The sequence below is a fragment of the Bradysia coprophila genome (genome assembly GCF_014529535.1).
Source record: "Bradysia coprophila strain Holo2 chromosome X unlocalized genomic scaffold, BU_Bcop_v1 contig_12, whole genome shotgun sequence".
Lineage (NCBI taxonomy): Eukaryota > Metazoa > Arthropoda > Insecta > Diptera > Sciaridae > Bradysia > Bradysia coprophila.
Window position 1 is genome coordinate 7,353,377 of NW_023503293.1, and position 144,179 is coordinate 7,497,555.

General features: G+C 35.1%; 5 protein-coding genes across 20 annotated transcripts; 2 read left to right on the forward strand and 3 right to left on the reverse strand.

The window, feature by feature from the left end:
* Positions 1-392: 392 nt before the first annotated feature.
* Positions 393-81,798, reverse strand: LOC119067417 (histone deacetylase 4). Of its 12 annotated transcripts, none has more exons than XM_037170380.1 (13): positions 81,460-81,798; positions 77,288-77,349; positions 22,936-23,063; positions 12,953-13,060; positions 11,535-11,693; positions 11,376-11,443; positions 11,167-11,297; positions 8,445-8,591; positions 7,867-8,087; positions 7,170-7,805; positions 5,673-6,956; positions 5,478-5,611; positions 393-5,329 (listed from the first exon to the last, which is right to left on the reverse strand). In XM_037170380.1, exons 2-13 carry the CDS (start codon positions 77,316-77,318, stop codon positions 5,269-5,271), a joined length of 3,108 nt encoding a protein of 1,035 aa, XP_037026275.1. In that variant the 5' UTR covers positions 77,319-77,349; positions 81,460-81,798; the 3' UTR covers positions 393-5,268. The 12 variants fall into 12 exon arrangements, with proteins under 12 accessions (XP_037026275.1, XP_037026274.1, XP_037026279.1 ...); XM_037170379.1 differs by having other exon boundaries at positions 11,370-11,443; XM_037170384.1 differs by lacking the exons at positions 77,288-77,349; positions 81,460-81,798 and adding exons at positions 41,337-41,566; positions 49,251-49,765 and having other exon boundaries at positions 11,370-11,443.
* A 3,171-nt stretch (positions 81,799-84,969) lies between these two features.
* LOC119067422 (ubiquitin carboxyl-terminal hydrolase 30 homolog) lies at positions 84,970-87,672 on the forward strand. The gene is made up of 8 exons (XM_037170393.1): positions 84,970-85,396; positions 85,590-85,772; positions 85,847-86,016; positions 86,075-86,551; positions 86,623-86,799; positions 86,857-86,997; positions 87,067-87,269; positions 87,338-87,672. The coding sequence occupies exons 1-8, from the start codon at positions 85,315-85,317 to the stop codon at positions 87,447-87,449; spliced, it is 1,545 nt and encodes a 514-aa protein (XP_037026288.1). The 5' UTR covers positions 84,970-85,314; the 3' UTR covers positions 87,450-87,672.
* A 6,046-nt stretch (positions 87,673-93,718) lies between these two features.
* Positions 93,719-94,721, reverse strand: LOC119067429 (protein obstructor-E-like). The gene is made up of 4 exons (XM_037170399.1): positions 94,572-94,721; positions 94,227-94,503; positions 94,058-94,166; positions 93,719-93,996 (listed from the first exon to the last, which is right to left on the reverse strand). Exons 1-4 carry the CDS (start codon positions 94,579-94,581, stop codon positions 93,793-93,795), a joined length of 600 nt encoding a protein of 199 aa, XP_037026294.1. The 5' UTR covers positions 94,582-94,721; the 3' UTR covers positions 93,719-93,792.
* Positions 94,722-98,194: 3,473 nt separating this feature from the next.
* On the forward strand, positions 98,195-120,462 carry LOC119067416. 5 transcript variants are annotated; one of them, XM_037170371.1, is made up of 19 exons: positions 98,195-98,288; positions 101,426-101,966; positions 102,734-102,882; positions 102,974-103,216; positions 103,291-103,454; positions 110,103-110,236; positions 110,311-110,490; positions 110,551-110,856; positions 110,932-111,085; positions 115,875-116,078; positions 116,169-116,284; positions 116,352-116,532; positions 116,603-117,025; positions 117,091-117,293; positions 117,351-117,463; positions 117,521-117,690; positions 117,776-117,876; positions 117,933-118,050; positions 118,111-120,462. In XM_037170371.1, the coding sequence occupies exons 2-19, from the start codon at positions 101,496-101,498 to the stop codon at positions 120,234-120,236; spliced, it is 5,556 nt and encodes a 1,851-aa protein (XP_037026266.1). In that variant the 5' UTR covers positions 98,195-98,288; positions 101,426-101,495; the 3' UTR covers positions 120,237-120,462. The 5 variants fall into 5 exon arrangements, with proteins under 5 accessions (XP_037026266.1, XP_037026267.1, XP_037026265.1 ...); XM_037170372.1 differs by lacking the exon at positions 98,195-98,288 and adding an exon at positions 98,689-98,769 and having other exon boundaries at positions 101,401-101,966; positions 116,355-116,532; XM_037170370.1 differs by lacking the exon at positions 98,195-98,288 and adding an exon at positions 98,690-98,769 and having other exon boundaries at positions 101,401-101,966.
* Positions 111,312-113,290, reverse strand: LOC119067427. Its single transcript, XM_037170397.1, has 3 exons — positions 113,133-113,290; positions 111,600-112,121; positions 111,312-111,539 (listed from the first exon to the last, which is right to left on the reverse strand). The coding sequence occupies exons 1-3, from the start codon at positions 113,175-113,177 to the stop codon at positions 111,348-111,350; spliced, it is 759 nt and encodes a 252-aa protein (XP_037026292.1). The 5' UTR covers positions 113,178-113,290; the 3' UTR covers positions 111,312-111,347.
* Positions 120,463-144,179: the final 23,717 nt, after the last annotated feature.

Consider the following 144,179-nt stretch of genomic DNA (forward strand, 5'->3'; position numbering starts at 1 on the left):
GATGTATTAAAAAAAGAAATGATTCTTAGGATGATCACTTCAATATTTTCCCATAATCAAATGAAAAGTTACGCAACAAGTTTATACGCAGATGTGAACGTACAGAAAATAATAATAATTATGGTCGAACCAATGGCGTAACTTTTCGAATTGGTAATCACTTGCACTTTTTTTTATCTATCTGTTTTTAGATGATTACTTTTATAAATGCTTGCTTTGCTTGTTTTTATTTATTTTTTATAGAAATATATCTTTGTTTTCACTTTTATTTTTTATTATAAGTTTACCATTGTTTGTTTGTTTGTTTTTTTGTTAATAATTTCTATGCAGCAAATAAGTTAACTGTCGTTTATGTCATTTTGTTTATTGTTTTATGCAAACACAAAATGTTGTTTCTAAGCAATTTAAACGGAACATTTTCGAAATAATATTCTGGTTTAATCTAAAAATGAAACAAAAATACGTCAAACGATCTACAAAATGTCGAAACTAATTGGTTGATCTAAATTAGAGATGAGCGGACACGAACCCGGAAGAAAACCCCGTCCCAACCCGAATCATTGGTTTTCAATTCACTTTTGTTGGGTCGCGTCGGGTTGTCTTTAATAATAATTAAGATTTAAGAATTAAAATTGTTCGTAACCTAAAGCAGTACGTCATACAACACCCTGCTATCCGCAATTCGAATCCAATTTTTATCGTGTTTCAATTTCTCGGTGTTTATGAATTCAATTCGGGTAGGGTTCTAGGGCATCAAAAAATTTGGTTCGGTCGGATCGGGTCTCATAAAGCCTCGACGCGCTCATGTTCAATCGAAATTGACGAACTATTCACAGACGGCGCCAGTATCACCAGTATCACCAGTATTTATTTAATTATCGAGTCTTGGACTTATTTTTATCGAATTTTCGATACAAAAATCTTTTACTTTGTTTGTTTTAATATAAATTCTGCTAAAACCGCATCTTTGCTTATTGCTGGCATTAATGTCGACAACAGACGACCATCTGTACAAGATTACGGATTCGTTTGAAACGCGAAATAGTGACCCTAAAATTGGCTTTTAGCTTTAATGCAATAAGATCAAGATGATGATTGCACAAATTACGTCACAGTATGAAGGGAGAGGGCGTGATGACACTACGCATGTGTTGGGAAAGGTGCTTTTCGAAGAGTTTTTAAATATTTTATTCAGTAACTAAGCCACAGACCGAAGTAGAAATGTGTAATGTGTATTCATAGTAAAGTGAAACACGCGTTGCTAGTGAAAATATGAATCCGTTAAGGTGGCCTAACCAAAATCGAACTTGTAAGTTTCTTCTCCAAATTGAATTCTCTTTTTTCCGACAAGAAACTTGCAAGTTTGGTCTGGAACCAAATGAATTGCGAGTTAGTTTTGATTTGTGTTAAGAAAACTGTATATGCCAAAGATGATGAAAAGGTTGCGCTCTGTGTGTCCAGTGAATTGTAAATTTCCATTGACCTTTAGTGCATGATTGCAGTTTTATTTCGGTTCAAATACCAAACAGTAGAAATAACCGACATTTCTTGCGTTAATGCCCCAGCGATTTGACGAAATTACATGAATATGAATGGCAACTGGTGCAGATTGAGTATATGGGTCTTGCATGCAGACTTACAATTTGGAAAGCTCGAACTGAATGAAAATTTTTTTTTTTGATTCTATTAAATGACGGGCTCTATGAAAACAATTCTTTCTCATTATATGATTCTGGTTTTACGTTTTAAATAAATTCTACGAAAATTGTAAACGATTGAAGATGAAATTATTTGTATTGTTTACTATATTACTCTATTGACGGAGTGTTAGACCTGCCACGCTAATACAAGGAAGTTAGAAGGTCGATTCGAATGAAATACTTGAGTAGAGTATCTGCGGAATCGGATGAAGAATGAGAATCGATGAAATCAAGTTAGAGTTTTGTTGATTTAATTGATTTATTTAAGAATTTAAAACGGTCCGATGTACAATCGCACCGACTTCTCGCACTTTTTATTATTGTCATTATTGCCCGATGAATCGGTGCTGTACGATCACTTTAATTGTAAGATTGGTAAAACATTGCCGTTTGTTCATGATTTGAGCGGATTCACCTATGAGCGGTCATCGCGACCAATATCAAAAGGTTAAATTTGAAATTTTTTGACTTTTGTACCTTCCACTCGGCTCAAAACCTTCTTAAATTCAACAGATCAACAGGTCAGAAAATTTGCTAGCTCCTCCCTGATGATTATGGACCACGATTTATGGTAATATATTACCCAATCCCCAACCCAATTTTTCGGACTTTGCAAAATCTGTTAGTGGGAGATTTAAGCTCTCCGATAAATAGAAGAAGGATTTAACCAGCAAAAATTGGTAGCCATTAAATGTCACAATAAAATAATCGGGAAGATCGGCGAACAGAGTTGGGAGTAAACAGCGGAGCCTATTTTTGAGAAAAGATTTTGTTGAACATACTTTTCGAGAAATTCGAGAAATTTTTCAAGAAACTTCGAACTTCGAACCAGACGGGTTCGAGAAGTTCACGAAAATATTAACCTAAATTTCCCAATGGTCCGATGCTTTCAATTCGAATATAAAGTGTGGCAGGTCGTCAAGATTTTTTTTGACTTAATTCCTTTTTTTGGAACCAAAAATTTCCTGTTGTTTCTAAATATAATCATTGATTATGATCATACTTGACACAAAATGATAGTAATTGATCATTGATCATTCTGTTGATTTTTTATATTTTTTATGTGAGTTTAAATTCAATTTAATGATTTCGGTAGAGTTGATTTTTTGTTTGTTTCTTTTTTTTTCTAGTTTGTATCACACGCACAACAATTGTTAAAAATATTTAATTTTTTTTTACTTAAATTTAGACTTTTTGCGTTTTTTTTATTATTTTTTTTCCTTTTCTTTCTTTAACACAGCATTAAACACATTTAATTATTACAGCAATCATTGATATCTACGGTTTTCTTTTCTTTTATTTATTATTTGATTTTGTTCAAATATTTTTAACATTTAAAATTACAAAAAAAAAATAAGAAAAAGAAAAGGAAAATTGTTGCAACGGAATATATTCATTGACTAGCTACAATTATTGATGTTTAAATCTTCTTCTTTTTTTGTATAATTTTCCCATTGTGAAGGAAATTCTGGTCTGAAAACAAAAAGAAACAAAGAGAAAAAGAGAAATTCTAAATGGTGACCGGCACCAGCAACTATTTTTCTTGTTTAAAATATGTTGTAGACAACATGTTATACCACAAATATCCACAAATTGTAAATAAATAATACAAACGATTTTCTATTTTCTATTTTATCATCTCCTTCTTCTTCTTCTTCTTCATATTAGCAACAATTAGGTCGATTCACTTTTGTTACCAAATTAAATTTTAGTTTCGATGGTATACATTAAGGTCACTCAACATTAACTCTTTTTTATTTTTAAAAATTTATTATTTTTTTGTGATTTTTGTCTTTATTTTCCATTTTTATTTATTTGTTTTTTTTAAGTTTAATACAACAATAATTCTTTGCCAAGACAAATTCATTCCATAAAATAATTTCTTTCTTTTTGACTTAATAAAATAAATTGACAAATTGTCCTTGTCCCAGCAAATACATAAAATATATGTTCTTTTATCTCATATCCCCATTAAATGTTTAATTTATTGATTTAAAAAAAAACAAATTCGAAAGTTAAAATCGTTTTCTTTATCTTCTTCTTTTTATCATAAAGCTTTGAGCAAATCACTTTTCACTTTATTTCATTTTTTGATAATTTTTTTTTTAATTTTATTTTCCTTTGAAATTTTCAAAATTCTGATTTTATTCTGCAACAAAAACAAATTTGGACGGCCACGAAAATATTTCCAGCAGAAAATTCTCGAACATCCGAACAGAAAACTTGACCTTCTTTTCTATGTAAACAAAATTCAAAAAAGAATCTCACCAAACTGTGAAAAATGGTTTTGCATTTTGAAACAGGTAGCTAGGAGGAAGTTTGGCATCGGGTCCAATGTGTAATGAATCTAATTACTGCAGTTGTTCTTCAACGTGTTTACGCTACACTTAAGTTATTTACGCTTTACGTAAGTCATTTACGCTACACGTCGTACATTTACGCTTCATGTAAGTCATCTACGCTACACGTAAGTCATTTACGCTAAACATAAGTCATTTACGTTCTACGTAAGGCATTTACGATACAAGTTGGACATTTACGCTTCGTATAAGTCATCTACGCTACACATAAGTAAGTTACGCTACACCAACACGTAAGTCATTTACGCTAACAGTAAGTCACTTGCGCTACACTTCAGTCATTTAAGCTACATGTAAGTCATTTACGCTACACGTAAGTCATTGACGCTACACATAAGTCATTTTCGCTACATGTAAGTCAGTGACGCTACACATAAGTCATTTACGCTACACGTAAGTCATTTGCACTACACGATAGGTCTGAAGCGAACAAATATACATGTCAAATATACGCATCAGTGCACCAATTAACGGTCATTTTGATACAATTTGAGACTAATACTGGCGCGTCTGTTTAACTTCGTTGTTTTCGGTTTATAAGACCTAACTCGGTCTCACTAGATTAATCAGGGCCTATTTTCAGGAATTCGAGAAATTTCAAGAATCAATTCCACGAAAATGTGCCCTGAGAATGCTGGCCCACCGTTGATGCACGGAAACATTAAATATCGATCCATCTTTGATACCTATGTACAAATAGGTATTGGGTACGGTGGTCAGCAATTGATTTTTTAATAACAAAATGGACCAATCGATGAACTGAAATGGCAAAAACGGGATACTTGTTCGCATCATCACTCGGGGGGGGGGGGGGGGGGGGGGGCTAAATTCTTTTTTGAATTCCGTTGTTCATTATCTTTGTTTAAATTATATGCAGAGCCATAATGGAAGCACAAAAATTATTACCACATAACATTGTTTCTCAACGTAACATCGGGAAAAGGAGGTTAACAAAATTATAGTGAAGGTTTTACAATTTTTTTTTTGTTTTGTTTTTTTAAAATGCGTCCCTGTTTTTTTCCAAATTTTATTTGATTTTTTTTCGATAAAATATATTTAAAAACGGAAAACATTTCTCGATATAGCAGAAGAATGATTCTGAACGGCAACCATCACAATTTGAGATCCGTAAAGCTCGTATTGGTTACAAAATGTTTGTTTACTCATGAACGTTGTCTCGTCGGTTTTTTAACGGTTTTTTAACGGTTTTACTTAACTTCGTCTTGTTCCATTGGTTCCTCCGATTCTTCTACTGATATTTGCGATTTTCTGAGACAAAGAAGAGAGTAAAAATCATTTGCGAAATCAATCAAATTTGAAGAGAATTCTTGGCGACAACCAACGTAATTAACAAGGGACGGTGAGCGAGAGAACGGTTGCATAAAATCTTGATCGAGTAAAAAAATCAAATATTTACCTGTTGGGATTCTGCATTGAAAGACTTGCCATTGCTGTCACTGTCTCAGATTCTTCCCGTTCACTTTTGAGTGCTTGCATTGCCGATAGCCCAGCCGTGTGAGCTAATCGCTTAACGCATGGCCAATGTGACATCTATAAAAATCGTTCGAATGAGAAAATCAATAACAAAAAACCACCCTGCCGATAAACTAACCTGAATGGCAATGGTCTTCTGCAACGTATTCAATGCATTTTGTGTTGGACATCGAGATAATTCAGATTCAAATATTGGAGCTGGATCGTCGCCCAGCAGAGCTCGTACACATTCCTGTGCTGAATCGCAGATTGCTGGCAAATCATAGCCACCCTCCAAGGCTAACACAACTTTACCGTCAGCCAATTGCATCAATTCTCTAGTCAAATGTCCGAAACAAGCAGGGGACACAACATAGCCACCCAGATTCGTTGTATGTCCGGCGGCTGCATCGAATCCAGCTGATACAAGCACAATGTCTGGATTGTACTCCTTAGCAATGGGTAAAACAATTGTACGGAATGCAGCTAAATATTCAGCATCGCCAAGTGGTGGGTCTAATCCGCCCGACCATGAGATGTTCACATTGTAACCCAAACCCAGACCAGATCCACACTCCGTAGGTCCACCAGTTCCCGGAAAAAAGTGACCATCGTCGTGACGATGCACCGATAAATACAAAACTGAGGGATCGTCGTAGAACACTTGCTGCGTACCATTTCCATGATGAATATCCCAATCAACAATCAGAATCCGCTGAATCTCGGGTAAACGTTGGCGCAGCAATTTAGCTGCAATAGCCACCGAATTGAAGAAACAGAATCCCATCGACAGATCTGGTTCAGCGTGATGTCCTGGCGGACGAACCACAGCGAATCCATTTTTCACATCACCCTTTGCCGTTTTAAATGCTAGATCAATAACACAACCGGCAGCCATTCGAGCTGCAGCAGCTGTATGATGTTCATTCCATGTAGTGTCAGAATCCCCAACTCCAACTCCACCACACGCCAGACGTACGAAATTGTGTCGTCCCGTTTCCAACTTTTGTCGATTCAATTGATTCGATCCGAACAAAATGGAATGCTCTTCGGTGTGCACCGTTTGAAGTTCTTCTTGCGTTGCCTTACGTGATCTCAACCGATCGCATCGACTAGCTAGGCCAGTTTCGACCAATCGAGCCCATACACTTTGCAATCGTCCGCTGTGTTCCGGATGTGAGGTATTGTCACCGCAAGTGCATGCATGTTTCAGCATTAAGTTATCGAAGGCCAGGCCAGTTGTGACTTTATGTGGACTTTCAGTCACATTTCGTCGATATGATAAGCTTAGATTTACGGGAGGTGTATTGTCGCCGTTGTCTGGTATAACACATTGTGCTGGTCCAAGATGAACCAGTGGACTGGATAATGTTCGAGATAATGGACGAATTAGACCACGTGCAAAGGGATCGTCTATCGCTAGCTGTGGAATGCGGAAAGAGAAACGGAAATTTGGTTAAAATTGGCATTCCAACCGTTTTTTGTGATAAAATGAGAAAGGTAAAAGCGCAACATTGAAATAAATTCATTGTGAATGACAAGCTATAGCTTCTTCTGACCAACACCTCCCCGTATACAAGCCGCTGTATAACGCAAACAAGAAATTAACAACAAAGTTTCTTTACCGATTAATTACCTGCATCGATTGTCTGATCAATAACTCCCGCTGCTGCTGCAAATATTCTTGATCTCTGATACGATCTTCAGGTATGCTTTGAGACGATGATGATGTTATCACGCTACTGGTTAAAACCGGCTTCGGTGGTTGCTTCTTATCGGTAAGATCGATCACTTCACCGGAATCGTCTTCTTCTTTGAGTATTTGTTCACGACTGCTAGCGCCACTTCGTGTCAAAACAGTCTGTCGGATCTTTTGCGTCAGCAACATATGTTGCTGTTCATATGCTTGCCGTTCGGCTTCGCTGTTTTCGTAATGAGTTTGGCCTATACTAATACCTGATGTGCCTGTTAACATGGGATGACCGAGTGGCAACGGTGCCGATTGCGTACGTCCCAATGGACGATGACCTTGTTTGTTGAGACGGGCATGAGCGACTTGAACGTCGGTAATCGGTTGACTGTACATTTGCATTTGATGAATGCCCAGATTGGCCAGATGCGCTAAATGAAGAACGGTAGCGTGGGCCTGTGGTGGCATGTCCGAATGTTCCATCGGTATGCCACCATAAAATGGGACATTTGACGATCCGGACGCAATAACTGATGGATTGACTATGGTTTGAGATGGTGCTCGTAGAGCAGGTAAAAGCGGCTGAAAATTTGGTGAAAACTGATCAGTCAATAGAAAGCTCCCAGACATTTTGTAAATTTACATAATTGCTGGCATTGTGAGCGTTTGGTAAATGCGGTCGTCCCAGTGATATATTCGGCATCGATGGAGATGTGTACAAGGACAAATCGTTGATACTACCGCGGCCACCTTGGTAATTCGGATCTTCATTTTCTTCTTGAATCGGTGCACTGGTTGGTGAACCTCTACTGCCAGCGATAGCTGGTGGAGAATTGGGACTAGAGTCGGGAGTGTTGCCACAATCTATCCGACGGAAAAAATAAATAAATAGTAATTAGTTTGTCGACAACCATTGCATCCATCATTTCACCACATAAATATAACGAATGGCATTCTAATATTGATATCAAATCATTCACAGGCGTTTTGGTTAATTTGAATTAGTTGTTATTCAAAAAAAAAACTTTTTTTTATTAACATTGAATAGCTCGAACTCCTTTCATTTTTGTTTAATCTCATAGGTTAGTTCAAACAATAATGAAATTTAGCGCCACTGTCGCGGTTTTTTTTGTTTCAATTAACTTATTTTGATCAGAAATATCTCTTTCGCGCACAAAACACTTGATAGGATCAAAGAGTATAATTCCGGTATTGACTTACTTGTCAACGAATTTTGGTGCTTTTGTTGACGCCTATGTGCTGCCTGCAGTAATCGCTCTTGTCTCCTTGCAGCCGCCGGACCAATACGAGCCTTACGTTCAATTACACTTTGTTTCAAACGGATCTTCAGCAAATTTGGCTCGGATGCTATTCATCGGAGATGGAGAGAGAGAGAGAGATAGATAGAGAATTTACCCTTTTTCTTTTCATTTTTTTCTTGCTTTTAATTTGAAAAGGATGAACAAAAGTCAAAAGAAAAATAAAATTAATTAAATTAATGACAAACTTTGATATTGTATGGATGGACCCAGTCGCTACACTGTTTTTCTTTGCTTTGTTTAATTTTTTTTTGTTTATGTTTTTGGAGAGGAGTTGAATTTCTGTTAATTTTTTACATTCAATGAAGCAAACAAAATTTTCAACAACTGCGCCAATAAGTCGAAGTTATACTAGTCGCCCGCGTGGGTACTATATTCAAAACCGTCGGCGATGTATTAAATATCAAAAAAATATTGTTCGTCCGTACGTAAACAAATCCTATTTGTCTCCATATCCAGGCCTATAGTTCTTTTAAATCATTTCAAGAAACGCCCGTGTAACCCTAAACCAAACAGTCGAAACCTTCACTCGATATGAATCACTTGTAAAACTCTATTCTTTTGATTCAAACCTCCATCGCTTACAGATATGTTTTGCGCATTTAAAACATTAATTGTGCTGTACGCATTGAACGGTCATCAGTGGTTGTGTGTACAGTAAGTCACAATCAACTTTTACATAAATTCATTAACCTGAACAGGTGTACTGCTGAGGTGGCTGTTTGGGAGATTATAGCATTGAGAATGACCATGCCGAAAACAAAAAATAAATAATTTTAATGGACACGGAAATTGAGTAACGCACTTTTAAAAATAGAAACGCTTCGGTTAAAAATTCCAGGTAAAAATGTTCGTTGAAGCGTTTTGTTTAGGGCAATCAATAACAACGACTTTCCTCAATTATTTTGTTCGATCTTGGTATTCTGACGGTCTCTATTTGTCTGAGTATTTGAATAATAAATTTTTATAATATTGGAGAGGATTGTGTATTATACTTGAATATATAGCATTGTATGGTGTCCGAATTGCATCACAATACCTTCGTCCCTGAATTTCACTTTTTGTGTAATTATTTTGCATAGAGATTCTACCTCTCAGAATTTAATATTGTTCACACTAAGACGTGTACATTGTACACTGTACAAGTCAATCTCCATGTCTAGGGATCATCTCACTCAGAGTTATACATAATAAGCGAACAGATTAAGCAGCCGTCGTTCAATACATACATCAAAAGTTTCGATAATTCTCTCTTTTTTGGCTCGAGTCATTTCGTTAGGTTTAGTTTTTTCGTCTATCCACCCAGTGCCCTTTTCTATAGAAAATCCCGAAATTCTTGAAAAATTCCGAAAATTCTACCAAAAAAAATTCCTGAAATTAAGCCCACATGTTTCGGCCGTTTATTTGATAAATTTGAAAGAAAAAAAGACTTTTCTGGACGTCATGTAGATCGATTTAGAGTCCTCGGGAATGACAGACTTCACTCGACCGTTCAAAAAGCATTTTTTTTAGTAAATCCACTTCGATTAGAATTTTTAAGTTTAATAAATTAATGTGGAATTCCATTCAAAAAAAAAAAAACAAATTCTAAACATGCGCATAAAAGGTAAGAAAACACGTCAAAAAAAAAAAAAAAAAAATGAAAATTTTGTGAAACTGAAGGTGCTAGCGCTCTTGAAAAAGAATTCCGTTTTGTCTCCGTTTCGTCTTCGTTTAGAAAAATAAAATTGAACTCGATTCATTTTGTCTCCATTTACTTGACGGTTCAAACTTTCGAAATCACTTTTTCTCCGTTGAAATTCATTTTCGTTCACTAAATGTTACCAAAACTAGCAACATGTTTTTCACAGTTTTTTCGTTTATCAATTACAGTGAACGACATCTCAAATGTCTCACTGTCAAATTTTTCTGAGAATTTTATTGTGTCATTGCAAATTCACAATGACATTCTCTGAAAAAAATGACAGTGAGACATTTGAGATGTCGTTCACTGTATTTCGTTCAAATTTAAAAAATTAATGGCGATAATAGTTTCAACCAATTAAAATTAAATTATGAATTAAATCTGATAATAAATACTTTTATTTTGAATGAAGAGATAATGGTTGTGTTTGTAGAACACGATTTTAGACAATAATGCATATCAGTGTCAAATTATATTTTTATAGAAGATTTTAAGTGAAAATAAAATTTTATTGCAAAAAACACAAAAATTTTAAATGTCAAGGACATAAACGAATGAACCGTTTTATAAACACCTAATTTGACACCAAAAAAGTGTTTATTATCAAATTTAATTCATATTTTAATTTTAATTGATTGAAACTATTATCACCATTTATTTTTTAAATTTGAACGAAATAATTAATAATAATAAACTAAAAAACTATGAAAGAACATGTTGCTAGTTTTGGTAAAATTTAGTGAACGAAAATGAACTTCAACGAAAAAAAAAAATAACTTCGAGAGTTCGAACTGTCAAGTAAACCGAGACACTTTTATTTTTCTAAACGAAGGCAAAACAGAGGTAAAATGGATGCAAAACAGAATACTTTTTAAAGAGCGTTGGCTACCTAATAAAAAAAAGAAAACACAGAACAACGTTCGCAAACATGTCAACAAACCTGTCTTTCGCAATGGAAAATCAGAGTCATATTTCGATATTGATGATGGTGGTTGAGGTATTTTGTATGGATGTGAACTAGACACAGATCCAGCCGGTAGGGACTCTCCTGATGAGCTCTTGACGACACCCCTGTTCAGAAACAATATGGAATGTTAGTGAAAGTTTTCTTTTTCAATTTCTTTGATTTTGTCATCTATTTACCCATACCAATTTCTGTACGTGGACGATGAGTTGATGCCATTTGAAGCATTTTGTTTTTTGTTCATTAGAAAATTCTGCGAAAAAAAAAGATTTCGACCAATTTTCATAATTGAAAGTAACCAATAAAGAGAAATCAAATCCGTTTTGTAACGCGTCGACACTCACTTGTAATTTTTGCTTCACCTCGGAACTGGCATTGGCACTAGTGTTTTCCTTTCGCCGTAATGCGGCTTCACGCTCTCTTCGCTCCCGTTGCTGTTGTTCTTCGACAGCGATTCGTTGCTCACGTAGTTCCTGGAATACGCCATTTGAAAGGGCCGCAAACTACAGATAATTTTTAAAAAGGATATATGTGACAGAACAAAAACCAACCAAGAAAACAAAAGTAATAAAAAAAGAAAAAGATATTTGACTGGAAGTGCCAAATATACGAAAACACAACAACAACAAAAAAGGAAAGAAAAATTATCGGAAAATTGAAAAGAGGAAAATCGGTAAGTTTTTTTATGGACGAGATTGTATGTACTGTATGTGCGTGCAGATAGAAGTTAGTGTTGGTTTATTGTTTGGTAAATATTTAAAATTTCACGCAACATAACCACATACTGTGCGTTAATTGAATCAGTGGTTCAATTATGCAGTTTTTTGCTATATGCAAAAAATCTGCCTTAAGCTTTCGGTTGTCGAAAATGACAACAATAATAAGCTTTGACATATGAATGCAATAACACATATTGACATGCTTCGGAGTTCTTTAGGTTGGAAAATGATCTATTGCATCACTGGGGAAAATAAGAGAATGGGCTTAGGATGTAAGCATGTACATTACAAAACTCGAAATAAAAATGGAAAGTCACTACCGAAAGGAGAAAATCGAAAATTCCAACAAGGGCAAGGATTTGCGACAAAAAAGCGAGGTTTTACGGCCAGAGGGAAATGGAATTACGGATCACTCGAGTTGGAATTTCCCATTTTCTTCCAGAGGTGTGATTTCATATGCGCGAGGTGTGATGAACGATTTTCCTCAACATCAATTTGTTATAAAATTTGTGAAAGCAAAAGGTGATAATTCGGGGGAGAAATGTTCTATTTCTCGCCCCCGAATTGTCATCAGCAAAATGCCATTTTGCAAGGCATTCTGGGTGGAGGAAATAAGGTCAAGGTCACTCCAAACAGATTTTGTATCAAATCCTAGTCATTGTTTTAAGCAAATGAAGTAACAAATTTTTGTGTTCTATCGTGGTCAGTTTGATATTTGCAAAAGGAGAATGAATCCTATTGTGTTCTTCTTGCATGACTGGCCACCTACAGTCCTAAGTAAATGTGTGTAGATTAATGTAACATAGAAACACCGAGCTAAAACCCGATCTCAGGAATTTTTATTTAAACTCATGTTTTTTGTGTTTATTTGGTTGTGATTTGACGGGAAAAAACTACAGCTGACAGTTTCTATGAACCATGCATTATGCGAGAAATTAGAAAGAGTAAGAACCCCGAAAAACGATGGAAAGTGAAATGAAAAAAACAAATTTTAACCCGAAAACGAAAGTGTGTTGAAAAAACTGAACACGTCGCGCTCTTACTTGATATTTATGTTCCAGTTGGATTTTGTGCTGCATTTCTAATTGTTTGTTTTTTTCCTGGAAATTGTGCCACAGCAATTGCTTCTGCATTTCCTGTTCCTTTTTTAACTGTAAACAAAAGAAGATTTCATTAGGACTTTGGAAAATATTTTTCGGGTTTTCAATCCATTTTATACTATTATACTATTGTCTCTTCGTTTTAGTTTATTTAAGAGTCTTATTATTGTCATACACAGCCACAAATTTAGGATTAAAATTTTAGGTCTATTTCGATTTTTTAAGGATTCAAAAACGTATTTTATCGCACGGCGATTTTTTTGTCTCTGTATCAACTGTTCAAAATAAACTCGTACGGGATTAAGAACTCAATGGCTCCGGACTCAAATCTTATCAGCTAAATTTTCACACTTCAGTTAAATGAAAAAAAATACTTCCTACATGACCTGAGGGATTAAATTCTAGTTCCAAAAAAAATCAATTCTATTTCAATCGCACTAGAGCCTCTATCATTCTTTCTCGCACTAATGCGGTAAAGTTGAAATACTAAATCCATTGGTTCCAACCGAGATCGAAATAGATACTAGACATTTAAGTTCTGTCTCTACCTTTTATCGTGTTTATTAGAATGGTACGGCCATTTATAATGAATTACTCTGTTTTGATACTACTAAATCTACCAACCTTCATACGAAATTAGACTTTAAAACAATAAGAAAAACATAGCTAACGCCGACCCGTACGAAACACCTATTCGTATCAAAAGCCTTTAATGTGAAACTCTTCATTTCTCTTACTTCATTTTCTTCTCTGCTGAAAAACTATTCTCCCTTTAAAATCACTTACATTATCCACTCTTTGCCTTGTTATCATATACAACTAAATTGCCGGAGGCAATATAGACAGCCCCGTACGAAGACAAATTTCATAAATTCCTATTTAAACAGCTATATACCGCTATATTTAACTATATTTCACTATAAATAAACATTTCACAGATAAATATATGCTATTATATAGCTCTATATGCCTGTATATAGCTCAATATAGCTGTATATAGGTATATATAGATGTCCGTATATGGAATCCCTGAAACCCCACAAACATAACAAATTATTTCCATGTTAACAGAAACTCTCTAAGTATCATTTTTCCCAAGATATTTCTATTTTACTAAAATTCAATATGGCCGCCGGCAGCCATTTTGTTAGGAGACCGGAAATAGTACCGACGCTTTACATTCGTTAATACCTTTCAAACAAAAAAAAATTCATGAAATTCGGTCAAAATTTACTCGAGATATTGTCAAAATACACCACGTTCACTGTACTTCCGAGTAGCCAGATAAGAGCTCACTCCAAGAGACCTAGCTCACGCTCCGGAGAACATAATTTCATAATTTTTTTTCCCTGATTGGTACGGTCAATACCTATCTAATAAAGCTAAAACAGACGAAATATGTTCAAATGTGGCCGACCTACAAGCAAAAACTGCTTGCCGCCCTGTGCCTGTTCCACACCAAGGGGTCTAACTCACGAGTCGGTCATTCGATTTCCATAAACTTTTTTTTTGTCGATCGGTATTGTAAATACCTTTTATTTGACGTATCACTTACAAGTTTAACGTTTAAATGTCCGGAGGTATCTTCGAAAAACCGTAAAGCACTTATTGGGCCACAGCTCGGGAGGGGTCGATCCAAAATCACTCATCTTCAAACTTAGCCTGTCTTTTGACATTACCAAACAGGAAAAAAAAGAATTTTCAAAATCGGATGCGTTTTACTGTGCAGACAGACAGACGGACAGACGGACATTTTTTTTTTCGCTGATTTGGCATCTCTAGACAACCACAATAGGTTTCCCCTTACTCAGGGAGTCCAATTCGACGTGTTACAAACGTATGCGTAAACCTATAAGACCCCAGTACTTCGTACGGGTCTAAACATCAGGCGGTAACGGCAAGAAAGATGACTTATTCGATATCTTATTCGTCGATTCGTCGATTTCGTAATCACAAAGCCATTAACGGACTACAACCATAAAATAACATTAACAGACATCATGTCACTGTAAGCAATTATCGACAAATGCACGGTACATTAGCTCCCAGGTGTTCCAAATACATTCCATTACAATTTATTCAGAAACTAAAAAAAATGTATTTTAAAAATTTTGCGCGTGTTCGCTTTTTTAATTTCACATGTCATCACTGTACGTTTGAATGTTATAAATATATATAAAAAATGAGGTGTACGTTATAAAACAAGAAACAAATTCTAAAACAATTCATTTGTACCCACGCTGGCTGTCAAGACTCAAGATAGCAAAAAGACATATATACAGAAAAAAAAAAGATCTAATACAAGGAGACGTTGCCAAAAAATTCACTTCCAACGTACAGGTTTAAAACATTTTATTATTAGAACTTGACGATGCTGACATTTATTTTGGTAGTAATGTGGTTTCCCAACCAGCTGTTGGTGATTTTGCATAATTTTAAATGAAAGAAGAAGAAGAAGAAGAAAAAAATTCGCGAAAATTTATAAAGCCTTTCTCCAGGCTCATTACTGTATCCTTCGACCTCTCATATTTCACATAAAATTGCATTCTACCATTTCCCTCAAAAATTGAAAATCAAATTTCAATTTGGAAAAAGGAACAGAAGAATGTAAAGAGAAAACCAGAGAAGAACAAATTTTCATTCAAGAAGAAGATGACTGTTGAGCATCTAATTTCTGATTGTCGAACGTCTAGTTTCTACCCATATCGAATAAACTGTCTCACTTCAATAAAATTTCAATAAAAACAATTCTTTTCATCGCAATAAAATCCTGGTGTACAAAAGTAGCGAGATATTATTTTCTAAAATATGTCTACGTTGAGAAATTGTGTCTAGTCTCGTAGCGATACACTAGTGCAACCAATAATTCAAGTTCAAGAACGAAATTGTCGACGAAAAATGTATTTTTAAATCATAATTTTCTCGTAGGTTTTATTCAGCGAAATTCTAGGTGTGGTTAAAAGTTACAATATTCCTATTACTTAGCTTATGTCATCTTCAGTTTTGCCAAATAAACCACGGTGAGCTTAAAAAAAAATTATTTGACCTCTCGTGGACATGAAATGTTTTTAATGGTTTTTGCGGAGGGCGGGCACCACGAGTAAGAATAACATAGCAAGAAAATATTTCGATGCGAAAATTTTTAATTAGATCGATTTTTGGGACCTACGGGAAGCTTCGAAGACATTTTGAACTCTACTGGTGACTTGTTTGATCATAAAAATATAGTTGCTGTTTAGCCTGAGGTCTAAGGTTTACAGCGATACCAATCATGACATTCATGACTACCAACAAACATTTTTTATGAAGCAAAGTCATTCAACTAGGTCGCTGTGAATTTTAACGGATGTATCATACGTGGATTATTTCTATTTTCTCAAAAAGTGTTTTTAGTTAATTTACATAATTTAAGGGGTTAATGAAGGTCGAAGGATGTGAGCCTGGATCTCATTCTGATAAAATCTTTGTTGTTAGACCTAAGTGACCATCAAATTTTCTTCTAGCAATGTCTCATTTTGTAGTGGAAACAACTAAAATGTTGCAGAATTAGCTTAGAATGGACCACTGGTTTCATAGCATACGAAACTAATGAAAATACAACCAGGATTTGTTTATTTTTGACTCGAGATAGTGCAATTTGCTCATGGGTGCGATTTATAAAAAAATCTATTTCGAGTCAAAAATCTTCTTTCCACTCGTTTGGGATGCAACCTGTGTTGACACTTTCGCAGACTCATATTTATCAAAAACATCTACAAAGGCTAGACGACTTGCAGATTATGCAGCATCTCAGAAGCACAAACATTATTCCGAACTTTTGTCTTCTAACAATTATATTCTGTTAGCCTTCGCTGTTGAAACTATGGGCCCGTGGAATGAAGAAGCATTAAAGTTCGTACACAAAATCGGCCATAAACTACAAGAGTTGAAGATAAAAGATCAAAATTCTTTCTAATACAAAGAATGTCAATGGAAATACAAAGACACAACGCCGCTTGCATTATGGGCACAATTTCCCCGAATAAACCATTGGAAGAAGTTTTTTTTATTTATAAATCTGTAACACTTGTATTCTTACTCGTGGTGTCGCCTCCCTCTACAAAAACCACTAAAAACATTTCATGTCCACGAGAGATCGAATAAAATTTTTTTGAAGCTCACCGTGAAACGCCTTCATCATATAATACGCTGTCAGGTGTTTATTGACATCGAACGTAATACGTCTAAAACATTCAGCTTTTTTCGTCTTCTTCTTATTCGCTCAATTGAAATACAACTTTTTCGTTCGCTTCTTTTTGTTGTTGTTTTTGTTGTTGCTGTTGTAAAATTGAATGGTGATCGGATCGACACATTTTAAATCTACAACAACGAACTTCGAACACAATTTTGTGGTAAACCGACTAGCAGATTTTTTCGTTTTTGTTAGGTTGAATTCCCATAGTCAATACTGTGCAATACACCTGTAGTACCTTTCAGCTCATTACCAACAATACCACAAAATGTACCGAAATGTTTTCGAACCGGTGGCGGATGGTATACAGTGCCATGATTCGTTCTTCAAATTAATTAATTAAAATCTGATTCTTTTTGTAAAAAAAAAATTGGAACGAACAGAACAATTCTTATGATCTGGAATTTTGATTACCTTCCGCACCCTAGTCGAATAAATCGACAGATGTTTGAAACGCAAATTTAATTTAATTACAAAAGTTCAGGCGTTTAACACGTATTATGCCAGCTAGACCAGCTCAATCGGTCAAATGGGTTTGTAATGTACATGGGTTTTACAGCCACTTTCTACATGTTAAGTTAAATTCAACTTGGCCCAACAAAAAAAAAACAAAATTTGCGTTCGTTCAGATTCATGTGTTTCGGTTCCCGTTTTTCGATATCAACAATTCAATTCGCAGAGCTCTTTTCCATTATACATTTTATCAAGCGCATAACCTCACTTGATGTACGATATTAAAAATATGTTTATAAATAGTTTTGAATATAAAAAAAGCCGCCCGTTTTATAAATCGTTATCTAGAAATTTTTCCTCCTCGTCTCACACTGTTGTTTATCCATTTAAAGTTGAATGTAAAAATAGAAAACCTTGGAGTTTATTTTTGTTTCGGTTCGGTGTGTGAATGCAAAGTTAGTACATGTACATACACAACAACACGAACGAAAAAAAAAGAATTGATAATATAACGTGTTTATACTGCGTACTCATACAGTCGTACAGACTCAAAATCAAAAGGAGTGTTTGTTGGGAATTTAAACGAATTTTTTTTTCTATACGCGATAAAATGCGCGCTTTCGTTGGATGGATTATGCTATATGTGCATTGTATATATCTCTATAGCTTCAAAAAAATAATTTACATTTACATGAATGAATAATTTTGTTTAGAAACATTCCATAACACTAGTACTAGCATGTATACTATACAATATTGTACGTTTGTATACAGCAGGAATTGATATTAATCCAAAAATATTCTAATTTATTGTGGGATGTGTCTTCGTTTACAGGCAATTGAGCTTTTGAAAAGCTAAATTTAGAAACCGAATGGTAAGTTCCTGAGCTTGTTTGCGGTTTTGCGGACAATTAGATTTTAAAGACCGATAGTAATTGTTGTCATATAATTGAAATTGTTTAAGCTATGACCATCCGTAGATGCTTCATACAGTTTTTCAAGCTTATCTTTTAATGGTCCTAATGGCTCAATGTCTTTACAATTCCAGCTCCAGTAGTATGACAAATCACAACATTTTGTCGAAGTTAACTTTTTTCATTAAGCAAAAATGGACATTTCGACTAAGTTCGTCAAATGTGATTCGGAATGTAACTGTCCGTGTTGCACGACACGTCAAAACGTACAACTTTCGTGACAATTAACGAATTGTGTAGGACCAGCTTTTCCATTTCAATTGAGCTTGAGTGTCCATCTATAAAGGATGTCCACTCCATACTCTTGTCAAGTGTGGCACACCACATATGTTTTAAGCTTTGAAAAAATGCGGATCAGGCCGTAGGGGGATTTCGAAAATGCCGAATATCGTGTGGATAGACACTTACAGTGTTATGTGCATTTTTTCCAACCGTGATTCGCAAAGTATGAATGATTCAAATTTTGTTTTGATTTTCAAGTCATTCATAAAATGAACCCGTCCGAACAAAATGAATGAGAACATTTTTTGCTGTCAATTTTGTTTTCTTCTAAATTTTTAGATTTTATTTGCATTCAAGCAAATTATAGTTTCAAATAGACAAAAATAGTTTGTCTTTTCCTAGAGGAGAAAAACAATGTTACGGATTACGCTGTGGTGTGGTATGAAAACGATGATGATTGTGTAAACATTCATCAAAAAAACCTGATTCTTGGTATTAAAGATGATCTAAATTGGTACCGGAAATTGTGTTAAAAAAATAATATTTTTGTGCGCAATTACACTGAGACAAAAATACACTTGAAGAGTGGGTATACGGGTGTATATATAGTTTTCATTTTTTTTTTCACTTATATATAAATCGGACTTGTTTACTAACACGCAAAATACAGCTATTACGAAGTATAAGGAAGGATTGTGTGTAGGTGAGGAATATACCGTTGAATGAATGTTATACATTTCTTATAAAACAGTAATGCCTCATTTATTACTTAATCAAATGCCAAACAAAAAGTGTTCAAGGATTTTATTTGTCTTATGTGATGTTTCAATCTTGACAGCGGAACGGACGAAAAAGAAGTTGGTTTTTGACCAGAAATCGGATGCGTTTGCTGAGCAGAGTCAGTAGCGATTCGTCCAAGTGAACTTAGGTCGCAGGCAAATGGCGTTTTCGATTGATTATTATTAGCTGTATAATGTGGTGATTGGTCGTATGTAGTACAACATTCTCACATGGTCTATTTCAGTGAATACATTTTGTTACATTTTCCTAGATTTTCCCAAATTTTTCCAAAACAAATGGTTGAGAAATTTTAAGAAAATGTGGGAAAACTGCCTAGTAAATTCGATTCCTATTTTGATGATAAAATCTTGTACACTGTCTTGTACAGTGTAAACTTTCTGGAAATTCTAAATGGATAGACATCTACCTTTACATTTGTAGATCCATTATTCATCGTTAATTTATAGTGTATTTAACTATCGAGACACTTATCGAACTTAAAAAGAGATTTTGGATAATTGAGACAAACTTATGAATTCCAGTCATCTGTTTCAATTTTTTCTTAAGACAACACGCGGGCTTTTCGCCTAAACGACTGAATAACATTACCAATGAACAATCACATGTAACACAAAGAGACAAAATCCAAGACGCAACCTAATAACCGATTCAATCAGATGTCATTGTTGTGGACAACAACCTGATGAAGCGAATTATTTGTGTTGCGGTTGAGTTTCGAACCCACGACTGGCAATTCAATAATTTAATGTGAAGTCTCGACTTACACACTGCGCTATAGGCTACATCGCGAGGGAATAAACGCACTCACTTGCTGTGGGGATAAACAAAAAACATAACCGCACATACCGAATTTTCCGAACAATATTGTTTTGTTCTTACGATATTTTGTGCAAGAAATTCATCAGAAATGTAAATAAATAGTGAAAATTATGAAATATTGTAAAAATAAGTCGTGTCGTCAAGTTTTCGGTGACCTTTGTCATGTTCTGTTTTTGTTGGCGATTTCGTATCGGATGTTTGTCATTCCAAACCAAAAATGAATCTTTTTTTTTTCGGCTGAAATCTCGATGACAAGGCTTATTTTCACAGTATTTCATAATTTTCACTATTTATTTACATTTCTAATGAATTTCCTGCACATAATATCGTAAAAACAAAACATTATTGTTTGGAAAATTGCGTATGTGCGGTTATGTTTTTTGTTTATCCCCACAGCAAGTGAGTGCGTTTATTCCCTCGCGAAGTAGCCTATTGAGTTGTTGTATTGATACATATCGTATCGTATGGACCTTCGTTGTTTCTATGATGCCGAAAATCACAAGTTTTTTTTGATTGAAAGACGTGGTAACGAACAGAGGGAAGCGAGTGTGTATTCTTTAATGTTACACTTTAATGATCTTGAAATTTGAAAACAGAAAGCACGATTAGGGAGGTGCTTAGCCAAAAGCATACAGTGTAGTAGTTAGAGGGGAGTAACATTGTAATGTAAAATCTGTAGATGATACTTTAACCATTTCAACAACTTAATCACCCTATTTCAAATGAAGAAAGGCAAGTCTTTCTTAGTGTGTCCATCTATTTTATCGTAAAAATGTTACCCAACCAACCGATACTTTTCCAACCTTTAACAGTAAGTTACCTACAACAGCGAATATGAAACCGATTTTTTTCACGATGGAATCGAATTTATTAATTTTTAATTGGAGGGCAGTCACATTTTTGTCCAATTCAAATATCAATTTATTTACTGCACTCAGTGAAAAAGTCAATTAGTCGGAAAAGTCTGATCTTTTTCCAATTTTTTAATTTGATTCATGCCAAAATTAAAATCGCCTGGACATTTACTGGTACAGTTTATGATAGCAGTAGACTTTGTGTCTGATGGACATAGACATCAAAGCATAGCACAGTTAATTTATTTGATAAGATGAAAAAAATTTCATCTGTAAAATGCCGATGTTTGTACAGGGGTCAGGGGATATTTTGTGAAAATTTGGCTTTTTTTCTTTTAATCAAATTTTCTTTCATTTTGTTGCAATAAACGTATTCAATTGTGAATGGCGAGATTTGGTAACTGTACTTGTACTAGTTTATTTTACCACTTAAGTGCGGCGAAAGTAAATTTTTCTTTTGCGGCCCTGTGAACAATGAATTTTCGCAGAACATATGTGGTAAAATTCTTAACCTGTTGTCATCTGTTACAGACAACGACAGCAATAATAAACGACAACCTCTGACTAATAAGGTCTTATATAGCAGAAAGCATGTTAAAAACAAATGAAGTAACAGATTTCTGAAATCAATCTACGAAAATCTTTAATCAAATGAAGTAATAGATCATAATGCTTGCCGTCTGTGACAGTTTAAATTCGTTGAAAATCTTAAACAAATAAAGTAAATCCTTGCAAGTCAAATCGACTAAAGATCTTGGAAGACAATTGAAACCGACAAAAAAATTATTTCGAATCTAAGAAAAACCTTTTGCACTCAGAATAGACTTCCGGTCGATAATTAAGCCAAAATCAAGTTAACAAAAATGTTGTCAGTCCTAAAATGTGGAATGAGCTAGATTAAGAAGGTATGAAACGGCGAAAATTTATTCTTGTTCTTCGTCAAACTGTAAAACGGGCTTCTCTCTTGTATTTTTTTTTACTAGCTACACCAACGATACCATGAACTTATTAGATTTTGTGACACGTCAATATCGTTATTTGTTTGTTGTTGAATCAGTCAATAATGACTAGGTGCAACTCTCGTCACACATAAAATATGTTCGGTAACATACGAAAAACAAATTTTGCTCAAAATCATACGTTCAATATTTGCATTCGCTACACCGCACACGGCAATTTTAACACAAATTATGCAAACAAATACCGACAGTAATTAAACACACCAAATGACGTCCGACACGTTGCCACTGACCGTTAAACGTGAACATCAAATCGAAGGAAATCCCCCGATAATTTTTGATCATAATTTATAGGTATAGGAAAAACATGACCGTAAAACCTTGCAAAAAAGAACGAATGTCTTTTATGAACAGCACCTTACAGATGGAATGATACTGGATGAAGTAATAGATTTTGCATCAATCACTGTCTAGTACTGACGTGTCTAACGAAAAATTGCAGCAAAGAAAAGGGAATAGTGGAAACGTAAACCGATTTGTAATGAACTCTTAAATATGAGGTGACGATACAGGATACAGTAGACGTGTGACGATTATAGGATATATTTCTTACCTCTAATATTTGTTGATTAATGTCATTCTGGGCCATTCCCGCTTGTTGAGCCGAGCCAACATCCAGGGTTAGACCAGATGGAACAATTAAGACATGCTCACGGCCTACAGCCGTGTCCCGAGCCATATCTGCAACAGAAAAGAAATATTTCAATTTTAATCATATTCATTTATTGAGCGACAGTTCAGAACTCAGTACTCATTGTTCTCATTGTAAATTTAAATGGTCCTCCAGTAAGCACAATGTATGAGTGTGTCGTGTCTTTCTTATATTGCTATTTTAAACAGCAATGATTCACAATTCACGAAATAAACCATGTCTATAGCTCTCTTATAGCTTGATATTATTTTAAACGCATGAACTTTGAGAGACGAAGTAACATTATATATGGAAAATCCCAATGAATTTCAAATTCTATTGTATATATTTGTGTGTAGTACGTACGTACACTCTATAAAATGCGATATGAACGCAAATAAAAACAACTTTATTAATTTATTCAAATTGTGTAAAGTATAGTAATATTCTGGAGTCAATGGAAAATGGACATCATCTTGATAAAACTGTTTTCTATTATGACTGTTAAACGAATACACATTTTATTAAATGATAACGTAATTTAATTCTGAACGATGCAAAATAAAACCATCGAAACTGGTGTGTATAGAGCGGACGAGTTGTAGTTATGAATGTGTTCGCTTCGTGAACATTTTGAACGCACCATGGAAAGAATTTTATTATTTTGCTAGATTTCGTTGTGCAGCCGTTTTAGTAACAATTTCAATGGCAGTCGTATCACATATCGCAGGTAAAAGTGGAGTTTCTTTCAAATATATTTGTGCAGAATAGATGATTCCCCAAGACATAGAATCCTTCAAAAGTAAAGAGTTGATAACTGTTTTGAATTTTTTAACTACTCCTAGAGAGGTGCGACTACTAGAGAGTGAAGACTCCTAAAGAGATCTGTGACTCCAAGAGATCTGTGACTACAAGAGATCTGTGACTACAAGAGATCTGTGACTACAAGAGATCTGTGACTCCAAGAGATCTTTGACTTCAAGAAATCTGTGACTCCAAGAGATCTGTGACTCCAAGAGATCTGTGACTACAAGAGATCCCTGACTCCAAGAGATCTGTGACTCCAAGAGATCTGTGACTCAAAGAGACCAGAAAGTTCCGAATCAAATATTAAACGACGATTTTAGGATTGCAATAGACTATGAATTGTTGAGTGATCTATGATCTAACTTACCTAGAAAATGTTACCGATACATGTTACGCATTGAATATATATTTGTGGGTTAAAGGAACGAGCGAATTCAAAAAAAGTCTCAAGTGAAAGTTTCATTGAACATTTTTTTTTATAAAATAAAAAGTTTGGTAATTGTTTAGGAGAATTAAATGGAGGAACCATCTTATCAAGTATGGAAATGGGTCAGTCATAGTTTGAATATTCAAAAATTTATTGTAAGCAAAAGTTCAAACTAATTGGGTAATAAGTCGGATTTGGTTATTTTTGTATTGCTCGCCTAAGAATTTGTTTCCAGCTAAATCGAATATATATGAACAAACACTCGAATAGCGTCGTCTGGTTCTTCTTCTTTTTTTATGATTGATGAAAATAGAATATCCTGGCCAAAGAAGGTTTGATTGGTTCATTGATTTTGATGAGAAAGGTAATTTATGTGTATATGTATAGATGGGAGTCATAAACCAAAAACATGTTGTTGTCGATATTGAATCGGTTGTATTTGATATGAGTCTGAAACAATGGTCATTTGACATACCTTTCTTGAAATGTTCTTAAAAGTTGCTGATTGTTGAGTAAAAAATGCATGACATTTTCTCAAGAAATACACCCTAATAAGAATCCAAAAATAGATGGTACGTAGATCAGTCCAGTCAAAATGAATTAACGGCCAACTAAAAACTATTCAATAAAATTTGTGGAAAGAGGGAGACGACGTTATAATTTTTTCCTGTCTAACTAACGTCTTCTTATGAGTAACTGCTTCGAATTGTCGTGTTGCTACAATCGATCGGAAAATTTTCAAAGATAAAAAATCGAGCGTAGTCTATAGCCTATTCGATTCTCTCAGACAATGTTTCGTGTCAAATTAAAGTGAAAAAATGAGACGCCACAAGACGACAATTTACCTAGACGACAATTTCTGTAAAAATTTAGTAACGCTCTGAACAACCAAAAAATGTACCCCATTACAAAATACCAGTGGCACCGATTATACAAAGACGATGGAGGCAATTCACATCATGGGAAATATTCTGGGAGCAACACTTCTGAAATTAGAGGATAATTTTAACACTTCATTGCAGAGTAGCGACAAGAACAGATTTCTAACTTTGGACAGATGAGGTTCAGAAAAATGTCTTTCTTCCTTGGACAAAACCAAAGTTGTCGCCTCTGCAAAACACCATCACTACAATGGGAAAGATATCATTTTTGTAACAAAATGAACATAGGACGAAATTTAAAAAAAAATGTAGCACCAGCCGAAGCACCTGCACCACGATAATACGGTAATATACATTTAGAGAAATTATTTAATGCTGAGACGTTACAAATGATAATCACTTCAATTTACTTCAATTTCGAACAGATGGCTTACATGGTAAATAGTTTTCGTAATAGTAATTGTCGTTGTGTTATCAAATAGCCATCAATTTATGTTCGTTGTACATCTACACACTTTCACAAAATTCGTCTATGCAATCAATAGCCCCGAGTAAAGGAGAAATATAAAATAATGTCTAATAACCGCTACGACCAATTCGAAATGCTATTATTATCACTGAAGACATACGATTCCATAAAACTGACGATATACTATTTTGGTAGACATTTTATAGGCGTTATTGGTGGTGGAAGGCATAAAATTATATCTAAATATAGCCAGCAATCGATATATGGCTCAATGTCGCGACAAACTTCGAATTAAAAATAACACATAATTTACCGACAAAGCTCTTCATTGCTTAGCCTCTTATATGGTCATAAATGTGAAGCTATACCGCACCACCACCACCACCAACAACAAATGTTCACATAATAAAAGATACTGGCCCGAATAAAAGACGATGGAAAATATATAGTAAAACGAACACAATAAACGAGCCACTTTTTTTTTCTTAAAACCCTATATTTATCCTATTGAATATCCTTGTACCGCCAGTACATAGCATACAATATATCCATGTACTATATAAATGCGTGATTAATTCTATTTTTACAAATATTTCATTTTACATAATTCATATGGAAACCAATACAATTTTGATGGCTAATGTTTGAAGGCCGCAGAGTGTGGCTACTAAATTATTATGAAACTTGAAACGAGCTTATTTATTCGCAATTCTTCCTGTTTTGTTTCGGTTTTTTTTTCCTTTTCTCGTGTGTGTACTAAGGATTTGCCTTCAATGTAGACTTTTCGCAGGTAATACTATTATAGCCCGGGTGGATGGTGTAAGTGAAAGAACATGTTATTACTCAATGCAAGGTCATCAAAAATATTTTCCTTTTATTTTAGTCGATTGAAACGTTTGAACGACCATAAGTAAAATGACCAATTGATTTTTCTCTTTAAGCTTATACTCCAATGTTACCCTACGCACAACTCAGATAAATTCCTTGTCCTCCGTTTGGTGTGCAATTCGTTAAAAAATAATGAATTGAAGAGAACTTAAATTCAAGAACAAAGTCTGTTTTGGTTATAGAGCGACTTCAATTTCATTTTTAAACATGTCTGGGTGCCCATGTAATTTTTGGGTGCCGATTAGCATCAGCTAGAGTGTGGATTTATCAGACTACAATGTTCATTGCAGCGCGAAAGAGAAAATCATGGAATGAATGAGTTACGTCCCTTAGTTTAAAATCGAATTGTCAGGGTAAGCTTCAGAGGTCGCTTCACCCCCTGCTAAACCAACTACCAATATAATGTTCAAGCTAAATTCCGAAGAACGTGAGGATTGCATAATCGAGCCGAAAGGCAATTCCATATGTCTTTGCAATGTAAATATCGAATATCTGCCGTGGGCGCAGTAATGACAAAATTTGCTGGCCGCAAGCGTGTATACAGAGGTAATTGATTCATCGATCATCTAATAATGTTCTTAGTATATCGACTTTATTATATATCGGAACCAGCCAGAAGAATAATAAAGTGAATGTGCGTGTGGTCATGCTTGGGTATACGAATGTATCAAAAATTCATTGGCTTCACCGAAATGGTTACCAGTATCATTAACTCTTACTGGAAAAATCTAAATTAAACAACGCTAGGGGTGGAAATAATAAGAAAATTTAATGTCAAGGCTATTGGAATCGAACGGAAATAGGATTACGATTTGTTAAAGTGTAGAAAATCAAACAGACAATGGGTATTATGCTCTCCATAATTTAGATATTGGGAAAAAATTGTGTCCAGTATCCCAGCAATTTGAATAAAATTTGATATACCCAATGGTTTGCTTTAATTTCTTGATGGTACCTGTTTGAATTACGGACGGTTAAAGGTTTCAAAGCATATTCTGAATGAACACACGCAAGCCTGTAGTTGGTTACACATTTAGTTTATGCAGTCCCAGTTAAATTATAAAATTTAAATTGAGTTGGTTCGATGGTAGTATACATATACATTCAAAGTACCATTACGCACGTGGCACGTAAAGGTTAATAAAAGGTTTTTGAAGTAAACAAATCGCCATTACTAGAAAATATTGCAGATGATGTGGGTTTCATTTTAATCGTTCTAAGTGTTAAAGCGGGTTAATTCCCTAGCTCATAGCAACCAATATTTCATAAAAAAGTGAAATCAATTTAATTAGGTCCTCCTTTTCATATTTCAAGCACTACTTTCGACGCCCTCATCGTGTAAAATCAACCTTTCATACCTGGAGATAAATACAAAAGTCTCGTTTTAGTGTGATTATTGACCTCGGCTTCGCCTCGGATCAACTAAATTCTCACAAAACCTCTGCTTTTCAACCTTTTTTTCGTACTTTTGTAAATAACTATTAAGTACAAACGGTAGCATCTCACATACTACGAAAAATGATCTCCGTGTGTCTTCACGAATGATATAATGTGACCAGTATACAATGTCACATATCAGAAGTTTTGTATGTCCTCTAGTCCGGCGAAAAGTGCTAAACATTTTCTATCGCTATTGTAACAGGAACAACAATAACACAATTATGTAAATAACAACGACCAGAGAAAGTATTTTTTTCCCTTCAAAATGTTTTGTGCCGAGATATGAACAACTGTTAGCTGTCAAAACAATAAAACCTTAATTAATAACTTAATACCTTCCAACGTTCGCATTCATTTTAGCGTCAATGATGTATTTATAATACAAACGTCCGAAATATCTTCATACGAAAATTAAACAAATTATCAATACGCAACAAAGCCATTACGCATTTTGTCATATCACCACAAACTACGTATTATAAATGAAAAATTGAAGAAGAAAAAAAAAGCGATAGATACAAATTCCACACACAGAGTGGAGTCGAAAGCACAATGGAATATACAACTGTAACCGACAATTTATGTATATACGAGAAAATAAGCGTGCTAATCGCAACACGCATGTGTGACTTGCTTTTCCGTATTTTCAATTTTAGAATTATAGAAGTGTAAAATGGCGTATTTAAAGCAAAGTGTTTTGTTGTGAGTGAAATTTAAATTAAAAGAAGAAGAAGAGGACGCGAAGGAAAAAAAAAAATTCATTATTATTTTTAGCGAAACGATGACACAAACGGGATATTTCGATTTGTGATCATGTTACGAAAATAGAATAAAAACTTGATTTATTAATAAACGTATTAATTGAAAATAGTTTATTAGTTAAACTAAACATACAATATTTGATTGGGCATTCTCTTGTGTGTGGATTGAAATTTTTATAAAGAATGAGAAGAGTGTAGACGGAGTGGGCGGATAATTTTCTTTTTCTGATGGTAAAATCAGTTTAATTTTTGCGCTTTGATTAATGAACTTTCCTACATCCATCGATCTTTTTTTTTTTTTTTTTTTTGAATTCCTACTCGTTGATGGATTCAGATTTATTGAAGCTCATTTCCGGTTTGGAAGTGACGTTTAGAAAAATGAAGATTCCACTCTTGTACATAAAATCTTGTTGATATACAATGCCATAGGATGTGTTACATCTTTACATCTATTGCGCAAAATTTCCATTTAGGCACATGTTAGCAAAATAGCTATTTCTTTATTAAAGTCCCAGAAATTGTAAGCCGACATTCTTTGAAGCAGACAGGAGAATCTATTATTCCTTGGCGTCTGTTCATATGACGCCGCTAGAACAAAACTAGTCTGCATCCTGTGGCACTTCGTGCCACGTCGCATCCTAGCAAGCTAGACCGGGCAGACACCTGTTAGAGACTAACACCTGTTACAGACAAACAGAGAAATTAGAGACGAACACCTGTTATAGACAAACATCTATTCGAAAGCAACTCTAAGTCTGCTAAACAGCTATACGAAAATCGCTTCGCTCAGCTCAAACATTCTTATGAAAAGTTAGTCCAAAACATCACATTCTTCTTTTGTAATGCCTAATATCGTCTTTTCATTATTTATTTTTCATGCCAGGGGGCTGCCGCCCCCTGGACCCCCGCAATCACCACTCTTACAGCTTTTCGAACTAAACACCTCTTTCCGTGTGACACTCCCACAATTTTACAGTTAAGTTAGCCCGAAACAATAACTTCTTCTTTTGTAACGCCTTATATCGTCTTTCCATTATTTATATTTTTCATGCCAAGGGGCTGCCGCCCCCTGGACCCCCGCAATCACCACTCTTACACCTTTTCGAACAAAACACCTCTTCCCGTGTTATACTCTACTGAAAACCATCAATTTTTGGTGAATCCCGTACCCTTCTACAACTCATGCCACAACTACTGTTTCAATACCGAACAACTTTGCCGAAGAAACTACCTTTCCATCTGCTTCACACAAAAAGTTACAAAAATCTAGGGGGTGGTCACTCACACACAAAAGCGTACACTGTGGTCACATTCAGACAACAACTCTTTCAATAACCAACAACTTTGCCGAAGAAACCAACTTTCCATCTGCTTCACACAAAAAGTTACAAAAATCGAGGGGTGGTCACTCTCACACAAAAGTGTACACTGTGGTCACTTCCATACAACCACTCTTTCAATACCCAACAACTTTGCCGAAGAAACCAACTTTCCATCTGCTTCACACAAAAAGTTACAAAAATCGAGGGGGTGGTCACTCTCACACAAAAGTGTACACTGTGGTCACTTCCATACAACCACTCTTTCAATACCCAACAACTTTGCCGAAGAAACCAACTTTCCATCTGCTTCACACAAAAAGTTACAAAAATCGAGGGGGTGGTCACTCACACACAAAAGCGTACACTGTGGTCACATTCAGACAACAACATTTTCAATAACCAACAACTTTGCCGAAGAAACAAACTTTCCATCTGCTTCACATAAAAAGTTACAAAAATCGAGGGGGTGGTCACTCACACACAAAAGCGTACACCGTGGTCACTTCTATTCAACCACACCACTCACCTCTCAAACCCATACAACTTTCCCCAAAAACAAATCCATTTTTCTCAAAGAAAAACTCAAAATCATCATCGATCACTGTACGTTGGAGTAGCTCAAAAATGGCCCACTTGGAGAGCTGTCACTCGCTCGAAATTGATCCGAATTTCCTAAATTTCAAACTCTCTCAATTAACAACAACTTTGCCGAAGAAACCAACTCTCTATCTGCTTCACAGCCAAAGATACAAAAATCGAGGGGGTGGTCACTCAAACACAAAAGAGTACATTGTGGTCACTTCCATACAACCACTCTTTCAATACCCAACAACTTTGCCGAAGAAGCCAACTTTCCATCTGCTTCACATAAAAAGTTACAAAAATCGAGGGGTTGGTCACTCACACACAAAAGCGGACACTGTGGTCACTTCCATACAACCACTCTTTCAAGAACCAACCACTTTGCCGAAGAAACCAACTTTCCATCTGCTTCACATAAAAAGTTACAAAAATCGAGGGGGTGGTCACTCACACAGAAAAGTGTACACTGTGGTCACTTTCAGTAGACAACTCTTTCGATAACCAACAACTTTGCCGAAGAAACAAACTTTCCATCTGCTTCACACAAAAAGTTACAAAAATCGAGGGGGTGGTCACTATTACTTAAAAGCGTACACTGTGGTCACTTCCATACAACCACTCTTTCAATAACCAACAACTTTGCCGAAGAAACGAACTCTCTATCTGCTTCACAGCCAAAGATACAAAAATCGAGGGGGTGGTCACTCACACACAAAAGCGGACACTGTGGTCACTTCTATTCAACCACACCACTCACCTCTACAACTCATTCAACTTTCCCCGAAAACAAATCCATTTTTCTCAAAGAAAAACTCAAAATCATCACCGATCACTGTACGTTGGAGTAGCTCAGAAATGACCCACTTACAGGGCTGTCACTCGCTCGAAATTGATCCGAATTTCCTAAATTTTTTTTTCCTCGATTCGTACAATCCATACCTTTTATTTAAACTCTCACACGCCCCTCTAGCTTCTAAAACAGCCGCGCCGCAATTACAAACGTGTTCCCGTTGGTGGGCAAACACCCTACTTACCACCTTAACTCCAACAAATTGACCCCAATTTTTTTCCAGTTTTTTTTCTTCGCTTCGTACCATCAATACCTTTCATTTGAGCCCGCTCACGCCTCACCACCTTCCAAAACAGCCGCTCCACAATTTAAAACATTTTCCAGACCCTCAAAAAAACCCATAAAATCCACTCTACCACCTCCCGATGAAAAGTTAGAAAAAAACTTTCTTCTGCAACTTTGTTCACCGCAATCAATGGAACATTTCTTCTTCCCCCACCGACGCTCCATCTCTCAAAATGACCGAGTTATATCGATTCTGCCATTTTCCACCTCCGCACAGTCATAACTTCACTATCTCCGAACAGACTTTTCACCGGACCACGTTTTCTCCACGTTTCAGACCATTCCCTACAACATATCAAAAAGTGTTTTTTTTTTTTTTTTTTTTGCTCTGAACTTTCATTTTGACGGTAAATAGCGGACAAACAGACAGACACAAAGAAAGACAGACATCTCGTCGTTATAATATAGTACTAGGTGTATCCCGTGCCCATAAGGGCACCCCCACATTTACAACGATCGGGGTCTTCGACCCCTCTGCATTCGAATGGTTTCAGCGGAGCTTCGCTCCGCTCAAACATTCTTATGAAAAGTTAGCCCCAAGCAACACCTTCTTCTTTTGTAATGCCTAATATCGTCTTTTCATTATTTATTTTTCATGCCAGGGGGCTGCCGCCCCCTGGACCCCCGCAATCTCCTATAATACACCTTTTCATGCAAAACACCTCATCCCGTGTGACACTCCCACATTTTTACAGTTAACTTAGCCCGCAACAACACCTTCATCTTTTGTAACGCCTAATATCGTCTTTTTATTATTTATTTTTCATGCCAGGGGGCTGCTGCCCCCTGGACCCCCGCAATCACCACTCTTACCCCTTTTCGAACTAAACACCTCTTCCCGTGTGACACTCCCACATTTTTACAGTTAACTTAGCCCGCAACAACACCTTCTTCTTTTGTAACGCCTAATATCGTCTTTCCATTATTTATATTTTTCATGCCAAAGGGCTGCCGCCCCCTGGTCCCCGCAATCACCACTCTTACACCTTTCCGAACTAAACACCTCTTCCCGTGTGACACTCCCACATTTTTACAGTTAACTTAGCCCGCAACAACACCTTCTTCTTTTGTAACGCCTAATATCGTCTTTCCATTATTTATATTTTTCATGCCAAAGGGCTGCCGCCCCCTGGACCCCCGCAATCACCACTCTTACACCTTTTCGAACAAAACACCTCTTCCCGTGTTACACTCTGCTGAAAACCATCAATTTTTAGTGAATCCCGTACCCTTCTACAACTCATGCCACAACTACTGTTTCAATACCGAACAACTTTGCCGAAGAAATCAACTTTCCATTTGCTTCATTACAAAAGTTATACAAATCGAGGGGGTGGTCACTCACACACAAAAGCGTACACTGTGGTCACTTTCAAACGACAACTCTTTCGATAACCAATAACTTTGCCGAAGAAACCAACTTTCCATCTGCTTCATACAAAAAGTTACAAAAATCGAGGGGGCGGTCACTATTACCTAAAAGCGTACACTGTGGTCACTTCCATACAACCACTCTTTCAATACCCAACAACTTTGCCGAAGAAACCAACTCTCTATCTGCTTCACAGCCAAAGATACAAAAATCGAGGGGGTGGTCACTCACACACAAAAGCGTACACTGTGGTCACTTTCAAACGACAACTCTTTCGATAACCAATAACTTTGCCGAAGAAACCAACTTTCCATCTGCTTCACATAAAAAGTTACAAAAATCGAGGGGGCGGTCACTATTACCTAAAAGCGTACACTGTGGTCACTTCCATACAACCACTCTTTCAAGAACCAACAACTTTGCCGAAGAAACCAACTTTCCATCTGCTTCACATAAAAAGTTACAAAAATCGAGGGGGTGGTCACTCACACAGAAAAGTGTACACTGTGGTCACTTTCAGCAGACAACTCTTTCGATAACCAACAACTTTGCCGAAGAAACCAACTCTCCATCTGCTTCACATAAAAAGTTACAAAAATCGAGGGGGTGGTCACTCACAAACAAAAGCGGACACTGTGGTCACTTCCATACAACCACTCTTTCGATAACCAACAACTTTGCCGAAGAAACCAACTTTCCATCTGCTTCACACAAAAAGTTGCAAAAATCGAGGGGGTGGTCACTATTACCTAAAAGCGTACACTGTGGTCACTTTCAGTAGACAACTCTTTCGATAACCAACAACTTTGCCGAAGAAACGAAGCTTCCATCTGCTTCACATAAAAAGTTACAAAAATCGAGGGGGTGGTCACTCACACACAAAAGCGTACACTGTGGTCACTTCCATACAACCACTCTCTCAATTAACAACAACTTTGCCGAAGAAACGAACTCTCCATCTGCTTCACAGCCAAAGATACAAAAATCGAGGGGGTGGTCACTCACACATAAAAGCGTACACCGTGTTCACTTCTATTCAACCACACCACTCACCCCTCAAACCCATACAACTTTCCCCGAAAACAAATCCATTTTACCCAAAGAAAAACTCAAAATCATCATCGATCACTGTACGTTGGAGTAGCTCAGAAATGACCCACTTGAAGAGCTGTCACTCGCTCGAAATTGATCCGAATTTCCTAAATTTTTTTTTCCTCGATTCGCACAATTCATACCTTTCATTGAAAGCCTCACACGCCCGTCTAGCTTCTAAAACAGCCGCTCCGCAATTACGAACGTGTTCCCGTTGGTGGTTAAACACCCTACTTACCACCTTAACTCCAACAAATTGAATCCAATTTTTTTCCAGTTTTTTTTCTTCGCTTCGTACCATCAATACCTTTCATTTGAGCCCGCTCACGCCTCACCACCTTCCAAAACAGCCGCTCCACAATTTAAAACATTTTCCAGACCCTCAAAAAACCCCATAAAATCCACTCTACCACCTCCCGATGAAAAGTTAGAAAAAAACTTTCTTCTGCAACTTTGTTCACCGCAATAAATGGAACATTTCTTCTTGCCCCACCGACGCTCCATCTCTCAAAATAACCGAGTTATATCGATTCTGCCATTTTCCACCTCCCCACAGTCATAACTTCACTATCTCCGAACAGACTTTTCGCCGGACCACGTTTTCTCCACGTTTTCTCCACGTTTCAGACCATTCCCTACAACATATCAAAAAGTGTTTTTTTTTTTTTTTTTTTTGCTCTGAACTTTCATTTTGACGGTAAATAGCGGACAAACAGACAGACAGAAAGAAAGACAGACATCTCGTCGTTATAATATAGTACTAGTCTGCATCCTGTGGCACTTCGTGCCACGTCGCATCCTAGCAAGCTAGACCGGGCAGACACCTGTTAGAGACTAACACCTGTTCCGGAAAAAAGCCTGTTACAGACAAACATCTATTCGAAAGCAACTCTAAGTCTGCTAAAGAGCTATACGAAAATCGCTTCGCTCCGCTCAAACATTCTTATGAAAAGTTAGTCCAAAACATCACCTTCTTCTTTTGTAACGCCTAATATCGTCTTTTCATTATTTATTTTTCATGCCAGGGGGCTGCCGCCCCCTGGACCCCCGCAATCCCCATTCTTACACCTTTTCGAACTAAACACTTCTTCCCGTGTTACTCTCTGCTCAAAACCATCGATTTTTGGTGAATCCCGTACCCTCCTACAACTCACGCCACAACTACTGTTTCAATACCGAACAACTTTGCCGAAGAAACTAACTTTCCATCTGATTCACACAAAAAGTTACAAAAATCTAGGGGGTGGTCACTCACACACAAAAGCGTACACTGTGGTCACTTCTGCACAAACACTCTCTCAATTAACAACAACTTTGCCGAAGAAACCAACTTTCCATCTGCTTCACACAAAAAGTTACAAAAATCGAGGTGGTGGTCACTCACACACAAAAGTGTACACTGTGGTCACTTTCAGACGACAACTCTTTCGATAATAAATAACTTTGTCGAAGAAACCAACTTTCCATCTGCTTCACACAAAAAGTTACAAAAATCGAGGGGGTGGTCACTCACACACAAAAGCGGACACTGTGGCCACTTTCAGACGACAACTCTTTCAATAACCAACAACTTTGCCGAAGAAACCAACTTTCCAGCTGCTTCACACAAAAAGTTAAAAAAACCGAGGGGGTGGTCACTCACACACAAAAGCGGACACTGTGGTCACTTTCAGACGACAACTCTTTCGATAACCAACAACTTTGTCGAAGAAACCAACTTTACATCTGCTTCACACAAAAAGTTAAAAAAAATCGAGGGGGTGGTCACTATTACCTAAAAGCGTACACTGTGGTCACTTCCATACAACCACTCTTTCAATACCCAACAACTTTGCCGAAGAAACGAACTCTCTATCTGCTTCACAGCCAAAGATACAAAAATCGAGGGGGTGGTCACTCAAACACAAAAGCGTACACCGTGTTCACTTCTATTCAACCACACCACTCACCTCTAAAACCCATTCAACTTTCACCAAAAACAAATCCATTTTTCTCAAAGAAAAACTCAAAATCATCATCGATCACTGTACGTTGGAGTAGCTCAAAAATGGCCCACTTGGAGAGCTGTCACTCGCTCGAAATTGATCCGAATTTCCTAATTTTTTTTTCCTCGATTCGTACAATCCATACCTTTCGTTGAAACGCTCACACGCCCGTCTAGCTTCTAAAACAGCCGCACCGCAATTACAAACGTGTTCCCGTTGGTGGTATTAGTATTAGAAAACGCTCAAAGTTCCACCTTTGGGTAGCCAGCCCGTCCACTCATATCTTACATGACGCACCAGATTAGCATAAATCTAGTACTTCAAGTGAAATAATTTTTTGTAGAGCAAAGAAACACATAGAAGAATCTAGCTAATAAAAGGTTGGTTTCTAAGATAAATTTGCTACCTGTAGCGGTCTCTAGACCTCATGATTATTGACATGAAGTACGTCCGCATTTCTATGCACACATAGAGAACAATTCCTGATTAATCTGGTGAGTTTTGATGTGTGTCATGAAACTCATATTCCAGCTTTTTCATAACCATTTACAATTGTTTGTGTTCTGCATAACACGGCATGACAAATGACTCCGATATTTTCTTGCGGAATGCAGAAAATACGGAAACGACAACCGCACTGAATTACTGGATCCGAAAATACTTTTTTTGTTCGGTTAAAATCTTATGTTGTCCACGTCCACCTACCTTTGCAAATTTCAGGTTTGCAAAATGCGATGAAAAAGAGTCACAAAATTTCTTTCACTTTAATTTGGTTTTGATATTTAAAATAATATTGGAATTATTTTTGAGTTCAACGTGAAATTGTCGGACTGTCTAACAAGCACGCCAATCAGAAAAACTGTTTTTTTTTTAGTTTAACCAACGAAAAAAGTGCAACAAAATTGGAATGCATTTTAATTTGCAAAAATGAATATATTTTTTCAGAGTTTGTACAAGCCACAACTTTTAGTGTCATAATATACGAGGGATGGATAGTTTCTGATTTTAAAATCTATCCTGTTGTTCAAACAGTTTGACTACATGCACGTCTGAACGTGGCTGAGATGATAATGTTTGACTTTGATTATAATTGAACAAAATTTAGGGAGATTGCGATTTTCACTCTTAATTATAAATTGACTGATTACGTTGTATGGAGAATTAACTTAAAATTTTCGTAATCTCCTAATTGAACATTTCTCCAACACTCATGGCCAATCGTTGATTTTGTACAATGTCCGTAAAGTTATAATCTTATGGTCTCAAAGGCTATTGAATTTAAAGCAGTCGGAAAAAAACGAATTCTTCTAATATTGGTCGGGTAATGGCATTCTGAAATTAAAATTTCAAATTTAACTTTACAGCAATCTCAATCTTTTTTTTTAGAATCACAACCCCGCTAAACCTGTATAGTCTGTAGAGATGAGCGGGCCGACGTTTTTTCAATACCCGACCCGACCCGGCCCGATCCAATTTTTTGAACCCGAGCCCGACCCGACCCGAGACTTTTCTCTTCGCGGCCCGACCCAACCCGACCCGAAAAAATCATCGGCCCGACGTGACCCGACTTTTTTTTACTATAAGAAATTTAATGAAAAATCATTTTCTACGCATAAAAGCTTTGCAATAATCTTATACGCGAAGTAAAATAATAAAATAAGTTAGTGTCTCATGCTTTATAGGCTTTTATTGGCTTACTTTAAATTTGTATTTCTAAGTCGGGCCGGCCCGAATTTTTGTTTTCAAAGCCCGACCCGACCCGGCCCGAATGAATTTTCAAAACCCGGACCCGAACCCGATCGGGCCGGGTCGGGTCGGGTCGGGCCGATGTATTTCGGGCGGCCCGCTCATCTCTAATAGTCTGACAAACTTTTATGACTTCATCTCCGTAACAACTCTAAATTTGTATTTTGTAAAAGTTAATTTGTAATTTGGAGGCTGTTGAAGGGAGTTTATGTAAGGAAAAGAATTGAAATATAAATTCAAATGAAAATAGCAAAATTGGAATTGATAATACAATTTAGTTCAAAGTTTAACTGAATTAATGTATTTCTAAATTTAGATACGAAATTGTAAATCCAAAATATTCTCAATACGGTTTCGCAGAAGTTGAATACAATTTAAACAACAGAAAATTTAATTATAAAATCGATCAAAACAAGTTTTGTATAATGTAACATAGAAATATATTAAATCGAGGAACGAGAGCAGGCATCAATAATAGTGACTGCGTCTCTAACCTCCACAAAAAATAGGCCGTTTTCCCTTCCGTTTTATCTCCGAATCTTATGTTTGTGTATGGCTCAGCCAATGAGAATGGTGTGCTAAAGGGCGTAATAGAATGTTACTTCGATCGTGTAATTACATGCAGAATTCAAAAAGATCTGATCGGCTGCGACATGACAAGGGATTAGAGTGTCGAACATTTTTTATTTATTTTTCATTCAAAAATTTAGCACGAACTCGAATCGAAAACATTGCAAGTTAAATGCAGAAACAGGACATGTCACATGATGGTGATTCATTAGAGAAATGAATTTTTATTCATTTAGCTGCGTTTCGAATAGGCTGACGATGTTTTTTTTTTGAACTATAAAAAAATGTCTATTGATAGGGTCATTGAAACGGAACTACAGTCGAGGGCAGTGAAATTTCAGCATGTTTTTCGGCTGATCCACACGTAAAATGAAAACTGTTTATACTTGTTTATACCGTTTAAGCTGCTACACGCACGCTGGAAGTGGTAAAATCGTACACTCGCGGAATTTTGAAAACCGACACATTTTCTGTTTTGTGGTTTATTGGTTTTTTGTGAACTTTACATGTATTTTTATATGAAGAAATCGGAAACTCGAGTAAAACACATGAACACATGTGTCGGTTTTCAAAATTCCGTGCTTGTATAAAGACTGTTTTGATTGTTTGTGTAGATCAGGTGAAAAACAGCTGAAACAAACTCATGCTGAAATTTCACTGCCTCTAACTGTAAATCAATTAAATTTTATTTTTCTTGTAATTCGCTAGTGTGGCACGTCCCGTTTTAGCATTTAACTGTAGATATACGACAGTCAATCATAGCCTTAGAAACTTTTTACAATATGCGGAAAGTCTCAGCCGAAATATTTACCTTTTCCGAAAAGTTACGAAATTACCAATTTTTGACGAACATGAATTGTAGAGTATTGGTAGCGGATAATCCCACGGACATTAATATGCTGAGTCTGTATATAATGCAATTGCGCTGCTTTGTTTGGTAAGCGCAAATTAATGTAATTTTATGAGTCCTACGAACTCTCATGTCCTAGCAACCGTTACCGAATCAACATACAATTAAATAGGCTACAAAAATACGTTTAATGTTCCAAATGAACACGCGTACACAATAAATGAAATTATTTTGTTTTGCATTTCCGTAATGGAAATACAGTTGACGGCGGCGGCTGTATTTCGGACGGCAACGTTCATTGGGACAATCGGCTCTTATAATAATAAAAGAGTTACGGAACATGTTTACTTTACGACTGAACGTCACACTGACTGTATTATTTGTTAATTTTATTAATTATTATATTTTGTGTCGTGTATTTCGGAGAGCACATCTAATTGAACGGGAGCGAATTCAACACACACCGATTGGTTGAATATATGAACAAATGTGAATTATAAGTGTATACGTCTTTTCGTCTTTATGTTCCTTACATGGGTATATGTACATAATACCAAAGTATACGTTGTTGTACAGTACAATATATATATAATTTCAAAATGCCATTTATGAATAAAGCGCTGGCTTGTTGCATATAATACCACAAAACCAGTGACACTTGTAGATTAAAATTTTAAAGGAAAATTTTATGTACACACTGACTTTGTCTATTTATAGACGTTAAGTCAATTTGTTTTTATTTTGGTTCGTATATTGAAACAAGTGTTGTCTTTCGGCTAATAAAATTCCATTTTTAATGTAGTTAAGTTGAACGAAGTGAATATAAGAAATAGTATATTCCAACCGGCAGGGGTGAATGAAACTGCAATAAAACATTTTTGATAGGACAAAGTGAAGTATGGCTAGCAGAAATGCGAAAAGGGGACGTGTCGCATTAGTGAATCATAAGAAAAATGAAATATCGTTCACTTTAAAGAGTCTTGCGTTGTTAAGAGAAGTTTTTAATGGAGTCAAAGAAATTCAATCATCAGACTATTCGAAACGAAATTAAACGAATGAAATTTAAATTTTCTTACAATTCAACTATTCATTTGCCCAAAGTATCTCTGTACATTACGAGAGTGAATTGTTTGTTCTCGATTACATTTCCTTTTAATAGTTCATTCCATATCAAAACTTTAAGCTGATGCATTCGAGATTTATCGTAAGCCACACTGGAGGTACACAATCGTTTATCTCACATCTTAAGGTTCAATTCGACAACGACACTGGATAGCAGAATTGCATCATGTTATTGTACTACAACAGACTAGACATCAGAACCCACAAATCATCAAAAACTTAGCATCGAAAACTATGCGAGTACTAAATGTGGACAGACCAAAATTGAACGGAAGACTAAAATATCAAAAGTTAGAAACATTGCCGTTAATAATTCGTATTGTCCCTAAATCAATTTCGATGTTAACGACTTTTTTTATCCGTTCCGTCGTCAGGGAAATTATGCATGTCGAACCATTTGCAACATGTTCAAATTTAACTCTTCTCGAAAAGCATAGAATCTAACCGACAACGTACCATTTTCGTTTTGTATATAAATGAAGTTCGGTTCGAAAATTTAATTTTTGAATCTGTTCAAATTCGTCCAGACAAATGTTACAATTAAAAATCTATTTGTGAAGTTTGGAAAAAAAAGAGAACCAGTACGTCGTGTTACATATAGTGGGAATGTATCCCATCCATATAAAGAGCAAAAGAATCCTAGAGCTTTACAAGGTGTATAATAAGCGAATTATACACTCGAGTGCGATAAAAGTTTATTAAAAACAAATATTGTAAATAATGCGCAGATAATATGTGTGCCTTTCCGCTGGTTGTCGATGCAATTTAAAATTTAAATGTGAGGTTCCTTAACCTCAATTGTGAGTTAAACGACAATCTAAATTTCAAAAAAAAGAGAAGAAAAATTTTAATAATTTAACGTGAAATGACTTACCTATCTTTAAGACATGCATTTTTATAGCTTCAGCATAATTAACTTTTAGCTTTATACTCAATACGATTGGTTTTTTGTTGTTGTTGTTAAAAGTTCAGTGAAATTTTTATTTACTTTCAAATTATCATTATTATTATCACTGGGAGAATTTTTTTTTTTGGTGTTCAATAATTATTGCGTTTATACACGTTGCACATGATTTGTTTTTAACTTCTTTTATCGGATAATCACTGTAAGCACAAAGATCGGTTCAATGTTTTGTTTTTTGTTTTTTTTTTTAAGTGTTTGTCCAATGCATAAACTTGATTCAAAAGAACTGTTTGGTTGACTATTTTTAAAAGAGGTTCAATCAATAAAAGTGTAAAAGACAGAATTTCTTACGCAAAAACACTTAATTTAGATGGACAAAAGAATTTTGGCGAAAATGTTGTCAGTCCCTAAATGCCAAGGTTCGGAGCAGGTCATATCCAGGTCACGCATCAATTGACTTAAAGCGATATGCTATTTTCATGAGATTGATTCTTGGAAATTCCCAAGATTAATCAATCAATCCCAAATTTAATAAGTTCTTGGAAGTTCACAAAAACTGCTAGAATTTCTAATGTTCAAGAATTTTTGAGAATTTAATCGAAAAAAAAATCCTGAAAATAGGCCTTGACGGAAGCAGTAGATCGAATTCAGCACAATTTATACTCAACCCCTTTCCGTTACACATATTAGTGCTGTAGTATTGAACGGATTAAAGCAAAATAAATTGGTCAACTTCAGGTTCAACCTTTGGATTAAACCTTCGTTTCGCTCATTAACTGCAGGATTGATATGTGCAACAGAAAGTTAATGCGGGCTCGTGAGCACTTAGAACTAGACTTTCTTTTGCCGTAAACTCTTTCAGTTTTAATCAAAATTTCAGTTATTTCCATCGAGAAAATACGCGCTAGTCATCGTAGATAACGTAGACACCCTGAACAGCTACAGCTGAAAGCCATTGTATTTATCGCCTGCATTTTAAAATCGTTTCACAGCCTTTTTTCGTTCTAAGATTGATTTATTTACGTATCAAATGACATGTTTCTCTGATATCCGTTGGAAACCGGTTATTCGACTGACGGATTGAGTTACATAAGATGACGATGTCGAAAAAAAAGAAGAACGCACGAAGCAATAAATATAGAAGCAGACTATGAGCAGGTTCTAGTTAGAAGTGAAAACAACGTTATCTTTGAGTAATTTTGGATTTACTAATCTTGAATGAAGGCTATGTTTAATGACATTTGGGTTTTAAATTCAAGCAATAGTGGTATGTAATTGCCACAACGTTAAGCTAAAAAAAATCCAGGTACATTTCATTTTCATTGATTAATTTCAGAATTAAAGATTCAAGTTACAAAAAACATCCGCGTAGCTCCAGGTACAGTAAAATAGCACGAATGGACCGAATACTTTATTCCATTGCATATACACAACGATTTCTTCCGTCTCGTCAAAATAAATACTTGGCCAGGGGTATACATAATCTACTATTAATTTACGTTCATTTGGAAGTATAACCATTTTTTATTGTAATATTGCAACTCTACGGAAAAAATTAAGAGGTCCGTTTGTTAAGTGTCTGTTTAATTGAGAATGGGATATCTCGTACACAGTATAAATATTCATATCAGTGTGTCAAGTACGATACTTTTTTGTTAAGCACACTTCGATACAGAACGATAATTTGTTCTTTTTTTTTATCGTCGTTGTTAAGTTCAGGATTTTCTTGGCTAATTGATTGGAGAAAATGAAATAGTTCAAACTATGAGCCATATCATAGGTATATAATAACCATACATACCATGCTCATTAAAACACTAGACGGTTTTTAATTGTCTCAATTATATTTGTTTCGTTAAGAAAAAAAATTGATAAAAATAATCGGCATACTTTTTCGATTTTTAATCATTTTTTTTTCTTTTATTTCATACCGTCTTATCACAGAATGTCGATATTTTCTTTTTTTAGCCAAGAACGTCACGACTGTCTCGTGAATATTAAAGCAAAATGTGTTTGTATTTTTGGTTCGTAAAGACATTTTAACTGAATAAACGTTTGTATGTGTTGTTCGAAGACAATGTATGTAATTTGATTAAATTAACAACTAAAATAAGGTGACATTTAGTTTCTGTGCGACTATGCTACACGCCAATAATATTACTATGACTGGCGATAATATAGCCCATGGAACTATAAAATCGTACATCGGACCATAAAATCTAGTCAATGACACAATAATATCGCCAAGGAGACTGCAATATCGCACAAGTGACAACAAATCGCACGAGTGAGAATAATATCGCCCAATGAACGATAATATCGTCCAATGAACGATAATATCGCCCAATGAACGATAATATCGCCCAATGAACGATAATATCGCCCAATGAACGATAATATCGCCCAATGAACGATAATATCGCCCAATGAACGATAATATCGCCCAATGAACGATACTATCGCCATATGAATGATAATATCGACCGATGAACGATAATATCGACAGATGATAAAATACGATAATATCGCTCAATAAATAAATCGCCAAAACTTTGTTTAGCTTTTGTGGTGGCTCGACCACGAGTCTGCAAGGATAGTGATGAATTGGAATTTCATTCCGATTATGATTCGCCATGGCCTGATGATAAATGGTATCTTTGAACTGCATGTTAATGCAAAACGTCGAAAGACGTATTTAATTTTCTCTCAGATGAAATAGTCCGGTAATTTTATTGCTTTATAGAAATTGGGAGAGGTTACAATTTGCACGAGCATTGAAACTGAAACTATATTTATGGAAGTAAGACGGTAAGAGTTTGTTCCCTTAAACTAAGAGTAATATTTACAGTCTTAACAATTACCAGCCTTCGACAATATCTTTCAAATAATCCAAAAATCCGTCAGTCTTTTCGTCTAATTTTTTCTTTGACATCATCGATTAGAACTCTCAAATATATGTCGCTGTGATTCTACGTAATACTCTTCGAGTTCAATTTTACCTTTGTCAAAAAAGCAATGCTAAATTCCAAAACAAAGCAAGAAACAGATCACAAGCAAAAACTTAATTTTACGTTACGCGTCTCTGAATTCCAGTTTTTCTGTTGAACAAACTGAGGGTTCACTTGTAAGTCATAAGTGTATTTTTGTCGATAAATGGTATCGAGATACTGCTCAGTCACCGTAATGTCAACACAAGTGTTGAGTTAATAAACAAATAAGATGTATGACTCTCGGCCAGCCCTCTCTAGTTAAAACGTTAAAACGTAACCGAAAGTATTTCAATTCGTAGATCTATGTGGGAATATATATTGTGAGTCGTATAAGCAAACAGATATCGTTCTGACCTATCAAATTCATATTATGTATGAGAGGCTTTACATTCATTAGGTTTATAAATAAATTGACTAACAATTTTTGTGGTTAATATTTTGTGTTAAAACGATAATTTCCAGTCAACAGAAAATTAGCTTTAAAAAAAACAGTTTGCGAAAAAAACCTGTTTAATAAGTATTTCGGTTCTTTTTTTCCGCTCATTCGCTAGAGTAAACTATACAAATTTACATCAATGAAGTTCTAAAAATAAAAACGAAAAACGGCTGAGATTTTTGTCGAGAGGCAGCGAGAAAAAAAACTCAACAAATTTTTATGCATAAGTTTGAATTGTTTTTTTTTCGCTTCTTCTTCTTTACTTTGCGCTGAAGATCTTACATGAGATAGATGCGTGTTTTTATTTGGAATGAAATGTTCGAAATTAAATAATACCAAAAATATCAGTTCTATTTTAAAAAAAAGAAGAAGAAAAAATGAGAATCGTTTCCACAATCTGGCTTTTTATGTAATACAACACATACTGTACATTTTGTTGTATTTTTATTCATTCTTCATTCTGAAACACACAATGAAAGTGAATATCAAAGTGTCTGTGATTTTTATCGTTTAAAGAAAATTCTTTTCATCTATTAGATTAGTTTTTATTATTTGTGAGACATGTGTAATAATAATAAACTCACTTATCTGAGAACATAGGCTAGCTCGCTAGATAGATCCACTTGCTATACCGTATATATATCATATATATAACTATTACAAACATAACGTCGTTTTGGACACAGTGTTCATAATTGAAATAAAATGAGGTCATAAAAAAGTTGTTTTTTTCATATTTTATATTGTTTGTTTGGCTTCACCAGATGTGTTAAAAAAAACTGTTTAAATTTCCAAAACTATTCTGACCAATTATATTAGCGGACAATATTTCGTGCCTTCTTTTTATCCATCACTTTGCTACCATTAAATGGAAAACAAAATTTTTGTTAAATTAAATTTAATTTGTTAGTTTTGTTGAATGACGTTGTTTTCGGTCGAAGAAAAAAAAATTGTTGTTATATCTATTTCAGCTCCAGCCAGTAGTTACATTATGTTTGTCTAACAATCTAACAAGAAAAAAAAAAAAATTTTGAAAAAAAAAATTGTTTGTACAAGTCAAAGCACGAAGAAAAAAAAAACGTTTTTGTTGCTTCGCTTGATTTTGTGTTAAAAATTTTTGCGAACTGAAAAAGTAAATGGCTATCGGCGCCAATACACAATGTCACATGATCGGTCAATTCAATAGAACATTCACCAAATATTTGAGTTTTTCTTGGTAAAACAAACGCAAAGTTTAACTTAAATGGGAAATACATTATAATCGGAGACACTGTGTGTGTACGTACGACTCATAATGTTCGTCAAACAATTTTAGAATAGGAAACACTTCTGTATGACATTCGGCTTGACGATAAAACAATTGTCCGAGCTTTCGAATTGGAACCAAGAAAAATATGAAAAAAAAAACATTTGCGTTCGGCTGGTAGTAACATGGGAGATTGCAACTTGGATATCAATCTCATATCTCATACGAATTTTCTGAGATTTACCCGACCGAATTGCGGAAAATCCTGTTGTTAGATCAATGGACAAAGTCTACTTTTGGGAAAACATTTTTCCATTACCATCCGCCTAATTTTCCGATTTTTTAGTCCCGTACGAAGTACTTGAGACACCGTTTGTACAGCTTGTGGAATTCGAAGCAGACGGTCAGGACAAAGCATTTGCCTATGAGTTATAGATGACGAATCTACAATTTAAAAAAAATGGGTGTCTGTATGCTCCAACTGTTCTGACGGCCTGTTTTTCGTTTTCCACTTAATTTTCAAAACTGTTGATTTTGAAATTTAGAAAATATGGAAAATAAAAGAATTTTTCCTAAACATTGTCCCTGGCAAAAGCCCAAAACTGATGTCCTGATCTGCATTGTCATGAATCCAGTATCGAACTATATGTTTGTTAGGGCTGCTGTGCCCTGACTGTTTCCATTCAGAATACATTTTAAAAGGTAAATGAAATGAAATTCTTTCCAGTCAAAATAACAACAAAATTCGAATTTGTTTAACAAAATCGTGTGAGCTGATAAAATCGGTAAACAGACTCAATTATTCAATCTATACGATTGCAATATTATATGAAAAATCCTTTGTTTTTAACGAAATTCAAATTCTTCTAATTGTATAACAGTAAATTATGAAGTGCATGCGCTGAGGATTTACAAACTGACTCAATGCCATAATATTTTACAGGTTCTCAGCGAATTTTGTCGGTATCTTTCTACCCATTCTAAAACTTTATTCACTTCAACGGAAATTTTTAAATTATTTATCTTCTGTCGGTGCACTGCTTGTTTTGCGGATAACAGATTTGTAAACAATGTGTTTCATTCTAGAAAAAAATTGTCATTTTTTCCTCTCAACTACACCCACACGAAACTTTGTCTCTTCAGTAAAACGAAATTGTTGCTGAACTTGTTGCCCGGTTAATGCGCAACGTAATCAATTATAAATTCAAAAATTATCATTTTTACCAGTAATACCAAGAAAGAAAAAAAAAATGTGGAAGAGTCAGTCGAGATAACACATAAATATCCACTTTTGTGTGGGGCCTAAGTCGCTTGATAAATGGTTCAGTCGAAGTCGGTGATAAGAGTGATAAGTCGGTGTTTTTTGTGGTTATCAAAAGTCACTATAAAATCAATAAAAATTTGCAATCTTTTAACATTTTCATGGTAATCAGACATGACTGGTTATATTCGAATTTCGGGTATTCGTTGAGGGGTTATTGTTTTTGCTTGTTCATTATTTGAAAGTGGTTTACCCCTTCGAATGTTTGTAGCAAATTTGTACTAGCAAAAGTATTGTGAAAAGACTAGTTTTAGGGATGAGTAGCGGTTATCAAACAGAAATACTTGTGCCTTTCAAAGAGGCTGCATTTCAGATTTTACGAGTTAAAAGATGTTAGCAATTGGTAATATTCGGCGAGACGATATTTTTCACGTTACTATTTCTACTGCAAGGATATTAGATCACTTGAGCTCGTTGTGCCTTAAAGAGAAATAGTAAAAAACATTTTTCAATGACGAATCCATCAAACGAATTTCATCATCCATTATTTTGATGTTCGATTTAACAGTCAACAATCCAGCTGAATAGCAAACTAAATGAGTAAAAACAAACGCTTAAGATACCAGTTTCACCGAATGGTTAGTTCCACCACATTTTCCATGAACTGTTTTAAAATTGTCTGGTAATTAAACCGATGCAAACTTAAAACAAAATGTGAGACCGCACCGGTCAAGTTCATTGTGAAATAATGCCGTAAAAAATGAGAAGCTAAGCATCTTGTTATAAAGTGGAGCTCATATGGATTCAAATATTGTCGGAGTGTCAAGCCTTAAAAAAAACCATCGAAATATGTTGCCGACATATTACTTGTCTCAAAGAAATTTGTGTTTGTACAGACATTACCGTTAAGAGTTTCTTCCAATTTGTGTGTCAAGAACACTTCTAATAAACTGATTGCGGACCTGTGCGCGCTCGGAAATAAATGCACTTGTTTATGAGCAAATACAGCAAAATTCTACAGGCATATACAAACACACACTGAAAATGCAGTATATGTCATTCATGTGCAACAGTTCGATAATTTATTCAAATCGATTTCGATTTTTTTTTCTTTTGGATTTTGCACGAAAACAATTTTTTATTTTACTGCTAACAACCAGGCGTGTGGTACTTCGAACGCAATTTTTTTGGCAGACATGTAGACTTTCTCGTTCCAGTTAGGTTGAAATTCCATATACCGGTAATACCTTACAGATCATCACCGACGCTACCACAAATATACCGAAATGTTGAGTATTATTATCCGGTAGCCCAAGTAAATTCAGCTTGACACAATGATACAAAAAATCAATGTGTCGAAAACATAATCAACGAAAATCCAAACTGTGAATACGAAATGAAACGGTTGGTATGAAATTCAAAACGGTTGGAAATTCTGTGAAACGTTTCAACGACCAAGAAAACAACAACAACAGGAAAATAAAAATTAATTTTTTGTTTTGAGCCAGATAATAACTACAGCATATTATGATATTAAAATAGTCTACAAAGATAATCGGCAGCCCTATTGAATTCTATTAATATCGGAGTCTCTCTAGAAGGGAGATAAGATTAAATTTTTCGGTTGTAAATGCTTGAAGAGCTCATTCAACATTTACAATAAAATTGCATTTGTGATTGATTTCGGTTGAACTTAGAGATTACGGCGAAATTTTTTTTTTACATTTTTAGTTCGGATGGGGTCGGATGGGTAGCTAGTAATACACAAAATAAAATGATAATAAAAGTGGCGGCATTAAAAAATCGATGGTAAAAAAAAGAGTAAAACAAAATGTAACAAACCTTTCTTGTTATAACAGAGTAATCCTAAGCTCTTCACTAGTCAAAAAGCACAAGTGAAAATAGATAGAAATCAAAGATGACGAACGACAGAAAACAAATTTAAATTTACGTTGAATCACAAGACGATTTATTGCAGTTTTTTTTGCTAGCCGCTTCACTTCTGAATTCAATTCAAAATAACACACTGAATTATCGTCCAGCGATTGAATTATATTTTCTTTGAACATACAATCATTAGCATGTGCCACAATAAATCAAAATAAGCCAATTGGCCGATGCAAAATGTTTTTCTTTTTTTTTTCTCAAGAATTTCTCAAATTGTCTGTTTTGTTTTCCTAATTGATTTGTAATCGTCAATCGAAAGACGATTGAATTTAAAACCAATAATACAATTCACACACGCACACTGATTTTTTATTTCCCGGAAAATGGTTAGTCTTTCCTGGAATTACACTTGATATATATTATGTACTGCACAAAACAAAATAATGAAATGAAAATTTCCAAAACAAAAATTTCGAAGAAAAGTTTATAGCTCTTCTATGTCACTTTTCATATAAAATGTTGTATTCAACCTACTGAACCGTCGTTTCTTTAGATACTAAACGACTGTCGGCGAATATCCACAACACTCAACAATATATTTTTTTTCTGATATTGAAAATGTTTATTTTTAAACCATTCATACACACTCACACAATACGGCATATACAGTATACATTTTGGTATATACATCACCATTACATAAAACCGATACCAATAAAAATGAGAGAAAAATGAAATTAAATAAAATTTCTTTAAATAACATTGGCCTGATGGTTTGGTATCTATTGGAAAGAGAGAGAAATCCAAAACGGAATTCTATTGTGAACCATGTTACCGAACGCTTCAATCGGTTCAGTTATCACTTTTTTTATTTTGAATTTTAATTTCGGCTGGACACCACCTATCGAAACTTTAATTGTCCATTTTTTAGATACTCTAAATTAATTTATTTTGCAGAAAACATTAATTTAATCCAAGTCAATTTAAGAAAGCCTTATTGAAATTGCGAATATTGGCGAAGGAAAACAATCGCATCGAGATGGTATGGTATAGCATAATTAATTTAATTAAAACGCTACACCATACGGTGCTTGATAAAAACAAAATTCTCTCAAAATGGTACATCGGCATACACCATTTCGATTTTAGAGAGTGTTATTACCGTTACCACGTTACATTTTGTCGATTGGTACATACAATTCGCCATGTACAGAGGTGTACGAATGGTGCTCAGAAAAAGCGTTTTTTTTTTGTCGTATTGACAGAGAGAGCGCACATTACAGAAGGAGAAAAAAATACATAGCAGAGAATGTGTTGTTTACATTCCACGTTTGTTAAGCGCTATATTCACCGTGTACGTAGGGTATACGTAGGGTATAATACGAAATACGTTAAGCATTCACGAGCTTCGGTATCAGAGCTTTTCAGTTCTCTCGCTAGAAAAAGAAACGGTTTTTTGCACCATTGCGGTAAACAAATGTATTGAATGCGTCTACTTCATTAATTAAATTAATTAATTTCTGATGATATTGAAAAATCTTTGTAGAACCATTCTTATGGAATTTCCGATTGCATCCCAGAAATTGGTTAAATTTGCATTTAAAATGTTTGTTGATTTATTTGACTAGGTTTGCGGTAAGTAATCAAAATTCCAGATCATAAGAATTGATCAGCTCGATCGAAAGTTTTTTTTTTAACCAAAAAAAAACAGATTTTAATGAATTAATTTGATTCGACCTTAATTATGACGCTGTACGGTAATCCGCCACCGTCGAAAACATTTCGGTACATTTGTGGTATTGTCGGCAATGAGCTGAAAGGTATTACCGGTATTGCACAGTATGTACTATGGAATTTTAACCCAACAACGAAAATATCTGCTACCAAAAATTGGTCTACCAAAAAATGAAGTTTTCGAAGGTCGTACCACAGATATGTTTTAGTATGTTACGTCACTGTTTGTAAATATTTGTTTAGGCAAGTGTGAGGTTTGCGGAACGAGCCGAAGGCGAGTGGAGTAATCACACGTGCCTGAACAAGCATTAACAAGCAGTGACGTAACACATTTTACATGTTTGTGGACGGTAAGGGCATTTTCCCTGTCACAAGCAGTGATGTAAAGTGCACTTTACCGTGCATAAACTTGTAAATTGCTTTTTTTAGAACGATTGAGTCGACGAAGAAAAATAACCAATTTTATTCACCAACTGACAGTGCAACGATTTGAGCGTTTAGAAGTGTCATCGCCGTGTATAATGCGGAAAATTGAGTCAACTAAAGCTATACTCTCCCACAGGATTCACCGTGTTATTTTTAACTCAATCGTTTCGTCTATTTTCACATTGTATTTCCAGGCATCATTCGTAGGTCAAATTCATTCGAATCTAATTAATCGGAAGAGAGATTTGTAACGTGGAGACGTTTAGCCTTTAATATTGCAGTCTGTCATACAGTCAAACCTCGCACAATTTACAAACATCAACCTACTTTGTTTTAGTTTTTGTAACAATGCGCACTTTGTGATGTCATTTGATTATAGGCACGTGCCAGATGAGATATGATGCAACAGAAACGCAGCTGGAGAAGTTATATGCACAACAGGAACGTGTAGTAATAATTCGAAGAAATTTTATTTATTGAAAAGGAATTTAGCAACTTTCAAAACCACCATATGTTACACAGAACTGTTACAGTAACAAGGGAATTATTGAAGAATTCATTAGACACACACAACAAACAAACTGTGGTATTGGAATTGGTTACCACCACGTCTGAAATAGAAATACCAATGTTATGTGAAACACTTGGATTAAAGATTAATTACATTTCGTGAGAACGACATTATCCCACAATAATAATTAATAAAAAAATGTCTTTCGTCGACCGCAGAAGAAGGACATGTTTGAAAGTGTAGAGGGAGAGAGTAAGGAGAGAGAAAGAGACAAAGACAAAAAACACGTTACACGTGCAGCGATTATAAGATGCTTTGTGAACAAACATTTCATGTAGAAAGCTAAGAAACCTTCCTCTCAAGTACCTATGCATAAAAGAAAGCGAAGACAGTACCTGAAAGTTTTTATTTAAAAAAAAATTGTTTGCCTTCTGCTTGGTCGGTAAATTTGTATGAACATCAATATTGCCACTATAACAATGTTATGTGGAAAACATCGTAATGTCATGTTTGATACCACTTTAAAATTAACAGTGTATGTGTTTCCCACAGACGTAAAAAAAATTCAAAATTTTTAAATTGGAGACGATTCTTTTACCTGTCTTGACTTTGTTTTGACTGGAGAAAATAAACGTGTAAAACTATTTTCAATGATTTTCCTAAAATTGAATGATTTTCGCAAAGAATTTTCTATGCAGCGCTCCCACAGTGTCCTACTTTCCTACTTTGTCCTACTTTTTGGAAATTCGTCCTACTTGTCCTACTGTTCTGCGTAGGACGTGTTTGTTAAGCAAATTTATACTATTTGATGAATTCCATTGTCCGTTCACATTTCTGTGGTAGATATGAAACAGTTTACTAGTCACTGACAAAAAAGTTTCGAGAAACTCAGCTGTTGCAGGTAACGTTGTTCCCAGGTAATCTACAATAGCTGTCACAGCTGCAGCGCCCTATACAAAAAAATACAGTTGCGGCAGATAATGTAGATTACATGAAGACAAAGTTACCTGCGACAGGTGAGTTTTTCGAAACTTTTTGTCAGTGTAGAAAGAATAGACCTCGCGAGGAGAAGTCATATCATATCTTTTACAACTGATTGCAATGCTCTTTCTCATCTCCTCCTCGAAATCTGGTAAATCTGGTATCTGGAAATTTCTTGTCCACGAAATATTGCTCCCTCTCTCAAATACAACTCTGAGCTCAGATCAACAAGTTTTTGAAATGTGTCTAGCTTACTGTTCGAAATATAATGAAAAAATCTCCGTGTTGTGGTTAGACTCGATCGGTACAGTATAAAATTATCTACAAATTGTAGACTACAATATACAGCACGGTGTCACAACTCTTTTTTCAAAATAATATCAAAAAACATCATAAATAAACTTATAAAATACTAGATTTTGCAGTGATCTTCGAACAGAAATTAGAGCTTGTCTCTGCCATTTGTGTCGGATTTTCAAAGATCTTACTGGATGTCAAGTTCAAATTTGCGATACTTTGTCGGTCTTTGGCTTCGCTGCTAGAGAGAGCATTAGCGTCACCGTTTCTGATACCAATATATTTGTAATTAGAATATGAAGGACTTGCGTCGCTCTTTCATCGACATAAAGCCACAAACTTTAACGGAATTCACCTACGTTATAAGCCACTGATTTTTCATAGTGCTTCCAAAACCATGGAAAAACTCAAACATTTGAAGTTTTTAATCGAACTTTGGGTTTGTGAAAAATAAATTTTGCTAACTATTTGACAAGATTAAGTACTGTGTGAGTATTAGAATTTGATTTTCCAGACACCAATCAGCATAGAGAAGGCTTATTTAAAGAAGTTATTTGTGGGTCGTTTTACATAACGTAGTCGCTTTGATTTGTTTTACTTTTGCAAGTGTAGTTGACTCAAATATAGCCGAAAAGTGAATGAGAAAACATTTGTCCTATGTGGCCTACCATAGGACACGAAATTTTGAGTGGGACCGCTGTCTATGTTACCGACACAATGCTCGGCTGATTCGGTCACCTACTCACGACATGACTTATCAAGACAATAAATGAAAATGAAAGGGAGACTGATCAGTGCATTAAATAAGCAACTGAAATCGGAGACTAGTTATACATTCAGCGACAGAATTTGTGAATCAGAAAATGACGATCTCTTATTCCAAAGAACAGTTTCTCGTCTAGGTAAAATGTTAAATTTTTTTTGTCTTTCCAATTGATATCTCTTCTTATAGTGTTATAGTTAGCACAGTTTTCGAACAGTTGCCACAGTTTTCGAACAGTTGTCACAGTTTTCGAACAGTTGCCACAGTTTTCGAACAGTTGCCACAGTTTTCGCATAGTCGTATTTGCGGGACACAATTCTGTTATAACGGATTAAAGCACTGAATTCGCTTCTATAAGTTCAAAGCAAACACGCCACTAATCTGCAAAATGTTTTTTTTTCTTGTGAACTGAATAGGACATGTGCTTCGATAATCCATACAGACTGGAAAATCAAATCATCAGTACAAAATGAAAGCAAACAACTTAACGAAATTTGTTTAGATTTTTAAGGTAGAGTTTGCAAATTTTTCATTCACATTCAAAATAGACAGGATTTTGCATTTAATCAGATTACATTTTGATGTTGTCGAGATATGAGACGCACCCAATCCTTTGTTAGACGAACACAAAAACCACACAAATCCATCACACGAGCACTTTGTGAAATAACAACACATTTATTTAATCTCCTATTGTAAAAGAAAGATGAAAATGATAGAAAAACCGTTTGCGAGTCTCAAATTTATACGAGAGAAGAACGGGGAAAAAACTTTCTTTTTTCTGGTAATATGTTCGATCCAGACAAATGTAGAAGATATTCACTTTACTTTATAAAATAAAAAAAAAATGATAAAATTATACACACAACATTAAACCATAAACATTTTGCCACTAAATCCCAAAATAATTTCAAGAAAATCGTTTTTCCATCAAAAATAGAAAATGTTATTGACACGAATTCATACGAAACTGAAATAGAATTCTGTTATTTTTGTATAGGATCTCTATAGGCAATTTTACCGCAAAATAACACAGTAAATGATGAAAAAGAAGAAAAATGAATTAAAAGAAATGTTCAATTTTGTCTGAAAATAGTTGAGTATTTTATTATTTTATGTTGAATAATGCCGGGATGTGTTTCAGGCGCTCAACACAATAGCGAACGAACAAAAAAAATCTGTAGTCGTCGCAGAGTATGAGATTTACTCTGTAACAGGAATGATTTTATTTTAGTATCTTTTAGCATGACATGTTTTACATCAAGTAATCATCTGAGACAACAATCACAATTATTTCTAACAAAATTACGAGATTTCAAAGATCTTTTTCGTTTAGACTATCTATTGTTCAATATTAGCAGCGATGAAGCGAATACAGTTAATGTCAACCAAATTTGATTTCTTCCAGTCGTGCTACTTTTGCGTACTTTAAACACGGTTTTACCACTACCAATGATAGTCTACCACGTGCATCCGTGTGACTATGTGTTTGTATGTGTTTGTGTGATTGGACCAGCTGGTTAATCAGTTGAAGTAAACAAACTTGGTTAACTTTTACTGTATTAGTTTCCTCGCTGACACAATACTGAAAAATATATAGTTTAAACTAGCTAACTGACTGACCCCAGAAAAACTGAAATGAGAAATAATGAACAGAAGTAGATACAAATTCGGTTGACTTTAACTGTACATACGATTTTAATTAACAAAAGCAAACCGCTAGTGCTTTTTTGGCATAAAGTATCTAAAAATTTCCCAAATTTTGGTTTATTTTAAATGGCCGCAAGTAAATTTGGAATATTTACGTACAAAAATCTTCCTAGAGATAAAAGGCTCAGTTTGAAACTGATATCCTTTCGACCGATTTCTCATTTAAGATTATATATTTGCCATTTACTCATAACAATGAGCGCCATGCACAACATAAATCTTAATGTAGTACTTCAAGGCATGAGGTGGCCAAAATTTGTTGGTGAACGAGAGTTAAACTTGGTTGAGAGTTGCAAATTTTCTGAATTACCAAATTTTCTTAACCTCTTAGAGAGCGATATAATACATTCAAATTAATTGAGGACCATAATTATTTACGCAAAATAATGCTGTAATATAAAATGAATGGTAGACATGGAACACGAACACATGAAGTAAGGTGGAGCCTATTTATAAAATAAAAAAAAATATTTTCATAAATAAATTCCGCCGATTATAAATAGCTTTACCAAAATTCTCCATCATTCAAGGACTATATTTACAGTGAGCCAGTTATATCCAGAATTAGGTTGTTTATTGTTACTATGCAACATTCTCAAGCCCATCGACTCCGATTAGTTTAAATGGTCACGTGATCGTTCAACCAATGTCATTATGAATTGCCGAGGGGTAACCGACTGGCCAAAATGGTGGCAAATCAATTTCTAATTCCTTTCAATTCCGTTTAATTACCTCAATTACCAAACCAACTCGTCTAATTGCCGGATTCGCTCTATTTCCTTTCAATTCCGTTCAATTCCATTCAATTCCCATTCAATTCCCTTTCAATTTCCTTTCGATACCCTTTCAATTTCTAAAGGTACTTCCTGTCAATTCCTTTTAATTGCTCTTAATTCCTTTTATTTCTTTAATCGATCCTCCGCGCAAAAGTCCATCGACTTTATACACAAAACGTTCCTCCGCACAAAAGTCCATGCTTCATACGCAAAAAAAAAACAATTCGCTCCTCCGCGCAATAGTCCATCGACTTTATACACAAAACGTTCCTCCGCGCAAAAGTCCATGCTTCATACGCAAAAAAAAACAATTCGCTCCTCCGCGCAAAAGTCCATCGACTTTATACACAAAACGTTCCTCCGCACAAAAGTCCGCATGCTTCAAGCTTCATACATACAAAAAAGTAACATTCTCCGCACAAAAGTCCATGCTTCATACACAAAATGTTGCAAAAGCCCATCGACCATAATATATACACGGAAGAACACAACGCACAATAATTGCGTGTTCTTCCGTGTATATATTATGGTCGATGGAAATTTCAAGAGAAATGTAACATTTTATGGACGATGGGCTTTTGCAACATTTTGTGTATGAAGCATGGACTTTTGTGCGGAGAATGTTACTTTTTTGTATGTATGAAGCTTGAAGCATGGACTTTTGTGCGGAGGAACGTTTTGTGTATAAAGTCGATGGACTTTTGTGCGGAGGAGCGAATTGTTTTTTTTTGTGTGTATAAAGTCGATGGACTTTTGTGCGGAGAATGTTACTTTTTTGTGTGTATGAAGCAGATGGACTTTTGTGCGGAGGAGCGAATTGTTTTTTTTTGTGTATGAAGCAGATGGACTTTTGCGCGGAGGATACAATTGTGTGTGAGAAAAGTCTATATAAGCCGGTTGCAATATGAAAATGAAACATACTTCATTTGACAGTTTCGAAAATTTCGTCATGAAAAATAGGACCAAAACACGTTTTCAATGTCTCGTTTATTTTGAGCATTAGGCTTTTGAAAAGTTGATGGAATAGATGATATTGTCGGTGATGCATTTTTTTGTAAATTTGGTTTGAAACTGGAGCATTTCGCATCGGCAATGCCCCAGCCTAACATTCCACCGACGAATATTCACTTGTTTGTTGCGGCTCAAACTCTTCCGTATCTGACTCACAAGAATCCTCTGAAGAAGAATCCTTCAGTGTGCATATTTTGAACATAAAAGGACGTTGGACCTGTTCTAAAATGGAACTGATCAACACTGTACACTGTTATTTATTGTGCGGGGGCTTTTAAAATTAAAACAAAAAGGAAATAAAGTGGTTTTGCATTCGCTGGTCCTTCTTTCCGATAATCACACTTATCAGCATTTACTCTCATTTACTTTCAATTCCACATATTTCCAGTCAATTCCTATCAATTCCGATCAATTCCTGCCAATTCAGATCAATTCCGGTCAGTTCCATCAATTCCAATTATTTACCGGATACTCCGGCAATTCCTTTGAGGGTGTGTAGTCAATTTCCCGAGTCGGTTACCCCTCGCGAATTGCTTAGAGAAATGCAGGATCCTTTCAAAAATTACAACTAGAATGTTTAAAGTTTACCGCTGTAATCGTACTGCTGGCCATCTACTTCATTTTCCAAAATGAAAAGTGACGTTTTCATTGTTTGACATTATGTTTTTGGAAAATAACTTTTTCTAAATTTCACAACTTTTTTCCTAGATTTTCCTTAATTTTCAAAGAAAAATTGGAAAATTTGGAAATATTCATGAAATGAAAAATCAGGAGCATTTTTCCTAAAAATAGTCGCTGATGGATTAAACGTCATAAGTACGCGAATGTCCTACTGCTAAACAAGTGAATCGATCGAAATGATAGTGATCATTCATTTTCCCTAACCAGTATGCGCAGGTTTGCTACGAACCGTGGAACCCAAATTAAATTAAACAAATTGTATAGGTCAACCGACCCGATGATGATTTGTTATTGGATAATGAATGAATCCAATTTTGATTTTACGTAAAATCAACTCAAATGAAACCAACCCACATTTAGCAGTAAATTTATCGATAACATTTCCAGTGTCCTTTATGACGAACAGGAACTCACACGATATTATACATGTTCTGAGTCTTAGTACAGCTTCTATACGATTCAGTATATAAGTTCATGTTTTTTTTTTCCTTTCTATATTACGTTTATGTACAGCTCTCCATACCATACTTTCCTCGTAACTTATACTTGAAATGTATATTTAAACAATTAATAATAAAAAAATAAAAATAGACTAACAGCGTTCTATTTTTGAGTTTAATTGCTTTTGTTAGTGTGGTATTTATACACACTTTACACACTTATGCATGAAAAATATATCTATAAATACCGAATAATCTGAATCTGTGAACTTACAGAAAAGAGAATAAGTTTAACTGTAGGGGATTAATGTACGTGCAATGTTAGTTATAATAATGTGGCACTAGGATACAAGTTGGGAGTAAGCGAGATGTGGTATCCCTTAATACGGGTGGATTGTTAATCGAATCGGAAATCTATGCTAATGGTCTAGTCTAGCCACAAAGATATACAACCCGAAAAATTGCAACAATAAAATACTTAGTCTCACAAATATTCCGATTGTAACACTTTACAATTAGGAAGAACCTCAGCAATTACATCAAATGAAACCCGATGATGAAACAACATTAGTAGTGAATATCCTCAACACGCCGAACAACCGTGGGCATAGAAAAGGGTCTCACCAACTGTCCAACGGCGATTGCCATCCGTATGCCAAAATATTCATCTGTTGTTGGCGACTCTATTCGGTTCGATTCGAAACGTGTGTTGATTTTCATTTATTTATTGATTAATTGTTACTTTGTAAAGGAACAGGCAATATTGAATTTCTTTTCTACCGTCATCCCGCACGTTTCTATATTGATTTCATTTTCGACATTTGACGAATAGAACTTTTTTTTTTCTGTTCGAATCGAAATAATGAAGAAAAAAACGAATCAAATCAATTGATGGTAAAAGAAGGAACAAAAAAAATGTATAATACAACAACACCAATAAACATAGTCAGTGCCGCACTAGATACTGATTTACTTCAGATAAAGCGATACGGTGAAATGCCGCAAAAAAATCTCACGCTCTCTAGCAAACAAACTTCATTTTGACGCTGTAAAATCTTATTTGTAAAATCTTGCACTGTCGACAAATTTCTAATTTTACATGTAATATACAAAGGCCACGTAATAGGTTGCTAGAGAGAGTATTGGTCACACCTATTTCCATAGGTGAATTGAAGTCAACAGAAGGAAGTAAGAGCGACCAAAAGGAAATAGCGTTCCAAAAGCATCAACAAAAGGAGTGTTTACACCAATAGAAGGTAGTGGCTGGCTAGCAGGATCCCCGTCTGGAAAGGAAGAAAAGGGAATGCTATTTCCTACTCGTTTGCGAGTTGCTTCTATTAGCTACTACTTCCTTTTAATCAATCAGTGGTAAATAGTTCATTTCCTAGAATTACCTTTCGTTATTTCCACCTTGCGTCTACCGTCGCGACTAAAATAGCGTAAAACCGAGTGCTTTGAGGATTCAGTGGAACTAGGACATCGTCATCTGTTATCGACAACAGCGACGAAAATAAACGATGAATCTAATTCTCTTATATAAATAGTGAAACGTCAAGTAAAACTAAAGAAGTACAAGGTTTGGCGTCTTACACCACCAGTTATGCTTCAATCAAAAGAAGTAACAAAATTGACTTGACCGTTACAATAGCGACAGGTATGTTAAATTGATTCTTGATGGCGAAAATTGTAATTTACCAATTCGCTGAGGCTATTGTAAATTTACCGATTCAGTCCTGACAACAACAAGAAATGAAAACTTAGTGTTTATTTTTGAACTATTTTATTTCTAATTTAAACTGAATTTTCGAACATATGTACGCTCCGACTATATAGTACTGCAATATACTTGCTTATTACGTATGTTGTATTTATAAGAAAATAGATTGAAAACCCCACTTAGAGAGTGTATAAGTAGCATGTGCAATACATTTTTGAAAAATTCTATTTTCGTTATTCACCTGACCTCTTCTATTTTTCCCATGCAATTCAACTGATCATATAGAATTGGATGAACAACAAAAAAGAATCTAACTTAGGCAGAGTCTATTTTTCATTTTTATTTTCATTGGAAACTGTTCTTCAATTGTATTTTCATATTTCATCGACGACACAAGTTCAGAAATGAAACATACTCAATGTGTTCGTTATTATTACCTCAATGTGACAAATTCATACAAATTGCAATGTAATTGATTGATTGTGTCACTTTGAATTGAGGTTAAAATGTTTTCGTTTTTTTAAGTATTTGTTATCGCAGATGTGTGTTTACCTTTATAATAACAAATGAGGAACGGTTTGAGCGGTTTAGCGGAATATTTTCATTTTTTTTCACTTTTTTACTCGGATTCGATATTGCAGTAGTAAGCTGAATGAGAGAGATTTTATTGTTCATTTCGTCTACATTGAATGGGGGATTGAAGTTTTGACCAATTCGACGCAGAACGTTATTCTAAGCAAAAAATTGTTCTACGGTATGCCTCTAAAATGCACAGATTTTTTTATAAAATTTATTTAGTTTACAAAGTAAGACCCTAAATCGACCCAATTTTGTCAGCCGCGTAAAATGTGCCGGAGGCCGTTTCCAGTCTCGATGAAAATAAGTATGTGTAAGGTGTTCTGCAGCAAGAACTCCACAGGCATCGCCAATTCTGATCAAAAGAATTTCTAAAAACAGTGTAAAATCAAAAATATAGGGCAGGTATTTTGTAATTTTCTTACGGGCGGCTGTACGTTTCGAAGTTTAGACGAACTTATATAAAGATCAGTGCATTTTACAGACAAACCGGTGAATAATGTTTTGCTTAGTAAAATTTTGACAGTTTGGTGTTAAGAACAAAATATCTCGTCTTCGTTAACGACATTTATAGCTTGACTATATGATTGACGTTCTGGTCGCATCGTCTTCAAATTTTTCAGTAAAAATCCGTCAATAAACACTCATTCGGTTAAGTTCAAATCTCAAAGTGTGAATTGTCATTGAAAACACCTACTTCACCATCAATATTACAGTATTGTTTGGCGACTTTTACCTTTTTAAGTAACCAATAGTTAGTCAAGAGACCGATGGCTAGCTAGGAAACCGATAGTTAGCCTAGTACAAGTTGAGTGATTTTTTTTTCGCCCACGAACAACTCTGTTCGGATAAGCAAATGTTATTAAATTATATAATGAATCTAATTCTGTACTTATCTTTTTATCACATACACTACACAAAGTCGTTCCGCCGTAGAAACAATCAAATTGAATATACATTTTCAGTATATGACAAATTCGTTGATAATAATAAGCTGATTTTCCATTTATACATTGTCCACATAAATAAATTCTATTTTTGATAAAAAAAGATTTCGATTTTTTAAGTTTCGTTGCAAAAGTCCGTCAGAAGTTGCAAAAAAAAAACGAAGACCTTCACAGCTAGTAATGCATAGTCTAGACATTTTTCAAGTTTCTAACAAACCACAAACACTATTATTCATCTAATGCAGTAAAAGTAATACCCCCATTGATTTTCAAACGTATTTGTTTGGGTCGTGTGGTTCGAGAACGTTTGTAAAGTGTGTCTAAAAATATTCTTATCGTCAACATTCTAAATAAGGAAGACTTATTTTCGGTGCAATATTCAACTGCAGTTATAAACAGACATTTTTTTTAAATTAGTTTTCAAGTTAGAAATTTCTGCATGAAGTTATGAAACTGAACATTGGTGGCTGATGGTTTTATTTCAAACTGCTTAAGGTCAGTCCGTGTCAGCACAAATTATGTAATCGTAAATTGAAGTACTGTTATGTATCATGTTTTCATTAATGAATTTCGTTCTTTTTCCAAAATAAAGTCCGGACAATTTTATTGTGAACGTGGTCAGCGTAACTATGCAGGATTGCGACGTTACGAAATTTAATGACAATTTTCCTTTACTCCCTAGGGAAAAGCTTTCCCTCCTTCGTAAAGGAAAACCACATACTACACTCGGGAAATAATTTGATATTTCGTATCACGATAAGGTAAAGTAAACGTACCTTGGGCTAAAGCACTCGGACACTTTTACTCATCTGGATACGACATTTCGCGTAATATATCTTCCTTTGTATAGTAATATACTATTGCAATGTCATTAAGATTGAGAGAACCTTGAGCTACCATTGCTTCGTTTCTGAGGCTTCCAAAGACTTGAACAAATTGAACTATCGACTTTACGAACATCCAAAAATCCTGTCAGCTGTTCTTAACGATTTTTCAAACTCCTCCCCTCTCCTAGCTGACGGGATCGGGATTAGTGAATGTACAATAAGTTGAATGTGAATTTCACACGAAGTTGGTTATATTGACAGTAATCACTCACGTGATTTGAGTTTGATTATGATCGATAAACTATAGGAATTTAAGGATTGGATGTCAATTATTCCGGTGCCAGTCGGAATCGAAGTATAACGTCTAGTTCCGGGCTAGTGGCACCTTTTTCCGACAAAATTTGACTATGACATAACCTACCTGTATTTCTCATTATTATAGTTTCTGTGTTTTAACAGATGAATTATTGTTGATTTTCCATCTATCACACAATTTGTTACGAATTTTATAGTCTGTGTCTAAATTTGCCGTCGGCTGTTTTACCAGCTGGACCATATGAAAATATTACGAAATTCATAATAAACTGATATGGTAGGTGGAATCAACAATAAATTTCAATTGTGATACGTCTCTCTGTGTAGGTAATTTTTAGCTTTTCCTGGAAGGATAATTTCCAATGACCCTTCTTTTATAGTTTAACAGTTCTGGAAAACATTAAAATCTTACCGCACACCCTTCCCCAAACTATCACCACGATATGCTAGTCATTCCAAATCAACCTTGCCATAATTACGTATACGTATCGTAATGGAATCCACTCTTGTGATATGTACTGAAATTATTTGGATTAAAATTGTCGAATTTTATAATTCCTTGTCTGTAATATTTTAATTATCTCGAATGTTGACAACGAATTCACTGAGTATATGTACTGAATATTGACATAATTAAACAAAAAAAAATTAATGAAAAGTTCGTCTATTTATGCGACAAATGATACAAATAACGCTGTCACTAAATAGCAATTAATGATGGCAAATGGAAATGTATTTAACCGCAATATAATTGCAATGATAAAACTTTTTTCTCGCAATTTATTGATACACAGCGCTTATTATTCACCTTTATCCGTATAAAATGTTGACTGCAATTTTTTTAATTGTCGTCGTTGTTGTTGTTGTTGTCGTCGTCGTTAATTTACCGGTAAAACATCAAAGAGAATTGAATTTAATAATTTTATGTATTATTTATATTATGCTGCAAGGTTCACCCGCTGAATAACAATTCTGTCGATTTATTGAAATAAAATGAAGTGTGGAAATAAATAGTCAATTAGCATAATTTCAATATTTAATATAGCATTGGTATTTATAACGGCTCCATTGGATGGAGTCCATACTATCTGGTGACAGTGACGAAGTAAATATTTATTACATTTTAATTAATTGTTTCGTTGTTTTATTCAAATAAAAATTTGATTACAATTTGCATTTGGATGTTCAACATTTTGAGATTGTTTTATCATAGCAAAACTTGACAAGATAAGCCTAAACATTCCAGATCCAATGATACCAGAATTTACGATCTCTGATGATTGAATTAACAGTACCAGGGACTATTTTAGGGAAAACATTTTCCAGAATTTTCCAACACTTTTTTTTCTTCAAATTATCCCGAAAATATTTTCTTTGGAAAAATAAGAACTAGGAAAAACAATCTTGGTTTCAAACGAGATTAAATAGGGACCGTCGACCACCAATAATTTTTGTTCATATTTATATTGAGTGATGGACAAGAACTTCACACAGGAAGAGATTCGCCCGAACCCCTGGGCCGTTTCTGAGAACCAATGGATGCGACAACCACAAGCAGTCAGGTGTAGCCTGAGCGTTTATTTTAATAGGGATCGATAGATGGAACAATTCTAAGATCTACTGTATAAAAAATATTTCTTTCGGTCATCTGATCTCGGAGCAGTTGAAAGTCAAAATTTCCCCATTTTCGAAGACTAAGTGACAAAGTGACCGAGGCAGCCAGTTAAGATTGATTCTAGACGCGGTTAGTGAGCTCATTCGAATGGCGGGAAAAAAAATTGGAAGTGGTCCTTTATGTTGCATTTTCAGAGAAATTACTTTTTCCGCTACCCTCGGTGAAATTTTGCCACTTCTATACCTTTCTGGTAGCCTTATTTAGCCAAACTAATTTGTCGCTGATATTGCAGCCTGAAAAATAAGCGTTTCAACGATAACAAAAATGCCATACTTGATCCTCAACAAGTACTGTTTATGATTCAGTTTTTCAATCGAAGTCACTCTACTAGCAAATCTGGAGCCCTCGACAACGAATTTATGAAATAGTTGCAGAATCGCCACTATGTGAATGTGGGGAAATCCAAATGATGGAGCATATTCTAGGTCAGTATCTAACATTCATCGATTTGCGGAAGGTATCAACAGTTTAAATTAGACGACTACCGAAGCGATTATGTGTCTGAATGATTTGAATATAAACGTGTAAGGAGTGAACTGCGAAGTGACCATGGGCAATCAATATTCAATTTTTCATTTTTAGTTGTGATTGGTTCTTTAGCCAAATTCAATTACTGTAAAAACGAATTCTTAGGTCTTTGGAATAAACTTTTGTTTGAACAAATGATCAGGAGACAATGATTTTCTGAAGAGGATGGAGATTGTAACTCGTCTAGAATTATACAAGACATAAGACCTGGTGTCTGTAAAAGTTGTTATCGATCAACGTCTCTTAGATACTGTTTAAGGCTAATTAACACGCTAAGTACAACGATCAGGTTCTTTGATGCACGGCTAAAGTACAGTGACTACATGAGAATTTTGTAAATACTAACTACAGTAAAGCTTCTTCAACCTAAGTGGCAGTGAGGAAGATGAGCCAAACTTGTTTTCGTTTCATAATTTGCTTGAAATGGATTAAGTGGGTGGAAATACTGGTGGAAAACCCAAGAATATCCTGCACCTCGGCCGCCAATATGGGCATGTTGTGCGCTTGAAATAGGTTCATAGAGAATATCCATAAAACATCGCAATTATGAAATGTGGACAGTCATTTATGGATGAATGTGGGAAATATTGTTCCGAATAAAAAGAAAAATTGAAAAGTTTTAATCGTTTCGATTTGTAATCCGAAAGTTTTAAAGAAGTTTTGAGGTATTCCGTAATTGTATTTGCTTGAGATAGGGACTGGCTCGAAGAGCCTATCGATTCCCCATTAGCATAAACGAAATTAGATTTTTGTTTGTGTTCCAAATATAGAACATAAGAATGAAGAACGGTCTTGTAAGTACGTAAAATATACACAAAATTTACAGAAATATCTGTCTCAATTCTTGCGTATAGCACGTATTGCATAACGCGAAATTATTAGATTTTTAGAGAAAAAAATATTATTTTCGTATCTACGAATTTTATCTATCGAAATGATGTTATTTATACTTTATTTCATTGATGAATCAATATCCCGAGAACGACTTGAGCAAGCTACATGCTTAAACAGATCATAGTCATACTACACGTGCTCCAACACGTTTTTCGCCACATTTAAGAAATGTCTAGAAACTCGTGCTCCAGCTGAATAATGCTTTCTTTGATCTAATCATATATGTTTACCCTCCTATGTATTGTCTATGCAAAATCTTTATTTATCATTCATACGAACTTTTCCGTCAATGAGGGAGGAATGAACATGAAAATATTCGTATAGTTTTTCCAGATGATTCACTTTCTTTGGACGTTATGCAAATGGGTGTAGTGAATGACTCAACATTGATTTTATATACATAAATTGAGTCCAACGGAGATGATAAATGGACAACAACTTATTTGAACTCCATTTCGAACAGGGTTATATTATGTAGCGGTGTGATAGCACAGTTTTAATTGATGTCGACGAGGAAGGCTTTTTTTGGAAAATTGATTTTCTAAAGGTTGGCTTTGGCATATTATTGCAGATTTTAATTCCAAAAATTACGAAAAAGATCAGAAAAAATTATTTAACAAATTTTTGGACGTTTTTCCTCAGTTTTTAAGAATATTCTGGATTTCAATTCTGAACAATCGGCGAAGAAAACTTAAAATTCTAATTATGTAGCGTAAAAGTTTTTTTTCTCACGCAAATATGTGCAGACAACTGACACATTTTGATTCTTCGATCAAATCGATGCTTAGCTAAATTTGTAGCCTATATTTGCGTGTCGTGTATTTCATTTCTGATGATTGTAGCAATTCATAGAAATGGAAGATTCGTTGCTATAACACAAAACGATTTAGAAAGACTACAAGCTAAGCAGAACCAGCTGTGGCACTTCTTCCTATTGAAGCAGCTTTAAAGTCGTATAATTTGAGGTCTAACATTACTGGGCAAATTCCTTCAGAAGAAATTCCTTCTTTTTTAAGAAATCATAATTCGTACGACTCACACGCAGGTAGGTAGGTAGGTTAATAAAAAAAACACTTGACCATTGTGTGTCATAATTCCTGGTTTGCAATGCGGAAATTCGCTTAAAAAAACCCGCATTTTAAGATTTATTATTACAGCGTCGTGTAAACAAAATGCTTAATTTATCTGGCATATTGGTAGTTACTCGTCAGTCGTCAGAGTGGTATTAACCTGTCACACACGTATATTCAGTTGTTATCAATAACGACGACAAAAATAATGACAACCTCTGGACCTTTATATAGTAAAATACAAGTTAAAAAAATTAAGTACAAGATTTGAAATCAACTGATTGAAAATACTTTGATCGATGGAAGTAATAGACCCGATAATATATTTTACGTGTTACGGCATGTTTAATTTTCATTTACATTGCTTTATCACGTAAAGCATTGTACTTACGAGGTTCCAAGTTGTTATTTGACCCCACTTATCAAATATACAACTTGGAACCTCGGAAGTAATATTCTAATAATACTGGTCATATGCTTGCAGTCTGTAACAGGTTAAAGAAAAAAAAAAAAAATCGATATCATAAGTGAGTTGTACGGGTCTAGTCAATTTTGCAGGCATTCTCGGATTCTCGCCATATTATGGTTTGAATGAGCATTTATTGCCAAGTTTTTTAACGTTGCGATTTGGCAACGGACTAAATGCAACACTAGAACTCACCCACAGCGCAAGGCTATTAGACTAAAACAGAAGATAAGTTCACAAACAAAGCCAACGCTTTTCCCTTTCCCAGGGCTCACGTTTAGTGAATGAATTGAGTTCCAGTGTTGCATTTAGTCCGTTGCCAATTCGCAACGTTAAAAACTTGGCAATAAATGCCCATTCAAATGAAAAAATTTAAATCTTCAAGAATGGCGGCCATAAGTAGTGTATACATTGAAATGTCCAGCAACTGACTCTTCATTTTAATTGTGTCTCTGATTTATGTCAGGACAAATCTACTGTAACTTCTTGCCAAATGGACGTTCTTAAATAGAACCATACAGCACCTAATCGAAATTGAACTGAAAGTTAAGTTTTGTTTTGACATTAAACAGAAGTTTTGATCTGTTTAGTTTGGTTTATGAGTGAAAAAAAACAATCAGATTATTGATTTGAATGAACACTGAACAGTGAGCACCCTTTACAGCCGAAACAATTTACATGACTCCACAGAATTTATTTACCGACTCCCACCCGATAATTTACAATGTGCTGAAGTGTGAATGAATGTTTGTTACAAGGTACACGTACCGAATACTGTAAACAACAATTATATTTGCATTTAGAAATAGATTTCCATTACAATTATAAAAATTGGACGAGCAGAAAAAAAGCAACACAGAGAATTTTACAGTTTCTACATTCGAATTAATCAATTCAATTTACATGCAGCGCCCACTTAGCAACTTTTGCGGAATAGTCCATTCAAGGCGAATTGTTGTTTACATTTGTTATTAAATTGATGCTAATTTCTCTGAAAATCTAATAACGACTAAATATTAAGAAAAAATATTTCATCGGAATCGAAACTCTGCATCGTATGTACAATCTGAATGTCTTGTTCTAGATGACTTAAGAAAAGTTTAACAGTTTCCAGACAATATACAAGTGAAATAAGTCGTAATATGTAGACCAAACTCACATGTTACCATTATCATCAATATCGGTTGGGTCAAGTTCTGTTAAGTTGTTACAGACGGCAAGCATTTGACCAGTATTATTATCGGTTATATTACTTCCATCTTCAAAGTATCTTTAATGTGTAGGCATCCTGTACGTTGTATTTACATTGTCTGCGATGAGAATGTAAATGAAACTTACATGTTAGGTTTTTCGATGATTTACATGCTATGCGCGATCATTTACATGCACTGGTCGGAAATTTTTCGATGATTTTGTTTATATTTTCACTTCTCACAAACCACGATATAAATTGGAATTTACACAGGCAAAACTATTTTTTGCAAAATCAAAAAAATTTCACTGAAACTGAGAATGACAACAATAAAGAAGTCAAATAAGTATCGCCGAAATGGCAGGCACGACCGATGCCTACTAAATGAAAATAAAATTTTAGTTCAAAATGGTTAGAAGTGGAAAGGTTCCGAAATGCTGTTTTATGCAAAATTGTTTCGTAGTTTTCATCTTAGACAATGTAAATACAACGCACAGGATGCCTACACATTAAAGAACAGTACAGAAGAGCCTATGTGAATGAGTAATACATGTGTGCGAAATTAGGCGGTTCGCCTTCGGCTCACACGCCACAAACATCGCACACATGTATTACTCATTTACATAGGCTCTGCTGTAATCTACTATTAATCAATTGATTTCGAATCTTGTACTTCAATTTTTTTAACATGCATTTTACTACACAAAGAACCATATTACACAGAGTTTGACACTATTTTTATCGTCGCTATCGATAAAAGAACATAGCTAACGCCGACCCGTACGAAACACCTATTCGTATCAAAAGCCTTTAATGAAACTCTTTATTTTTCTTACTTCATACTCTTCTCTACTGCAAAGCTCTTCGCCCTTTAAAATCACTTACATTATCCGCTCTTTGCCTTGTTATCATATATAAATAAATTGCCGGAGGCAATATAGACACGAGTCGGTCATCCGATTTCTATAAACTTTTTTTTTGTCCATCGGTATTGTAAATATCTTTCATTTGATGCAGCAGCTCGGGAGGGATCGATCCAAAATCAACCATCTTCGAACTTTTGACATTATTAAACGGGGAAAAGAAGAATTTTCAAAATCGGATGTGTTTTACCCAAGTTATCGTGCAGACAAACAGACTGACATTTTTTTTCTCGCTGATTTGGCATCTCTGGACAACCACAATCGGTTTCCCCTTACTCAGGGAGTCCAATTCGACGCGTTACAAACGTATGCGTAAACCTATAAGACTCCAGTACTTCGTACGGGTCTAATGAATAGCTGTAGATGCGAGGTTAAATTGCCAGCGCCTCATGCGACGTATACAAGAATTGAATAACTGCCCGATCAGCACTAAAAACTTCGAAAATACATCACTTTCTCGACTCAGTGGTGTTCAGTCCATGCAAGTGCCTTTGTTAGTAACGGCGATATTCAGATTCAGAACTCTACACATTCTCTGAGCAGATAAGAAGATGTAAAAATATGATCTTGCTTGAGGATTTAAGTCGAGTGTATGGCTAGTTTTAGTAGAAATAATTATTTGTTTACCGATAGAGGAAAGTAAAAAATTCAAAAAGAGTGAAGCGAGGGTATGTGAATCGGTCGAGTTGGAATCTCACATTTTCTTGCAGAGATGACCACATCGTTTTTCATATGTGCGAGGTGTCATTAATCGTTCTTCTCCACGAAACGAAAACATCAGTTTGTTACACGATTTTTCAAAAAGAAAACAAAGGTAGGAAATTTCTGTTTTCGCCACTGTCAAAAAAGAGGGAAGAAAACTGATATTTCTCTCCCAAACTGCCATTGTATAAAGCGTAAACAAAACGTAATTTTGTCATGTGTTACTTTTGATTAATCTTATTTTCACTACTCATAAGGCCATGTGAGGATTGCGTTTTGTTGACGTTTCATTTGATCATAATTCAGTCGAGAAAATATCTACTTCTCATCACTTCCTCCCCTGTAAAAAAAAGAAGTTTTCTAATTTTTTTGTTGGTTTTCAAAAAACTTATACTGAATTCATGTTTTGAAGGAAAAAGCTTGGGGAAAATTACTATTGAATCAAAAAATGTCGTTTTTACCTCCCACAATTGATTATTGCAATTAGGGCCTGATTCACAGGTTCTATAGTTCTGGCACTTGCAGGGAACAATAGAAAAAAAATTCTTGGAAATAGACCCTGCATCCAATAATCTACTTGATTGACGCAAATATTTAAACTAAATTAAATCTCAAAAGAGAAAAAAAATTAGATCAAACACTTTGCAAACTCAAATCATAGATTACTTGGAAAAACCTTCAATGTCTCGTCTCCCACAGTCAAAGCAGATAGTAATACCGTAAAGAAAACAACATTGCAGACAAGGTTAACAAGGACATGTGTCACTGTGTATTCGTAAAAGAATATTTGATAAAACACTAAGCCGATTTCAATGAAAAATGAAAACATTCGATGGGGAAAAAAATTGTCCTTTAGATGTTTACGTGGATCATGGAATGAATGCGGGTGAAAGTCGATTTCGGAGTGAGGGTGTACGTAAAGCCCAGACGGTTATAAAAAATAAATTTTCATTTCAAAGGAACGAACTGCAAAGGATTGCTCAAATGTTACCTAGAGACATTGAAACTAGCCGGGAAATTCAAATCAGAGAGCTAGTTGTCGTCATTTTCACCAGGGACATCGATAGATGAAAAACAAATTGAAAACAATGTGTCTGCATCTCAAGCAAAAAGCGGTAAAATTTGCAGCGGCAGCAAATGTACAATACACATTCGTCTGCACACGACCTTGGTACAAGTTGATGACAAAAATAAACCATTGTAATGAATGGCATAAAAAAAGGGAAATTCCAATTCATCGTAATATGAATGTCAGATTAATAACAACGTGAAGTGGATGTATCGTAGCTCTCGATGTCGTCGAGGACGTAATTTTCGAGGGTTCTTAAACTCTGAAGAATTGCGATTCCTCTCGAGTATTTCAATTCTAAAGGAGCTACTCTCATAACTACTCTCATAACTATTGAAAAGAGGTGTTTCTCGAGGAAACCTAAGTGACCTGACCAGACTCGCCAGCGTTTCCATTATTTAACTCCCGCACATTGAAACATCATTTTTACGGTATCGAAAAGTCTTCACGAGTTTTTTTTTTCAATTGTATTTTCAGTGTCACATTAATATCAATGATTATAAGCTCTTTAGGATTCGTAGCATTTCACGAAATTCATGGCATGAATCGTAACTCTTTGTTATCTTGAAAATTTTTACCAGTCGTACTATGACTCGTAACTTTGCACAGTTTATTTATACTCGAAAACACATAGGTGTTATAGTAATATATGTTAATAATCGCTTGACTATTCAATTTAAGAAAAAATTTTGTTTTGTTAATTTCGACAAATCGAACTTGTTATTGGAAAAATCTCTCCAGATATTTTCTTTGTACTCCACCAATTCCTTCATAACACATTTTCCATCTCACACACAACAACAAAAAAAAACTTTCATATTTTGTGCATATTGATACAATCACATAAAGACTTGTTTGCTTTACATGTCTCTATATATATACGTGTATCATACCAATGATAAATAACTTCAACAAAATTCACGTCCATCGATTCGATGGTATTTTTAGAATCGTACACAATTTTCTTTTTTGGGTGAGAATGTTCTCAAGGTCTTCGCCTATCGTCTACCCGTTCCCTAATCAGGGTTATATTGCTTTTACTTCCTTTACTATATAAGTTCGTTATGTACAGTTCGTTCTTCTTTTCCATTTTTTTTGTTGTAATACGACCGCGTTAGGAGTATTGTCATGTTATATGAAAAGCACCGATGGATATTTTATGCTGTATGCTGGGGAAAGTGTATATTATACAATAATATTACATTTATATGTATCCTTTGATTGTACATAGAGCCGGAGAGTGTAGCGTGTTGTACATGGTGTACACAATTTATATTTTAACATGAAAAATATTCACGTTATTATGAAAGGAAAGTATAAGTGTAATAGACAACCGCTTTATTCACGACAAATACAATTTATGACACGACCAGAAAATATTGGACGTATTCCATTTGGTATGTGAATGTACAGCAAAATTTTTGGGGATATGTGTAATGTACGTACGAAACGTGAGTTTCCAACACAAAAACATTCTCTACAGTCCTTTGGCATGTAATGATAAATGAAGGAAATTGATTCGATTCGTGTGAATCACAGTCAAAACCCAAAGTTTCAAGATGTTCTTGTGATCCACCATGGACTTATTTAGTTTAAAATGAAAAGAAAAAATCTTATTACATTCAACGACACACGATACTAACACTAAAAGGACAACAAAATCATGGAAGTACAGTAGCAAACGACAGCACAATAAATATTTGATGCTCTCATTTGTCTCTCTCAAATATATAATAGAGAGGATTGATTGCCGTTTTGTGAATGTTTAATAGACAATTTGCGCAAATGAACGTATAACGTATACGTCGACTTATAAATCTGAACTTATTAGTTATGAGTGTTGGAGTTATAAGTTATAAGTCAGATGGTTATAAGTCGACTACATACACCGTGCAATTTATAAGGTCATAAGTCTATCCGTCAAAACTTTTAAAGTCAGAGGTTTATGCGTCATACGGCGACATAATTTTTTTGTGATTTAAAAAACGAATTCAATAGACAGTCTGCGCAAATGACGCAAATGACGTAAGTAAACTTATATGCTGGAAACTATAAGTAAACTTTCCTTATAATTTCAAATTTATAAGTTGACTTTTAAATAATACGTCGTTTGCGCAAACTGTCTAATGACTTACTAGAAAACGAAGCAATTTGAGTCTACTTATATGTAATATGTAATAACTATGATATACACGCGCCAGGTAATGATTCATAGAAATATTCGTTGCTTTATTACGTTTAAAAAGTTGACATAGTAATTTCGCTCCGATCAAAGGTGTACACTTTAAGACTGGTTATAACCTAACATATATTGCCTTGGTACACTTAGATTGGATATCAAACGGAAAAGTTAGTTTATTTAGTTTATTTATTTATTTATGTCATAATATGAGTAAGGACTGTGAGCCTTTTAAAGTACATATTACAGTAGGATGTCAATCAACGCAAGATTAAAAGAAAAGTCATATTCTGACAACAAACTTAAAAGACAACAATAGACTATGCCAATCATATTTAACCAATGATGCCATTTTAAAGGTCATCAATAGTGGTGACTTTATAACTATTTTATTTCACCGGAATCATGCACACATTCAAATAAAAGCATTTCCGCCAAAAAAATCATTTTTTAAATTAACGGACAAAAAATTTCAGTTTTGTGGTGTCACTTACGACTATCTTCACAACAGACATGTCAAGAATTTTGTTTATCTGAATGGCAACATATTTTTGCATGTTTTCTTCACATTTTACCGACTGAATTAGCACGAAACGTTTTGCAGGGAATTTCTAGGCACATAAACTTAAGGAATTGAACACTGAATTGCATAATCGACACCAAATTGCTTTAAAAAATGAGATTTTCACAACACCCACAATGTTTGACCAAATTAATTCGTCTTTAAAATTATTTCGGAAAATTTGTCCTACATTCTGTTTAAAACAATAGAAAAAGCACACTCGGAACTATTTTCTGGACGAAATTTAAACTGAATCACTAAGTTTTACGCGAAATACTACAAATTTTCGACACAAACTTGTTTGAGATTAATAAACTGTGGCGATTTGACATTTCATCAAAACAAAATTCAGTGAATCAGTCAAAACTGGGTGAACTGAGTGAACAATACTGCTGTAATTGTAAAGTGGCAAACTTAAGACCTTATGTGGAATTTGGGTGGAAAATGGCGCAAATCACATATTTCAGGAATTTATAAAGTGGAAAATCTTTCCGGTTTCAAGTTTTTTCGTCAAAAGACGAGACACGGGTATCTTTATTTTCAATTTCTAGCTACTTTATGCAAAAAAAATTGAGAAAAAAAGTCATTTTGGCATAGTCTATAGTACATTACTATGCAAGGGAAGTAAAGTGATATCTCGTATCCAGATGAGAAAAAGTATCCGAGGGCGGTAGCCCGAGGTACTTTTATTCATCATGATACGAGATATCACTTTATTTCCCGTGTATAGTATAACGTTTTACTATGCAAGTGATGTAAAAGCTATTGCCTATACATGTAATAGCCTTATTACATGCACCAGCATAGTAAAAGATTAAAAATGGAAAGAATTTACTGGAAATAATTTATGATTATATGCCATCGCTATGAATAGTGTTCTCGAATTCTATGACTTTTTTTTAAATCTACCTTTGAAATATTGCCATGAATCTGATCATCAAATTTATTGGTTAAATTTTTTATTGTTTAATCAGGCGAGGCGGAAGCAATGCCATCTAATATCATTTTTCTGTATTATAGAGTATTTCTACGAATATTTCTAGGAATCATTACCTGGCGCGTGTATATCATACATTAAATATAGACTCGAATCGCTTCGTTTTCTTATATGTCATTGAATTGGTAATAGTATATTACTTCCGAGGTTCCAAGTTGTGTATTTGATAAGTGGGGTGTTACAGCCCGACCCGACCACTGTTCAAATAACAACTTGGAACCTTGTCAGTACAATGCTTTTCGTGATTAGGCAATGTAAATGAAAATGAAACATGAACTTATGAACTTATCACTTAAAGACGTATGACATGTAAACCTATGACTTTAAAAGTTTTGACGTAGAAACTTATAAATTTCACTTTATAACGTATAAAGTTAAAGGTCATTTGCGCAAACTGTATATTATCCGTTTCCCGGTTTTACCAGTTTGTGACATCCTAATTTTCACTTCGATTTCATTTTCTTCGATTTGCACTTCCCGATATTTTTTTACATTTATTTTGTTATATCCTCACCGATTCCTATTATACCAGAACATCCTTGAATTTAAATATAGTCCAGAATGGTGTTTATTACATTGGAAAGGCGCTTATGGGGTATGAGGTTGACAGTAACCTGAATTGGAGATATTGAGAAAGACAATTTCTACGAAAATATCAAGATGTTATAAGGATATCAAACACACTTTCCACATATATGCTGCCAAATATACTGCATACCTTGTCAGTAGATAATAACAAGGAAAACATTTTCCCATATTTTCTTAAATTTTCCCATATTTTTTCAATAATTTGGGAAAATTGAAGCTTGAAAATGTAAGAAAATTCAAGAAAATGTGTGTGTATTCCCGAAAATAGTCCCTGCACAATAACGAAGCATGCTACATTAAGGAGGTACATGTAGATAGGGAGCAGGCTGTGTAACGATGAAGTCATACATTTTTCACTGCAGAATTTTTGTCACAAAATTTTACTTTCAACATTTGAAACGCATTGATTTTGGTGCTTTTGTCTGAATAAAAATCGTCGGACACAATTAACGCCTTCGCATGAAATTAATTTCCACTTGAAACTCTGTTCACCTACACACAAATTGCTTGGTATATTGGATGGAGGTATCATAATGAACACGCTACCAATATTGAAATTAATCCGTGGAAATACACCCAAAATCTTGCCTATCTCCAACAAAAAATTACATTCATCAACAGAATCATCGCTTAATTCAATGAATTCACCTAATTCCAATTTACTTGACTCAAAGGGTTTTCATAAACAGCTTCCCAGATTCATTCGTCAAATTAAGTCTATTCAAACCACTTCATCGTGTCGAACATTCTGAATTTTTGAATGAATTTGTTCTAGACATGATAAATATAACAAAAGTAAAATTTGTCTAACTACAATCGGTAAACACATTTCTTACCCTCTTTGATCTTAATCTGAAAATGTATAATAAATCGAATACGAATCAAAAAACAATTGCGAAACTACGCAACAGCATTTCGTATTTACATTGTGTTATAGGTCGCACCATTTAAAGTAAACGAACCTACAAAACAAACCGTCGGAATTCACAAAGGTAAATATTAAACGACCACAAAACTCTTACACCGAACATATCGAGAAACGATTAAATTTATTCGGCACATACGTTCTATTACTACCACCACAATCGCAAATTACAACTGATTCAAAACCACAAAATAAAAATCAATTCCGTTTGCAAAATAATAAATAAGCAGCAAAAGAAACAACATTGTACTTGACCGTGAAAAAAGTCCTGGTGATAAACTCTACACACTGTCGACGGTTTTTCTACACGCTCGAAACTATTCGCAAACACCACAACCAAGAAAAGATATAATAGTAAACATGCCATTAGAAAAACCCAATAAATGTGAAGAAAGAAAATCAATATACCAAAAAAAAAAATGGAAAATATAATTTCGATGATTTCATATTCAAAACGATGGTAGTGGTGGTTGTGCTGCCATAGATATGGTCTTATAAATTCTACTGTCGTCGTCGTGATTATTTTATTATAAAATTCAGATTTTCAAATTATTTTGATTTGATGATTTGATTTTAAAATCGAGTCAACAAAATCGATGCGATTTATTTTTGCACTTACCGTGAGGTGGGCGCCTTTCCGGACTCGCCATATTTGTTTTTCTTTCATGAAGTTATTATCAACTGAAAATAATTTGAACTAGTTAGGAATTTGAACAAAAGACTTTAATAGTAGATTACGTCCTTGTTTGGAACTTGCCGAGTGTGCAAGTTGCAGCCCGAGTCGAAGGCAAGGAATGCAATCACACAAGGCAAAATATAAAGTTCCAAACAATTATTATTTAAATAAGTTATTTTCCTTTCTCAGCTCTGGTAAAATGAGATTAAACGGTCATACATGTCAATGAAGTAATGGCTCATTTTCCTGGGGTGCAGCGAGTAAAATATATTTCGATTTCGGTTTTAAAAATATATCTGAGAAAACTAAGTATAGGAATAGAGCATTAGTCTTGATTTCCACTTCCGAAAAAAGCACTCCGTTTACACATTAAACAATATAAAAAAATATGGTTTAGCTAAACGGAGTTTTTTTTGTCAGTGGAAATCAAGCCTTAGTCATCAAATTCAAAGAAAAAGACTTGAGATTTGAGAAAGTATTGGAAGTACTGACACATGAGGAGGTTTGTATTCTGAAAGACTTGATATAGCAAAGTTTGATGTAAAAACAATTTACAATTTACTTTTTGTGTACAAATTCTAATGCTTGATTTCCACTCACCAAAAAAGTACTCCGTGTGAGAGACAAAATTGAATTTTTGTTTTGTTTACTTGACAGCTTGCTCTCTCACACCACTCTCACGGAGTACTTTTTGTTGAGTGAAAACCATACATTAGTAGCCGTTGACTTCTATATTCCATACACCATATCTTTCTTGTAGATAAATTTCTTATTTTCTATATTGACGAAAGAGTTGAAAGAGTCTCACCTATGGCAGATTCACCGATAAAAAAAATCGTCAACATACGTCCAGTATGTATGAAATAGATGGCACACAGCTTTATTTCTGCCTTACTTCGGATATGTATATTCCAAGTTGGAATTTCCAACGTCTGACATGTCCCACATATAAAATCATACATACTGCTCGTGACTATACGCATCACTCGTATGTTTATACGTCGAACATGTACGATATACTTGTCTTACGTTGGAATGTACATATCCAAAGTAGGACAGAAATGAAGCTCTCTGCCAGCCATTTCGTACATACTTCCGAAAAAATTTTATCGGTGTAGCTGTAGCGACCGATGCACAAAAAAAAACAGCCGTGTCAGATAATATGAATTACACGGAAGAGACAAAGTTACCTGCTAGAGGTAAGATTTTCACCTCTTCATCAGTAAATTTTTGCATCGATTTATAATTTCAAATGAAATCACAATCTCTCCAATCTCAACGAAATTGTCTGAGTCAATTGTGTAATCGTATGTAAAAATCGTTAAACATGTGTAGTGTTATTTCAACTGTGGGGGTAAGGGATGAACGGTAAACGGTTTACCGTAAAATGGGAACTCATCTAATTGGCATGGCACAAATCGATTATGAAAAATAGCAACGGAAACAAGTATCACTAATGAATAACACTGGTGCTGGGAAGGGGTAGTAATTATGTGAAAGTAGAATGGATGAGGAAGTTTTTAAATTCAGAGTTTTTTTTTTCTCGATAACACCTGTTACGCAAACACAATTTGATGTTTTGTCTAGAAATTGCGAATCGTGGATTTAAACGACACTTGTCCCATTTCAACGTTGTAACGTTTTCATATCTGATTTTGATGTATAATGATGAATTGCATTCGATTTCAAGTCAAGTTCAGTGACTACAAACTAGGTTAAACGAAAATTATTACGAAAGGGAAAGGGCATATACGATACGATGGTCGGAAACTTTGTTTTCGATGAATTTTGCTCTGTTTTTCGTACAATGCCCGAAGGGACTTTTTGATTTTTGTGTGTTAGATGGCTAATAAATTACAAATTTTCTTCGTAAAACGTCAACGGGCTTCTTCGAGTCAGTCTGGCCTTGTTTTTCTTAAGTATTCTGACGTGGTTTCAACCGATAAAATGTAGATTAGCGGGTTTAATTTACGTATACTTCGCAAAATAGCATTATTCAGAGTCAGTAAACAGAAATTTCTGACCGCCACATGGAATCTCATTCAGATTACTGATTATGTTAGGTATGTACCAGTTCAAGAATGTCTATGTTATGAGAGACGTTTTCGAAACTTACTTAGACATCAGTATACCAATTAGGTTCGAAACACGATTCTCAGTTCGAATTTGGATTTTCGACTGTGGAAAAAAGATTGATCAACGATGAAATTTCGTAAATTCATTGAAGTAAAGTGAAAACGTTCCAAAGTCATAATTTGATTAGTGTCGCGCCACAACAATTAATTTAGCTTTACAGCCACAGGTGGTCTTTTTCTAATTTCTAAATATGTCAGTCTTGCGAGTCTCACCTCGTTAGATTTTATGTTTTTCACACATCTATTCTGCTTTGTAGAGATCACCCCATCCAAACTGTTTTGATTTTATTCCGGAAGACATCTTCGGACATTTTTACAGTGAACGACATCTCAAATGTCTCACTGTCATTTTTTTCAGATAATGTCATTGTGAATTTGCAATGACACAATAAAATTCTCAGAAAAATTTGACAGTGAGACATTTGAGATGTCGTTCACTGTATTACCTGGGGTATGACACTTTGAACACAATTTTTTGGTAGACCGACTACCTACCTGATTCTAATTCTTTTTGTAAAAAAAAAACTTTGGAACGAGCAGAACAATTCGTATGATCTGGAATTTTGATTACCTTCCGCAAACCCAGTCCAATAAATCGACAGACATTTTAAATGCAAATGTAACCGATTTCTGGGAAAAAATTGGAAATTTCGGATCATCAGAACTGTTCTATTCGTTTCAAAGATTTTTTTAAAATAAAATCAGAGATAAATTAATTTAATTAAACAAGTTCAGGCATTTAACAAGTGCCCGTGGGCTGGTAATCGGTCAAATGAGTTGGTAATTTACGTGGTTACAGTGTCTTCAAATGAAATTAAACCAAACAAAAAACCAAAATCTGCGTTTCACTGGCTTTTGTGTAAGTTCGTTCAAAGTGTACGTTACATTATTCGCAAATCGGTCCTTCGAGCTTAGAGTATTCGTATACACAACGCTGCACAAAGTATACACTAATTATACTCTCACTCTCTATCTCTATCTCTACCTCTCTCTGTGTAACGTTGTTCTTATTTTGAAAAAAAAAAAAATATAAAACATTCTAGCTACACGTTACAGCCTCTTACGTTTTTCATGTACAAGTTTCAGGCGCATGGAATATGTACATTCAAACGTGCAACAGCTTACAAAACCATATGAATAAATACTTTCAAACAGCAAAATTTGCTCTTGTGCAAAATATATAAATGCGTGTCCCCGAAAACAGTGAACAAACTAGATTTTACTTGTAGATCATCTGAATAATAATGAAATAAAATGTGAAACATTCTCTCTATCACATTAAGTTGTTGTTCTTGTTGTTTTCTTATTGGAAAAAGAGGTTCAACGAATTGCGAAAAGAAGAAGAAATATTTCAGATAAAAAAATCACATTGGTCCACATTCGTAAATATTAATTCGTCAAGTCGTAAAATTGGAATGCTTTTTCATTAAAAAATTTTCAGCGAATTGGGACCATTCCACAGGGGTGTAACTTAGAACAATTTTTATTGTCGCTGGCTTAGAACATTTTTGATTTTTGTACCAGCCCTGTTGAATGTCGTTCAAAAACATCGAATCGTTTTTTAATTTTCTGAATGTTTATAGTTTTCGGCAACAACGACTTTCTGTTATAGTAACTTTTAATTGTCTTCGGCAATTGCCTAAAATCGATGGTATTTTACGACAATTTTTATGGTAAAGTGACACTTTCCTATCAAATAAATCTCGTAAATATTTACTGTCTGCGAATTTTTTTGACGATTTTTTGCAATTGCCAGAATTTGTTTTATTTTACAGGGAATCGTTTTCGAATTTTCTGAATGTTATTTAGGTTTCGACAATAACGTTTTCTGTTGCGATTCTTTTCGGCAGGCAACGTTGATATAAATTCATCCAGCGAGTGGTGAATATTATTCACTTTTATACTTTTAAGTTCCTATTGCCTTGGACGTTAAATTTGTCTTCCCTTAATTTCAGTAAAATGTTTATGTTCAACACTTACAGCAAAGTTATTGATGTCACAAATGATTGCTGTTTTAATATCACAATAAAAAACCTGCAACAATTAGATCGCTTGTCTTCTTTTTTTTTGTGTGGAAAGAAAAATAAAAATAAAAATCTGTCACAGATCCCAACACACTACACAACACAATATTACACGAAATTCGGATAACTTGATTAACAGCATCGACGGTTGAACATTTTGTAATCCGACTTTTCTAATTCTAATTAACTCGATTGATGAGAAAACTATTAAAATTTTTGAAATAATTCAATTTTCTTAGAAATATATATAGATGGAATCAAATAACCAAGACTAATGCAAAAATATTTTCAAGTTGTACATAGTGCTTTTAGCTAACATCATAATTTTGTAATATGTGTCATGTGTTGCTCGCAGAGTTGCCAATTTTTTGGTTGAAAAATGGCGCAATATTTCAAAAAGCTCACTGATTAACAATAGTCATTTACATAACTTGGGTGGGATGAAATTTTTAAAAATTTCAGTAGAAGACTTTTGCTTTTTATATAAAGAGACGTATACAAAGAAGTCGTGCTGAGGTGTGAATTGTAGGTTTTGTTTCTGCGCCGTTCATGTAAATATTGAAATTTTCCAGGACTTATCGAAAAAAGAACGAGGAGTTTCGCAACATTGTGCTTGTTCATCACTTAATCAGGCTATATTTCAAAAACATTTTGATTTGGTTACAAAATCAACTCAAAACTTAATAAACACAGATTCTTTATCTCTTAACTAAAATGCTGAGGGCTGAAGTCATTCTGAAAAGTTGGACTCTCGGCGTAAATTTTCCTGAGTTACTCACCAAGGCAGTGACAACACAATTTTCGAGTTACTACTACTAGATTTTACTTTGGTAAAATTGAGCTAAACTAAATTTTAGCGTGAGTGTCTTACAACCATTACAACCTACGGATGTTAGAACTAAGATTTTTATCTTCATCTGTGAAACGTGTGTAATATAGATTCGATAAAAGATAGGATTACCGTATAAACAAAAACCAGTTTACCGCATTTTCTGGCCGCAAGACACGAAAGCATCGCACTGTCTTGCTGAGATTTTTTTGTTTCGAAGTGTGGGAGCTTTGTATTTTGAGTCGGATGCGAGAAAAAAAATAGTCGAATAGATTGCTATTAACATTGTTAATTCATCGGCAATCTGTCAAGTTAAGTTCATGAACGTAATTATTCCTTCTTCGATATCTTTCGCAATATTAAAAACATTTTGTTTTTGACGCGTTGAAAAATGTCATACGTCGAAATAGTAATTTATGCAACTAGTTGCGAAATGTGGTAGTTTTTGTCACTAGATGTGATGTTATCAAACAATCAAAGCGACTGCAATACGCTTCAAAATAGGTTCACTGCGATTATACATCTCAAATAGACTGTTAGAGGTGTTGCTTGATAAGCATTGGATTTTGGCGTCGGGGGTTCGAAATTTGGTCAGGCAGAATTTTTATTTAAGGTCAATGGTCCAGAAGGAGTGGTTAAAAGTAAATCCATTTCACCACTAGTGACGAAAAGTATGAAAATCCATTTACCTCCTATGTGCTGTGATATAGTTATTTATGCAACAAGTTGCGAAAAGTTGTTGTTTTCGTCACTAGATTTCACTAACCACATCGTGTGACGAAAACACACTTTTCGCAACGTGTTGCATACAACGTTTTCTGCAACAACCACGACGAAAAGTGAACTTTTGAAATGCAACTTTTACATAGAAGTTCATAGCCACTGAAACCAGTTGCGAAAAGTACTTTGTGCCACCGAGAATTGAAATACGACTCTTTTCAGCACTCATTTTAGTGTTGTAAAGTCACTTATTTCAGCAACCGTTTGATGTGATATTACAACACTCAAAGCAGTGTTGATATGGAATTTGTATGAGTTGTTACAGCATTCGTTTGAGAAAATGCAAAGCAATGTGATCGATCAAATTTGAAGAGTGATTGTTTACAATGAAAATTATGATTTTTTGTGCTCTTGTCTATTTCAATTCTCGGTTGGCACAAAGCATGATGTGTTACACGTATTGTAATGAGATTTTTTCAGCACACGACCCAATTTTCCTTACTCGCTCCGCTCGTAAGGAAAACTTGGGTCTAGTGCTGAAAAAATCAACATTACAATACTTGTAACACAACATACTATTTCGTCACTGAAACTAGTTGCGAAAAGGAGGGAAAAAAGACACTCATTACGCTCATCGTAGGCATGGAAAACTTCACTTTCCGCAGCGCATTTGCCAGGGGCCTGCAGGCAGAAGAAAAATTCACTTTTGCCGCACTTAAGAGATAAAAAACATAATTGTGCGGAAATCGTTGTTTTGACTCGTGTGTCATGTGGTTGTAAACTGCGCCTTCGGCGCAAACTCCACACTCTTCAAAACAACGATTTTCCGCACAAGTATGTAATCTACTATTGACCACTAGTGACGAAAAGTTAAATATAGAAAAACAGAGAAACAAGGACCCTTCGATCGCCACCCAAATCTCGTATGAAAAAGTTCAGTTTTCGCAGCGCAGTTGTAGAATAGTACATTTCGTACATAGGACTAAAAGTCTTTTTTAGCGTGTGAGAAGTTTCCAGACAGAGCCAAAAGCGAGGTCTGGATTCGAATACACTAAAAAAGACTTTTAGTCCGTGGTACGAATAATATTTTTCATATCGGACGGAGAAAATATGCGTCGAAGAAGCACTTTTCGGGTTCTAGGTATGAAAAATTACTTTATTTAATGCGTCAATTTGAGAAAAAAATTATTCGTGCTGAAAGTAACGTATGAAAGTGAAAAACAATTTCACGCGTTCTCGCTAACTTTTGCTAATCTATGACTTTAGGTCGAAGCTCCTAAGTCCTAATAGACAAACTCTAGCCTACATAAACAAACACACATTTTAGTTTTTGGACTATTAATTGAATATTTTGATTTGTAAATAATATCATGAAGTAATAGATTAAGATTGGTGGAAGTACAGTGTTTCGAGTGTTTTGAAATTAGGTTTCTCATCTTGCACACATTATAGGTCCAATAAATGTCCAAGATAAATACAATCATTTTAATGTAACTTCCATTGATTTTAACTGAAAATTTGATTAAATGTGTTCTGAAAGTAGATTCAAAAAATATGTGTGAACACACCTATTTTCATTTGTTCGTAGATCGTTGACTCTTATGTCATGTAATTGCTAGGATCGGCAATTATACAATCAATGAAAGTGTAAAACAGGTATGGTCTATTGTCGGCCCGGAGGACATAAAAATTTGATTTTCGTACTTAAACACACTCATTTTCATATTATTTTGACATAAAATGTGAGTGCGTTCAAGATGAATTCGGCGATCGACCATACCTGTTCTCTACTTTCATTGATTACAATTGCTCGTGTGTTTTCTGCAAGAGGTTTGGTTGCGGTAATTGAAAATAAAAGCGCTCTTAGCGTGTGAATAAAATGTAAACATGAAACGTATTCATTGCACCGAGCGCACTCTCCAGTTCTGTGTTGTGACTTTGACAGACTCGAAAAATATTCCTTTCTACAAATAAAAATATGAATTTTGTTTATCAAAGCCATTGAAAAATTGGTTGATAAAAGAAATCAGTTGCAGCAAGAAAGACGAATTACAGAACCATAATTGTCAACTAAACAAATTCAATACGAACAGATAGGTTGACTTAATACCGAATAAGGGAGTGCTAAGTGGCTGTTTCTGTGGAAGTCAAATCGATTAACTATAGTTATACTTTGTGTGATGGACTCTTTACATTGTCAAATCGAGTGCTGAAAAAAACATTGAAGTCTTGATTGCAAGTGAAAGATAGAAAACTGAAGACATGGAAAACGATCGAATATTGATGGCTGTAGTGACTGGTGCGGTTGTCACACTCGGAGCTTTTGTCTTTTGGGGACCTTCAGGTAAAATTTAAGAATTTTTTCTCCATTCGTTTTCATTTCTATTTTGCCAATAAATTCCGTCAATCCAACACTCCTTACGTCTTGAATTTGACGTACCATCGATACCGATATCGATATAGTGCACCCCACAAACATAAAGTCAATCTCGATCTTTTTACGTCTCCATTCTAACCAAACAACAACCCAACTGTAGGTTCGTCCCGATTGCGACAACGCCGTGGTCAGATTGCTGGTCTGCACAATTTTGGGCGAACATGTTTCCTGAACACACTTTTACAAGCTCTGGCTGCATGTCCTCAGTTCATTGCCTGGATGCAACTTCATGGTTCTGCGGATAAAAAAAGTTTGATCGGATCGCTGTTGAATACGTTAGAAGGTGTGTGCCACGGTGAACCGATATATCACTAACAGCGAATCTATTGACCGAACGAATCTGATTTGCTTTTTCAGTTATTAACGGAACACATCCGACCTTGCGATCGGATCCATATTCACCGGGCGCTGTTATTCGAGCATTGAACAATTTGGGTTGGGTTATTCCACCTGAAGATCAAGATTGCCATGAATTGCTGCATGTGCTACTTACATCGCTTGAAGAGGAGGCAGTGAGACCGAAGAAGGTAATTTAAGCTTAAGGTTACTGTGTAACGTGTCATGCCAACGATTTCTACTTTCCAGATTGGCTGTCTTTCTGATGCTTTAGGTGACGTGATGAACACACCGACATCAGCAATGGGTCCACCACGACCATCATCGGCAATGCTGTCCGATTTTCTCAAATCCGACTATGACGAATCTACAAGCCTAATGCGGCAAGCCAGATCCGAAGCGCACACACCAGATTCACCGCATTCTGTGTGCACCGATGACGATCAGCCCGATGAGCAGATGCTCGACCAAGCCATCATGTCACCGATGATAATGCCAGAATATCGCAAGAGTCGAGTTAGAAATATGCAAACGCATCAAGCCAATGGTGGACATGGTGACCATATGAGCAGCAAGCGCAATTCTTTGTCGTGTCGTTCTCTGGAGCGTTTAAGCCGCGGACCAGGTCGAGTGTCAGTCTACGGTGAAAAGTCGCAGATTCAAATACCGCATCCATTTCGCGGTGCTCAAAGTAGTCAAATGATCTGTTCGAATTGTGGATTCAAGGTAACCATAGAACAGCGGACGTTCGGGAAATGGATTTCTAAAAGAAACGACAAAAAAATTTCTGATTTCAGTCTGTGGTTCGCTACGACAAATTCGATAGCGTATCACTTCCTCTGCCAGAAATCCGCAGATCGGTGTCACTTGCCAATCTAATGACCGAATACATTGCAACGGAAAACTTAACTGGAGTTGCTTGTGAGTCCTGCGTTACCACATGTGACCATACCAAGTCTGTCACATTTGCTAAGGTGAGTTAATTCTGTGCAGCAAGTGTGTTATTTCGGTCGTTACAACTTTACGTCCAGTTGCCAGCATGCTTATGCATTCACATCTCCCGAAACACATGGCTGCCGACCGGACAAGTGAGCAAACGCCAGGACTATGTCAGTTTCCCGGAAAGTCTGTCAATGGCACCATACAGTTTCATTCAGCCCAGTTTGAGCCAGGTAGACTGTTCGATTTATCTGTTACTGTTAGCCGTTCGAGTACGCTTGTTGACGCTTGCAAAATTGTAGGCAAGCACACCATGGGGAAGCACAGTGTCGTTGCTATCATCTAGTTTACCAATGAATGGTCGTGATTCATTTAGTTCGTACACGTTTGGCGCAATGTTCCCACGGAATTTGTACCGGTTGTTGGCTGTTGTCGTTCACACTGGCGAAGCCAATCGGGGCCATTTCGTGACCTATCGAAGAGGCGCTTTAAGGAATTCTCATCGGTAAGTGATCTGGTTGTCGTTTCCTTTGAATCTCTCTGGTGATACGATTGTTTGCCCTCCGGTAATAGTTGGTATTACACTTCGGACACAGTCGTGAAAGAGGTATCCATTGACGAAGTGCTCAGTATCAACGCTTACATGCTGTTTTACGACAGAGGACCGCAACGGCAAGGAATGTAAGACGACGTTTAGAATTTGGGAATTTGTCGAATAGGTGGTAGGTTTAGATTTTAAACTTTTTTCGTTCGTGGCTGTTATTATTTTGTTGATGTGTCATAGTGCTCATAAGTCAGATGAAATTAAGTAGCTAAGTTAGACGAAAAACAAAAGTGAGAAATCTCTAAATGAATTTTGAAATTTGAAATACCTTTTCTCATCCAACGAATTATACATTTAATTTACGCATTTCGTGGTTTTCCTTTCGTGTGTGGTAGGGACCTTATTTGTGTGTGTGGGATTTCACGAAATGTTTTTGGCGAATCGAAAAATGTTCTAAAAATGGGTCTTGCACACTTAATTCGAGAATTTTTCAAGAATCAATTCACGAAAAGAACCCCTGGTTCAAACTGATAATTTGATGCAGTAAGTTCAGATGATCGCAGACGGTACGGATTATGAATGAAAATCTAAGTAATTTTTCCTTGTCTCTGGCCTGGGGTAATTGGCTCAGTTTGATGTACATGGTGCAAGAGGTTCTTGAAAACAGAAAACCGACGAACTGAAATAATTTTTTCTTAGCCAATCGATCAAGTTTTTCTTCTTTTTTCATGAGACTCAATTTTTTATTGTGAAACGGCCATCAACAGCGAAACTCGACCATTTTTCATATTATTACAATTTCATCGACAGCCCAGTTAAAATACTCAATTCTCTCAAATCATTCCCGTGAGCTGATGATCACTAATTCGAGACGTTCAGTTAAACCTATCGTCCATCATTCTTATCATCTTATCACTATTCAGACATGCACGACAGTTCACTTTTCACCACTTGCATCACATATCACAGGTTCCCATTTTTTGACGTCAAAATTACAAATATGTTTATATAAAAATCCATCTTCAGACTCTTTCACCCTTTCAGTTTTATAAGTGTCCTCTCGACCTTAAAATTATCAGGTCGAGTTAATCTGTGTTATAATCTGACTCGATCTGATGGTAGTTTGATTTCAGTCAATAAAATTTTTGTGGAGTTCATACAAACTAGCTCTACCGTCCAATGAAACAGACCAGCGGCGTTACATTCATTATTCGGTTGAGCATATTGTATGCAATGCATGTGGAAGAAATAGGCTGCAACCCTGCAACAAATCAGTTATGAAAATTATGTTTTTAGGGGCAAATGAAGCCCCACTTCCATCTAACGCATTAAGTGTATGACACTTAAAAAAAGGACTGTTTTAACTTTGTTGGTGGTCTCTAAATGAGAGCCTTTGCTCTTTGCGTATCGAGTGATAAATATGGAAGCTACATAAAGAATTTCGTACAAGATGCAATGAATGAAGAATGAATATGAATGAAAAGCCTGGCCAGACTGGCTCAAAAAAGACCTATCGGGGAAAATTCCACAAGTCCCATTTATAGGATCTTAAAAAACCAAAAAGTTTTACGATTACTGCAACTGTACGCTGTTCGAGAAGACAATCAGTTTAACGCTAGTACTGAAATGTTCTGATGTCGACACTAATGCTCTTAAACAATACGGATACAATTAACCAAATTGAGTATTTAGCACACTATTGTCGGCAAAAGTTGTATCGAAAATAGACACTAGACGTAAAGTGCGAAAAACAGTGAAACTTTGTATATGAAAACAGATATTTTATCGGTTCAACCGTCTATAGTATTTTACATGGGACTAGGGATAAAAAGATGAAAAGTAGAGTTTTTGTGTGAATTTTGTTGATGCGAGGCGAAGCTGAGGTCAATAAACACACGAAAACGAGACTTTTCATTTTTATGCCGAGTTAACTAATGGATTTTACATGCTGAGGGCGTCGAAAGACGTGCTTCAAACATGAAAAGTACGGTTTTCAACGCATGTAGCATATAAAACAATTTATATGATACACACTTCGAAAAACGTACTTTTCATGATTCCTGCAATTTTCGCAATTCATGCAATGAAAAATCACGTTTTCGGCGTGTTTATTAACCTCGGCTTCGCCTCGGATTCAGATTCAACTCTATAATGTATTTTTCGTACTTAGTCCATCGAAAGTGGTGCTTGAAACATGAAAGGTACGGTTTTGTACGAATGTTGCATACATTAAACTATTAAACATTACATGAAACCCCACATTGTACGTTTGTCATATGGTCACACTTTTGTTTTAGATAATCTTAAGAGACACCTTTTGTGTTTAACGTTTGCATTTATAAGGAGCTCATAGCAATAAAAACAAATCAAATGCTACAAGCGACAATTATTTTCTAATAAAAATCTAAATTTGAGATATTTCCTAAGAAAGCAAATCTAAAAATTATGTTTAATCATTGTTAAGATTTCGTTTTTTTTATTTTTTATTTTTATGACGTTGAACTGAATTTTAAATGTAATATTTTTATCAAAAACAAGAAGCTATATATATGAATATCTAATTGAAAACTATTATGAAAAAAAAAAAAATTAAATTAATTGCTGTTGAAAGCGTACGTTGTTTTACTGAATCCTATTGCAAAAAAAATGAGTTTGAAGTAAGTATGCCACGTTTAGTTTGGACCAGGACCTATTATTGGTAATTTCATTTAATGATATTATTGGGAACTACCAAAAATTCACTGAATTTACCAAAATTTACCGAAAAACTCGACAATTTTCAGTAAATTAAATTCCCAACAATAGACCCTGGTACGAACAAGAAAACTTTGTCAAAACAATTCAAATTCGCCAAACAATTACCCTCTATGAGCTGAGTGTTTACTAATTTTGAACGTAGATTTTCTTTCCGTTCACCAGTATAGGAAAAAAGGTAAACCTTGTCACAAGTCGCCATATATTTTCGTATATTTTTCGAATTATTACCACCAACGGGAATAAACCCTACTGCTGTGAAAGTTCATATTTACAACAAAAATTCGGTCATAGCATTTACGGTCTAAAAGCATTAAAAAAAAAAGAAAAAATCAAGCAAAAAACGAAATGGCAAAACACAGCAAAATCACCAAAGACCAATTTACAAATTTATCAATCAAATAATCTTTTGAACAAAACGGTATAAGCTTTCCGCTTATTTACAAAACCTCGAACACGAACGAATTTGGACATATGGAATCTTGTATGGTTTTTCCAAATATTGCACGACAAGTGGATTTTATCTTTCGTGATCCTTAGCTTATCGATCAGAGGATAATTCGGGATAATAGGAAAAAGTTTTCCCTAAAATAGTCACTACACACATTAAATCGAGAATTTATAGAATTTTTTTTGGTTGAACGAATTTTCGGGTCACCCTGTGTGATCCCAAAATTTTGAGAACTTTTAACATAGAAGTTTATCGTTTCAACTGATTTAAATTTGTCTAGAATGGCTGTGAACATTATGTTCATCAGTAGATTTGGAACATTTGAATTACTCGCTATTTTGTATGTGTTTCCACAGGAAATATTATTAAAAATATAAAGAAATCTTTTTTGAGATATTACACGCCCATACCGGACATAATTTGCTTGAATTACACCCGTTTTTGCATGACGTATTTGCATAACTGACCGCCGTCTTGATTAACAGCGCTATCTACAAATTTAGACTTATTTTTATATTTTTGTAGGGTGATACAAGGACCAGAGAATTTAAATCAGTTTAGTTTAGTGAAATCGGTCAAGAATTGGATTTTATAGAGCCATTTTAATCAAGAATAAAGTTGCACCCGATAAAACGAAACGTTTTTCACAGTCTCTGGTTCAAAACGATTACGAGTTGTGCAATCAAAATACGAAATTATTTTTGCTTCAGCCGTCGTGAAATTAGACATCAAACTAACTAGAAATTTATTAACCTGTTACAGACGGCAAGCATATGACCAGAATTTTGTCTATTACTTCCATCGATCAAAGTATTTTTAATAGGCTAATTTAAAATCTTGTACTTCAATTTTTTTAACATGAATTTTACTATAAAGGATCATATTACTCAGAGCTTGTATTTATTTTTCAACGTGTTTTATATACTTGTCGTGGATGCAAATGTTTTAGGAAGTGTTTTTATTCTGTACGTCGAGTGAAGAAAAGTTGGAAATTGCCTTTCGTTGGCATGAAAATCTGAAGAAAAATATTAGGTTGATTTGTTACCGCAAAACGTAGCCAACATAATTCACTGAATGCTTCAATATGTACGAAATTTGTAACTCAACTAACTTTGACAATATCCCATATACACTACCTGTATATTCTAGGAGTTTAAATTGTAAAGATTGCGCGACAAATTCTTGTAATTTCTTTCTACTTTCTACAGAAATTCTTATTGTAGACTGTACTCTTGGTTTGATTTGTTGGTTTTGATAGAGTAGAAGAAGTCATTACAATGGACAAATGAATGCTTTAGCACCCAACGCTATCTAGAAGTTGGCGCCGTAACAGGTTCGAAGAGCGGGGAATCAATGTGGTATGTGGCCTATTTGGAACTTATTCGCGTGAAGTATCGCTAAAAAACAAACCGCCAAAAATACATCTCTTGTACAATGTGACTTGACTTGACTAACCAAACGTTCTCCTGTGCTCCAAACGTGCTCCCATTAGAACATTGTGCGTGAGGACTTTGGCAAGGTGTTTATTCTTGCCCTGATCTTTTCGTTCTCCTTGATAACATTCAAGATACACTATATCTGGCACACCGACTTCCCACCACGAGGCGTGGAGTGTATTCTGAATGTCATCAGTGTAGAGTACACCATTTGGCGTAGTGTTTTTCCTTATATACCATAGAGTGAACTCTATGGTAACTAACTCAACCACCGTCCCTTGACTTATGTGGTCGGACTAGCTTAGGGTTCCCATTTTTCAATTTTGAAAAAGAGGACATTTCGGCGTCAAAAAAGAGGACGAAAAGAGGACGCCTTCACATTCAAAAAAGAGGACGAAAAGTGAATTTCTGACGCGGAATTACAACGACTGTACATCTGTACATTCACTTTGTGCAACTATTGTGTAATTTACGCCACAGTTCATGCTGAAAACAAAAAATTCAAAAATGCTCTGAAATAGTCCTGATATTCTTTTGGATTCCTTCTCAGTGATAACATCCACTCCATATTATCTGAATACAGAATTCGTTTTACCTTATCATTGCGTGATCATTGGTATTTCACACAACGCTACACTATTTTCTTTCTTGTAAAATTACTAACTTTTGTTTTAATGTAAGGAAAGGATTAGGTAAAGAATGCGAGCGGAGCGAGCGAAATTTTTTTTTGATGTGAAGAGTTTGTTGTATTTCCTTTTAGAGATTCTCTGACAGAGAAGATCATTAGTTAATGCCGCGCAGCGAAAATTTTTCGTTTTTTAGGTATTAAATTTACTTAAAAAAGAAGAAGACCTGAAAAAAAGAGGACAAAGAGGACGTTTTCATCAAAAAAGTGATGTTCTTAGAACTTTTGTAAAAAAGAAGAACGAGACGAAAAAAGAGGACATGTCCTCTAAAAAGAGGACGAATGGGAACCCTAGACTAGCTACTAAATTCGTGAATGTGAAACAGGCACAATACAATGTGGGATAATATAATGCCACAAGGAGAAGGAAGCAACTACCTGGAGACAAGCCGCTCGTTTGTTACCTGACATCACGCTACTTACGAGATTTTCTTCAATGTGAGATGTATATATTGAATAGTACATTACTATACCAGTGAAGTAATTTGATATCTCGTATCCAGATGAGTAAAAGTATCCGAGGACTTCAGCCCCAGCTGAACAGTATAGTATGTCGTCTTACTTTACGAGCGAGGGAAAGGGTATTCACTAACACTGGGGGAATGGCCACATTACATATACACTCATTTTAAATACGACAGGGAGTCATCTTCCTTTTACAAAATGTCACATAAAAAAGTTTTTCATCTATTAGATTCTTGTCGACATAAACCATGACCAGCACAAACGCCAGTAAGCAAAATCCTTTATCAGATGATTGTAGAAGGAAATATGATAAAGGATTTTGCATTTATATGTACAAGTTAGTCAAAACAGAACCTCTGATAATGATAGCAATTTCTTTCGAGACCGGTCGGGTCAAACAACAAAAATTATTGACAAATTGACCCACATTCCTTGATTGGATTGGATTGGCAATTCATAAGGTAGGAGTAGGTTACCACCTTTAGTTAACCGTAAAAAGTTAAGTTTATCTTGTGTCTGATGTAAAATGTTGTCAACCGATTGACGTGGCACTCAGAATGAAAAAATACTTCGAAAGGGCCAGCGGGTGTGGAAATCACGGAATCAATCAAACAAATGGTTTTTGTCTGTCACAAATTCTAAAATCGGTTTTTTATTAAGTGAATTTCAAATGTTCCACAGCAAACAACTTGATTATGCAGTGAAGCATTTAGTTCTTTCTGGACGATCGCAGCGTTTATTTTTGGGATTATAGAGCAATCCATTGGAACAACTATACTCCGAAGAACGTCCATTGATGCAAACGTAAAATTTGCTGCAATCTTCGTCATGCGGCAATTTTGCCACACCAGTTAAGGGACAGTCAGCCATTGTATAAGTTTGCTTGCTGATTGGGAGCTGTAAGGAAATTAACCGATGAAAATTAAAATTGATCAACCATCAGGTATGGTTTTCGTACGGCACAAGTAACACGTTCGGCAAAGTCACAAGCTTTTTTAGCTGGGTTATACAATAATCCTTCGGAACAGACCATTCTAGTAGCAACTCCTCGAATGCAAGCATAGTAGCTAACAAAACAGAATCGGAATACGTTTAACTCATCCAACACTTAAATTAAATCTTCCTACTTTGAACAATTCTCGTAGCTTGGTACAAGGCTCAGCGATCCAACATTATCAACCGGACACGCTTCCAAAAGGCACATAGTATTCGATTCTAAATTACAGTTTCCGGTCGTGGGGTCGAAGAATAATCCTTCGGCGCATTCATTCGCCAGCTCTTGTCCGTGCAAACAGATGTAGTATTTGGTGCACGAGTGTGAGTCCGGCAACGTGTACAGACCGAGATTGGAGCATCGACTCGCCAAAGCCGATGAGACACAAAGCGATAGAAGGAACAGAATAACTGGAATATGTCGAAGCAATGAAACTTTGCTTTTTTAATTGATTCACTGAACACCGATAATCCCATACCTTTGCCCATAGTTTAAAATTTTGATTCTTTCGTCGGTTATAATTAAACTCTTTATGGTGACTGATATGCGAAACTCACGGTATTTATAAGGGCAATCGACAGTTTTGTTGTCGCGGCCAATTATACTTTAACCTCTCGAAGGCGGCGAATGAAATATCTGTTCACGACACCGACGAAAACGTTATAAATTAAAATAATGAAGTGAAATATTTCGAATTAATCTGCTGAAAATACTAACGGATTCAAAGATTGTCGTTACAGGTTTATCTGGAATTTAAGTCTCGTCCCACTCTTACTATTGTGCTCTTTTATCTGCTAGAAGGAATTTCTTACGCAACAAAAGGAAACATAAAATTACAACGAAAAATAAAACAACATTTTTCCAAACAATAACCCGACAATGGAAATCGGTTTATCCAAATTGGAATTTAATTACAGCAATTCATGTTCCTTATCGACATTCAAGTAGTGAAAATTAATTATGAAATCTCGAAAATCTGGTGTTAATTCTCGATTAAATTTTGATTATGCCGTGTAGAAATTGTATCTATGTCCGCATCGGCAGCGGTAAGCATTTTTAATTTTATTTTTACTAGAATCCAAATGCGTAAGGTGATTTTGTTTATAGTATGAATGAGTGAGTAATAAAAATGTTCCGTTTCATCCGGAAGACGCTTTTAACAGCATTTCAGTTTGAACCTTGTTACCATCTTCCACTTCTTTCGTTTAAACTGTGGACCACATCTATTGCTTCATTCGATTAGTCCTGCCACAAAAGTGAGAGCTAGACATAGTAGCTCATCAAGCTATGGAAACGGTAAAGCCACAGCTCCACTTACCTAACTGAAGCAGTGCCATGGTAGTGGTCTGATGTGCACAGCTTCTCCACTCCGACAACACCACTTTCCCGAGAGCATTAAAATGTAAAGAATCATTGATGTTCGAGACTTTCATTCTTGGATGGTCATAGCTGCTCGAGGGCTGTTAGTCTTTCAGAGTCGTGGAAGATTATGATCCTTTGCAAGTAGCAATTTTTTTCATAGAATAAAATGGGAAATAGATTTGATGAAAAAATTTACGTTTAGGACCGTTATGTTCTCACAGCGGCACAACGGAATGTATAGCTAATATAAGAAGGTGAAAGACTCCGTCAGGAAGTAAGTTGTTCTTATGTGTATGAAAAACCCTAAACGCCGTCCAAGGTAGCGCCGATTCTAGTATGATTCCCTCGAAACTAAATTCGAAAAAATCGATATTTAATTTTAGCTTCATAACTTCATTTTCTGGTAGATATTGTGTACTTACATGTGGCTTTATCACGACAGAGTAAAGTTAACCAGGCAGGAGCGCTTGTTTGACTAGGGACCTGAATAATCTAGTAGCCCTACATTTTTTGCGAACAAAATTTTTCAATTTATGTCAGTGTTCATTTGAGTTCATTTTCATCCAGTGTATTAGGTCCCTTTTTTGACGTTTCGAAAATGAACCGCTACTGCCTGGTTTATTTTACTCTGCCGTGGGCTTTATGCTCAAATTAGGAGTGTTATTGTCTATAAAATGTCAAGATTAAAAAAGGCGGATGTCTTCAAAAATTGTTAAACTCGTGTGAGCGGCCCTCGCTTCGCTCCGGCCGCAAACACTCATTAATTTTTGTTCTGTTTATTCGCTTTTGTTGGCAAGACAAAGTCTAATTAACAAGAAAAATTCTATTGAAATAGATACAAAAATTCGTTTAGCAACAGCAGCTAGATCATTAGACTAACACATTCTATCTTGGAACCTAACTTCAAGAATTCTATTCTTCACCAAACCATTTTTTTAAAATCATTTTGAAGTAAGAGATTTTGAGCTGGTGAACTAGACAAAATTTCTTACATATGACCTTCAAGTAAGCAAATGAATCACAGCACTTTCGCTCGATATTGTTCCTAAAACAATGGTAAGTTTCTAAGCCACAAGAATGGTCGTCCCATAAAAACTAATTCTTCGAGTATAATTTCCCTAGACAAATGCACATTTACCAAAATGTTCTCAATTGACTTGATTTCCAATTAATTTTGTTTGATTTTACTTTGACAAGGAATAACGGTTTTACGCTAATACAACACTCAAAGAGTCAATTTCTGTGCTAAATAATTAGCGTCCATTTTCCTTTTATTTTATCTCAGAAATACTAGTTAAATGACTCTCTAAATCAGAGCAACATGATCTCTGCCTAGAATAATCACTTGTATAACACTCGTATCAAAAAAGTAACTTGCTTGCAATTCCTAACCCAAGCAAGAAAGAACACAACTTTCTGAAACTTGCCATTGTGAATACTTTTTGTAGGATGGAATATTTTTGAGCTTTTGAATGAAGCAAACAAGGTAAGTTTAGAAAGCAAATCAGCAGATGGCGTCACATCATCAATTTATTTTAAAAGAAACCATAGAACTGGATTGTAGATTGTGATTATTTTAAATGGTAGAGAAATTCCGAAGAACGTAGAAAATTAGTGAAAAGGAACATCGTAAAAAGTCAGTCCTTTTTGGATTTTTTTACGATCCCTAGTATGGTCCGTCGGTTGATTGTTCAGCGCGTTCGCTTTTCTATGTTCCTTACATTGACGCAGTAGTCTAGTCAGAGTAACTAATGTAATTAGGATGAAGGGGCACGTTCTTTTCAGTAAACAATCTAGCGCATCAAAGTCTAAGAAACATATGCGACATTATGACGACAAGATGGACCAACAACTTGAGCACAGGAAGAATCAAATGTTTACCTTATGGCCATCAAAAGTTTAATTGCTAAATGACGCAGACTCAAGTAATGAGTGACCACTCATTGGGACACACATAAATCCTATCATGCTTTTTCGACCGTAATGTACATCAGCACACTCATCACTTATTAGGCGCATTTATAACACATTTAAAACTGTGACGATACGATAAATATCTTTCATTTTAGTCTGAGCCGAACATGTGTGATTTCCGTGATGAATGATTTCATTTAAAAATCGGAACGTTTACTGTCTGTGTGCGCTGACCAGCGACCTTTCAACTGCCTTTGGTCGAAGCCCATACCCACTGTAGGACTGATGGATTTAGTAAATGTTTTGTCTTAAATTGAAATGTAAGTTCGGATGACTCTGTTGACTATATTAGCAGGGCGAATGTTTAAGTAAAGAACCCCCTCGCCCAATCATTTAAAGAAAGTTCCCACCATCAATTTTCCCCCCGGCCACTACTGCATTGCACTAAAACGTAGTTTATTAAAATGCATCAACAAAAGAAAAATATGTTGAACGGTGCCAAGTGTTGGGAATTCAAATGAATTTAACGCGTTCTTAAATTCGTAGAAGTACATTGATACACAAATACTAATAACCAATCAGATGATTACAGGAAAAAGAATGTAAATATAAACCCAAAGACTCTCGGCTCTCAGCGGTATTGAAGAACCACAAATTTTGCAGCTTTTTCGCTGTATAGAAATCAAGTGAAAACATTTTTTTCCGTCGTTTACATTTTACACATAGACGAAGAGAAAAAAAAGTAATTTCACACTTTCATCAATTGATTGCCACTTCAAAAATAAATTCTAAGTAGCGAAGAATTAGCGAAGATCTAGACAGTTCGTCTTGATATTTCGAATTGAACGGTTTACATATGCGAGAGTAGAAAGAGGCGTCGCCGTCGTCGTTGTTCATTTTAGAATAAATTTTTCTTCTTGTGTGGATTTTTTTATAAATATACATGAGTGTTTGGGAATAAATTAAAAATTTTCGTATATTGCACCAGTGACTTGCCTTGAATTTATAGTTGATGTGGAGCGGACTGGATTCACTTCAATTTGGACTGATAATATTTGAATAGCATCAGAAAAACATAATAAAAATGACGATAAATGTGCCATCTAACTATGTGCCAACAAAACAGTGTGTGGTTTAGCTAATTCGGCGACCTGGTCAAAATCATCCGTGCAATTCAAAATTTTAAGCTTCCTAATCAGTTCACTAATTAATTTTTAAAAAATCATCTTAAACACCTAAGGGTGTGCTTACAATATTTTATTGGTGATTGGTATTTATATTCGAATAAGAATTGAATTTTGATTTTGATTGGAATGGTGTAGTGAATCGAAATAGATTCTATTTCACTGTGTTACACACCACCATTCTACAATATCTCGATGATGATTTAACCACCATAGGTATTTTGGAAGGAAAATAAATATAAAATTTTTACATTATTTTCATCTTAATCAAATCTCTCAAGTGTGTATTTGAACGCTGATTTGTGTATCAGTGCGTTCCGACGACGCAAAAAAAAAAAGAAACGAAAGATATTGGATATTTGAAGCGCAGTCAGAACATTACGTGTGGTTTTCTTTTTTTAAATTTCATTAATGAGAGTTGTAATAATATTGTCTTTTTTCTTGTTATTTCGGTGAAAATATATTGTTCCATTATGGTCGGATAGAATGAGTGGATTAAATGTAGGATTTTATGTTGAATTATTGGAATAATATTCCGATAGAAAGAATTCATTAAAAGTTATTTGTATGGTGGAATGCTTCTGTTATGAACTCACAAAAATAAAAAAGAATGATCCGAGAGGAATGTGCATGGTGCACAATCTATTTTTGATGTCTAAGATAGTAAAATCTATTTTCGGTGGATTAATATTTAAAAAACAAAAATAATGACCGAGTTTGGTGATCATATGTTGGATAAATTTAAAGACAACAACAAAACGACTTTTTTTTTTTTAAATTACAAATTGAATTAAAAACGAGGAAAAGTTTTGTGCTAAAAAACAAGAATTAAAAATATTTTTGAACGAAACAGACTTCTTACACATTGGACACTAATTTATTGTTTTCAATTTTTATTTTTTTCTATTTATTTTCGTTATAATTTTTATTTCTACATATGTTTTATATCTTTTACCAGACATATTTCTTTTTCAGCTTTCATATTTATTTTAGATTATTTTTTCGATTTTTTTTTTCTTTTTTTCAAAAAAGAAGAAGAAAGGAAAATGTATATATATCACTATCCATTTGATGAAACGTGTTACATGCCATATCTATCTGTACTCGTAAATGAAAATATTTATTTATTTTCCATAAATTTATTTTTACTACATCGAAATTCATTTGAATTTGCATGCATGTTTTTCGAATGACATAATAATAATGGCTCTGGTATAAATATGTTGTGCCAAAACAAAAGTTTTTTTTTTTTTTAATTCAACACATTACAGAAATCGTGTTCGAAAGTTTCGATAGTAAAGTGTACTCGAAAGGAGGTGTGTCGATTTGATTTTTTCAAACTTAAACTTTGCGACAGATCATCACAGAAATAATTATTTGATGACTTACAAGTAATTACCATGAGCTTGAATCTGCGCAGCTTATCGAGAAAAGGACTCACGGACTCAGATACATATGAATAATACTCAGAGGAATAGACATTCTGAATGAAACCTTAATTGAGTTTCGGTGGAAAAGATAGGCTGATGATTTTTCGTATACGGAAAATTTAAATTGATCGGTTTGATCGAGGGGCAGATAATCATCGAAAATCGTTTTGAAAAGAAATTTACAAATTTTTGGATCATCTTAGATTATACGGAAAAATATATTCGTTATTGATGATCCAACCAAAATCTTTTATTGAAAAAAGAAAAACCATTAAAGGCACGCAAAAGTGTGTTATATGTAAGAAAAAATTGGTTTGTGGATGATAACTTATCTCACTTGGAGAAATCTATGTAGATTGTGTAAATTTATGAAATCTTCACAGGTTTCTCCAAGTGTGTTTACTTAACACTGTTAAGTTATGACTCACAAACCAATCTTTCCTTTTCAAAGTGACACATTTTTGCGTGCTTTTGAATAAAAGAATTGGGTTCATTGAAATCATCACAAAACCAATATTTTTCGCCTAACTGTAGGCAACAAATTTGCAAGAGGGAATCCTTTAGAAATCAAAGAAAATCGTGTGAAAATGCTTGAAAATGCGGAGAAATTTAAATAAATGAAAGTCCTTGAAAATCAATGCAAATTCCTGGAAATCAAAAAAATCCTAAAATTCTTTAAAAAATGCCTTAAATTCTTTTGAAATTGAAAAAAAATAAACTTCTAAAAACCAAAGGAAAATCTTTTGTCTCATTTTAATTTTCACTCGATTGTCAATAGTCCCGGAAAAGCTAATGTGCGAGCATGATCCAACGCAAGTCAAATTTCCGTAATTCCATCGAAATTGTTTGTCCACTGGCTTATTTTCACATTATAAAATTGTGTCACTGCCGATGTTTTGTATGGAGAAATAGAAGTGGTGGATAATAAGACTTTTATTACCCTAAGGTGATTTTATCTGACAGAACGCATTGAAGAACCTTGTAGCTTCATCGACCGCTGATCAGTATTTTTGAGATCACTAACGAAAACAAAAAGTTGTTGACTACTCACTCATGTAGTAACAACACAATTTACTCGTTCTGAAGACTACAGCTAGATAGAATTTATAGTAATTTTCATTAGACCTTATGCTGTAATGTATTCCTGATTTAAGCTTTTTCAAACGACTTAAAATTGATTAAAAATTTCAAACGAACCTCAGACATTCAAAACATTCTTTGGCGTCTCAAGAAAATAGGGATTAGGGTTTATATACAAAGCAAGCGTACCTTCCTGTTCTCTGAGTTTTCTTCATTTTAAGTTCCTTTTTGCAAGTTTAAATTTTTCAAAAGAGAGCAGTAAATGCAGTAAATAATGTTGATCAAAACAAAAAATCTAATCGACACTCTCCAATGTGAATGTAACCGTGTTCAACAGTTTTAACCGGAGGACTATTAAATAGGAATGATAATCACAAAATGAATTCGAATATTCCATAAACATTTGAGTGCCATGTATCATCAATTCCGATAATGGAAAAGGAAAAATCAGTTCGAAAAAAATCGTCCGAAAAATGTGCTCAACCATTTCCCGATTCAATCTTTGACCAATCCGATGCGTTCAAACGAATTGCCGGTTATAAGGAACGGGAAACGGCATTTTTGAAAACATTAAAAGATACAATCGATATGGAAGCACAATGTAACAGTGATAAGAAGCGTAAACACTCAACCGGCAGCGGACCGTCGTCATCAACGGCGGATGATAGTTCGTTCAGTGCGGACATGCTGAACGATGAATGTGATAAATATTTGCTACCATTGATACAACGAACGGGACCATCAATATCGGCTGCAATATCAACGGCTGGAGCTATCGATCAATTGGATAAATTGCATGGAATACTTGAGCATTTGCTGCATATGCAAGAACAAAATTATCGGTTACGGAGAAGTACAAGAGATGTGGACACTTTGACCGGGTTGAAAAGGATGCACGAACAGGTAGTGGACGATTATTATTGTTTGATTATTTGCAATTCATAGACTTTCCCTTCAGGGTGTGACATACAATTTTTTATACATAAGAAGTAATTCAATCATTCTTGTCGTAACTTGTTGCGGACTGCTAATCATCTGTTATCAATAACGATTTCAGGAATAAACGACAAGCTTTGATAAATATGGTCATATAGCAAAATGCATGTTCAAATATAAAAGCGAAGTAAAAGATTTGAAATTAATCTCTTGGATCAATTGAAGTAATAGATTCGATAAAACTGATGATATGCTTGTATGACTATGTTTTGTCATGCTTTCCATTTTTACTCAAAACGACATCGCCAAAAGCTTCGAAAACGTTCAGTTGTATAATCAGATTCGTCAGTGTCACAATTTTTTAAACTAATGAGATGGTCTGAAGTTCTTTAAATTAAAGCTTCCATCAATTTCAATTTTCAGTGAAAGTCAATCAATTTTACCCGTTGATCTACTCATACAAGCATACTTCTCGTACCGGGTTTGTTTATACGGGTGGAATATTCACACGTACTCGTGGTACAACAGAATTACCATAATTTTTGTATGAGTGGAACAGCTGGTAAAACTTAGACACAAATTGGTTAACTTCAACTGTAAATAAAATTGCAAATGAAATATCAGTGCTGAAGTAGGTATGGAATGAATTGCATTTAAATCACAATACAAAGATGGAATGGAAATTATAATTGCATAAAAGCTGAGGTCCTTAATGCCTTACTCTCCTACTTCAGATAAATAAAGATTCCGACTCATTTATGGCTGGAAATTCTACCTTAACCGATCCATATTCCGACATGGAACTGGAATACAATGAAGCTCTACTCGAAACAATTTTAGCCGCTGGTAACAGTGCATCGAATAAACGAAACAGCTCCAAACGGTTGGTCAATTGAATTGATTCAGAAAGAAGTCAACAAGAAAATTTAAATTCAACAAAAAAATAATATTTTTTTCTTCTCCACCCATTACAGTAACCGATTGAGAAGCAAGTCTGTCTTTACTGACGACATATTGTCTATGCCAGATAAAGAAAACAAATCATACACGTTACGGAGACAAAGTGCGGTCGGCAGTGATATTAAAGCAAAAGTGTCCAAATGGACAAAAGTCAAAGCTGCATTTAAATGGGAACGAGCAAATGTATCGTCGATGAATGAAGGCAAAAGTACAGATTCTGGGATCGGACTAAGTCCGATCAATAATGAAGTGGCAAGGTTGGTGCTTCAATTTTTTGGTAATGATTAGGAAGTGTCGAGACTGTAAGAAAAATATCGCTCTGCATTTCAAGGTATCTTCGGGTGCCGTCGATTCCATGTACGGGAAGCTCGGCTGATTCGGTGCTCAGCTCGTCGTCTGGTCATCTGCTCAGTGGCAGTTCGGTGCCACCGACACCGGGAACAATGAGTTCAGCGAGTTCGGTCGAAGACGTTGGTGCTATATCTGAGGAATTTCGTAAGTGCTTGTTCTATTTTGAATCTTTGTCTATTTTAAAATATATATATTGGTAATAAACGGTCTGCATGGTGTTGTATATACCTTATATTATACACGTACGTATGTATGTATAACTAAACTGAATTTAATGGAAATGGAAACTATCTATTAGTATCTATTTTTAATGGAATAAACATTTCGCATAGTCGTTGGTTCGCATTTCAAGATAAAACTTTGTTTTTTTTTTCACACAAAATTTTATACAACAGTAGTACCCATGCCGTTTCAGTATATGTATATACTGCGATGGTTCACTGGTGGTATAAAAATGTACATGTGTAATATTTCATTCCTGGGTGTATTTTTCCGAGAGAAAGAGAGTTCGGCGCACTGAATCAAATGAGACAGGTGTTTCATATTAAATCACACTTTCAATTTTTGAACAAAAAAAAAATATCGAAAATTTTTCACGAAAATATGTGTGAGCGCGTATTGCATTTTCGTCACTGTGTCTATTATAGTTTACTATCATTTTGAATGGGTTTGAATTTTACGTGAACATGGATTTCAAATTGTGCATCTCGAATCGAAATTCCTTCAGCACTGACGTAATATTTTACGTTTTATTGGCTACGAGAAGAAAGCTTTTCCGATGGAATCAGCATGCAACAAATTTGTCAATGACCGAATGACATTGTATGCAAATGTGCATGGTGCATTGGATGCTGTAATCTATCACAATTTAGCGATGCATTTGTAATCGAAAAGCATATCGTGATTGAATCTTTTGTTCGATAGATTAACAAGTGCTGCACATGCACAATCTTTTACTTCGTTAATTTTAATATTTTGACACAAAATGAAAAACCAGACTTTAGTTGTCGGTAATCGTTTCTAAAAGAGGCGGATCACGAGAGCCCGACGGTGGCCGAATGTGCATCGCGTTATTGTTGAGTTGTTAAGAGAAATCTACACTCAGGGGGTCGAAATTAAAATATTTTCGATTTTTTTCTGAAAAAAATGGCTTCATCGTTTGGAGCCTTAATATATAAAGTTTCGATAGCCACTGCAATTGTCCAAACTCAAAACTACTAAAATTTTGTGAACTTTTAAGTTTTCTGGGAGTAGCATGCATCAATCTTGACATTCTTTGTTTCTATAAGGTTTTTGTTCCATCTTTGTTTTTTGATTGAAATGAATTTTCTCTTTGTTGTGCTACTTTTGTGGGTACATTTTCATAGTAGCTTCTCACAAAACTTCGAAATTTCCATCGAATTTTCAAATTACTAGTGTAACGGACCAGTGGAAACGACTGAAGATGGTTAGACCACGCTAACCTCTGACCGCCACTGTATCCAGAGGTGGAAAGGGAAGAGTAATTATGCCCTGTTTGTTTGTTTTGGTGTTTGTTCTGCATATTAGATAACACTATACCTGGAATTAGTATGTTTTCCAGGTAAAATAAAGTTTGGACCATTGGTCGATTACAATGGCTATCGAAACTTTGTATATTAAGGCTCCAAACGATGAGGCCGATTTTTTCAGGAAAAAATCGAAAATATTTTCGTTTTTATCGAAAATGTATTTTCATAGGGGGTCGGAGTGTAAAAAAGTCAATTTTTTTTGTTTAATGTCACTGTACGATACTAACAAGCACACACGCCGAGCAGCCGAAGAAAAAAGGTGGTGGGTGGAAAATGATTTCATCGCAGGTGTCCCACTTTATATCGCTGTGACGTTGACCATTGTTGTTGAGATGTATGATTGTTATTGTATTCCATCTTAACGCCATAATTTTATTCTCATACACCTACAAACTACGCTAGAAAATTTTCTCCTTCTCGCCAATTTTCATAAATTCCACGCCAAGAATATTAACCTAATATTCAGAGACTTTAATGCACTAGAATTGCGCTTTAGCAGAAAATCGCACGTGTCGGAGTCCACATAAATCTGGTACTTCAATACTTATTAACCAGGATACAGTTGGATCTCTTATTGAATCTTTTTTTTGGATGTTTCATTGAGTAGCCAGCGGGAAACGTTTCTAAAATAGTTTTGTTGGCTGTAACAATTTTTAAATCGATATGTGATACTCGATTAGCTACACTATCAATGGCATTGTATTAAATGCTATTGTAAGTATCAGTGATCGAAACTAACTTAGCAATTGATCTACGAACATTGCACCGATAAGTGTGTATTGATTATCGACAATAAAATAGAGAAAATGTTACAACATTTTTCGTAAATTCAAATATAACTTCAGTTGTCTAATTATAGAATTCTTTTTATAGCCAATTTATTAAGCACTACGTAAACATTATATATAATACACAATTTAATTTGTTTTCACTAGAAGTGCTAAAATTAAATACACGCATTCAATAGCAGAAAAAAGAGGAACGAAAAGAAAACTGTGTAACCAACCTTCTCTGGAATCACGTAAAATGCATTTTAAGGCCAGAGTTGTACTGTTTTGGGACAACAAGACACATTAAAGCCAAAATATTTATTTGTTTTTTTCATTTTTTTCCCCATTTTTTTCTTCTTCTCTTTCTTTTTATTTGAACTATTTTAAAAGATGCTCCAATTTCATTACTTTCGCAGTATGCAAAATATTTACGTGATAATAAATCCACATGTTTAGATGGTTTCATTTTACACCACATAACGGTCTCTTTTTATATACATCACACAAATGGCGAAATGTTATGATCTTAGACCTAAAAAAATTCATTTTAAACAGACAGCATTCAAAAGGAAACTTAGTGGAAAAACAATTTTTATTACTTGAAATTCAAAGTTTGTTTTTGAAGACAACTCTTAAACGTTAAAATTCGACCGCATGTTCTCGATTGCGGTAAATGACCAAATTGCTGTGCTCCTTCACATTCATATAGCACGATAATTTACAGTTTCATCAACATTTGATTTACACAGGTGATGACGTTTTAGTCTGCTTGGAGAATTTTTGCTGCCATAAGCACCTAACTGAAGTCGATACAATTTAGTTTTCTGGAAGTAGTAGATTATGTAACTTCTCCCATAAACTTTTACTATTTTGCAAATTTCAGTTATTTGCAAGTCTTTCTTAGCAAAATTTTATTTTGACGAGTTAGAAGGCAGCCGATGGCGTGGTTACATAATCCAATTCGTCAAAATAAAAGTACAGATGCACATGAACTATTTTATGTGTCGATGCAAACCAGCTTCAACATCCAAACAAGTAATAATAATTTATTATTACACACAGAGACACATAATAGATTACGTTTCTGTAGAATAAATTATTATCATCATCATAATCCCATAGGTACATGTACATACGCTATTTTACTAAAAAAAAACAAAAGAAGTTTTGACAGCACGGTACAATGTCCTGTTATCTCTCTAGAAAACTACTACGTTGAGTAAAGCCTATAAAATAAGGCTCGTAAGAGGACAATTTCAAGTATTGGAACAAAAATTTAATCGTTTCGTGGAACGGTGTGATAGTCGTTACAATGTAAACGACATGGTTGCTTACGGTGTAAGTAACTTTACGTTACGTATGTTTCAGCTACCGTAAAGACAATCATATTTTGTGAGAATCGTGAAAATGAAACTAAAAACTGTTGCACTTCGGGTGCATTCTGAGTTGAGCCTGTTTAACATTTTAGCTTGAGACCTAGTATTTATAGTAGCAGTTGACCATCAAGTACATACCTTGTCCACAAAGCTTTATAAAGTATTAAGTAGGGGAAAGAAAACAAAGGATCACAGAATCTGTGTTTCGTTAGTGGGTTTACCCGATCATCCGAACCGAAGCCAACGCACTTCAAGCGAAAGTGATCATAGTCGACAGCTGCCAAATAGAATACTATTTTGTATAAAATGGTTTTTTACAGTGTTTTACAGTTGTGTGACACACTGTCAAAGTTCAGTTCCCTATTTAGAGAACCACTCATGTTTGAAGTGCGTTGCCCAAACTAATAAATATTAAAAAATACTTTATAAAGTGAAGCGATGTAATTCTTAAGGCCGTAGTAGTCTCCGTGTTGTTAGGTCCAATGAAAGTAAAAACCAGTTATGGTCTCTTCATGAGAGGTGAGTTTGTCTATATGAAATCGCCATGTCCTCCAAAGTTTGACATTCGACCATACCTTGTGTTGACGTTCATTGGTTAGGTCTTCATAGCACATTTATGTAGTAACAGTCAGTGTTGATCATATGGATCGTAAATTACTGACTTAGAGAAACAAATAAAGAAAGAAAAACGGAAAACAGGTCGCCCATATTAGTGAATCTGAGTATCAAAATGAAATGGGAAAAGGGGAAAGTTTATTTACGTGTTTGTGCTATGCGTAGTAAAGTTCTGAAAGAAATGCCACGACATTCATATTTGATTGGCATAAAAAAATGGTTTTTGAATGATCCATAAACTTTTTTGATGTACCACATTTAACCTCAATAAATAATGTTTTTATGATTTTAAGTCGTTATTTTTGTAATTTTACGATCGAACGGTTTTTATTTTTTCATCGTTTTTTTAATAAAAAAATCTTCTAAAAAATATTGATAGATGATGTCAAGCGTTATGCTTGAACTTCAATTAAACGTATACCACACACACACATCATCGAGTCAAATTCATTGTTTTTTTTGTGTAGCAAACTTTTTTTATAAAGTCGTAATATATGGGCATAAATAAGGTAGGGAACGACTTACTCCAAACTGCTAGTCATCTGTTATCGACAAAGAAGACAAAAATACACGACGAGCTACAGCTACTGACCTCTTAAATACCAAACTGTATGTTATAACAAATGAAGTAAAAGATTTTTTTATCAAACACTAAGCGAAGAGATAGCTTTAATGGATTTATTGCGATACGTATTTGAAAAAGATAACAATCCCCACAAAGTCTTCATAAGAAAAGTTTACAAGTCTTCACTGGATCCAGGACTTCTTTTGGAACAAGTGGTACTAGTCTACCACATCATAAGATAATCCTTTACAATTAATTCAAATTATTTTACGTAAACTAAAAAAAAAAAAAAATTACGTATCTCTCTTGTTGTAGCACAATCGGAATCGGTAGATACTCGTACAACTTGACGTGAGAAAACTTTTAAAATTCCAAAAAAAAACCTTTTCTTTTCGTCCCCGTACCATGTAAATGAACAATTAATTTTTTTTCCCCGATTGAAACAATTTAATGAAAGTGGCAGATTCATTCTATATCGAATCAAAAAAAAAGTCTAATATTTGAATTCATGTCAGTTATGCTCTGGTTAAAATGAAAAGTTTGGACTCTTTTTCCCATTTGCATCCGATTTAACCGAAAATATGCCTTGAAAATTTTATAAAATCAAACATTGGGATTATTTGTTTATTTAAAAAAGTGATTAAGCATATTGTTTACATGTTGGTAGAGTGTTCTGATTTGGCATCACCAATATACGCGGTCTATAAATATTTTGAATATAAGAACTGGAATTTAGAACTTTGTAGATTTTCAAAAATGTATATAATGAAAACATGTATATATACACACATAACCCAACACACAAACAGAAATATGCCGAAAAAGTGTTATTGATTGCAAATACTTTTCCGACTAAGAGAATCAGATGTTGAAATTGGTTCACAAAGCGTTTAATTATACGGAGCAATGGAGGAGAAAAAAAATTGCTTTTTTAATAGTAATAACAACTGATTTTAAATAAAATAAATTTATGTTGACCAGAAAACTTCGTCTCAATTCGAATGCGATGTGAAACGGCAGGCGTCGCGCCGATTTAATAGGAAAGAGGAAATATTTTACATTTTAATTGTCTTGAATCGGATTTGTTTATTGAAATCGTTTTATGTTGAGCACCAACTTAAGATTTAATAAAGAAAATCAGCCGTCACCACAGAGGAAAATTTTCGATTTAATTTGAACATTTGTTTTTCGATGTTACAACGAAGAATGAGTTCCCTCAGAAGCATGTATGATTCAAATGATTCAACAGAATTTGCATAATCGAAAATAGTTCCTTGAATTGAAACATTCAATCTACAGTCCAAGCTCAGTTGTGTCACTGATATTGCTCTGTTGGTGACCAGGCCTAAGTTTTCTCGAGTCTTGAAAATTGAAAATCGAAAATTGCGAGATATATCTTTACGAACATATGAACTGCTAAAGCAGAAAGGACACATGTCAATTTAGTGAATCATCCGAAAAATAAAATTTTATTCGTCCAGCTTCGTTTCAAATAGTCTGAGAATGTCAATAGTAGTTTTATTAAGTTAACACAGTGACACGAATGTGAAACAAATGAAATTTAGTTTTTTCCTATAATTCGCTAATGTGACACGTTCCCTTTTTGCATTTAGCTATTCATATAATATGGACATGTTTTATGACCTGTTATGTTACTAATCAAACATCAAACTAAAACAAGCCTTTGCTTTGAGCATCTAGGATTCTTCCGAATTCGTTCCACTAGTAGATGAGATAGAGAACTATGGAATTCGCCATTTTATGTAGGCTTTGCTGGACCTATACCAAACATAATTGCATCGCACAAATCTGAAAATTTTGTAAAATTTACCGTGAACTTTCACTTACTTTTAGCCAGACTAACTGCCGGTCTTTTAGTGATGACATTTGAAATCTTTTCTTTGATCTGATTCAAGGTCACCATCGAGATTCATCGAAAAGTGAATCACGATCCGAATCACGAGCTACCCACGATGAAGATGCTCGACGAAGTCGGTCGCTGGATGGGGAAGCTACCCTGTGTTCATCAGTCACACGCCATCTGGACAAGGTAAATGGATTAACGCTTGTGATAGACTTAAACAAAATAAAAGTTAAGTCGGTCTATGTTTGCACTGTATGTAGCAAAGCAAAAATAAAACACCATGGCGGAAAGTGAAAGATATTATTCAAACTCACCGCGGGTCATTAAAGGGAAAATCACGTTCACGAAGTGTTAAATCTAACAACAGCTTAGGTTGTAGTCGTGATGCTAGTCCAAGTGATTCAATTGATGCATTTCCTACAACAGAAGCAAGTTTTCTTGTATTTGAATAAGTTTTACTGAATTCGAAAAATAACCAAAGTCAATCAACTATTAATTAGGTCAATCCGGAGTCATGTTCATCCAGTCAAACTTCGCCAATCAGGAAAAACTGCCCAACACTTATGCTAACCGCACCGGGCGTGGACTCGAATTTCGGTCCAAATTCACCGAGTAGTCCGTTACCGAATTTTGTCAGGCCGGAAAATGAGTCTCGCCAGAAGACCGGGGCATTGTCGCGTAGCTCACGCAAAGGAAAAATACTTTTAGACATTTGTAGCTTACCGGAAGGAGCACCAATTGAGTCAATGAATATGCCAGCTCGGGGAAAGCCACCTCCGAGTCCGTTGAATTTATCTAGCAGACAGGTGCGTATAACGATAGCATTTCGCGATGTTTCTTTTTCGTTTGGTTTGGATTGTTTTAACTTTTGGTATGTATAGGACTCGAGCGATGCAGAACCGAATGACCATTCAAATTCACCAGTTCTATCGCATAAGCCATTCAAATGGTCTAAGGTTCGAAAGCCCTTTGCAACCATCAATTCATCGGCACCTAATAGTCCTGTTCAACAATTGGAGTTTTTCGGTGGATTCGGTGAGTATTTCATGGCCTAGTCGGTTTTTTACAGATTTACAGATTTGATTTTGGTAATTTCTTTGAATACAATGACAATCTGCTTCATCTTCCCAACGTTTACAGCCTCCGTTTTTGTTTTCTACACAGACATTTCTAATTATTATGAATGGTTGAAGTAGATTTACTTCAACTCCCAAATTTGAGAAGATAAATCCAGGAAATAAAAACAAGTCAAAAGCATAGCTGTTGGCATGAGTTTATTATAGAAATTAATTGCAAGTTAGGCACTTGCTGGTTGCTCTGATCTACATTCCATGATAATCTTCTCGACCGCAGCTCTAACAGCATCTGTAGTTGTATTCACACATTCAGTTGTATTTATAACTAGAGCGCTGATCTCAACCATAGCCAACCGTATAGCCTCCTGACTGTCACGAATGATATTCGAAACTGCATTCGAAACGTCTGTTACCTGTAAGTTAGTTTTCAATAAATTTTGAATCTCCTCGAATTACACCACTTAAAAACGAACATGTTGAGTAATGCAAATAGCCGCCGAAACTGGATTCGACGACGATGAACACTTGTCGATAAGTTCTGTGACATTTTTAATTAAAGTTTCTATCGATTCGACATACGGAAATAAACGCTCGTTAATAGTGTCAGTTTCAGCCTTTGCTGCTTGGATGCACTTGAAAATGTCTTCCCTTCCAGTAGTAATGGTCTGTTTGATCTCGTCCATGTGATTTTCAACGCAGGCACTCACACTTGATCGAGTGTTGCCGTTGATTTTTTCCACATCTTTCAAAATTGCATTCAATGCATCATCACCGATTTGTTGGATGCCGAAAAGCCTGTCGTAAATGTCTTGGAATAGTTGTTCGATTCGTGACTGTAACACCTTGATCGCATCTTTGGCCAATTGGATTGTTTGTTGGGCAATGTTTTCGATATATTCGATGAAACTTTCATCGCTACGTTGCTGTGGTAGTCGATAATTGGCAATCGGGTCATATTGTCGTGCTACAACCGACTGGTCAACTGAATGAACCATCTGAAAAGAATATTTTTCATGAAACATTTCATTTAGCAAAACTTATTAAAGTTGTCGTTTGAGTGATGCGTTTTTAGAAGAATTTCAATTAATGTCTTAAGCTAATCGCGAAAGGTTGATTGAACCAAAATGATGGATTTTCCATTGCTTGGGTTTTTTTGTAATGTTTTCTCAAAAATATTACTGAACCACACTCTGGACCCTCATCTTTCTCAGTAGAATCTCGCGCTCCAAAAGATTGTGATAAATTAAGCCATAAAAAAACTTCCGCTGAACTTTTCTGATAATTTAATTGAACGACATCCGCTAGAATCTGGACAAACGTAGTTTGATTTATTAAGTTCATATTAGTAGTTTTACTGATCTACTACTTCAGTGGATCTGAGATCAAAGAGTGATTTCAAATGTTCCACTTCGTGTGTTTCGAAAATGGTTTTTTCTATATAAGACCGCTGTATTCAGAGCTTATCGTTCACTCCTGAAGTCATTACCGATAACATATGATAGCCGTCCTTCTAATACTTGAATCGGTAAACAACTTAAGAAAATTCAAATGCAATTCAACGTTTCATGCTGCCGTGTTACAATAAAAAGTTTCATGTAAAATATTGACCAGTATTTCATACAAAATGTATTACTTGATTTGTTTTAACAAACATTTTGCTGTGGAAAGCAGAAGAAAACTACTTAGTAGTGTCGTTGTCGATAACAGATAGTGAGTGATACATTTCAAATTCAAAGCTACACGCATAACGACTGTTACGACTGTTGCATGCACAAACGCTACTTCATTTACCCACGGTGTTTGTCGAATTACACTGTTATCCAGTTATAATTAAAAAAAATGGACGAGATTGCTACGAGTACACATTAAGAGCAATAACAATTCGAAATTCGCGATATGAAAATAGAACAACGCACTCTGATCGATCGTCTCCAAATCACAATAATACCATCATCCATGTCCGAACAATAAGACCGATTCATTGAAAATATATTATCTCATTATACCTGCAGTGCACCAATCACAAACAACGCGATACAAACAGTCTTCATTGTAACAATGTTTCACCAAAAATTTCGTTCACAATACAACGCAATAAAAGTATCTAATTGAACCAATTAAAGTTGCATCCCTATTTATATACACGGTGTCTGTTTGAACTGTGCACTAAAATATGATTACTGATTACAATTGATTAGACGATATATCTATCGTATTGATCAAATAATAGAAAAAAAATGTCGGAAGATATCTTAGTTGTTTATAGACTGGGTGTCAACCGTTAAACGAAGGAATCGTCAACCTAACTATGTGGAAACAAGTGAATTTTCGTTTCAAATCGAACAATGTAAACACTGCAATGCAACCGTTAATTATTGTGATTAATTTTTGTTTTATTGGTGTACGTCCATGTACCCATCGTTGATTTTCGAAAGATAAATGATTTGTTAGGGCAGATAAATTTGATATTCAATGATTAATGCTTTGCACACGTACATAACTTACCAATGCAATGGAACAAATGATGGAAATGCTACTTCTTGTGTCAAATTAACACACAAGAAGTACAGTTTCCATCAATTGCTGCATTGTCAAGTAATGAACTATATAACCAAACAGTGTGTTGACTTTGACTATCATATTTTTGTGTGAAGTTTTATAACCGGATTATGGAGTCTTTCAGTAACTTTAATTTTTTTTAGTAACGACAACCTTATTGTCATCTAATAAGTAAATCTGTTACTTCTTTTGATTAACGTGTTGAGTATAAATCTTTTACTTCGTTTGTTGTGTATTTCATATACGAAGATACCAATTTCTGACTTTTATATAAAACAGGGGGTATAAGAAAACATTTGCTATAGATCATCGCTCATATTCCTCGCTATTGTCGACAGCAGATGACTGTTTCTAAATGTTTCTGTTTCTGTTTCTGATGATTTATAGTCCCACACGTATCTGTGGGAGGAATGATGGAAAATGAATACGAGAGTGATTGTGTCGCCAAGCCCTTTAGCAGGTCATCATAATCTAACAGCGCTATTACGTTATTTTACTCACAAAGATTGATGACAACAAGTAGTAATGTCTGATTTATCTCACTAGGGAAACACTATGTTAAGTAAAAATGTAAACGAAGAGTGTAATTCGACGCAAGTTTGGCTATATGGTTTACATTTGTGGATTAAACATTTCTGCAAGAACGAAATTCTAAGGGTACAACGCGTAGCGGAAAAATTATCGCCAATCTTTTTTGGAATTAAATTTTAATCCCTCAGGAATTACTTTCAGTAATTTTTTAGATCTACTACATGTAGGGGGGGGGGGGGCATTTTTCTATTTATTTGAAATGAGAAATGTTCCAATGTTATGTAGATCTACATAACATTTGAACATTATATATAAATATTTCATGTACCTGACGAGATTTGAACTCGAGAAATGCAGCACCCCAGCTCAACAATTGCGTTATTAATCCTGTCCATTCCGAACCATTCGTTGTTGCAGAAAAAAATCGCCGTGAGATAATAGTATTTTTCGTTTGAAGTCAGGAAATGACGATTTTTTCAGCACCAGTCCTCAGTTCATATGAGGAATATGGTCATGGAAAAATTCATTCAAAACCGTTCTCACACGATAAAGAAATGAATTTTTTTCCGCACGATATATCGTTCCGGAAAACCTGACATTTCATAACAAAAAATCATGGCGAAATATGTCGTATTTCAGTTGTCCAGTGCATAAAAGCATTTATCATCGAGTGCTTGTCAACGTTTTTCGCAATAAAGGTAACGGAAAGTCCTATTTTTCGTCACTTGTTGCGAAAAAGTCTGAAAAAGCATTTTTGTTGTCACATTCTATGTTTTATCTTGTACCATTTTGTACGAGTCGCATCCTTTCTTTGTAGCCAATCGCCCATAGGCCGACAGCTTTATTCTTGCCTTGCTCATGCTCATCATCAATATTATAGTCATGAATCATTTCGCTTTACGGCTATAAGCGCCAAGCACTTATTACTTGAACTTAAATCAATCATTTTATCGATAACTGCTCAACTATGTTTTTTTTTCAAATGCTAGTTAACTATGGTATATTGTGTAACCAAATACTCGTCTGCAGTAATATTTTTATAGATTAATGTCGATCAATTCCATAAACAATTTAATCAGCAATAAGTAGGACGTACAATACTTTCAATAAAGTTTTCTTTTTCGTGGATTACTAATTGTAATGTAAAATGCTTCTAAATTAGCTTTTTCTTTAAATGTCTCGCTGTACTTAGTACAATCGCACACCAGCTAGAACGACCAGCAATTAAATAAGGTATAAGACAGCTACAAAACTGCATCAAATTACTTGCTTGGATATGCTAGTTTATGTAGTAATTATTCATGATTGCCAAGGCTATTTTATAATGTGTATTCAAAACGTAATCAAACCTGTGCTCTCACGTGTAAAACCGATGTGAATTTGGTCTTATCTTAGTTTTCTTCCTATGAGATTACCAGATGTAGAGTCACAATGTAATCGGAAAGTAATTGATTTCTTATCTGGGTCAGTTCCTACAGTCAATGGATTTTATCAAACAAATCACTTCAGTTGTTGTTGTAATAAAATTGAAAAAAAAAGTTCAATAAGATTGCAGATCGACTGAAAGCAAATGCTTCGGAACGAAAAATGATTAGGTTGTTTATTGCCTTATTGGATTTTAATTTTAAAACTTCTGCCTTCATCTGTTTATATTGCAGATAGTGAAGAGTTGTCGAGTGGCGATTTCTCCGAACCAAACACTCCACACTTACATCTTTCGCCGAAAAACAGTCTGACACTACAGCAAGACGAAATCAATCGAAAATATCAAGAACTTCAGCAACAAATTAGTCTCGAATTTCAAGCGAAACAAAAAGAATGGGAAAGAATTCGGACATCTTCCGTGGCAGTAAGTTGTCCAGGTTGGTCAGAATTTTCTTCTCGTTTGCATAGACAATTCAATCAAATTTTTTTTTTTTTTTTCATTACAATCGAACCGATTGACTACTCAGTTCCGTGTCTGCAAAATGATTTGAACAAAGATTGCAAAGGTGGAGCAATATCGAAACCAATCGAAGAAAATCTTACACCGGATTTCAAGAAGAAACTGCAAGAATGGCGAATAAAAGTAATTCAAAAAATTTGTTATGGCATCACTCAATCACAGACGTGATACTAATTAAGTTTTACTTCAGAAGCAACAGTCAATCACAACGAATGTATCGAAAGACTCTCAATCGTCGCCGACAAAGGAAGGAGACGGTAAAAAGATTGATTGGAACCTATGGAAAACTGGTCTCTTAAAGCTGGAGGGACAGGGGTTGAAACCGCTTCCTGACGAAAAGAACTTACCGGAAGATTTTCAAAAGAAGTTGGGTTAGTATATCAATATTGAATGGACGAAGGGAGTAATACACTCACACATACAAAAAAAATCAAAATTCAGATGAATGGAAGCGAATAAAGTCCGGTGGTACATCATTGTCAGCAGTTGGGGACGTCAATGTGAAACGACAATCATGGAAATCTAGTCAGGCTAGGAAATTCGAGTCGACGAAAAAGCTAAAAAGTGACGACTTCGAAAGGGAACGCCAGAGAATAGAGCGTGATCGCAGCAAATTTATGGAAAAAGAAAAGCTGGAGAAATTGTCTAAATTAAAGGCGATGGTCGCTGAGCCGCCAACAAAGGAAGTAGTCGTTCAGACATCGGAGGGTGTTCTAAAATTTGAAGGGATCTCGAGAAAGTTTACACGAAAATTATACGAATGGGAAAAAGCACGCGGTATCGGACCGGAAGCATCCACATTTGCACTGTTGCATCCAGGATACAGACCGCTGCTCGTTGGTGATGGTGACGGTGATAATGGAGGTATGTGCGGTCATTAGTTTGCCATACTATGCACCGTATAACTTTTGGCTCTTAATCGATTTTAGACGAAAACAAAGGTTCACCAATTGCCCGTTCACTGTCCATGGACAGTGTATCACCGAATCCATCTGCGACGTCTATATCTCACCAACCGTCTAGTCTAAGTCTCAATAACGTCGATGATTTGAAAGACACAAACAGTATTAATGACCGGCTATCGTCATCCAATCCAGAGCTTGATGTTACCGATGAACCTGAAGCTGTTATTGTAAGTTCATGTTCGCTGTTTGTGTTGTATGTAAATTATGGAATCTTATAATTTTAGGTGGAAGTTGAAGATGATTATGTGGAAACCGCCGCTCCACTGTTAGCAGCCACACCAATGATCGAAGAGCAAACACCTGTGTACCGATATGAACAAACCCGAAAAGAATTTTGGTAATTATTTTGAGATGGATTGGATCGTGTAATAGAGACGGAACTTATTCATTTCAGTGCGGGTAACAAAGAGCCGGTGTTCGTTGGAGATAAATGTTCGAAGAATTCGCAGTCCACTTCAAGAGCACTTCAAGATGCAACGCAATTAGTTTCGACATTTCACGATGTTAAACATGGATTTAAGGAAAACATTTTGCACGTCAAAACTGTCCTGGACTCGTTGCTTAGTAAGTGTGGTCCTCATTGATAATGATTCCTCAGTGGTGTCGTTTCATTTGCATCTTACAATAAAATCAACTTCTTCCTTCAAAGAAACTCTTCCGAAACTGAAAGAAAATTTGGCTTACAACTCGACCGCTTTGTTGGATTCAGTGGAACTGGTTAAAGACCTTGCAGTCGATATCAATAAAAAGGTTTTTCTCGGTAAATTTCCGAACCAGTTCCGAATTAACCAACGTTTCACTTCTAGTTGACGGCTTTAGAGGAAAGTGAAGGATCGAAGGATGAATTGGATGAAAGAATGGCGGCAATCGATAATCAGCTAATTGCTCTGAGAAAGACCCTCAATTTCCTTTGCAAACATACTGGTAAGTGTTACACGATCACTCATTCGATGGTGTCACTAAAATCCGTCTTCCCTATTACAGACTCAAAGCCTGCGAAACCCGAAACGGTTCCGCCGGATATAAACATCATTCCAGATGACGTTGAGAAAAGCGTTGCTACGGTAAGCGTTTGCCTACCGCCAGCAGCATTTCATGGTGAAGTCATCGTGAATCAAGTGCAGGTGATGGATGACCGGAGTATGCACAACGACGATTCAAACTTTGCCAGCCAACGATTACCTGATTCACCAACGGGTAGTCGAGCACCGATCAGCGAACAAGACGCTAAACGAATAACGAAAACGCTAAGCAACGGTTCCAAGCGAAAGACCAAGCTCCGTCGACTCGGCTCACGGCAAAACAGCAAAACCGAAAGTGATAGTGATGAGGGTATGCAGAACGTTGTTTTGGACGCACCGCGTCGTGTCAAACGCAAAACGAGTCGGGCCAAAAAAGTATCAGAGCCGGACAAAGTGGCCGATGAATCGAACCCGAACGATGATGTGGTTTATGTGTTGAAAATCAAACCGAGTCTGAAAATTGAACCAGCCGAATTGCAGTTAGATGATGTTGCCGTACCTGTGTCACCGGACGCGAATGTTTGTTTGTCGGCGAATAATGTTTTCGTTAAGACGAAACGAAAAATATTCACTCCGGTCGAAGATACGCACAATAACATTGAGGCCGTTATTGTGAGGGACATAGAAACTTCGAGTGGATCAGATAGAAATGAAAGCGACACGAAATGTGTGGACACTCCTGTGTGTCCAGTGGAATCTGACAAACTTGTCACAAATTTACCTCCGATTCCGCAGTCACCCGGCATGCAACGTCGCTTGGACAAGTCGAAAACGATAAATCAAAAAGAGCCATCGTCAGCGATTCGCTTTATGATTGCGAAATACGAAAGACGAAATAGTACCGGCACTGGCACTGGTTCGTCTTCGCCTACAGCTTGGCGGTCACCACTTATGGAACGACGCATTCGTGTACAAACCGAAAAATATATGGGACAAATTACAAAGTCATCGAGTGCGGGCAATGTGCGTAAAGAAAATAACCGGAAGGCGTCGTTGAACAGCAACTTTGAAGTAGAACGTCACGTTAAAGGAGTGTTGAAGTCATCGAGTGCAGGTGTGCTAAACGATAGTAATAAAATGTTTTCAACCTCGTCAGTGAACACGTCGATGTGTCGAGACTCGCTGGCTTGTGATAGTCTTGAAAACATCCATTCAACTCTGAAGAAATTACCCTCTGATATCGGTCTGTGTGTGGACGATAAACGATTAGGCTTCTATAAGAAAAATGTGGACAGTACCGGAGTGGTGAGAATGTCAGCATCAACCGGAGCAGTACGCAAAATCGTTACAAAACAAGTTCATGAAGATGACCAGTGTAAAAATGAAGAAAATAATGACATACCACTCGACAAATCGGTCAACACTGTGCCGAAAATAAAACGCAAGAACGAGGGAAAACCTCCATCGCCCAGGTCGCAGCATCGTCCCATAAAAGCGTATCTAGAATTGAACTCCAGAAATACCAGTCCTGCCGTTCGGGAGAGCTCATCATCGTCACAAATTGCACATCTCAGCGATCGTGCTCTTAAGTTAAAAAAAGCGAAAGACGAATTTCTGAACCTGAATCGCCATTGCTACTGTCCGGGCGAGGAGATCTGGAAAAATCGTCTCAGCCAAATTAGTGCCGGTAGCGAGAGTAGTAATGATGATTGTGCTTTAGTTAAAAGCGCTAGCGTCGGCGTTATGGATAAAGATTTAAAAAAGAACATGGGGTTCGTATCACTGCCACGGAATGCCAATCGGTCAACCAATTCACCGGCTACCGTCGAAAAGTTCGGACTATCGACCATAGCGTCCAAATTCCGTAAAGTAAAATTGCGAAAAAATTCCAAAGATCTACCGGCTATGAAAACGGTCACCGAACTGTGTCGTCAGATTCTCGAAGTGGACATTTCGAAGCAGCGCAAAAGCGACGATAGTCCAAACGTTTCGAACACTAAAACGAATCGAACAAATGACGAGAAAATTTCCAAATCCGGTTCAGCTAATACTTTAGGCTTATCGACAATATTCCGACGCTTGGATCGATCAGAGAAATTGAAAAAATCGAAAAGCATCGGTCAATTGGAAATGGACGATAAAGAATAGTGTGTATGCTGTACGTGTACGTACAGGTTCGATGTTTCATTCATTGTTAACTTTTCTATCAATTTTTTTTGTTCTTTTCGTTTTCTCGTTTTCCTCCCCGTATTTATTGGTCATGCCATTTTTTGTAATTTTTTATATGTTGTTATCATTGATGTAACTGTGTCACCAAGACACTAACATAGAAATTAATGTCCCTATAAATATTTATTTATGTCAGTTATTGAAACGAAATTTGTTTTATTTTTGCGACAACGGAATACGCATACAGGTGAACATGTGGTCCTGTTCCGACACAGTCTACACCTCGGTCTAGACCTGCCTCTAAGTAATTTAAGTAATCTAAGCGCTCACTGAAACACAATGCAATGTCCTGCTTTGGACCAGTTAGGGCTGAAACAAAGTAACGCGGTCCAGCATCAAGAACAACTGGGAATTGTTTGTCATAATTCAACGTTGTTCACATATTCTTGTCGGAGACAAGAGCTATTCTTAAGGGTTGTATATCTTGAGTGACCATTTATTGACTGTAAATGAACGGTCAGCAACTCTGCTTTACAATAAGCCTATATTCGGTGCAAGCAATTGAGTTTTTGTTCTTTTTATGAATTCAAATAAATGAGGTTTTCCACCTACTACGACGCAACATTCTCAATGATCGCACAATTCAGGACAATTTTGTGCTGAGCATGTAATTTTGATTCGGTTTATTAGATTTTCATCGCTCCATCCGACTTTTAATAGATCTTAGCAAGATTCAAAACAAAAGAGGTCGTTTGGACGAGTTTTTTTGTAAAATTTTGCAAACCCTATTTTTCGTGGAAGTATTTTCTGGAGAATTTTATAACGAAGAAAGAGGACAACACTTTTGGATATTTCTGCGTGGTAAGACAATTTTTTTTGAACTTCAAAGTACTTACACCGAATTGTAAATAGAGTCAAAAGGAGCAATTTTCATGCAAATTCAGTAACATCCCATTTACACGTCTAGGACAAAAATGCCCCAGATGATACTCGCAAAATTTGGGTGCACATGGAAAGTTCGAACACTTCCGTTAAAAACTTATCCTCACTTCATATGTTATTCTAAAACTGAATCGGGCTTCTTGCCGCATCCGAGTTATCCATGCATAACTAGCGTTATGAATCTTTAATGCATTTTAAGAGCGCTCACCCCTTGGTGATTTTCTAGCCTACATTTGTGCGCAATAATATTCGTTTTTTGATGATTTCTCTGAAACAAAATCTTTTTTTTTGGAAAAGTATGCAAAAATGTGTTACTTTTACGAGAAAAATTGGTTTGTGGTTGATAACTTATTTCACTTGGAGAAACCTTTGCAAATGTGTAAATTTATGTGTTTTGCAAAGGTTTCTTCAAGTGGGTTAAATTATCGACCACAAACCAATTTTTCCTTTAAAAGTAACACATTTTTGCATGCTTTAATGGTTTTCCTTTTTCAAAAAAAGATTTTGGTTCAGAGAAATCATCAAAAAACGAATATTTTTGGGCACAAATGTAGGCTAGAAAATTGACAAGGGGTGAGCGCACTTAAAGATTTTGAGAAATTGCACTGCTACTAACATAGAAAACATTCGGAGGCTGATAAAATCACAGTAGGAACTGAGTTTCTGTTATACAGATAAAGAGACTTGTTTTCGTTATATGAGTTAAAACATACAATACAAACAATCCTAAGCGGTAGCTCGTATCACTAAAGTCTCCAAATTTGACACTTGTCGACTCAGTGTTCACGCTAGTAGCAGTGCTGTGGAAATTGTGATGCATAGAACTGAAATCGAAAATCAACGAAGCAGGAAAAATAATGCACAGAAAAAATGACAAATAGTATATTTCGTACCTAGGACTAAAAGTTTTAGCGTGTGAGAGGTTTCCAGACAGAGCCGAAGGCGAGGTCTGGAATTGAATGCGCTAAAAAAAACTTTTAGTCCGTAAATAATATTTTTCATATTGGACGGAAATATTGGACGGAAATATTGGACGGATATTTCGGGTCCTAGCGGTCCTAGATATGAAAAGTTACTAAAAGTCGTTTTTAGCGTATTCGATTCCAGACCTCGCCTTCGAATCTGTCTGGAAAGTTCTCACACGCTAAAAAAGACTTTTAGTCCTAGGTACGAAATGTACTATTTTTTTTGAGAAATTATCGTGTAATAATGCTCAATATTATGTTCAGCAACGGAGCCAGATCATGTTAGGTATCAAAGAAAATTATCTAGGACTTAATTATCCAATAAATAATATCCATCAAAGTTTTTATCGAATTTCATGCTTATTTTCACACTGCTACCGTTAAACATATCAGAAGATACTATCTATGTGATTTTGCCAATAAATCCTGGGGGAGGGATTCTTTTGAAAAACAGCCTACCCAAATCGGGCGTGTTTTCTAGTGGAACTTTTTATATGTGCCTAGAAAGGACTTCGACCCTAGAACCCAAAACCACTTTCAAAAAAATTCTTCGAAGCTTTTGTTACTGGTGAAAGGTGATCAAAAACCGAAAAATTGCACTTTTGTTACCAAAATTTCTCCGGGTACACGAGCCGTACAGGGTCGTGTGGGGTGTCATTAGAAAGGTAATCACATGTACTATTGAGCCGAATAGAGACTCATTGGTTTTAAAATTAATCCACACTGAAATATGTGCAGTTGAAGTTTTCAACCGAAAACTTGCACTTTTCTTTCCAATATTTCTACAGTTACACGAGCCGTACATGGTGGTGTGGGGTATCATTTGAAAGGTAATTTTATGTGCTTTTGGGCCAAATAGGGTCTTATGGGGGTTTGAAAGCATCTACGATGAAATATGAAAAGTTGAAATGTTTAAGTGCCCATATTTCATCGCATATGCATCCAAACCCCATAAGACCGTATTTGGCCCAAACGCACATAAAATTACCTTTCAAATGATACCCCACATCACCATGTACGGCTCGTGTAACTGGAGAAATATTGGTAAGAAAAGTGCAACTTTTCGGTTGAAAACTTCAACTGCACATATTTTAGTGTGGATTAATTTTAAAACGAATGAGTCTCTATTCGGCTCAATAGTACATGTGATTACCTTTCTAATGACATCCCACAGGACCCTGTACGGCTCGTGTAACTGGAGAAATTTTGGTAAGAAAAGTGCAAATTTTCGGCTTTCGATCACCTTCCACCAGCCGTAAAAGCTTCGAAGAATTTTTTTGAAAGTGGTTTTGGGTTCTAGGGTAGAAGTCCTTTCTAGGCACATATAAAAAAGTCCACTGGAAAATGCGTCCGATTTCGGTAGGCTGTTTTTCAAAAGAATCCCTCGGGGTTTTGTTGATGTTGAAACTTAAAAAAACATCCAAAGTATAAATTCCAAACTCAAAACCTGCTACCTAACAAAAAAAACCTTCTGAATATCGCAAGATCACGAACAGGATATTGTCTCGGAACGGAGAGAGGTGTTAACAAAATATTCTCAATGTGCTAAATAGGTCAAATTAACAGTCAATTTGGAATAGATCAAAAAATGCATCACATTAAATTTAACTTAATCAAATCATTATGATCACCGCATTCACAAGTGAAAAAAAAGCTTATAAAATGTTGTGATGCGTGACCAACAAACAATATTGTTTTCATCTGGATATATACACCGGGCACGACACACCAGTGTTGAATATGAAGAAATAAAAAAGAAAACGCGATTGCTGCCCATCATCAGCTTCGAATAAAATAAAATGAAAACGCGTACGTTTTTGCAAGGGATTTATGATCCAATGGTCGACTATGTGATACCATCACTCGAACGGATCTAATATTTGGTAAAAACGAAAACTAGTAAGATCTACGCACTCTGTTTTCGCTAAATTGTTACCATGAATACAAAACTATGTTTAAGCAAAGAAGAGACCACTTCTAATTCTTTCGTTATGATTTACTACCGCCGATGAGCCATCACAACGAAATTTCACTGAGTTTAGATCGTTCTTTTTGAGTTGTTCAAATTTCCAATTCGGGAGCCTACCAAAGTCGAATTTTAATTTTTTGAAACTTTTTTCATTTTATTTTTATAGCGTGAACTGTATAGAGTAGAATTAACGAACAGCTGGATGCAGATTTTAAGCTTTTTTTTCGCCTCCTGAAGTTGTTCCAGAAAGCCTGAAAAGGGGTTTTTCGTGGTCTATGGACCAATTTTTTGGCACTTTTTAACGCACCGCAGATGTGACCTCCTCTAGTGTACAATTTGAATGACACCATTACTTATTCAATGTAGATTCATTCAATTAAATGTATAAAAAAGACTCGTTGCGTCGACCCTGGGTAAAAATGAAAGTCTCTAAAGTTCGAAAAACGTAGTCTCACGTCTCAAAAGACAATAGATTTGACGCAGTAAGACTACGTATTTCGAACTTTTGAGACTTTCGTTTTTACTGGGGACTCTGTGTTTCTATGCGTTCTATCACTAAAACTCGTGGATTCCATATTTCACAGTAAAAAAATCATTTGATAACAAAACAAATGTTACCGATAGCAATCATAAACACCGTTCAACCCTTCCGCCACGGGTATAATTTTACGTTTTATATAAACTCGTATAACCTTCCCAAATGCACCGTTTTCGAGACTGTGTTGCCAAAAATAAACGTTCTATTAGTGAAATTATTGCTTTAACATACCGTTCCGAGATCTCCGAGAGCCATTTTCGGTTCACCAATTATTTACAATTTTATTTGAGCCTTGCATAGTTTGCGATAATTTTTTTCTTTCCGTTTTTTTTTTCTCTGTTCACTTTTTCGATGTTCAATGGTATAACACAAACCGGTCATTAAACAATTTTCACAGTGCAGTATTGGTGCACAAACACTTGATTTCAAAATTGTAAATTCAACTTACGAATTCAATAACTGACCGTATTTCAGTTTACGTCTATTATTCAACATTAAAACTTACCAAGATCTTGGATACGTAATTGGTAAAAAAAACAAAAGATAAAAAAAATCCAAATAATTGTAGATTGTCCATCATGGTGGAAACGGTAAGAGTTTATACGAGCGCATATAATACGCCAAAATTCAATACGATGCACCAATTTACCAAGTCGGAATTACTTGACAGATTGATGGTTTGATTAAAGAGAACAATTTGGTTTTCTGTCTTTTATAAATAAACTGTCGAAATAATTCAAATAACTTGAAATTAACCCCTGCAATTTGGATGACCCTTTGCTTTAAATTGAACGACTATTTTGTAACGAAACAAGCCACACAACCAAAAAAATTGGTTGGTAATGCAGAAATTATGTGTCTGACCATACTACAAAAACGTGCAACTGAAAAGGGTCTTGTCTTCAAGCTTTCTACGTGTTATTGCAGTGAAAACAGTTTTTACACTAACACAAATATCAATGTGGTGTGATAATGTTCCCTCGCAAGTTCCAGAGTGTTCATAAAATAAGTCTTTTGGAAGGTAAATCCTGAAAATATTACTTTCAAAATGTATGTTGTCGATTAGTCATATCCTCAGTCATATATCAGATAACAACGGATGGCACTTCGTCTCAACTTAACTGTCGTATAATACGAAAAAGAAGCAAGTTGCGGACAAAACCAATGATAGCAATATACAGTGAAGAGACCGGACCTATATCACGAATTCTTCAAGTGGCTCGAAAACAAGGGGTCGTTGATACTGATGAAAATGATAGCATGTTAGAGTTCTCTGTCAATAGATTAAAGTTAGTGCGAAAACAAATTTCTTACTCCATTCTGCCACTGTTTCGATCTATGAATAGAGCATATAATTTTGCATGTACAAGTCTAGCGAATTATAGATGAAAGTAAAGTTCATATTTTGAGGGTCTTGTAGTGAAGCGACCACTACGATGCGATGGTTTCAATAAATACACTTTCAGCTTCTTACGAGATTTTTGTCGGCTTAAAACTGTGTAGCATTTAGTTTTGACGAAATATTAAATAGAAGGATGATAACATCGCAAGTTGTGACACCCGAACAGTAGAACCCTTTCCATTTCAATTTTTGTAGAGACACACGTGTCAATGTAAATAATAGTGATTGATTTTGGCGTATATGACGGGTCTGTATCATAGATACTCTTAAACAAAAGGTTGTCTTGGATGAATTTTACATTGTAGGAAATACTATGGCAAAACCAAAATAACAGAGACTGAGTTCAAATGAAAGCAATTCAATGTTGTAAGGATATTTCATTTTAGACGCTATTAAACATTGTCCATCAATCAATCTTAAAGTCCTGTCTATTCCAATATATCAATGTGTTCATATTGTGGAGAGGGATAAAAAAGATCAGCCAATATAATTGTTAAGTTCATAAATCAGTTACCCCGGTGTATCAGTACCACAAATGGAAGGAAAAAAAATCACAAACGGAGATATTAAAAATGCTAACCAGCTCCTTATGTAATAGTTTCACCTGTTTCGAAATTGCCTTGTGTTACGAAAAAGAGAAAAGATGCGCAGAAGAAGAAGAAACCGCACACACCAACAACAACCGTCCCAAGCGGTCCGAAAAATATTTTTCAAATATAAAAATGTGAATTGACCACAATTTATTTAACAATGACAATTTCACTTCGAATGCAGAGCAGAACGAGGACCTTAATTTGCATTTTTATTATGCAATAAATTTGCAAAAAATATATTTTATTGATCATTATTAATAGATGGTTTTTTTTATAAGAAGATATCCAACATCTGCTTAAATACAGATATGATGCATCGGTAATTCTGTTTTTCCTTTTTTTTTCTGGACAACTTTTTTCTGTCATTCGTACAATCGGTGGTCGTTTCACAGTTTTCGAACGTGTGCAATAATGTAATCAGCATAATTTCGGAGCTATTCAATGAATCGCAGAGATTAATTAACTCAATTTGGTGTTCGAAAATTTTCATCTACGAGATCCCTTTTTTGTCCATTCCAATCAAAAATTTTCGTTTTATTGATACTACTTATGTCGAAACCTCAGTCACCGTGATAATGTTTTAATTAAATTAAAAAACCAACACACACATCGTGTGCACAAAAACCCAATATATTTCCTACAAATAACATTATCCCGCAAAGAAATTTTCGTACCTGTCCTATCCGTATATAATGGGCATAGGTACTATATCTTCAAATTTAAAAAAAAAAATACCAAAATATCATCGTTCAACGGAAATTATATATTTTTTGCAGAATTAATTCACTGTAATTCCTTCTGATGGATGTTGTATATGAGTATATGGAGGTCGTGAGTGATTTTTTTTTCATATTAATTTTATAAGTATAATTAATGGCAGGTAAATATTATGGCCACAAAACCATTTAAGTTTTCGGATGAGATGGATGAATATTGTGTGAGGTATTTTTTATGTACTGTGTGTGGACGCAAAAAAAACCAACAACCAACAACCTTAGGATCTATTACAGGAAGTTGATTGAAGGGTTACCGTAATACCTATCTATTAAAATGACACTTTTAAGTAATTTAACTTGAAAACAACAACATTGTGTATACAAGTTATGAAATTTTATTTTTTTCTGTATGTGCGGCCTTCTGAAATAGTTTTTTTTTCTTCATTCTTTCCACTTGATATGTTCTTTTCAAGAGAATTTAATTTCGGGACGATGTTGTTCTAATAAACTATTCGCTTTTAGCTGATGCGTCAATTAAACGATTTTATAAATAGGAAAAAAAGGAAATGAAAGAGGCTGCGTCTGTTGTCTTTTTTTTATACTAAAGTACCGTAATACTCGTAGGTGGTAATAGTTTTTCCGAACTATGAGAATTCTTGGCTTAAGCTCATCCCTCAGCTTATGTCTTATGGTATATGGTATCAAAATCTACCTGGCTTAACACTCATCCACAATCATTACTTAGTCCTAGAAACTTCAGACACTAAGTAATAATTGTGGATGAGTGTCTGAAGTACTAGATTTACCAAAATAACTGCAGATATTAGGGTCCTACAAGATCTGCAGTTATTTTAAAAGGTTCATTGGAATAAAATTGTTTATCATCACTGATGATTCATCAGAAACAGATGAGTTTTACTACTTCAACACTGACCAAAAATGGTTGAAAATCTCACCTGCTGCAGTTAACTTTGTTTCCAGATAATCTTCAATAGCTACCACAGCTGACAAAAATCAGGTGCGATATTTGAACTCTTTTTTGTCAGTGAAAAACTGTTTCTTTTCAGCAACCGCCTAATAACAAGAGTTAATTCAGAAATTATGTCATCTGCCGTTCATTTAAATTTATCAAAATGAAATTCAGACGCACACAATTACCACCAAACATTGATTTAATATTCTAATTTTGATTCCTTTTTACAAGAATTTCTTCAATTCAACCATCTAATATTGCGGGTCTCCAATGGTCCTCTGAAGGACACTATGAAATTTACTTCAACGATAATTCGTGTGACGCGTGTTCATAATGAGTCTACCAAAACACTACGAGCAAATTACTTGTCTGAGTTCGTTGTCGTCTCACAGTTGTTGCACTGCAACTGCACGTTCTTCTTACTTTAAATCACCGCAATATATAAACCATTTTACATTAACAGAACAATTTCAGCTAACAACGGTTTCGCATCTATTCAATGAAGGTGCCCGTTTAACTTAATTATTATTCGAACAGTACAATGTAATACAACAAAAGGAAGACGAAATGCAGTGTTATGCATATTATAGCCATGATAGACATCGTATTGGCACGCGAAATCAATTTTCAAATATGAATGTTTACAATGGAAGTAAGGGAAAAAAAACTTGTGGTCGGCTAATTTTGGTCTTTTTTTTGGTAATAGTTCGTGCTTTCGAATTTCGTTGGTTCACAAGCTAATTTCAATCGTCATGTCCTGGTTAGTTTTCCTATCGATGATGTGTAATTCTGAAACCAGACAGTTAAAGGAATGCATACGATCCAACATTCTATTATCACTCGATTTCACTCGAGCCGTAGAAACTGAGACAACTAGTACTGGTGAATGAATTAGTTACACTAGAAGGAACTCATATGTTTGGCTGAGAAAAGCAACGATCAGGTACGGAGACCAAAGACCGATTACAAAAGTTCACAAATAGTTATTTATGATATCGAATGCGAAGTACTTGATTAAATTCTAGATGTGACGGCCACAGGCCGTGTGTCATAATCCACATCGTGAGCCTAATCAAGTACTTTGCACCAAGAATCATGCAACATTTTGTGCCACAGTCATCTAAAGTTTGCAAATTTTGCATATAATGATGCTGATGATGATTGAAATTAAATTGATAGTATGTAGAAGTTCAACTGTACGACCTAAAGTTTATCATGAATATCTTAATACATAAAGGAGGCAATCAGCGAATTAAAAACAAATCGACAGCCTTTCGGAAGTAAACCTAAATCAATGAGATTTCATTATTCTTATAATTCGCTAATTGTACACGTTCCCTTTCTGTATTTAGATATTCATATACACTACAAAGAGTGGGTGACTCTATTCCTTCTGTTTATTTCTAATTATTATGATATTAAATCCCGAATCGAACGCACATTCAAACTATTTCAAAATCAAAACTCTTCAATTATAATGATACGATCCTCACTGTGAACTGGCACGGTTAGTATTAGAGACAATAAAATATTTGCGTGATGAATATAATTTTGGTTCCTCTGTATAGAAATCGGCAACCATTTAATGATAACTAATGAAAACAGTAGTCATTTCATTGCAACAAAACCGTCTCCAACTGTGCTAAGAAATATTGGACAAAAAAATGAACATAATACACTGACCACCCCTATCGGTCAAGGATCTTCGTTCAACAATGCGATATAGTGAATTTGTATTCCCCTCGATTTCCCAAAACATTGAAAAGAATTAATATCAACAATAAACTTACATAATAAATATAAATAAAGGAATAAAAAAACAAAAATTATAATTCTGTTCGATCTATATATAGACAAAACATTTAAATGTTTCCTGGCGGGATATTGTTGCCGAGAAAAATAATAAAAATTCCAAATTATTAATAATAAATTGTGCTCTTTTTCTGATGAATTGATTGGTACGAATCACAATAGATCAATTATGTACCGTAGGTAATTTTTGTAAGGATGAAAATTAGTCAATTTTTTATTGTATGTGTGTGATACAATGCACGTTCAGGATTTTTAGATATATTCCAATTCATCTCGCATCCTGAAAATTATTTATTTCATTTTTTTGTCTAAATGCATCACATGAAAGAATTTCTTGATCGATAACGAATTATATTATATACGAAAATTGGATCAGCAATTTATGGAACAGCAAGGACTGAGTCAAGTTTTCATACAATTTTTTGGTTGTTGTTGTTGTCTGTGATTTTATTTGGTGTTTAAAAAAAACTGAGAGGATTGAGTGAGCCTTCTTCTATACATTTCGTACGAACTGACCACCTAGTTTCTTAATATCCACAATAAATTGTAAAAAAAATTCAATCGATAAACATAAACAGTCTAATAAAATTCACTTTATCGTTTGCTGCGCCATCATATTGAAAACAATAAATAAAAAATTTACCACGAATCATTATCAAAATCTGTTTCTTGTATACGGTAAAGTGTAGATAGATAGATAGATTTGAAAATCGAAGCCAAGGGGTTGACCGTAACAAATTTTTATTTTCTTTTCGAGCAACAGTTATTGTGTTGGCCCTCTTTTTGGAACTGAGAAAAAACCAATTTAAAACACTTTGTAATAGCATCGATTCACACTATGTTTGCTATTAAATTTTCGCGCTTGGCGCTTCTAATTTTTTTTGGGTTGTAGGCGGTGGGAACGATGACTTTTAGTTTCGAAAAATATCTGTTCTCGAAAAATGAAGCCAAAGGTCTACTGTCTGTAATTTAATGATGAAGTCATTAATATTACTAACGTCACTATCGGGTGTTGGGAAAGGAAATTAAATTCTCCAAGATTTTTATATTTTGTAAATAAAGAGAAGAAAAAGACAAAATTTAGATGGCATTACACTTTACACAATTATCACTAATCAACTGTTATCGAGTCAAGAGTCACACAAAAAGTAAGCAATGATCTACACAGTTAACAAATGAAGTAAAAGATTACGTTTTGAGGAATTGGAATTTGAGCAGATATGTCGTGATATGCCTACCGTTTCTAAAACACTAAAACCAGTACTCTTTTCTCACAATATTTCATCTTGTCACAAAATTTTCTATGTACAACTGGCTCTCTTTGTTAGAGGAAGAGGTAGTCTTGCTAAATCAGTCAATACAATGAACTTCTAAATCATGATCATCTCCTGTACTCGTTGCATCTTTCGTTGAGATTTTTAGATTTTGAAAAGAGAAAGAATTATGCAAGGACGAAATCGGTAAAAAGAAGGAGAAGACCATTTTCCATAGACTCTCCGACTAAGTCACAAATATTTCGAATTTCGCTTTAATGAATATCGCTTCAGACCAGGCGCGTCGACTTTGGTTTTCGTCGTATGGGCAATAGGTGCGTTTAACACCATACTTACTTACTCAGGCGGGCACTACAACCTACTATTGGTTTTGGCCTCGTCCAGCAATCTTCTCCAATCGGACCTATTCCGCGCAAAAATTCTCCAGTCGCTCACTCTTTTCCAGTCGCTCACTCTTAGTACTTTCAGATCAGAATCAGTTGCATCTTCCTTGTCTGCGACTACCATCGGAATTTGTATTTAGCAGTTTCAGTGGTACACCTTCCTCATTCATTCTTTGTACATGACCGAGCCATCTTAATCGATTGATTTTGATGAATTTGACTATATCGGGCTCCTTTTAAAGCTGATACCGCTCATGGTTGTATCTTCTTCTCCAATTGCCGTTCACACCTCCAACAATCGAAGAATTCTCCTTTCAAAAACCAAAAGTGTCTGTTCGTCACTTTCTTGTCATGCACCAAGCTTCTGATCCGTATGCTACACCTGGTTGAATCAGCGATCTGTACACTTCGCACTTAAGGTTGCGGTTGAACGTTTTTGACTGGATGAGTTTTTGAAGACTGTAGTAACTCCTGTATCATTTGGATTCCTAGCCACTCTGGCTTTGAGGGAAATGAAAGAGCGGACGAACTTGCTAAAATTGGAGCGCTTAATTCATTTATCGGGCCAGAACCAGTGTTAGGTATACCTGATTCTATCATTAAAGCAAAAATTAAGAAAATAAGAGAAAAAGCATTGACACAATATTGGCGGAACATTCCTGGTTGTCGTCAAGCTAAACAGTGCATCAATATAAATAAGAAAAACTCAAAGTATCTAATAAATATTAGCAGAACAAGAATAAAAATATTTACTGGAGTAATGACTGGACATTATGGCTTTAACAAACACTTATATGCCATTGGAAAAAGCATTATTTCAAGCTGTGAGTTGTGTGACTACCACACAGACTCAGCCGAGCACTACCTCTGCAAATGTCCGGCTTTTATCGAAAGAAGGCGGAAGTTCCTAGGGGGCTATTTAATCAACCACAAATTGATTATACATTTGGAACCACAAAACATCCTGAACTACATAGCTAGTACAGGAAGATTCACTTAAACCACAAGTGTAAGAATACAAGTAATAGTAAGCACAATAGGCCCACACAGATGGCCTCCGTGCGCGCTCGACTAGCTTGAGCTACTATCTTTAATAATAAAAAAAAAACTCCTGTTACCAAGCGTTACCCTTCTGCGCATTCGATCCTATTATGACTTTTGACCAGCGACCCAAGGTAAATAAAGCTATCGTTAGTCTCGAATTGTTTTCCATTCACCTCCAGCGTATGGTCCGTTGGTCGCGTTTAAAACCATACGCTAAATAAATAATAAATCTCACTACACTAACGACATAAAATAAATTTCATATTTCTGGGCATGTTATGGGATTTTGTGAGAAAAGCTTTGTTGTGAGCGTATATGACATTATCCCATACGATTTTCCTGTCCAATTAGTCTTTAGAAGTCTGCTGAAGACAGTGTAATACTTTACTATTATTTAATCACCTGCTATCGACCAGTATCCAAAAATGTAAAATGCATTCCCGCTACATACATTTCCCGCTGGTTTGTGCAGCTATAATTCGATTTCCCGGTATCCAAAAAAATGTTTCAGAAATTTCCCGGTACCCTAGATACCACGGATACACATAATTTGCACACGCGATTTACGGTTAAAAGATCATTTTTTGAACAATAGACAATAATTTGAGCAGCTGATATAAAATATTTACCGATTTTACCGCTTCTAAAACACTAACGAGTATACTTTCATCTTTCATTGAGATATACTGAAGCCAGTACGTCGAAACTAAAAAGAAAACGCATCAGTAAAGTGAAAATAATGGGGAACCATTTTGTTTAAGCCATCGCCTGGTGGTTAAATGGCTAGTGATGAATAAAAATTCTTCAACACACATTTCGCTATTTAATTGAACAAACAAAAAAACGAACAAAAAACAGATGAATAGATAAAGGTTTTTAATAAAATTATCAATTTCGTTAGATAAATGTAAATTAACTCGAAACTTGGTCACTCTGTACTTGAGCCTGCAACTTTCATGTTAGTGGCAATGATCTAATCCAACCATTTTTGAAATAACGTTTTTCCTAAACGGGGTGTGCTACTTCTGTTGTGATATTATTGAGAAAAACGTTCTGTACGACTCGATGATAAATGCTTTTTTAGGCACACGATGTGTATTGTCACACTCGGCCTACGGCCTCGATTGACACATCTAGTGCCTAAAATAGCATTTATCACTCGGTTGTATAAATAACTATTTCGTCATGTGCCGAGATAAGGCGAATGATTTTGTGTCGCAAGTAATTGAATGATTCTGATTTATTACAAGTGAAATTTTCACTGTTCAACTCAATTTCGAAACATACAAAAAATCTCACCGTTCGAAAAAAAAACAACAAAATTCTGGTACTTCCGCTGTTCATGACCAATATATAATATTCATATCCTAAGATATTATCTGATCAACAATAAAACATTTTCACTTTTTCATTGAAGAACATTAAAAAAAATTAATCTTCGGGCTATGAGAATATTTTCATCAAATTTTGTACGATTTCTAATAACGAAAAATAAAAACCAGGAACCACAAAGCGACTCAGATAGAGAGAAATAAGAAAAAATATTCATATTGTCTTATCTGAACAAAAAAATCATTCATTCACCGATTTTTATTTGAATTTCAAAAAGGATGAGAAAAAAATAATTCTGTCATCGTGGTTCGATCACGCAGCATGAATGAAATAATTCGTGTGTTTTTACTATAAAAATGAGAAAAAAAAATTTAACCAATAATTTTCTGTGGCATTATTACGTAACAGATGTACGTCTTTAAAACTTTATTTTTATTGAGTAGTACCAAACCACAACTTAATGAAACTAACTACAAAAAAAAGGGGTGGTTCTCACATCCGAGCAGAAAAAATAGTTTAAAAAGAAACAAAACCGACAATCTCAACAGAGAGCTCAAAATATTAAAAAATTACTTTAAAAAATGATTTTCCATTCGAGCCCAAGTTACTCGTATTATGATGTTTTTCCCACATTATAATATTGACCCACTCATATTAAACATTTTTTGTGTGTGTTGCTTTTCAATTGCCATAACTTTTATGAAAGCAAATATTGACATTAAACTCGAAACTCAACTGATTCGCATGCATTTATTGACATTAAAACACAATAAAATCAATTTGAATACAAATTCTTCTTTGCACTAGTCCGCTGGATGGACGATGTATGATGTGAAATAATTGATGAGGCGATTTTTGTTCTACATTGTGGGCAGAATGGTCTATATGTAAAATGAGATCAACTGGGAAAGTACGAATGATGAGATGATTGGGCAAGAGTCTCTATGCAATTCTTAGCAAGTATAATTCTGACCAACATTTGACTGTAATTAGTCAACAGTTAATCGAAAAATTAAAATTTTTAGATAATTTTACAGCCCTTGGGGTTGTTTACTGAACAATATTCAGACAATAACGACACTGCTGTTTGTTAAGTCTACGCTGAAAATAGAAATTAGCCAAAACATACAATTATTAAACGTTAAGCTCGTGCAGAATCACCAACAGCTGAACTTCACCAGCTGATCAACAAGCACACTCTACTTGTACAATATACAATCAAAACACATTCTTAACAACGAGATTACATAGTCCAAGGTCCAACTTGTTATGTGCGCACATAGATGACCTTAACGTATGTATGCACTGTATTTAGATTGCCTTTGAATTGTTTTCGATACAAAGGTATTGTCTTTGTCGACCAGCTGGAGATGTTTATTTATTTATTTATTTATTTGTTGGTTTTGAGACCGTTCTAACAGCCTTTTACAGCCAATTACAAGTTCAGTCTGGACCACCGGCTTTACGTGACTTCCGAACCACGCCTCGAAGTATGTAATTACTCTCTGAGGAAAGTTAGGTGCGAAATTGATATCTCGCCTTAATGTGGGCTAGACATATGCACACAAATTCATCGTATTTGGGTTACGTCATTCGATTCATTCAGTGTGTACATCGTTGCAGCCACCAAACACACCGCAACTACCCAAATTATGAAGCTTGAGTGAACTAAGGACGTTACCAATGCGATATAATCGCTAGAAAAATTCCATGCGGAATTTGTCTGTCACGGGAATCGAACCCGGATCATTTTGGTGAAAGGCTAGTACGTAACCACTGAGCCATCCCGCCATCCCGTTCAGCTGTTGCTGATTCTGCACAAGCTTTACTTTCAATAATTGTAGGAAAACCTTTTCCAAGTAAAACGACATAGTAAAATACGAACAGAGCGAAAAAGAGGGAGAGACCCGATTATGGTAAGAGAAAATGGATCATATAGCTGTCGATCTCACACTATGCACACGTTAAATCTGTACGTAGAACTTTCTCCTATCAAATGCAGAATAAGGAGACATGTCGTGTTAGCGAATTATAACAAAAATAGAATCTTGGGTTTTTCCTGCTTTCGGCATTTTTTTATTTTCGATTAAGAAGTAAATTTAAATGTCATTTTTCTTAAAATTCGTTATTGTGACATTTAGTGATTCATTTAAAGTAAAATATAGAATCGTTTGAGTGCAGATCCTGAGTCTGTCTTCCCCAAAACAACGAATTACATTCGAACAACCGAATTGCAAACCGTTTTTACGATACATTTCTTTCATCAAATATTTATTGGGGCTATATTCAATGGATAATTGTCTGCAAGACACATTTCAACCCAAAAACAAACACACAACACTTTCCTTTTCAATAACTTCCGGCTGACATGAGCTCTACTTTTGTTGCCTCTTTCCATCTCTCTGATCGATTAATACTCTAAATAAAAAAATCGCAATGGTAGCGTAATTGATAATTGAAATCCTAAATATACCCCGCAGCGTCGATTTTATTATAATTTCGTTCTATTGTTATACTTCTGATCTGCCAAAAATGTTTTAAAATTACATCAGAAAACGGAACGAGATAAAGATGCCCGCGTAAACCGATAATTTTGATACGTTGCGTGTCGATGAGGGACTTGATGCACTCATAAAATTATGTTTCCAGCATATATACAATGCTCGTTTTTATGATAGAAGTCTATTAAAGATCGTTAGTTTAAGCGGTCTCGCGTTTCCTTTAGCGCTGTTACATTTATATTACACTACACACTTTGTGTATAACACGAGCCCGATAAGTATATGCAAAAAAAGTCGGTAAAATGTATGTAAATGGTCAAACCTAACTCATAAAGAATTATTTTATGAGTCGATCCCATGAGTTCCCATTATCGAGTCGTTACCTTGTTACCGCGTCTCAAGTTTAATAGGAAGCACGTCATTCCATTTTTGATACAATTTCATTTCTTTGGCAAATCAGAACAGACAATTGAAAACTGAGTTTTTGGTTTTTTGTAAAGAACGACTGACGGCAGTAGCAAGCAGGTAGATACCGAAACAAAATTCCAATTTTTTTTTTCGTATCTCATTACGTAACCATTGTCATCATCTTAAGTTATTAAGTTATCATGAGAAATCAGTTGTAACTTGTCCAAGTTTCATCGTACTCAATTTTCAGTTGTACCTCTTTTGCTCAGACTTTTTAGTTACCACTTCAGTAAAGGGTCAGTTGGATTTGAAATCAAATAAAAAATTTTGAGCGACTTGGAAACGATCGCAGAGAAACAAAATCTTTGTATGGACTGACAGAATTTTTTTTACATGCTTTTGTTCTCCCTAGGGTCGAAAGTGGCTTATTGCACACCTAGGGAAAACAAGAAATTTGGTCTAGGTTTCAAAAGCATGTAATATATATTAAAGGTTCGGAAGGAACAGGTTATCTTGATAACTAAAAAAAAACAAATTCCTAACGGCTTACTCTATCTAGACTGTTATGATGAGAGCGAGAGTTCCAGAGACCAATTAATTTGAACTTGACTTATCATTGTATATTTTCATATATGAATTTGTGACAGATCCCCGAAGGCGAGTGAAAATAACTGATCCATATGTACTAAGCGCCGAGAGGGGCGTATAAACTAGAAAATATTGTGTCAACGGAAAAGAAATTTCTGAAGAAATCGTTTGAAAACTAGAAACTAGAATATTATTTCGTCAGAAATCCTGATTTTCAATGAAAATCTTTTCTCAACGAAATTTACAAATATCCGCTACTCGTTCAGATCTGTATTGTTTTAGCCATTCTGACAGTTTTTTTTTTTCTTATTATTTGCAAAGGACTCACCTCCTCGCTCACCTCTACACACAGTACCCAAATGAATTAACCCGTTCGTCAATATTCGCTTTTCTAAAAAAAAAAGTATTTCAAACAACAGCCAAAATTTATAAGATGTCCATTTACGTACGAGACCATTCACATCGAACACCTCGATCCTTTTCTTAATAATTCCTCGATAAGCTTCTTTATTGGTTTTTGTAACATAATTACTTACATTGAGCTGCATCATATGGGAAAGCCCATATTTCGGAATAATATGATGTGAAATAGGTCACAAGTTCAACAGGATTTCGTTTAATTGGCGAGAGGAAATTAAAGTGAGATAAAGAAAAAAATCATCATCAACATTTTGGACTTTTGTTTTTGTTTTATAAAAGTTTGTGTGTAAAATTGACTACGTTTAATTGGTGTGCCATATACATATGTATAAAACCATCACCGAAAAAACGGTTCCGTTTCGAAAATTAAATGAAACTAAAAACTTATCTAATCCACATGTATGTTCGTCAGTAAGTTTAATGATTTTTAATATGGAAACATCGACTGAAATTGTGATACCAAAAAGTATAATTCGTAAAAATCACATATGTTAGGTCTCAAGCCATTATAAGGGCCATGGTATATTTCTATAATTTTTTCTTATTAGTTTTTTTAAATAACGATATTTTTTCAGTGAATAACACGTGCACAAATGGTGTGTGCCAGATGGCGTGAGGAAATTAAATTTTTCAAAATCATATAAATTTGAAACATTTTAAAAAGAAATGGGATTTTTATCCATCACCCGAGAAAAAAAAAGGATCCGTGCACTCGCACATTACAATAGCAAGTCAACGGTAGGTTACAATTTTTGGTTCTGTTTTGACGAGACTATCAGAATCATATAGTTCCACCACTATACATGATGAATCACTTTTAGTTCGTAGAATTGTCGTATTTGATCATCCAAGATGAAAAAAACAACGCCAGAACATAACAACGAATATTCCGAATTAAATGATAACGCAAACAGTTTATGTCGTGGTATACCCCCGCGCGCGTATACATATGTGCTTAATATTAAAAATGCAAAGTGCAATTAATAGCGGATAGCGATGATGATACACAACCATGTCTACGTAGAGTAAATATTGAACGATTGTAATTTCAAATATGCGCCCCGCGTATATTATTACGGACAAACATTTTTCATCCCATTATTGTATTTGCATTTCAATATGAATATGAAAATAAAATACGGTCAGACAATCGGAGAATATGCATGGACAGCAGACAGAATTGTTGTTTAATCAATGCAAGAAAGATTTCATACATTGCATCCACCAACGTATATGAGTTCTATATTCACTTAGGTCTAAGAGTGTAATTGGTATCTTTTCGTTGCACGGCTGTCCTCAATGAAGATAAAGTTTTTCGAAAATGTACCCACAAAATGACTTCAGATCTGAGTTCTGGGACCTAAATAGAGATCAAAACCACTTTACTTAGTCTTCACCTAGATCCTTCCCCATAGTCGAATTCGAAGGAAACGATTTTCTCCATACATTTTCCCGATTATTCTGAAAACGACGAATTTTTTTTTTGCGTAATGACGTTTTTATATTTTTTATCGATAAAGACCGTTATTCTGAGCAAAAAATTGTGCTACGGCAAGTCTGTAAAATTTTTCGCTTTTTTTATAAAGTTAGCTTAGGGTCCTTTTTTAGTACAATTTGGTACATGATAGCTGCTTCATAAAAAAAGCGAAAATTTCACAGACTTGCCGTAGAACAATTTTTTGCTCAGAATAACGGTTTTTATCGCTAAAAAATATAAAAACGTCATTACGCAAAAAAAAAAATCGTCGTTTTCAGAATAATCGGGAAAATGTATGGAGAAAATCGTTTCCTTCGAATTCGACTATGGGGAAGGATCTAGGTGAAGACTAAGTAAAGTGGTTTTGATCTCTATTTAGGTCCCAGAACTCAGATCTGAAGTCATTTTGTGGGTACACTTTCAAAAAACTTTATCTTCGTTGAGGACAGCCGTGGTTGCAACACTCTATAGATCGAGTCTCTCATTAAGCCTGAAGCTCGGAAAAGACGACCGATGTAAAAAAAAAATATGAAACTTTGAAACAACCTGACATGAACCTGAGTTTTTCAAGCCTGACAGATCAGGTTACAGGTTGACCTGAAATTATGAGAAATATTCATACAAATTTGTGAAAAATTTCAGGTCAACCTGGAACCTAAAATACGAAATATGGTTACAGGTCATTTCAGGTCAGGTCAAAAACCTTTTAATCAGGTTTCAGGTAAATCCTGGTAAAATTCAGGTTGATCTGACCGGTTCCTAGTCTTTGGAGGAATTTTTTTGAATTTTGACTGACCGATGTTAGCGCTTTTTTTTGGGACTTTTTTATATGTGCCAGTCTCAGATATTTTTTTTTATCTTTCATACCTTGCTTTTGTTATATAAAGGTCAGACCAGTGAAAATGATCGTTCTTCATTAATTTGTGCTCTAAAATAGGGCAAGAAATTGTCATAGATCTAAATATTACAAATTTTTGAGTTGCAGCTTACATGAGTACTTAACAGATGAAAACTGTGTCGCCCATCCCACCAAAGTATAACATATGGGTATCGGTGAAAAACTGAGGCCATCCGCATTAATAATAAACAGTAATTTATTATTTATTAATTTCATGGCCTTCGTCAAAGTTCACCGAAGTTCCATCAATTTCGAGAAATTTTCCGGAGGTCATATTTTTGGTCGTTTATCATTAAATTTTTTGAGATAAACATTTGCCCCAGTAATATTCGACAGCAACTTTCCACCGAAACCATACACGCCCGTGTCCTCTCCACCTTACGGAAATTATATCCGGACTATGAACCCTATTTTTCGACATTTGAGCGTTCACCACCAGCCAATAAAAAATATCTGAGACTGGTTTCGGTGCCTATAGACATCAAGGCCTAACTAGGCATATATAAACAAAAGTCAAAAAAAAACGCTGATTTCGGTCAGTCGAAGTTCAATAATATTCCCTCTTATTTAAGCCACGCTTTGAAGCTTGGTGATATTAGTACACGAACTACGATGAAAACGTTTGCGTAATATTGAGAAATATTTGGTTAAATTTCACTAAAAATCTCAACATTAGGCACTGGTTTGTTCTATTTTGAGAGAGTCAATTGACAAGAATTAATTGCATTCGGCGCTTCTTTTAATCACTTTTTATCATTAACACCTCCGTATGTGTACCTGAGAAATTGTAACCTCTCGGTTCATTTAATATTTTAAAAAAATCAGAAAAACCCATTTCTTGGCGCCAATGCAGAGTTTGCTAAAAAAAACCTTCTTCATATCCTCTTGTTTAAAGTCCTTTTTCCGTTACGCTTTTATTAATAAGCAAAACAGTTTTACAAACAAGTCGAAATAATGATGAGTAATTTTTGTTTTCACCAATTCGTACGAATATCAACAACATACCAAAACCAAACAATCTAACCGTAATATATTGCCCCTGCCCCGGTTCGAAGTGAAATAAATCCACAAACAAAAAAATATCCGTAATAAATGTTGCACCAGTAAAGCAATTTTGTAATTAATTTCACATCAATCGGCATCATTGGGTTATAATTTTCACACCAAATTATCGGGATTTGTTTTTCGGTTTATGATATTTTAAATAAAGACAAGGGACAATCAAAGCTTCCGGTTTTCTGTTCAATTGTCGGACTGAAATATCCTTTCGGCAAAAAGCGAGAAAACTATCATTTCGATTATTTTTGTGAATGTATTCCCAAGGACTATTATAGCCGAACTAATTCCATGTGATTATCGACAATAAAACTGCCGATTTGTAATTTTGACATCGGCAAAAAGATATACTAATGATCTACGTTGAGTCGACACATATAATTCTTGCTGAATAAATGGTTCAAGTTTTCTAATTTGAATACGTGTGTGTTGTGTTTCTCGCCAAAATAATTCTCACTTCACGGGAGATGCAAATTTACAGATGTCAGTTGCACTTAATAGTGTAGGAATTCGGAAATTAGAGTGAGTTGCGTGAGTTGGATGAGTTGTAATGGAAGTTTTGTCTAATTAGCCTTTGTCAATGACAAACGTCTCATGCTAAATCTTATTTTGGCTTTACATGAAAGTCCTGAAAGGCTCTCTCATCATCAAGGATGTGAAAACTGTTGGGTCTCATTAGTATTCAGCTCTGCTCACCATAACATTTCATAGATTTAAATCGATCAAATCATTGAAACGTGTAGTGTGTTTCGAAGAAATTACTTGGAGTAGAGGCTCCAGCAGATGGGGAAAGACATGTTGAAGACAATGTGGTATTTTGACAGCACCAAAGGTTCAGACTTTCAAGTTCAAAGTTGAAGTTCAACCAAAAGAGACATATTTGATCTGTTAAGTGTGATGATACGTATATTCAATTTGATGAGATGAACGATTACAAGGTAAAGATTATTGCTACGACAAAAATGAACGATAAACTTGATATTCGCATTTTCATACCTAATTAGCTGCACAAATGCGACCACACATCTAGAAGAAATTCGACACAATTTAAGGGTCCTAACGTAACTCGTTTTGGCAAACAAAAAAAAATCGTTTTTTTGTATATTCCTCTTTTCAGCCGTTCACATAGTGAACCGTTCATGCTAATGGTTCGTGGCTTATGCATTATATTGAATGCACCGGTGTTAACTCCCGTCATACCATACATGTAATTATGTTGAAAATTCTTGCAGAAAACTTTTCCTTAATTTTTAATTTCAATTTCTCATGCACAGATCTTTTTACCAGTCAACACATCCCACTAGAATCCCATTATATTTTTTCGAAAATTCAAAAAAAAAGAAAGAACAAATAAGAGGTACGCTTATATCTAATGATCAGTAAATATTGAGTTTTCGCATCAAAGTGTACCGATTTTTGGTTTGTTATCTGATGTCGGGGCACCGATATATGACGAGTATCGGTAGACGGAATTTCTATTCTATTAATGAAAGCGAGTAAGACATGGCATTTGCTGCGTCATTTACTGAAACCGAAACCTTGTTAACTAATTAGATTTGCGGTTCGAAAATGAGTAAATACCCGACGAAATAGATGAGATCTGCAAACATTTTTTTAAATGGCATAAAAATGTGAGTTGTGGGCTTGGTAGATGTTAGGGAAAGAACATGACGATAATGTGGCTATCATCTGTTTTCGATAACGATTTCAGGAATAAACGAGAATTTTGAACTAATGTGGTCAATAACAAAAAACATGTTCAAAAAAATGAAGTACAAGATTTTAAAATCAATGTCTCGAACACACTCAGATCGAATGAAGTAATAGATCCGATAGTAAAACGGTGAAACTGTACCGTCTGTGAAAGATTAAGTAAAGTTGGCAGTGTCGACGATTCGAAACCGTAGAGATCTAATTTTTTTGACATTGGTTGAACATCTCTGATTTCCCATAATTGTTCGGATCTACATTTTTTGTTAATAAAAAGATTTCTGAATTTCTTTTGATGCAACTGTTAACATAGTGGACACCTATCGATGTGCAACTGAATATAATAATAACAAAACGGAGAAAAAAATGCACCCATGGTCCGATCCGCTTACCATTGGAGTTAGGGTGAAATATGTTCACAGGTAATCCGTATATTATTAACGGTTGAAAACTTGACCTACTCGCATCTAATATAAATTATCCGTCAAATATAGCCAAACGTATCGAATTTTATTGCTTTATTTTGTTGTTCAATTCGGTTGTTTCGTTTCGAATTCTTTTGTTCAAATGAACTGAAATTTGAATGGAAATTTAATACTTTTAATCAAAATATTTTGATTTCAATGAAAAGGGTTTCCATTTGTTATAGTCTTCTTGCCTCAAAAGGGCAGAAAATTGAAAAAAAAAGATTCCGTTACTCTTTCCGAAATTAATTCACGGCACACCAAGGTATTTAGTATAGACATAGATAAAAGGCCACATAGAGCGCATATCTAACGGCGATTGAACAAGCACTCATAAATGAAGAAATCTGTTCTATTTGCAGACAATGAAATTGTAGCTTTTTCAGTCATACGAATCAGTGAACGTAAAAACTATACGGGTATAAGGTTAAAGGAGAGGATTGCAAGTGTTTCGGTA

What these genes read in the sequence shown, in the direction of transcription:
- LOC119067417 (XM_037170376.1), bottom strand. Translation starts at nt 49,368, where the DNA reads ATGTTCAAAGAAAATATAATTCAATCGCTGGACGATAATTCAGTGTGT. An exon ending in AAATCGTCTTGTGATTCAAC is followed by an intron (nt 49,178 to 49,250) that starts GTAAATTTAAAT and finishes CTTTTTGACTAG; the next exon opens with TGAAGAGCTTAGGATTACTC. An exon ending in AGGTGAAGCAAAAATTACAA is followed by an intron (nt 11,444 to 11,534) that starts GTGAGTGTCGAC and finishes TTTTTTTCGCAG; the next exon opens with AATTTTCTAATGAACAAAAA.
- LOC119067422 (XM_037170393.1), top strand. Translation starts at nt 85,315, where the DNA reads ATGGAAAACGATCGAATATTGATGGCTGTAGTGACTGGTGCGGTTGTC. An exon ending in GTTCGAATTGTGGATTCAAG is followed by an intron (nt 86,552 to 86,622) that starts GTAACCATAGAA and finishes TTCTGATTTCAG; the next exon opens with TCTGTGGTTCGCTACGACAA. An exon ending in GCTTTAAGGAATTCTCATCG is followed by an intron (nt 87,270 to 87,337) that starts GTAAGTGATCTG and finishes CTCCGGTAATAG; the next exon opens with TTGGTATTACACTTCGGACA.
- LOC119067429 (XM_037170399.1), bottom strand. An exon ending in AGCTACGAGAATTGTTCAAA is followed by an intron (nt 94,167 to 94,226) that starts GTAGGAAGATTT and finishes CTGTTTTGTTAG; the next exon opens with CTACTATGCTTGCATTCGAG. An exon ending in CCGAACGTGTTACTTGTGCC is followed by an intron (nt 93,997 to 94,057) that starts GTACGAAAACCA and finishes ATTTCCTTACAG; the next exon opens with CTCCCAATCAGCAAGCAAAC.
- LOC119067416 (XM_037170371.1), top strand. Translation starts at nt 101,496, where the DNA reads ATGGAAAAGGAAAAATCAGTTCGAAAAAAATCGTCCGAAAAATGTGCT. An exon ending in TGTCCTGGACTCGTTGCTTA is followed by an intron (nt 117,691 to 117,775) that starts GTAAGTGTGGTC and finishes CTTCCTTCAAAG; the next exon opens with AAACTCTTCCGAAACTGAAA. An exon ending in TTTCCTTTGCAAACATACTG is followed by an intron (nt 118,051 to 118,110) that starts GTAAGTGTTACA and finishes TCCCTATTACAG; the next exon opens with ACTCAAAGCCTGCGAAACCC.
- LOC119067427 (XM_037170397.1), bottom strand. Translation starts at nt 113,177, where the DNA reads ATGAAGACTGTTTGTATCGCGTTGTTTGTGATTGGTGCACTGCAG. An exon ending in TTGTGATTGGTGCACTGCAG is followed by an intron (nt 112,122 to 113,132) that starts GTATAATGAGAT and finishes TATTCTTTTCAG; the next exon opens with ATGGTTCATTCAGTTGACCA. An exon ending in CTATTTGCATTACTCAACAT is followed by an intron (nt 111,540 to 111,599) that starts GTTCGTTTTTAA and finishes ACTAACTTACAG; the next exon opens with GTAACAGACGTTTCGAATGC.